Here is a 144179-nt window from a genome sequence, read left to right as displayed (position 1 = left end):
GATCGACGTATTTACTCCAAAATCTAATTCATTCTTTCATGGTAGATCGTATGACGTGATGAAAAATATATTTACACACACATACACAGCCGGAAGCCAGATGTAAATAGTTAAAATGCCTTGATTTTCGAATATAGAGGTGAAAACAATAACTAACTAATAATATAATAATATTAACTCTTTTGAAGTCGGTTATAAACCGCGCATACGTTGTAATTTCAAAGCACACCAAAATAAATCATTCAGTGTCACACTGCAATTCATTCATTTCGTTTTAACAAAAATAATTTATTTGTATTGATCAAATGTATCCAAATAAATTCACGTTCGGTATAAATCTAATAATTCAAATGACCGAAACGTTGCGCCACCTGTGTAATAATAACGGGTATTAGGTGAAGCCTTTGGTATTTCGGTTATGGATTGCCTTGGATTTTGTGTATTACATGATTTTTTACTAACTACCCACATACTTTATCATATTAAAAACGTAGACGGTTCTAGCAACTTAATTTCTTACCCAAAATACAGGTGGTATTGAAATATAACGGTTATTTGTCATATTTTTATATAAATATTACTACTTTGTTTTAGTGTAGGTATTTACATTTACAATTCGAATGCCGTTCACGACAATCCATAATATTTATTTATGAAAACATCTTGCACAATAGGAGGGCTTAACGCCTTTCCACTCACTTAGGTACAAGAAAATATTTATAGTAGGTTAGTAGGCGGTGGAACGAAAGAAATATATTTTATTTTGCTGTTTTAAGATCACACAAGTTTACAAAGTTCATACGATATACAAGATTTAATGATTTTTTTAATATATAACAAAGCATTTATCTCATTGGTTAAAAGACTCTTAATTTTTTTGATATAATTAAACAGATGGGAATTCGTAACATTATTTGTATTCGTAAACGATAGTTATGTTAAATTCCAATTATAAAAAGGACATTTTAAAATTATTTCAGTTCAGTAATTGTATTTAATTTCAAGCTATGTTGTAACAATAACTGTTTATGAATTACGAGTACAAATTTATTGAAACACTCATTAATATTATTAACGGTTCGAACAATTGTTGGACATTCGTATGACTATTGGTTTAAGTAAATAAATGACATAAATACGTTTTAGTTACAGTGACTTGATTCATTCAATAAAGAGTATTTTATGTGATGTCATTGATCCAACCTTAATTAGGAGTACTGAGCCGAATTTGCTCCTTTTTTTGTTTTGAGGAGATGGTTTCGAGTTACTTCTAGGATGCTACACCATCGTGTTATTGATTACACATGAGATGTATACCTTGCGCAGATTTGAACTCGCGTTCTTCGGTTCTGATTCACTCATTCTAACTGAACCACCTCGATTCATGCATCATAACTAACTATGTTAAATAAGAATTATATAAATAAATAGAAAAGTACTAAACACGTCAGTCAATAAAATAAAATTGTAGCTGATGCAGATAAAGTAAGGAATGTGAATTTATATCGAATAAAAACATTAACGGAATTAACCGTTGTCGGGTTTCGGATCAAAACATGAGTAGTTTACAAAGTTTAAAGAGTTCCATATTTTTCGGAACAATATTCTCTACAACGAGCTTTTAAATACAAAATATAATGTCTATGTGCGTACAGCCGACTGAACGATCTATGATCTGTAAGACGATCATCTGAAGGCTATCCCGAAAGAATCGGCCACGCCTATCATAAAAATGCATTTGTCATGGAAATTGAATCAACTTGTGCAATTTCAACTCCATAGGAAAAGACGAAGAGGTTCTAATTCTGATTGCAAGGTTTGACCTAAACCAATAAAGGAAATAACATTGGAACTTAATTATAGTTATCAATTGCAAGATAGCCCAGTGGAAAGAATGAGTGAATGAGTACCTCAACTGGATTCTAGCAAGAATTGCTAAGTAATCATGTTTCCAATTGATGTATGAAAAATTATAAATAATGTCGACATACAGTTAAAACGTCGCGAAGAAACTTCGTGCCTCGAGACCTTCGAACAAACAAATTTCCTCTTTCTTTTGAAGTCGGTCAAAACCTGTCACTCTTGTGTACTATTCCTGGTCGAAAAGCCGGCTTACACCCCGGCCCATATATTATTTCGTGGCGATAAATTACTTCGATCCGTTTCTCCTTCATGGCGTGAAAAAAGACTTACCAATAACCACATCACATTTTAATAATAGAAAAATAAGGTATTTATCCCATATTTTCTTTATAAACAATGATGTATAAACATTCGCCCGTTATGTAATGACGTAGGAGGTATTTTCTCATGCGATAATATTCAAAAGATATATCTCGTAATATTTCAATAAATTCTTCGAATTTTTAAGTGTATTATCTATACTTCTATAATATATATACTGTATTACTATGTATATATGTATTATATATGTTATAAATGTGAAAGTAACTCTGTCTGTCTGTCGCTCTTTCGCTACCAAACCAATTAACCGAATTTGATGAAATTTATATGAAGGTATGAAGGTAAGGTTTGATGGTATGAAGCAAACTTGAACTACAAGGAAAGACATTTATTTCTACCCCTAAAATGCGCGCGAAATTGGGGGCAATAACTCGTTATCCATATAAAATGTATAAAGCGTGATACTTAAATTATACTAAAAGATTTTTTAATTTGTCTCAAATTAAAAGTATTGTTCCTGATTTTAAAAGTGTTGATTTTGTTTTTTAGATATTACCAAATCTTTGATCAAATTTTCGTTTATGGATGATAGTTTGGGCAGCGTTCACTTCTATAGAGCCCCAACCGACAATTTTCTCCGCAACTATGTTGACATAATGAGCTATAATCATATACTATATGTAGCCTGTACCCACCCTAAATCTATAAAATTAAAGGTATTAATAAATATATAAATAAAATAAAATAATATTGAAATTCTATACCAATCGAAGTAGTCTTTTTTATTCGTTGAAACGTTAAAAAAAAAAACTAAAATTTTCTGGTAATAATATAATTATTAAATAATGGTATTAGCGCATTCAGACCTACAGAAAGACAGACGCGGCGGGGGATTACGATTATTATACATAGTGATATTTAATACATTTGAAACAGATTATAGAAATTAAAACGAACAATTGTTTTGTCCGCAATAATAAAATATTTTTTAATAATTCTGTACAGTGATGAAACTAATTTAATAAAAGCCATCGTTCATTCGATTTCAAATCCGATTCATCGGAAGCATTACGACTCATTACCATAACGCTTTCGTTGGTAACGAATAATATTTAAAAAAAAAACAATATCTTAAATACTAATACATAAAGATTAATTAAAAATATAATCATTTTTTTTTGTAAATTTTATTAATTCAAATTTTGTAGTTTATTCGGATATGTATTTTCTTTCCAAACTAACCAAGATATAAAGTTAATTTTATTTATATTTTGCCCATGAGAAAATTATTCAATTACGTTTCGTAGAAGGTATATTTGTGTGGCACGTGACTGTGCCTTTTTCTGACGTTTCTAAAAATTACAACATTTTCATAATGTCCGCTCTGAGCCAATTTCATTTGACGCTTAATCCTGTAACAAACATTTGATTATGTTGTCACCAAATTCAATTAAACAGTTCTCTTTAAAGTTTTAGGAGACAAATATAAATCAACTAGCTGTTACCCGCGGCTTTGCTCGCGTAGAATATGAATATATTTACAAATTAACTTAAAATATTACGTTAATGTAATACCTCTTTGTATACCACATTGGTGTGTATTTCAGCCCTTAGGGTAGAATATCCAAAAACGCTTAAATGCGTATCAACTCATTTTTAATCGGTAGCCCAAAAATAACATTTCGAGCTTCTAACTTCAAAATGACAGACTTCGAGACTAACCTGAATACGAAATGTCAACACATATTTTTTCCCTTTAGGCCTAAAATATCAAGAAACGCTTAAATACGTTTCTACTAATTTTTAATCAGTATCCCAAAAAAAAAAGTTTCGTGTTATTAATTTAAAAAACGACGGATTTCCATAAAAACTTTCATCCTTTATTTCACCCTCTCAGAGGTAGAATATCAAAAAACACTTAAATACAGACAGACAGACAGAGTTACTTTCGCATTAATAATATTAGTAAGTATGGATTAGGTTTTTTATTTGATATGTGTTTTAATAGTTAGTTACTGTGGAATGGGCCATCTGAGGGTCATAGTCACTACTGTCCATAGAAATTGACACTGTTCGAAATATTAACCATCCCGTACATTATCAATGCGCAAACAATCTTGGGACTTAAGTTTTATGTCCGATGTGCCTGTAGTTCATACTGGCTCACTCATCCTTCAAACCGGAACACAACAATTGTGAGTACTGTTGTTTGGCGGAAGAATATCTGATGAATGGGTGGTACCTATCCAGACGGGCTTGCACAAAGTCCTACCACCAAGAAACTTATTTATCGTAACAACACAATAAAAAAAATTTTGTGTCTAATGTTTTTGGTAATAGGATAAAAAATGTATAGGTCTGAAATAAATTATTATAAAATATCCTCTTTCATAACAGTCAGGAAATTTTCTTTGAAATCCAACGTGGCCAAAAATATAACTGATAAGCCGTACTTAAGTTAATTAAATTCAAAATCGCTGTCTAATTTAGTACCCTCATAAAGTTTGGGTCACGCTGACTTATTGCTGAGGCCACACCTCGCGAAATTCCCAATATCGTTAAGAATGGTCGGTCATTATATTCCCTTTGTTTCACGCCCCAGGATATTACTTCCGGTCATGCCATGCTGAAATATTATCATTTTATCGCGCTAATAAAATTAATAGGAGAAACCTTTCCCGTCGTATTACACCTGCTGTAATTGATGACTTTTGTCTCGATAATATTTTTATCCCTAACGTTTCTTTTGCTTCGTATAAAATGCACGCAGCGAGAACTTTACTTAGGAATTAAGATATAATTTGTATTGTATCCACTGAAAGTAATTATTTTATATCACGTATGGGAGATCTTGCTCGCTTGGGAGCTTGCCTTGACATGTTGGCACATAAATAACAGTTATTCGAGGAATTAAAAGAGACTGATGCCCAAAAAGTTACGTACGGCTTCTCAAAACATTGTCTCACTTTTGCGCGCTTTATCGAGTGCCCAGTTGCGTTGAACATACGGCAACTCATAGCGGCGCTTAGCATACGCCGCGTGGTGTGCACGCGGTGCAGTGCACTTTAACCTACGCCATTTGTCAGATGTGCGCTGAACTTAGAGAAATATAAAACGTAAGACATGGACTAAAGCTGTTAAATAAAGTACATTACAACAATAACAACTTTATAACGCAAATGATTTAATTTACGTCATAAATTGTTATTGATTTCTTCAACTTCTCAATGTTAGAAGTAATGAGCATTATTTTGAAATTAATTAAAATATTAATATAGAGTATTTATGATCTAGAATGAATCGAATGTTATCACCTATTGACAACCCTTAAAAGGTTGACTAGATTTCGTCGGCCAGATTAAATTGGATTTAGATGGGCCAATGTCGCGTCAAAAGATACGGGCCCTATTGAACAAAGTTTGTATGTGAAACGGTGGGTTTGAATTTACTCGGATTGCTTTATATTATAATATAATATAATTATGCATGATCTTCTTGATTTGTTTATTATTATTTAAACATCAATTATAATATAAATGTCAAATATGTTTTTAATCAGTAGATACGCGTTAAAGTTGTTTTAATATTTATACGAATAAAGTGCTTATACAGTCGTATAAGTTGACGATATAAAACTTTTGTTTTTGTTATGATATTATTTTTTCACTTTAAGAAAAGTAGTTTACATTTTTTATTGTACTTTCATATTCTCAAAACATTACTCGTTATATTTTTTGTAGCTCTAACAAAAAAATAACCTTTTTTTTAAACATGTAAATTAATCAGTCTTTATACATATAAATATTTTGCCGATCTCGATGAAATTGTTTATTTGTTTTTGAGGTTGATGATCAAGATTGGACTCGATAGATGGCGCTACGATCATGTACTAAATTAAATTCCTACTTCACACGAATAAAGTCGGGACGGTCAGCTTATACTGTAAAGATGGAAATAAAATCATATGCACAACTTTTCCTTTAACACTAAGAACGAGAATAATTACTAGCATCCGTTTCCGTAGACATAAATTCGCACTTGCCTGTTTTTGGAATAGTGACAAATCGGTCACTATTTACTTGTATTTAGTTACATTATTTAGTTATACATTTATAAACTTTGGCCCAGTGGTTTATTGGCCCGTGGTTAGAACGCGAGCAACTATGTACTGGGTTTGAACCCAGGCAAGCACCACGGAATTTTCATGTGATTAATTTGTGTTTATAATTGATGTCGTGCTCGGCGGTGAAGGAAAACGTCATGAGGAAACCGGCATGTGTTTAATTTCAACGAAATTCTGCCACATGTGTATTCCGCCAACCCGCATCGGAGCAGCGTGGTGGAATATGCTCGAAACCTTCTCCTCAAAGAAAGAGGAGGCTTTAGCCAAGCAGTGGGAAATTTACATGCTGTTAATGTAAAATGTAATGTTATAAACTTTATGTAATCGTAAACGCAAATGGTTCTATATATTTTAAGCGAGTTACGGAAAGCTAATCCCACGAATATGCTGACGTACCAAACTGATGGAAGCTTCCCAGGCGACCACCTCACGAGTGTCCCGTATTGGCTGACTTCCCCGTAATTGCCTTTCAATGCGTCATTGTTTTAATTTCTAATTTTAATAATTGTAACATTATTTTAATCTCTCTTTATTCCCGCTTCGAATAAAACAGTCGTTAGTTATAAGACAATTATTGTATTCATATAATATTAATAAATAATTGATAATTATTCGGTTATTTTTTGACCTCCTGACCGCTGAAAACGTAATTAGCGCCTGTACTTCTTCAAATCAAACTATACCAAAACATAAAATATAACAATACAATATACTACACGGAGACGTTTTCCTGGTCAACTAGTTTAATCATATAAATATATGTACATGTTATAATATGTTAAAGAAATTTACACAGATAAAATATTTTAATGTCGACGTAAATGTACACAAAATAATAATTAAATATTTACGTTAATAAGTTTAAAAATGTCTGCCATATTTTTGTTATTATGAATCGGTTGATAAATAATTAGCGCACGTGTTTTAATATCGCATATAAAATATATTTTTAATAAAATCATTTGTTTGACGTTGTAATCTAATCTTTAATTAGTTATGGCACGAAAATCAATTGATGCAGTTTACTCATATAATATTTGATGTGTTTTTATGTAAAGGACTTTTTCAATGTTGAATAATTATTTGTTTATTTGAAATCGATAGGCTGATTGGAATATAGGTATTGATAAGTGGTCACTACCGCTGATGGTCATAATAGAAATATTAAGCTTATCCTCCATTGCCAATGTGTTACCAATCTTGGGAATTGGTTCTAGGTAAAATCTGGGTAGGTACCAACCTATAATCAGACATTTTACCGCCAATCAGCTGTACTCTGTGATCCAGTTCGAAGGCTGAGTGAATAGTGAGCCTGTGTAACTACAGGCACAAAGGACATAACATCTTAGTTCCCAAGATTAGTGGCGATGTAAGGAATGGTTAATATTTCTTACAGTGCCATATTCCATAGGCGGTGGTGACCAATTACAGTCAGGTGGTCCGCCTAACTCATCATCATCCTCATCATCCTGCCCTTATCCCATTTTACTCGGGATCGGCGCAGCAAGTCTTCTTCTTCCATACTTCTCTGTCGGACGTCATCTCACAAGTAACATTCTTTCTAACCATATTATCTTTCACACAATCCATCCATCGTTTCTTTGGTGGTCCGCCTAACTAAATTATAAAAAAAATCTGTACTAAAATAAATCGCTTAGAATTTGTATATAATCTTTGATTTATTATCTTTAGACATTAATTCATATATTTCCAGAGGCTTGATTAAGTTTACTATATTAATCTCTACTTAGTATAAAACTAATAATAACAGTATAAAACTAGTAGCTTCCCTCCGTCTGTACGCTTAAAAGGTGAGCAAGCTATGCTCACCTTTTAAGCAACGCAAGGGATTTTAATGCGGTTTTCATCAATGAACAAAGGAATTCAAGAGGAAGGTCTATATAACAATATATGTATATTATTTAATTAATTTCAATTTTCATCATATCTGATTAAAAAATATATATACAGAAATTCGAATATATTCGAAATTCAAAATGTAACCGAATATTCCTATTTCAAGTAACTGCAGGCGATGATAGAGTGGTACTAAAACTACTACTACTTTTTTTTTTTAATTCTGTATTAAATTAATGAAGTAGATTAACATTTGGAAACCAAACGTTAACGAAAATGAAAATAAAGGAATAGCCTTTTATTATTAAATAAACTTAACCAGTAGTACCGTATTCAATCTTAGACATGATTCATGATTGGCTTGTGGTAACTAAAGTAGGACACATATTACATTTGTGGTTAATGCTGAAACACAGGAAACATTACAGCGAAAGTGTCGTGAAGATCAAAGTCTAACACGTATATAATGTCTAATCAAGCTCTCATTTACCAAGAGTCTAGATGTTATGTGCAACAAGGAACGTCGTTTCAAAAAAGTAAAATACTACACGTAAATGTCACATAGCTGTGCAAAAGCCACTTGTCTGCTCGATGAGAATGTTTGGAGCGCAGTTCACCACGCTGATTTAAAGGAACATGTGCCAAAATTACGTTCGACTTTTATCACCTAGTATGAAATGAATAAACTCATGGAGAATATAAAACCTTACTAGACTTTGTTGAAGACGTTATCTTCGCTTAAATAATCTGAATAAACTCAGACTATAAGCTCATAGTAGCAGTAATAGTATTCATTACGATCAATGGTCATACATATATTTACGGTCTTGACAAAATTTGTGAATCAAAGAGCATATCTTCAGCTCGAGTTTTTACTTTAGTTCTAAGCTATCGTTCTACACAAATGATTTTATTTGCATTAAATTTAACATGACAATAGTCATATTTATGTAAATGTACTGGTGTATACTAATACAGAAGTAAAATTGAACTAGTATAATAATGCTAGATGGCATCTTAGACAAGATCACGCCATGAATATAAAGTAAAGTTTGGGTTTTTATCTTATTTTATTGTATATTAGTAAATATTGTGCAGAAATATGGTAAATTGAAATATTATATTTTTATTGATGTCGTAGCTGTCGAAATAAATTTCCTTCTTATCTGTTTTTATTGACTTGATTTTACAAATAAAGAAGCGCTTTAAAGCGCTATATTTTTGACGACTGAATAGAGACAAATCCTATTTAAATGGAAATAAGTTAAAATAAAATAAATACAAAGAGTTAAAGCGGTTAATGAACTTCCGTTAGACATTTATTGATTTTTATATTCGTTCTGCTAATTGAATTAGATTGGAAAGCCAGTAGTCTCCTTTAAACAAATGATAAATTGCGAAGATTCACGCTTTACACCAGTAAATTCTTCTACAAGTTATGAGCTGTAAATTATTGGAGTTGTTCTTTTGAAAATTACTGTTAATTTTCTTTCAGAAGTCGAGTAGCTCCTTCGTTAATTGGATCGACTTATCGACTGTAGCTAATTTCTGGCGTTGTTTTGTTATTTCTAGTAAATTTTACAATGAGATTAAAGGATCGCAAGGTTATGTACCATATTATATCGCTTAGTATAACTTTATGGTATTTTATTTAGTCATTCAAACATTATTGCTTTGAGTAAACCTCTTTTAGTTAGAAATATAATTGCCGGGTAAATGTGACAACTTTGATCTCATAGTTTATGGTGAATTGATAGAATTAACTTATGTATGTATCAGAGGCAGCTCTTGATCGAGGAACACCTACATTCACGGAACACCTTTGAGAAATTCTCAAAGGCTAAGGCGCGCGCCTCGTTTAATTTACATATGTATTCGATCATAAATTTATCTCTGTATTAGCAGATATGTCCTTGTATCGACGCTACTAAAAAAATCGATTTATTAGTTACTTTCGAATGTTTTTCGAATTTCGCGATGCAAAACACCGTTATTATTAATATTTTTCTATATAGTTCAAAATTTGACTGTTTATTTTTCTTTTTAACTAAATTGTGTAAAAGAATAAAGGCACTAGCTTTTGTTACATTTGACGCCATATTGGGTGGCGTATAAAATGGCGAGCAAATAGGTTGAACAGCCTCAGACGTCGACCGTGCGTGGCGAGTCGGTTCAACCTCGAGCAGACTCTTAACCTTACAAACCCTAAGGAATATTTGAATTTGGAAATTACTCAACCATTCCGTTTATGTTTATATATAAAGCAGACAGATTCGAATTAAATGATAACGTTAACATTTTGTTTTATTATTTAGGCATTATAGAAATTAGCCTTGGATTTAATACCACCATCTTCTCATAATATCACATTAAAAAATTATACATACAACACAAACATTATATACTTGTATCATTATATAAATTGTATAAAGAAAATTTAATACTGGACATAATATTATATTACATGTATTCGTTTTGTCATATTTTCGATTCATATTGGCCGTAGCGTGTATCAAGACGAGCAATATGCCCAAATACTCAGCCGTTTGGTTACACCACCTGCAATATTGTCTAATCCCAAATTATTTACAATAAAATAATATTTACCTTTCGTTTCTATTTTCCATTTGAAGAGAATATTCCATATCGAATTGATCTCATTTCTGATGGTACGTTTTATTTCCAGTATTTGTATCTTTTGATTTAAATATGTTTAAGTATTTATACCAGATCTTTGTTATACACTTTAGATTATGGTGACACAAAATGCTTCAATAACTCAAAATTGAAGGCATTCAAACGATAGTACTTCTAGTATGTTTTTTATAATGGTTCAGTATGTAGTGTAATAATTATCGTCTGTCTCTTGTCTCTTAAGAATTTCTGATTTTTTTTTCTTATTTCGTTTTCATTTACACATTTGATATGCATTTCATTTTTTTTCATGAATGATTTCGAATTGAATGGACGTTATCATAATTTAATAAACTTTGTAGAGCATTTTTATATTGTTTATAGTGTTTTTTTTTGTATTGTATAGTTGCGAAACTATTTCCTGCGATAATACTCTGAATGTCAGCGTCATGATTAATTTTTAATTACTATCCACTAGACTAAGAAGTACACAAGATAGATTAAATAGACTTTGGCCAGAATTGTTATTATTATAGTTATCTGTTATTCATTCATGCTGAACCGATTATGATAAAATTTTGTTTGGAGATAATTTGAGTCCCGGAGAAGGATATAGGCTACATTTTTTTTAATTCACCTCTTGAGGGGGTAAAAAGGCGGTTACGGTTTGTATAAACTTTTATAAATTTCGCGTAAAGCAGCGAGTTTAGATAGAACAACATATTTTTTAATAAGTTTACCTTTCGATATGAATTACGGTAAACTCGACATTGGTTTAATTTCTGCTATATTTGAACTAAAGCTGTGTTGTAAACAGGTCCTTTTTGGGCTATAAAGGTTCACGGTAAATTATACATTATTGCAGGCATATTAAAATCCTTTCAACAGAGCGTCCTCTGAAGCCCGTGCTGCTTTTACAGGCACATTTTATAATAAGTCCGTGCTTTATTACCATGAGAAAGTTATTCCGGTAATAGACACGTTGAGTTTGCATCTCATGTACTAAGAACATGAACAATATTACAAGTGACGTAAATACATTTTAATAACCTTATGTCATATCCTTATAAATTTATTAATAAATTATATTAATAAAGAAGATTTACTTTATAAATTTCTTAATACTTTTACTTTGTAAAAAAAATTGAAAAGATTTATTACAAAGAATTTCTTTTTAAATTGAACAGTTTTTCTTTTTGAAACATTTAACTCAGATATTGAAAACCTCTCGTACCGCACGTATGAGGGATATAAAGGTATTCAGTAGGTAAATGCATTCTTGATAGTATTCCTATCCAAGCTCACGTTGTTAGTTTAGTACACACGGAGTTATTACTGAATTGATGCGCTTGCATTAAGAGATGATTAGTTATGCAAGTAAATTAAATATATTAACGTCTTATATTTCTATAAATTTAAAACATATAAAATATACAGTAATAAAGAAGTTTATTATTAAATAAAGATATAAATATATCGAGTTGGTTAGTACATGTTTAGTGAATCTTAACTGACGATGGCAGGCTAATCTTCTCATAGTAATATTTAGTATTGTTGTGTTGTGAAGGACTTCTTCTTTATGGTGCCGGTAGGTGGAAGAGCAAATGGGTCACCTGATGGTAAGTGGTCACCAACGCCCATAGACAATGGCGCTGTAAAAAATATTAACCATTCCTAACATCACCAATGCGCCACCAACCTCAGGAACTATGATGTTATCTACCTTGTGCCTGTAGTTACACTGGCTCACTCACCCTACAAACCGAATGGGCGAATGAAGCAGTATGACTACAGGTACAAGGGAAATGACATCTTAGTTGGTGGCGCATTAGTGTTATGAATGGTGATTAATATCTCTTATAGCACTAATGTATAATCAGGTCGTTAAATAGCTAGTCCGCCTAACAATGACAAAAATAGTACAGATTTTTAAAGTGTTTAATTTGTGATTGTATGTATTTCCTTCATGCTCGCCAATTTTAAGTGTCGGATGGAAATCTGCCACGAGTACATCTACCAATTCATTGCCCAACAGTGACACATTTACGGTCTACTTTTTTTTTTTTATTCTTTACTGACCACCACAAAGTAAATGGGACAAAAGGCGGACTTAATGCCTGAAGGCATTCTCTGCCAGTCAACCTTTAGGTGAAACAGAAAACCATAAAGGCGGTTATTAATAATTCATTAACAATACATCCATACTAATATTATAAATGCGAAAGTAACTCTGTCTGTCTGTCTGTCTGTCTCACTTTCACGCCAAAACTACTGGACTGATTGAAATGAAATTTGGTACACAAATAGCCTAGAGCCTGAGAAAGGACATAGGCTACTTGGAAAAAAGTGCTGTAAAGGGTTGAAAAGGGGGATGAAAGGTTGTAAGTTGTTTAAAGTATTGTCATGTTTAGAATTTTTAGAACTAGAAGCATAAAACTTATATTTTAGGCTGTACGCTTATAAACTAACATATCATAACATCCACTAAAGAGGGAATTTTGGATATTCTATATTTAATTTTGTATATACAAGGGTTGAAAGTTTGTATAGAAGTCCGTCATTTTTAAGATAGAAATATGAAACTTTATTTTTGGGATACTGATCAATAATGAGTAGATACGTATTTAAGCGATTCTAGATAAACTACCATTAAGAGGGTGAAATAAAGGTTGAAAGTTTTTATGGGAGTCTGTCGTTTTTAAAGTTAAAAATGAAACTTTATTTTTGAGATACTGATTAAAAATGAGTACATATGTATTTAAGTGTCTTTTTGATATTCTACCACTAAGGGGGTGAAATAAGGGTTAAAAGTTTTGATGCAATTCGTCATTTTTTAAGCTAAAAATATGAAAGTTTATTTTTGGGATACTGATTATAAATTGATTAAAAATATATTTAAGTGTTTCTAGATATTCTACATCTAAGGGGTTTAATAGGGGTAGGTCATTTTTAATATAGGTTAGTCTGGAAGTCCGTCATTTTTGAAGTTAGAAGCATGAAATTTTATTTTTGGGCTACCGATTAAAAATGACTTGATACGCATTTAAGCGTTTCTGGATATTCTACCCTTAGGGCTGAAATACACACCAATGTGGTATACAAAGAGGTCTTACATTAACGTAATATTTTAAGTTAATTTGTAAATATATTCATATTCCAAGCGGGCAAAGCCGCGGGTAACAGCTAGTAACAATATAATATGTACATACTTATATATAAAACTATTAAAAAAAACAGAAACATTCATACCCATATAGCATCTACAAAATAAATATTGATCTATACTGTATTTATAGTAATAGTTTTTTGCTTCTAAAGATATTTTATGTATTATTTTTTTTAATTTCAATCTTTAATAAATTAGACTCTTATAAGCATGTTTAAATAATTATGTAATTGGATTGAATCACTGACAAGAAAATTAATAGTTACTAATTCCCAGCGATCAAATAAAATAAATAAATAAAAAGAAAATGGTTTCCGAATTCGATTGAAATGTCATCGCATTTCAAACAACCGTTGCCGGAAGCTTGGAAATTAATTGCTTATGTTCTATAACCGTTGTAAAAAAACTGATGACTTTTTTTTATCCTATCTGATATACCCGGTGTGGAGTAGAATGAATAAAATGAAATTTGTATAAAATATACAAAAAAGAAAATGTTTTTCATTTTCTGTACATTGAAAAAGAAGCCAATTGCTTTAAATGGTGGTTTCATACTCAGATTTTATATAAAATAAAAGTATGGAGCGCCCGCAACATTAAAATTAAGCAATAAAAGCAACTACAAAATCAAAAGATAATACGTCATACCCCAAAACTGTCCACACAAACAAAACCTTAACATACTATTCTTATAACTATGATTTTATTCTTTAAAGTGTGGCGTTGCTTTTATCAAAAATATGTCATATTCATGAAATTATTGTATTTCTGGTTAGCAACGTATTTTATGTCAAATATTTCTGGCTGTATCTGCTTGACAGCGATTTATAGACTTTAATAATAGTAATAAAACAACTTATATCCCAGAAAATGATCAAAAATGAAATTTATTTATTTCCGTGTATATTTTTATATAATCATTTTGTTTGTTCGTTATATAACTTTACTACATATGTATATACTTTCTTACATATGATGTTGTATTGCTGATTGTAGCCCGACTAATAAAATGTCAATAAACAGCATGGTCATTGGTCATTGGTCTTTAAAAGCCGATAAAACAATAGACGACCAATGGATGTTTAGTATTTAATGAGAATAGTGAATCTAACTTTTTTCATAAGTATATATAGATAATTATATATGTACGTATGGTAACGTACATAGAGAAAAAAGTCAAAAGTCGGAAAATATTTGTTTTTTAGTAGGTACAATCCGCATTAGCATTTTTTCAAAATCTAAAACGGTTAAAGGTTTATTTTCGTGAGGAATAGTTGGATCAGAATATATTCGGGAACGTATCATTATCGTTAAATATTAGTAGAATTAGCCTGAAAATTTTATGTTTTTATACATTTCACAAATAATAATAATTAGTTTTTAATAACAATTATCATCGCAACGTCCACATATGTTATGTTATATACAATGACAGAATTAAATAAACCAATGGCCCAGTGGTTAGCACGAGTGAATTTAAACATGCAAGTACCACTGAATTTCCATGTGCTTAATTTGAGTTTATAATAATTAATCTCGTGAGCGGCAGTGAAGGAAAAGATCTGGACGAAACCTGGATGTGTCTAATTATAATGAAAATTTGCCACATGTGTATCCACCAACCCGTATAGGAATAGTTTTATGGAATAAGCTCCAAACCGTCACCTTAAAGGGAGAGGAGGCCTTATTACAGCAGTGGAATCCTCACAGGCCGTTACTTTAGTATTTATTTTGGCTGGCTGTAAGGCTTTAACAAAAATAATAAAACTTATTTAACCCTTCGAAGTCTGGACTGGGAGCTGGTATTATATAAACAAGTGCTCATACAATACCAGCCTTCCGTCCGACAATTGGGTGCGGTTTGAAAATTTCTGAACATTCATCCTCATAAATAAACATGGTGTAAATATAATGTTTCGAGATATTATGCTTGTATGGGTATGACGATGTTTATCAAAACGAACAATACTGTAATATTGTTTGATTTACTACTAATACAGTGGGCGATACAAATGATTCCGACTGACAGTGATTGAGCGATTTTAATGCTAGTCATCTATTCGGTATTAATTTCTACAATAACGCATTACCACTCGGATAAATTTCATGAAAATGGGAATTAGGCCGTCCTATAAATATTTAACTACTATTTCATATTGTTCTTTGTACAAGACTATTACTCTTAATTATTTTAGTATATATATTTTTAAATCTACTTATGCATGTAGATGTTTAACTCTAACAGACAGTTTTCTATGTGCGGCAGAGAAAAAAGAAATGATACTTTCATTAATGTAATTATAAGCAGAAGTTGGTCAAATTTCCGAAAAAAAATATCTTTAGTCAATATAGAACCTAACCTAACCACAATAAAACCTAAACCTCATAAGCGAAGAGAAGCGATAGCTTGCTTTGATTTAAAATAGTAACATATTTTTAATCTAAGCGATCATTTAAAAAGTGTATTATCGTTTATATTTGATAGTTTTGTAATAGAGTTTAGTAAAAAATAAATAATAACTGTGAACAATTTTAAAGCTATAAGCTGATAAAAGGCCTATTATTGTGCTGTAAATTCAGTCATACAAATTAGGTGGAGTTTTTAGGCTTCTATGAATGGTAATAACCGTTCAACGTTATACAAATTTTATCGAAGCGTGGAAAAAAAAACGATTATTTTATAAAACTCAATTGACAATTTTTTTTAACTTTTCATCAAATTAAATCTGTCCGTTTTACTCACAACCGTCGCAACCAATTATTCATGGCTCCCGTTACCATTGGCTATTTTGTTGATTTTACTTATTTATCCCCTTAACCGAGGGCTGCTATATACTTCTGAAAATTGTTCACATAACTTCTTTCCAAGGGATTCATATCATATGATCTGCTGTTTACGACGACAATTTTGGGATACAATTCATTTATTCACCACACTGCTTCCCACAAGCATAATGTTTGTCGTCTGCAACATCTGATTCAAATACGACGACTCCCGTTCTTACAATGAAATTTTCCACGGTATATACAAGATTGAAATATGCAGGTTTGATTTCTATATCGAAACTGGTGACAAAGCCGATAAGGTTGCCAAAATTGTACGCTTCTTTTATTTAGCCTGTATCCATGTTTTGTTTATTTATTTTCTCTTTGTGGTGTACAATAAAGTATAAAGTAAAGTAAAGTAAAACCTTTATAAGTAAATAAATACATGTCGAGAAGACAATATGATGTTGTAATAGTAAATAATGTACATTTATGTAAACATGAATTTAGAAGACTGTCCATCCGGACAAGCGGTACTAATTTTTCTTGTTCTTGATTTGTGTTTATAATGTTCATCTCGTGTTCGGTGATGAATCTTCTACGTGAGGAACAATTGATTTACATTATAGCAATGTGGAATTTACTGTTGGATATTTACAGGCGGTTGCTTAATACATTGCGTTCACTATCCTGTTCAGTTACTCAATACTCTACGCAGATATGATTACTAATTCACCAGAAAATTTTCAACGATATAAAAAACAGAAAAATTTCAGTTAAAAAATATAACTAATCTGAGTAACATTTCACGAAAACAAAGTTAAATAAAACGGAATAAAAAAATGATGGAATTCATTAAGGGAATTGAAAGAAAAATATTATTAAAGCTATTTGTCTACTTAGCCGTTACTCGGACGAAAACATTCCTTGAATAAAAATATCCGAGAAACTCGCTGAGATAAGCTTTGGAAGAGATGCATCGAGTTCATTCATTATATTTTCAAAGAGGAGTGAGGTTTGATCTTGCTATTCCCAACCCATTATGATTTGACAGTTTCATGAATACATATCTCGGTATAAATTAATTAGTTCGCTTCGGGTATTTATATTACGGATTGGAGGTGAATCATTTGTATGTTTTCGATTGATTCTTGAGCCATTTCACCAACGGCAGCCATTCTCAAGGGAGTAGCTTCTGCGTAAATAATATTATAGTGTACAAATATTTGTGCAAATACCAGCTCATGGTTAATTCCATATTCCCCTTATTCTCATAATACTATAGATCTAATAATACTATAAATCTGATGCGACTAGGTTATGGTTAGGCAAGCCTTTAAGCATTTTTCGAAGCACGGGAGTGTAAACACTGCCAATTTTTAGACTCCGAGCTATCTGAGAATTTTTCAACAGAAAATGCGAAAAAGTTTTACTGGTCCCATTCAAAGTTTGTTGCATAAGCTAGCTATATGTTTTTTTCAGTGGAAACTATCAGTGAGTGAGTTTTGGAGGAGAAACTGGGTTTATGTGGGATTCTTATCCAATAAATTCAATACAATGGCCATCTTCAGCAAGGTAGAGAGGGTACGGAATCGCGTTGATCGTAAACTAACCACCAGACCAACGAGGCGGTCAATATACCTACACAAATTGGTACATAATATATTCATATAAATAATCATTATTAAATTTGATGAAATTTGTTAAGCGAACTAAGCCTATCTAACGATTTGTAGCACTAAAATATACTGACCCCTGAAGCTATTTTGATATCAAACATTAAGCCCAATGGCATTATCGTTTAGCACTAGAATAATAACTGATTTGTATATTTATTATGCATCACCATCAAGATATAATCTCTCTCTCCATCAATATTTAAAAAAAAAAAGATAATTTTCCATATCAAAATGCAACATGTAAATACGTTTATCAAACGAGGTTAAATATGATATTTTATCAAATATGACGGCAACGAACTCCTTACACAGTGAACTGTTATCAAGTGCGGATGATGGATGATGTACGATCCTTGCAAATGTGTGCTAATACATTATTTATCGAAACTGCTTCGTTTAACACTTAACACATTCTCGCTGCATTTTGTTTTGTTTATTTTTTACTTGAATACATTTTAAAAAGCGTTTAGCTTTATAATTATTTTTTAAAAGCATTACATTTTATATTTTTTTATATTAAACATGACAACAGTCTATAATGAATTTGTTTTTCAAATATAACCTTTTATTTAAAAAAAAAGCTTGACTAAGTCATAACGAAATTGTCTGTCCTCTATTATTCTCTCTTATTATCTCTAGTATTTAATTCGAGACACTCTTGTAGGTGCTGCAAATATTCTATTAAACGTAATTAATATACAAGTTATCCATAACACATAAAGAAGAAAATATAAATTGTATGGTAAGCGGTCTTATCACTAATAGCTGTCTCTTACAGGCAATAAACAAAAACCACCCGAGATTTTTAATATTAAGCTGTTTATAGAATATTTTTTAGTATTTATTATAAAAAGGGAGAAAAATTTCTCAATATAAGTGGAAAAGTATCATACCATTGACGGACACAAAAAATTGTATATCGTTCAATAGAAAACGGAAAATGGTAAATTTTTTATTACAAATTGACTCTGGATTTCAGAGATCAAAATAATATTAAATTGTAGGCGCAGGTCATCAACGATCATAATTCAGAAGTATGCTGGTAAGTATATCACGTACTATTAGATCTACTCGATATTATTGAAGATATGACAATGATTTAAAGTCATGTTAATCTTGAAAAATATTTATAATAAAAAAACACTTCTTTCTGATTTTCCCCTTTGTGCCCTAGTACCTGGAAGGCAAATTTGAACTTCCTAGGTCACCTGGAAGTGGGTCAGGTTTATGATCTATATGTCAGTCAGTCTTATAAAATGCAGACATGAATACCTCATTAATCGTTTGAACTATATTTATAAAATTTGATATTCTATATTTAAGAAGTTTTGAAAATAAACCAATTTTCATGTATTTATGTTTAATAGATTTATAATTATTAATGTATGTTTTTTGCTTGGTTTTAATTTAATTTTCTTTTCTTTTTTTGAACTTGGCTTGACCCACTGCTGCGTTTATATTATATTTTATTCCAAAAAACTGTAAAAAATAAGTGACTATTCGTAATACCGATGTTTTTAATAACTCTTTTCTTTTGAAAATATTTTAAACTACATTCAGTTATGATTGCCACCTTATTTAGAAAAAAAATGTATAACAGATACCACACGAATGAACACCCTAAAGATATTAAGTTCAATAACTAAAACAAATATGATTATTCACAAGCATATTATTTAGGTAATACAAGTTATGACTTCATAATATGTTATATGTTATGTCATTATGAGATAAAACAAATGCACCTCATATTAATTGCTTTGCAATCACAATAGTATCACAAGACAATTGCTCTTAGCACAGATTTCTCAAGACCCACTTTGTTTTCTAAGTTCAACGCCCTGTCTATCTGCCATTCTCTTAACGTCTTAACTTGAGTACCGGGCACGACATTATCATCAATATACTTCGCTTTATATAATTCTGTTCTGAAAGTATCGAGCTGTTCCTTAATGTAGGTAACTGGTACTTTTGATATTGCGAGTAATCTCGGTTTATTGCTGTTAACCTTTTCGTTATTCGCCTCGTATAGTTCGTATATCAGATACTTGGCATGTGGACTAGGTTTTCTGAGGAATACTGCGTAGTCGTTACCCACGTGGAGGAAACCTTCTAAATCGTGTTCAGATTTGAATCCGTCCAGGAATAGGAATAACTTATGCAAGCGTACTGCATTATTCTGCCCGATATATATTAAAAAAATAACGAAATATACTTCCTGAAAATTGAAAGTTTATTAATTTATTATCGTTTATCCATTTTATACATAATATATATTTTGGTTTGACGTTATATTAAATGACGTCTGCGCCTCCTTATGTACCTATCTATACATCTGTATACCAATACAAGTGGATCAATGATGGCTCAGGAGCATTGACTGTCAATGGACTGTCAATAATTAGATTAAGGTGGTTACGTCCCTTATGTCTTTAAATTACAGCCTGATTCAATGCAATCCACAATGTTATCAAATAATTTAATAAATATCGTGTACTGTAAGAAGTACTGATTATAAAAAAATACTTTTACTCAATATCTCGAACGACTTTAAAATTAAGATTTTTTTTTATTATTATTCTGTAATTTGCATTTTAAAATTATTAATTTTTACGTAATTCTGTCTGTGCTCGTATTAAAATTAAAATACTTGCTGAAATTTTACCTTAACACGTGCCTTTGAGTATGGACGTGGAAGTTGTGTCAAATGATTAAATTAAGCCTAACATTTTTGTAAGAAAGAATTTCAATTTGCCTTAATAGCAAGAACAAGTCGACCGTACACCAAACTCGTGTGTTAAAATCCGAACAAGTGTCAATCAAGATGAAAAAAACACCTCGAGGAAACTCTTCCTGTGCGAAGGAACATCTTCATGTGTTGGACGATTATGCGCATCCAACAAAGACGCACTGGGCGAGTGATCAAATTACCTCTAAGCCTCAAGATAAGTGCCCTTACCCCAGAAGTGGTATAGATGGCTGCCTTAATATGTATTAGTTGGTATATGAACAGATTTCGATTTTGGTTAAACTCAAATTGCACATCGTAACTCCGTATCAGATGGGAACGGTGCCAAATGCTATAAGATCGTAAAGTCGGTAATTTCGAAGGTATTTTCTTCAAATTCATGTTTCAAAGTAATTTATGATACTTCATATATTACACTCAGTCTATCGGAACGTATTGAAATATTATGTACGATCATTTAAAGACGCTTTTAAAACATTACTTATGTGTATAAACGATGTTTATCTATAGTAATAGATACATTTACTGTGACGAGACGACTAAACCAATATACGTAAAATTTATACAGAAGATGTAGCGAATTTTGAGGAAGGTTTTTGTAATAATATAATAGAAATCAGCCTTTTGCAATTTCATTCGCTTTAAATTTTGACTATTAACTTTTTCTTTTATGATATCGGTAGGCGGACGAGCAAATGGACCACCTGATGGTAAGTGGTAACCACCGCCCATCGACAATGGCGCTGTAAGAAATATTAATCATTCCTTACATCACCGATGCGCCACCAACCTTGTGAACTAAGATGTCCCTTGTGCCTGTAGTTACACTGGGCTACCCAGGCGGACTTGCACAATGTCCTACCACCAAGTATAAATTAACGTGACAAGCATGAGTTTGTTTTCCTTGAATCATTCGACAGATTACAATCTCTCGAGATAGATAATCTAACAATATTTACAATACTCTTTTTAAAAAATTGATTTCTGGCAATGCCCCAAATTAATTAAGAGATTACTCTTATTTATTATTTACCCCTCCTTTTAAGCTTTATCACTTGTGTTAGGAGTGCGTATGACAATAGCCCAAGGGGTCAGGATCAATCCTGCGACTTTTACATCGCTAGGCGGAACGTAAACCACTGCGCTATTGACGCTTAAATTATATTACGGTGACATTTATACAGTACTAGCTGAATGCACCGATTTGCCCGTGTGAAATATATAAAAATTTACTTATAGCACACTGTCACCTCAATTTTACTTCTCAAGGGCTAAGTTAAATAAAGGAGCCTATGTCTTTAGACTTACTATCCCAATACAAAATTTTAACTAAATATTTTCAGCCGTTTAAGTGTGGAGAGGTAACAGACAGAGTTCTTTTGCATTTATAATATTGATATAGATTTGTATAATGCCATAACTATATTTAAATTTCATACAATACTCACTGTAATGGCATCGGCAATGGAGTATCATAAGTATGAGAAAACAGTATAATATTTTATACGAATATATATATAATATATATGTCTATATATATAGTGCATTAATTTATATGCTAGAGTTATAGTTTTCATATATATATTTTTTATTATATTACGTATTATATTTTTATATAACAAGATATAGTAACCTATTAAGTCTTTCGTTAGATATAAATATCAAAATACGAAAAGAAATTAATATAAATAAAAGATACGAATTGTTAAATATATGTAAAAAAAATTATAAAACGATGTCATTGACCCGAATAATGAAAACCAACGTTAAAATCTATTGCCTTTTAAAATGTAGCTTCCACAAAAAATATTAAACGTATTTGATAAAATTTTAACAAAACCAAAGAGTCGTATTTGCTTGTATATTATATGGTACGTACGTCACTATTCACTAACGTTAGTCCTTTAAAAATGTATCGTTTAAAACATCAATTTTCACTGTCCCATAGTCATGTTAAAATACTAACGTGGACATACCCAATTCATGACGTCACGTTACAAAATTAACTTTTAATAAAATATTATTTCGCCCGTTGAATTGTGTAGCCGTGCATCAAACCGCTTATGAATATTCAGCGTTTAACTCCGCGCCAAATAAAAATCAGCCGATATTCTTTTATTTTTACGAGGCTCTAAAAATTTAATGTGTCAAACTCGCAATTTTATTGTTGAATGCAATACACGGAGAGAAACTATGCATTTTGAATGTTTGTTTTATACGTTTACCGATTTCATTTCGAAAACTAAACATTTGTTTCATTGTATTTTATGACAGTTGAGTATTCCGTAATAAATAACTTTGTATAAGTAGATTCTGATTGGTTAATCGTATATTATAGTTGTCTACAATTTTAATTAAATGATGAACTATATTACACAAACAAATGTTGACCACCTGATGGTAAGTGGTCACCACCGCCTATACACATACGCACTGTAAGAAATCTTACCCATTCCTTATAATGTATTAGATGTGCCTGTAGTTACACTGGAGTGGAATATGAGTTTATTGGTTGATATTTAACATATACATTTATTATATGAAGTATTCTTTAATATATATTTTGACATGAAATATGTATTTGGACTCCCTTCGTTGTACGACTAACTTGTATGCCCTGTAACGATGGGGCCGACATATAGGCTGCCTATAAAGGCCCTTTAAAATTACTAGAATAAAAAAAAAAAAAACTTGTATGCCGTGTCAGCAAACGGAATGACGCTTTGTTGTCACGCCCCTTCTTCGCTCTCATCTCCCCTGAGGGCGACGCGCGTATACTAAATACTTATAATACTGTAAAATATATTTATTTGATTAACACATTCAACAGCGCTAGTAGAAAACTAATAAAACAAAGTCGCTTGCGCCGTCTGTACGCTTACGGATTAACGGATTAATGCGGTTTTCATCAATGAACAGAGTCAATTGAATTACTCGTATAATACATGCACATTAAAGCAGAGAAAATCCACTTTCCACTTTCCCAGCCGGAAATAAAACAAGATTTTTCTTTTTATATTTCTTCTTCAGTCTAAAATATATATGATGAGCCTTATAGTACTTGCGTGAAGCCGGGATGGGTTGCTAGTGATTAATACAAGCCCATTAACAGAAACAATTGGCAGTAATTTTCTTAAGGTTCGAAGGAAATTAATATTGCGCTGGTAACATATTACTCATGAAAATGTTGCCGATGGATATTGAATCAGGACCGGCGTCTTAATTAAAGCGTGAGCCAATAATCAAATCCCTTCTCATTGAAGGTCTTAAGATAACTCATGTTTTCGAACTAGTTATACCCGAACCACTACGTACTCTGGACTATGTTGATATTTCAAGCCAACTTTATTATCTCGGTGTGCATGACGGATACGCATTACTATCGCCAGTCGTCATACTATTTTATTAGTGTGCGTGTATTTAGTGGCCAACCGTTGGCTACTACTTGTTCAACGCGTTCTCCGCTTTGATAGTCTATTTAGTCTTATAAACAATAATCTAAGGTTTCTAGGATCTTCATCAAATTTGCTTTTTATAGCTTTGCCCATTTCCATTTCGTAGCGTGACAACAAACATGGAAACGTTAGAAGTGCGTACAGTACAGGCTAACTAAAGTCCATCGGCACGCACAGTCGGAGCGGTACGGGGTTGGGAATACAGCCAAATAAAACCCGTACAGTAACAGAGATAAATGATTACAGCTCTGTACGTTACGCAAAATTACTTCCCGTACATTTTTTGTGTTAATAAAATACACTTGAAGTGAGAATATCAGGAATATAGATATCTCTTTTTTTTGCGTATAGTAAAATAGAGAAAAGTAGCTGCCGTAATGTCCAAGACTCAAATAAGACTAAAGGATTCTCGTAACGCAGTAAATAAACTATTTTACATAATATTTATTTGTAGTTATTCTAGAATTAGTAATTTATTAGATAATTATCGATTTATATGTTTTACACCAATTTCGGGCATCTCATGGGGGTCTCTTTTTAATAAGACAGGTAAACTAATGAGCCTGATGGCAAGCGGTCACCTCCACTTACATAAATCTGTGCCGGAAGACATAAGCCAATTCTGACACCACTGGATCCAAGTCGCTATATATCTAGGTCCTGAAATAACATTGGGCGACTTGCCCTTTAAACTAGAATCAATACAAATTATTGATAAAGGATTAATGCCTGTTTATTTGTTGGTGCCTAACGCAAGTCATGTCTATGCAAGTCTATTGCACAAATATCGACTATCAGTAAGTCTTTAAGTCTAAATGTAAATTACTTATGCGTAGTTTTACTAATCAATGTAATGTAACTGTGTCTTTATTATGTAAAAGTATCAATACTGTAATAATCATGACTAAAGCGGGTATAAGAGAAGTTGTGGCGATCTTTGGGGGAGGCCTATGTCCAGCAGTGGACGTCCTTCTGCTGACATGAATGAATGAATGAAAGCAATTAAACCACAAAGTAATATTATTATACCAGCAGAGATATTAAATACTCCTATCCTACATACTCCCCCAAATAGTATCTAACCCTCGACTTACAAAGTTTTTACCATTTGCATCAAAGACAAAAATTAGACCACATGACGTCACATAACACTTTTACGCTCATTTGAAAAGTTGACTAAGCAATTGCTCACAATATTTTCTTTTTAGTCATTTTTATTTTAAGTAAAAGCCTGTAAATTTCTAACTGCTGAAGATCAAGTAGGTTCGTGCTCGTTAGGTGAATTTCTTTTTACAAAACATTGCTCTAAAAATCTTGTTTTGAAATAAATAATCGAAGTGAAGTCGTATTAATGAACTAATTAATGTTTTCATAAATCATGATGATGTCAAAGGAATTACTAATTAAATTAAAACTAAGCTTTTTACGTACAAAATCAACAGAATTACATAAACATCGATATTAAAATAATTAGCAGGAGATATATAATTGTCGCGACGACATAAATTAATTATTCTACTAAATTAAGTTGGGACCTTATTTCCTTAAAAAAGAACACGTTAGCTAAATTAAAAAATCGGTGGTGCATTGGTGATGTAAGTATTGGTAATGTTTCTTATAGCGCCAATGGCTATGGACGGTATTGACCACTTTCGATCAAATGGGTTATCTGACCGTCCGCCGAGGTACATTATAAAAAAATGTATTGCTTATAACGAAATCTGTATCACTAGAGAATATTTTGCGAAAATATAATATATTTTAATATATGAGAGAATAAAAAAAAACATAATAAAAACATTATCTTAAAGATAAATAAATAAAAAATAAATTATGTCAATACTTCTTCATAATTCTCATCTCTAATCATTGATTATGTTTAATTTATATTTTTAATACATTTTGTGTAATGTGAGAGTGCATGGTGAAAAAGAAAATTTTTCAATGTAATTTTATTCATGTCTTATTGTATCTACTGAAAAATAAAATAAAATAAAATGTTTGCATTATAAAAGATCATTCATTATTTATAGAATATGAATTCTACATGAGCTGAATGTTACACGAGCTTCTAAAATAACAGTAAAAACAAGGAAATGAGTAACCGGCATTACCGAAATGATTAATATATTATTTCACAAAATTAATACCTTACAATAGTGATCTGACGTATAAAATAGACATAAATGTTAATTGGGGTTAATAAAACCCAAAAATAATGGCGCTAGGACTTGTAACACAGCTGCAACATTGCCAAAGTTTGATTCAATCATGATGCCCGATCTTGAACATGGCTTCTATTCTTGAGACTAGCCAGATACGCTTTATAACCTAAAAGTGCTTACACAGTTCTGTAGTCCAGTATGTCATGGTAGAGGAGAAAAGACAGGCCCAAAAGAAACAGTTTAACGTGCTTACCCACTGTCAACTTCCTCACTTGAGGCAGTAACTGAGAATTAACTTACGCTAACAATCCAGTAAATCCGTAACCAATAATATCAACCCATAAATAAATAATAAATAAATATTGGACAACATTACATACATTACTCTGATCCCAATGTAAGTAGCTAAAGCACTTGTGTTATGGAAATCGGCAGTAACGACGGTACCACAAACACCCAGACCCAATACAATATAGAAAACTAATGAACTTTTTCTACATCGACTTGGCCGGGAATCGAACCCGGGACCTCGGAGTGGCGTACCCATGAAAACCGATGTACACACATTACTCGACCACGGAGGTCGTAATACCATGATTTCAAGACATACAGTTTTAAAAGCCACTAAAATATCACAATATTTAAAAAAATATATCTTTTTATAAGAATTATTAACATTAAGTCCTTATATGAATTATATATATATATATATATACACACATATGAATTAAAGATAATTACTGTATAAATCTTGACCGCGTGGAATGGTGGCACAATTCGAATCCTCTGACAGGAGGGGCTACCACCAGTGGAGGGTACTTTTCAACAAAGGGGCTCAGTGACTTAAATTGAACTAACGCTAGGCACAAAACCTTTAAACGCGATCTCATTCAAAACGATGTATTTAAGTGCAGCCACTACATCCATTGTACGCAATTAACTCACTACTTAAAATAGAAATAACTTTTGACGTAGTAATACCTAAAGGTAGCCGCAGACCTGTGGCATTTTAATGACGGCGCAGGTGTACACTTACACTAATAATAACGTAAGCACAGATGTAGCAGTAGCATAACTAGAGCTATAATATAATTAGCCTTTAGTGTATGAGCGTATATCACAAAACTATAAATTGTCATTACAAAATATTGTCCCTAATTCTGGCGCAAGTTATTTCGACAAGAATTTCTCATTAGAAACCCAAATTTTGGAAGTTAATAGAGTTCACACACAAAGTCGCTGGTCCAACGCATAACATCCTCTAGTTATGTCGGATTGGATTTTGATTTTGAGAGTAAGAGATTTAATTACATACATCATACATAACATAAGCAGCCTGTAAATTGCCCACTGCTGGACTAAGCCCTCCTCTCCATCTGACGAGAAGGTTTGGAGCATATTCCACCACGCTGCTCCAATGCGGGTTGGTGGAATACACATGTGGCAGAATTTCGTTGAAATTAGACAAATGCAGGTTTCCTCACGATTTTTTCCTTCATCGCCGAGCACGAGATGAATTATAAACACAAATTAAGCACATGAAAATTCATTGGTGCTTGCCTGGGTTTGAACCCGAAATCATCGGTTAAGATGCACGCGTTCTAACCACTGGGTCATCTCGGCTCATTCATTCGGCTCAAGGTTACGAAAATACCTATATTAGAAAAGTGATTGACATATTTAAATTTTGTTTTAGAAACTGTCATCTCGCCAGTAAAATATCTCTTATCGCCATAGAACCTTACCATCCGTTATTCGGATCACTTGTATACTCAAGCAGCAAGCAATAATAATAAAAATAACGCCTCGTCTACGTAATTTACGTCGCATTACGTAAACAAACGAATTGTTTCTTGAATAATAATAATAATAAATATGTATATAATTGAATAATAAAGATGACTTATACGTACATACGTATAAGTCATCTTTGTTTAATAATTGTTGAATATTTAACTAGTCAATACCTACTCTAATATTCTTCATTAACAGAGGAACGGAATGGATGTAGTGCATTTTTTATACAACGATTATGATGCTGTTAATGCATAAAACTCTACATATAAGGTAATATCACTCTTATTGCCAAAACAATAGGCACTACTTGTGTTTCAACTCCATATAAACTTTTCAGTCAAATACAAAAGTCAATAACTCTTATAGTAATATGTTTAAGGTCCATTATTGCGTAGTTCATATACCTGTGGTCCCTAGTACATAAACTCTAGCTTGTTCTACATACAAGCGATTAAGCTTTCGTAACATAATAAATTACTCTCGCTATTGTAATTAATAACAGGGCTATTAATATTTTTACTCATTAGGGCGAGCGTATGGAACCAAATGGGTTTTTAGGGCTGGATCAGACGTGGTTATTATAATAAAAGTATTTTACGGTGTGTGAAATTGATTGGCTATAGTTGCGTTTCACACATACCTGATTTTAGTAAAATTTAACCTTCAGTTTATTCAAGATACAGGTATTAGGATGATAATGTTCTCATGATAGAATTTGTTTGCGATGGATAATTTCAATGGAAGCCAGTCAACTATGTAGGATATACTACAGAGCCGTCTCTTTTTCCTCACTCTCATAATACCAATGGGCCGGCAAATCTCATACGATCGGAGTGAGTTCAGTTGCAGGACCAACCGCTTTACGTGCTTTCCGAGGCACGGGAGTGTACACACATGCAACTTCCTGATCCCCGCACTGTTACTATGAATTCTTCGACAGATAAACCCAATAGCCTTTTATCGGTCCAACCTCGGGTTTGAACATAAAACTTCGGATGCCATGGCTACGAGTATATGCATATACGCGGCAGTAAATTGTGATAGGATTCTTAAATAATAATATATTTTTTTTAATTATTATTATTAGATCTTCACAAAGCATTAACGTTCACGCGTTTGTTTTACTTAATTGTGTAATTACTTATGTCATTAAGCTTCATGTACCTAACATCAAGTGTAGTAATAGTATATATCTTATAGTATCGTTTTCTGCTATGAATTTTCCCCAAGCACTTCCATCACGGGTACAGTATACGTACTTTTTATTTGATATTGTTATCACCAACCCGCATTGGAGCAGAGTGATGGAATATGCTCCAAACCTTTCTCCTCAAAGGGAGAGGAGGCCTTACCCTAGCAGTGGGAAATTTACAGGCTGTTAATGTTAAAATATTTAAATGTAATCACTAACATTCCGTGTTTGCAAAACAAGTGGTAAATAAAATGAGAATTAAACATATTTTTATTTTCGTTTTTTAATTAAATCATATTTTTTATGGTACAGGATGTAATATGTAGGCGGATGGGCAAATGGACCAAACCGCCTATATAGACATTGGCGCTGTAAGAAATATTAAAAAATTCTTACACCGCCAATGCGCCACCAACCTTGACAACTAAGATGTTATTCCCCTTGTGTTTTTTTTTCTGGCTGGTATCACTGGCTCGCCCGGAACACAATAATACAGAGTATTAACGATTGGTGGAAGACTAATTAAGACTTAGTAAAATACAGTAATAAATAGATTCGAATATCAATTCTTCTTATAACCAAAAAATAAATATTTCGTTAATGTGCTCTATACTTAACTAATACGGGTTGGATACACACGCAGCAGTATGTTTCACGTACCCCCACGATGTTTTCCTTTGCTTAGATTAATTAATTATTGACAAAAAATGCACATGACAACTCAAACCCGCTTGTTCGAATTTGAAGCTAATTTGCGATCTGCGGTTTCGACTAGTGTTCTAGCAACAGCACCGTCTGAGGAAATGTACAAGAAATAAATTAAAACTTGTATTTAATTATTATTTTTAATTAAATCTTACAAGTATTGTTGTATTTTGAGCATTCGTGTCGCGCTTGAAGTTGCACGTGTCTTCAGCTTTGTAACGTTGTTATTTAACTTTTTTCTACTTGGAATACTTTTTCCGTCGTCTGTTTTATTTTCATTCATAATAGTATGAAATCTCTATCATCAGAGTTCTTCCATACATAGAATAGTTTTTTATCTCTTGATAGACGTAGATATAACCGTGGCTCTTTAGAATAATGCACGTGTAACTCAGACCACACGTAATAGAAGTAATACTTTTATTACCAATCCTTAAAATTAACGCTTTAATATCGGATAAGTATCCACAAGTTTCATCATCCTATGCCGCAGACAAACTTCATCTTGTCGGCCTCTATATTTTACGCTACGTCAAAAATTCTTTACAACGAATAAGGTCCTGTTAATAGTAATATACATATATATTCTGAATCGCTTGGCTTACCAAATAATAAAATTTGTAGCATTTTAAAGCGCTTCAATATCAAAGGCGACACGATGCTCTCCGCTTGACACGGCCAGATACAATTTTATGAAAACATGACGTATAACAGGAATTTCATAACTCCAAAAAGTAACGCTTCATTGAAAGCAATTTCACAACTAAAATGTATTAATAAATTCATTGTACACCAATAAATACATACATAAGTCACATTCAAGAAAGATGTATAGGAGGCGGCGTTATCGCTAAAACGGTGATAACTTCCAGGCGACCTTGAGATAGAGGAAAGAGACAGAGGTAAAAAGAGGTAGAGGTTTACATAGCAGAGATAAACATAGTGTATAACTACAGTATAGACCAGTCATTACATGTGACGGAAAAAGTTGCAATGCTTCGAAAGACGCCAGGATGCTTCAACGACGCGAGCAGGTTTACCGTTCTTCGTGCAGATGGTCGAGGTACGACACTAAATGTCTCCAGTGCTTCCGTTGCTTTAACACTTCGGGCGCACTTTAGACAGGGCTTGCTTTCATTTACTGATGAATGAAACTTTTTCTTTATGAAATAATAGTCAAGCGAGCAGGAGCCTTACCAGAAGGAAATTGACTACCACCGACTGTGGACATTTGCAACTACATTATATATTTATGATTTTTATATTGGATATATAAACGACAGTATTATTTATAAAATAGTTAGTAATTGTACAAAGAATCAAACACAGAACTAAAGAAAGGCGTCCTTGAACTAATCATTTGCTACACATAGAAAAATAAAATGAAAAATTACTTATTTCAATTCAGAAATATAATTGGCACATGGCAAGTGCGTACTCATCTCTTTTATTTTTTAATGTAAGCTTATCAAATCTTTAAAAACAAAAGTAATGTAACATTACAAGTGTGCACTCATCCCTTACTTCGAGTACCAAGATAAGGGTCGACATCCCCGAGCCACAAAATTTATACCCGTAACGTTAAAGCACAGAAGAATATCTTTGAAATATGACTGTTTCGTTAAATCAGGTTTTGTACAATATTTAATGAAAGATAAATTAAGATTATTTATTTTAATAAATAATTGATTTAAATGTTTTTGGTTAATATTTTATTTTCTAAATACTGTATCAGTAATTTATAGATTTGATGCTATATGTTTACATAAGTAAAAAAAACTTACTCTTAACGGGTGCACTTAAAGCCTTAACCATCGGTTCGATGATAAGATATTTCCAAGAGAAGTCAAGGCATATTTAAAGTCGGTACAACCTCTTCTGCCACATTATTATTTCGAGTTAACGACGACTCCCTTCTCCGTATATACGAATTAACCGGGTTATTAATAAGCATTCGTGTAAACTATTGTAGTTATATGTCAGGGTAAATAGTACCAACTCACCTGTCTTTCTACTGCTGAAAAGCAATACTTGGATTATTTTCTAGCTTGCATAATCAACCTAGTGCATTATAGATTTAGTGAAGATGCAAAATTAATATAAAAATATAGGTTATTTTTAAACCGATATAAAAATTGATGTTCTGATGGTATTTAAAAAACAACATCCTCAAATCCAACGTTCAATGAACGAACTAGTGAGAAACAGCTCGTTAACGTTTGAAATATAATGATTTTTAAGCTTTAATTATTGAAAAAAACATTGATTAATTCGTTAAAATTCTTCGCAGTGCTTCCAAGTACTATAGAGAAATTTATGTGTCTGAATATTTTTGTTCTAGTTATTAAAAATTTCATTTCATATCGTATAAATGCGTTTATCCAAAGAAAACTGGATACCCGTAACTCTTGCAATAGTAACAAGTTTTAAATAAACTCAAACTCAAACTCAAAATTCCTAAAAGATTTAAAGTACAATAAAATGTTTTGAAATCGCTTTTGTCTATAGTTTTAAAAAGTGCTAATATTTTAGTATATATCAAGACATATTTTTATTAAGTTCTTGCTTTCAGTTAAAACAAATGAGTATATATCTCAAGTCCTGTTAATAGTATGTCTTATTAGAGGAATCAATACTTATTTTTTTTATTAATTGATTTATTCATCAAAAATAATATCACAAAGTTAAATAGTGAGTGGATTACTATCTAATTTTATATACACTATACGAGAATTAAACGCAACGACTTATTATTTTTTTATACTGAAAGTTTTAAGTATATTCCATAGCATATAATCGTTTTTTTTTTATTTTATAGGGGGCAAACGAGCAGGAGGCTCACCTGATGGAAAGTGATTACCACCGCCCATGGACATCTGCAACACCAGGAGGGTTGCAGGTGCGTTGCCGGCCTTTTGGGAAGGAGTACGCTCTTTTTTTGAAGATTCCCAAGTCTTATCGGTTCGGAAAAACCGCCGACGCAAGCTGGTTCCACAGAGTGGTTGTGCGAGGCAGAAAATGTCTTAAAAATCGCGCTGTTGTGGATTGTCGGACATCTAGGTGGTGCGGGTGAAATTTAGAATTTTGACGAGATGTTCGAACGTGAAATTCAGCTGCCGGGATTAATCCAAACAATTCCTCGGAACATTCCCCATGGAATCCAAAGAAAGAAGTGCTTTACGAACTGTACTTTGCCGGAATTTAAAAAAATTCCGGCTTTGTGGTATCACACCGCGGGATTGTTGGTGGTGACTTTTCTCGGTCATCCAGAGTCGAGTTCGCCGCAAAGAGAGATCCTAAAAGATCAGCTTTCTCCTTCGCGGTATGGGCCAATGACTCATCGTCCTTGTGCAGAGATGGAAAGGAAGGCTGACAGAAATTCCCTAAGACAGCTTTAGCGAGAGACCAGAACGCACGTGTTTCTAAAGGGGACACACCAGTCTCTCGTCAATTCTGCCAATGTACTCCGTCTTCGCCTTAGAAATCACGGTTTTGAAGGACCTAGAGGCAGAGTTATATTCCTTTCTGAATGCGCTGGTTTTTACATCATGAGACGCCGATGCGTTATCCCAGTCATGGTAACGTTCCCATTTTCGGCGTGGGGCCGTTTTGCAGAAACGACCAAACCAGGGCTGGAACTTGCCACCCATGGTCACAGCAGAATATGGAATGAACAGTTCTATACCCTGAAGCACCACATCGGCAACAGAGTTAGCAATAACGCTCGGATCATCTGGCGAGAAACAAACCTGCCCCTTGGGTAGGATGCAAAGAAGGACCGCATCACATCCCAATCTGCTGACTTGTAGTGCCACACGCGGCGGCAGCCCACGAAACGAAGTCGGGAGTACCGCGCAACCGGCACTGTACTCCGAACACTCCGAACGAGACAGTTGTCCGACGAGCCCAAAGGGGGATCGACGATAATCTGATAGCTATCCGGATGGGAAGTCAGCAGAAGGTCCAACAGAGAAGGTGTATGATCCTCCACGTCTGGTATTCGCGTTGGCGAGGTGACCATTTGTGTCAAATCATATGCTAAAGCGAAATCGAGAACAGATCTACCCGCATGATCGGTAGTGCGTGATCGGCATTCGGCATGGTGGGCATTAAAATCGCCAAGAATTACTATCTCTGCGGATGGGATCTGCTGCAGCACGGAATCTGTAGCCATTTGGACGTGCTCGACCAGTCGGTCGGTTTCGGCATTACCGCTATGAGACCTATAAAGGCACGCGTAGATTCGCGTATGGTCGTCGCAATCTACACGCAGCCAGATAATAGATAGGTCCTGCCCTCCAAAGCTGCCGAGGCGTCGAGAGCAGATATCATCTCTGACGTAAACGCACACCCCAGGTCGTGGTATAAAGGAATGTTCCAATTTATACCCAGGGTAGGAAAGAAAAGTTGTATCGGCAGGAGAGGATATCTGGGTCTCGGTAAGAAAGAGAAAGGCCGGCTTCGCCGTCTCAAGGTGAAAGTGAACGGCGTTCAAGTTGGAGTTGAGTCCCCTTATGTTGCAGAAGTCCACAGTGAAGGTGGTAGGGGTTGCCTTATGATGCCTGCTCCGCTTGCCCCGAACAGTGGCGAGCGCAAAATTGCCCCCCCCCCCCCCCCGAATTCGGAGGGCAGCCTAGGCATCCCTGGTCAGGTGGAAACGTTTCAAGAACTGTTCATCAAAATTGTAATGTAGGTAAAATTATGAAAAACAGGCTGATTACTGTATTATATACTTCAAAATATTTTGTTTCGAATTTGAAATTCATTTGTGCCATTAAAGTTAGATGTCATTTCAGTTTGAAGAAAAATCAGGACAAAAGTTTATTTTGATAACATGTTTTTATCGACCGTATAAAAATCCACCAGCTATTTCTGGTCCAAAACTAAACAATAAATCAAGGAAAATCAGAAAATAATGTATAATTATTATTCAATCAGCACAATTATACAATCGGTTCTCATAAGAATAATGATTATTAACTATAATCTCTGAGTTTGTTAGGTTGGGTTGGATTTTTATCACACGATCCCGCAGTCTCAAATATCCGTGCCGAGGACGGCCATCGCAGAAGTTTAAGTGGGTAGGAATCCTACATAACCCGGCATCTCCCAGGGGCCCGGCTACCTTTCTGAAGGTTTCCACTACGTGAAAAAGCGAGTTAGATTATTATTTGATGAACAAAATTAATTATTTCGTATACCTACCAATAATTAGGTACACGAAATATTTAATTGAATAAAATTTAATGTTCTATGAAATATTTTTTAAGGCTACACCATATTACTTTACTCGCTGATCAAAAAATTTGAAGCTAACCAAAACTGCTTAAATTAGATGACCGCTGAAATGATAGCCTTAAAGATTAGGTACGAGTAAATATATATTTCTGTTCAGCCTTTAACACTTAATTAAAACTTTAGTAGCGCGAGTCAGAGATCGTCAAACAAAAAGATATCAGTGTAATTCAGCTATGGGCACTCATTAAGCTGGCTCATTTAAACTCACTTAGGCGGGGAAACTTTATCAAAAGAAATTTATACCACCCGTAACTCGAGTGTATGAACTGTGAGTATGCAATGTAGGTGAAGTGTGTTCAAATATGCATAAGCAGTTAATATTGCGATCCTCAACGAAAGCTCTGTTGAATGTAATGATTTATAAATACGATTTTAAAGTATATTCATATATAAGTATAGTACAAATATCAGCTGTGATACGCATTTTTCGGTACGATTTTTTCATGTGCCACAGGCATGACATGATAAATTAAATTACGAACTAAAATATAATTGGCATATGTTCAACAAGGTTTGTCCTCAAATTGTGTCCTTAATTTTATACTGTTAGCGACGTTACACAGTAATACGACGTGTACCATCATCATCTTGTTTATTTTACTGAGCGTCATTGCTTACGCAGGTATATTATGTTTTAGGGAATATGAGTACGTAATTAATGGATACATAAATAAGGTTAATAAAAATAAACAGCCTGTAAGTGTTGATGAGCTAAGGACTTCTTTCGTTTTTGAAGAGAAGTTTTGGAGCTTACTACACCACGCTGCTCAAATAAAGGATTAGAGCAGCGTATGCACCTGGTGCATACCCGTAGCAATGTATAAGATTTCTTCAGACAGATTTTCTTGTAGGGCTTCGTGCAAGCCCATCTGTGTTGGTACAACCCACTCATTAGCTCTCCTACCACCGATCAACAATACTTAATATTGTTGTGTTCCAATTCGAAAGGTATATATATAACTACAGATACATTGGACATAATATCTTTGCTCCCAAGATCGGTGGTGCATTGGCGATCAGCCTATGGCCGGTTTTAACTACTTACCATCAGGTGGCCCATTTGCATGTCTGTCTAACTTTATCATAAGAAAAGACTTTTCATTAACCACCGAGCCTTAGATGAATTATAAATACAAATGAAACACATAAAAATTAGGTGGTGCTTTGTTGCTTGCTAAACGTGTATACTCTTCAATGGGATACAGTGACTTCTAAGTAGATTTATTTTATCTGAATCTGTATTCAAATACGTGCATTTTGAATACATTTTTCAGATATCTTCTGTATATTTACAATAAAATCTAACCGCATTTTAAAGCAGAAGAACAAAATCCGTTTAAAAGAAATTTGTCGTTCTACAAACGGTTGATGCACTTGGTCAATCAAATGTCCCCAGTTACAGATCGAGTTTCATTCGAGTTTTAGGTCAACGAGATCTTGTAGATCTTTATCCAATAGCAATTTATAAAGTAAACAATACATTAAACATCAGAATTCAGTTTTTGTATCTATGCCATTATATTTGAAGGTATATCTTTTATGTTTGAAAGATTTTTTCAAATTCACAAACCAATCTAGGTGGTGAATTTCTTGTAAATTAGTTGTTTTGATGAACTTTGTTCATAATGTGCCTTGACATTTAAGCTTTATAATAAAGAAAGAGTCAGTAAATGTCCCACGGTTGGGCTAAGATCTCTTCTCTATTTCAGGGGAAGGATTGGATCAAATTCCATTACGCTGCTCCATTGTGAGTTATCCAATTATATTGTAATAAGCATACATGAACCGTTTAACTTCTATTATTGCAACCAAACAACAAAAGAGTAACAAATGTACAGTTAAATACTTATTTTTATTATCAAAAAGAGAGAGAGAGAAATATTGAAAACTAGCTGTCGCTCGCAGTATCGCTAACCGTTTAGAGGTCGTCAACTGTTAGGTATAAAAAGTAACATATGTCCTTACTTGGATTTCAAACTTACTTTAAACCAAAGTTCATCAAATTTGGTTATGTGGCTTAGCAGTCAACGAGCAACAGATATACAGACAGAGTTACTTTCGCATTTATAATATTAGTTTAGTATTAAATTGTGTAACTAGAAGTTTTAACCCAATTGGTAGTAACTAAAATATCTACAAACTTATTGATTTGATATGATAGTAATCGTTATATACTGATATTTTTATTAGGCAAATGGGGTTTGCAAGGAGGAAATGAGTTTGCCGAGCAGACAGAACATGTAGATATTTTCATACATGTGCGTAGCATGAAATGATACCTCACAATCATCCAACCCACAGACTAATTAAATAAGCTCCAAGACTTATGTTAATCAAAAGGCTTTTGGCCATCTTTGAGCCATTTACAGGCTGTTACTAAGTTATTGCATTGTTATATACATTAACATACTTTACAAACAATATAACCTAAGATAACGTGGCATTACGTAATAAATTACTAACAGATGAAATCGTCCTGACCGAGTTCGGCCAAGGTGGATAATCTCAAGGTAGACCAGCGAACCACGCACGACAAATTATAGAACAGAAGTATCGGCTTTGAGACGGCAAATCTGACACGACCAGAAAGAGATCAGGTGCAACTTATGGGGCGGACTAACGGATTTACGTGCTCTCCGAGGCACGAGTATACACACTTTCAGCTTCCAGAAACGGCGTTGTTGCTAAATTTTTTTTCCGATGTAAGAACGCAATAAATGTATCAGCCTGCCCTCGGGGTTGAACCCAAAATATTAGGTTCTGTGGACTAATATCAAGCCACTAGGCGGTCAGTCGGAACAGTTCTAGAAAATAGCAATCGTCTTCCTTAAAGGATTGAATATCTGTTAATGGTAATAATTTATATTAAATTGCTATTAAATACTTCCTAATCTTTGTTACACTCTATACAGAGCGGCCGTGGTCAAAACGAAGAGACATATTTAGTGGCAGATATGATTACACTTTTAAAGTTGTTTACTTACACGCTTAAAGTTGTTTTCAAAGAACTTAGTCTGCGGATATGTAGACGTTGTTGAAACAGGAACCAGTGAATTATTAACATAAACAAAGGAAAAACAAAAACATACCGATGTTTTCAGTTAACGAAACTCGATAGCATTATTAAGAATGTGTAATTAAACAATGAGGTTGGACATTACCTTCGAAATGAAGTCATTACATAATTGTGTGAACAGAATTAATTTCCGGTTGTAATATTCGGATGAAACGCGTTTTAATTTCAGCGAATCGTGCGAGCGTCCGGTATCAGAGGATTAATGTAATGAGTGTATGTTTATTTACACACCGTAATAAATTGGTCATCGGATATCGAGAATTGAATTAGCAAAGCGACAATTCATTGTTTTAACAAAACATAATAAAGGTATGATTGTGTTTAGCAGGTCTTTCAATTAGATATTTTATTGATAACATAACAAGGGAATGAAATCAATTGGTAAATTGCGAGTCGTTCTAAATTAATAATACTTTTTTAAAAATAGCCTTTATTTTGACTGAGGAATACTAAAAAACATTGCAAAAGTTAAAATGATATTGTCGAAAAAAGTTTAATCGTTAATGAATACAAATTTATATTTATTTTGTGTTGTTTTAAATTGTAGTAAATAGATTTAAAGTAAAGAAATATTATAAACAATTATATTTCAAATAACAACAAACGACTCAATCTCAAAAAATGATTTTATGTGTTCATTAATCTGCTTCCTGAGAATCTAGTACAAAAACAATCAATAAATTTTTCCAATACTTTTTGGACAAGCAAATGGATTTTAGGTCAGGATCACCACAGACACTAGGTCACCACAGATATTGACGCCCTGAGAAATATTAACCATTGCTTACAAAACCAGCATGCCTGTAATTACTCTGGCTAACTCATGCTTCTAAGCAAAACAATATTGTTGTTTGGCGGTGGAATATGGAGAGGAGTGTATGTGCCACACGCACTCATCTCCATACGCAGACAGACTTGCACGAATCCCTAACACCAAGTAAATTATTAATCCTTCTTCAGCAGATTATATTAGCTTAGACATTTAATATAAAACTAATATTGTCTTGTAAACTATATTAGTCGTATCAATACTTTAGAAGGTATCACCCATTACAACCAACCAAAGTAATCATAATAATTGAGTATGTATGAGACAATCAACTTTTGATCCTGGCATTTGAAGTTACCAAAATTAAATCTATTTTACAAATAAAAAATAGACAAATTTTGATTTGTTTCAAATAAAATTACGATTCATCCGATTTTGATATCACTCATATTACTTATAAACGTTATTAAATAAATATACTAACTTAATATTTTATTCTTAGGCGGCCCATACATCTACAATAATTTTGCACGGACCGCCTTAGTTTATTTAGTAATAAAGTGTACCCGTGCAAAACCGGGACAAGTTAGCTACCTGTATGAAAATAAAACGCGTCGAATTAAATCAAAGTTTGTATTACATTAAAAGCTTACATAATTTACGCCTAAAAGAAATAAACATCTGAATTTATTAAGAAATTCCAGCCATTACGGAAAAAAAGTTTCATAATGATATCCATTACAAAACGTATTATTTACCGTCTGTTTAAACTACGGAACATCGGATATTTTAATAGCAAATTCTGAAACGAATAGTATATTGAAATATTGAATTAACTCTGTCAACTTTTAATTACCGTTATTTTTAATTACGGCTTGAACATTCTTGATCTTAAAGTTAGTGCAGTTACGTCAGCCTTTCCCTAATTAGTCCCAATGTCTATAGGCAAAACTTTCTATTGGTATTTACATGCCAGTGCATTTTTTAAATTAGTTAACGTTTCAAATAGAACAACTGCTGGTCTTACTTTGAAATATATGTCTTAACTATATATATCTGATCCGGCGAACGTTGTTCTGTCATCGTTATAATTATTACATAGTATAAAACAAAGTCGCTTACCGCTGTCTGTCCTTATGTATGCTTAGATCTTTATAATTACACAACGGATTTTGATGCGTTTTTTTTAATAGATAGATTGATGGAAGGTTTATATGTATAATACGTGCACAATATAATAGAGAAACAGTGATGATTTTAGGGTTTCTAAAGTGATGTCGAAAATAAACACATTTTTTGGGGCTACATTGCAAACGCTCGCTCAATCCTACGAGATAGATCAAAATAATGTACTACAGTATTGTACACCTTAAAATTTTTTTCAAAAAAATCCGCGGTGGTATATCTCTTAGGGGTAACCCACAATGACCATTTTATCTTGTACTGTTTACGAGAAATAATGGTTTATTTTCGAAGCAATTTAAAGCAATACAGCATTAAATACATTGTGCATTTAATAAAGATCAATATAGCCTTTTACAGCATATAATTTAAATAAATATTTTCGAAGATTTTACAGATTAAAAACGCTGAGACATTGCGGTTTTTATCGTCTAATGACTGAAAAACTGTGAACGTTGTAAGACATTTTGTAGTAAATTTAGTATCAGCATTGCACCCATGCGAAGCCGGGGCGGGTCGCTAGTTTAAATTATAAATAAAAAATAACAAATATATTGTAAGGGTTTAGGGATGAAATCTATGATAGAAAGAAGAATAGGGTGCTGTAGAAAATGACTACCGATAAAAACAACAGTCAACCATTCATTTACTCAAACCAATATATTTAATTAACGTTACGGTCTTATCCATAGTTTGATCTCTTAAAAGTTAAATGTAATATATGAATATTTTTGCATTCCACCTTGTCTCTTCCAGAAAACTAGCGGATATTGAAGTGTTGAACTGTGTAGATCTTCAATGAATTCCAGATTATTATTTCTTCTTTGTATCACGATATTTCGTATCAGTGTACGGTCGCCAACCATGGTTCCAGTAACGACGTCAACTGCATTGAATCTACGCATGTGCTCTCCCGATGGTGTTTTATTAGGATTGATAGTGATTGTCACTTTGCTATTCGTGTATGATTTTTAAAATTTCAATAATAAATTGTGCTCATTTAATAAGGAGCTCTGTTCGAAGAAAATGCGACTAGTTTTAGGAAAAATAAATTGTTGCCGTAACACGACACATCCTCACGATTCATATTCTCTACGTCCTTTGTAAAAATGTATGTAATGCTTTAGTATGGAGAGCAATACAAATTTTTGATCTTTGATTTTAAACGTTAAATTTAATTCTTTATTATTATCCGCAGTATTGGAAAATATTTCTGTTGCTTTGAACGAAGTCATTATGCGTGAATTGAATGTGCGAATGGATTTCAGGAATAGTTTTAAATGCCGATGAGCAATGCCGTTCGATGCTTCTGGTAGTATCACAATTTTTGGTAATTTTGGCACTTTTCATGATGCGCAATAATTTCCGGCTGACTCGTGTTGAGAGCATGACAATTGGGATATTATTTGTCCATAGCACTCATTTTTTCTGCGTGTATTTACTGCGAAACGGCACGCTTGTCTTATAAAAATAATTAGTAGGAAGCTCGGTGTTTATCCAATATGGCTGCGGTACGGATGGTATTATTGGTTTAAAGTATTAAATATTCTTAAAATGCTAATTAACAATAAAAATAATATAAAATTCAAATACTTCATAATATCTGATATTCATTGTTTTTACTTCACTTCCACCTTTTAAATACATTAGATTTTTTCTTATAATCAAGTCGCGAGTGCATTACGCTCACTGGCTAGCATGATTCGTCAGACACGCGATAAATGTCAGTTTTGTGTGAGTAAGGGCGGTCCCTTACCGGAAGCATCCGCCTGTTTTGTCATGTCAGATTCGAGAATTTCATAAGAGTGTGCAAATAACTGAACATTACAATGTGCAATCTCGTAACTATGGTCGATTTAAAAAATCTTGTGACGCCGATATCGGTTTGTTTTAAATATATATAATATATATAATTTGACGACCTCCGTGGTTGAGTAGTGTGTGCACCGGTTTTCATGGGTACGCCGCTCCGAGGTCCCGGGTTCGATTCCCGGCCGAGTCGATGTAGAAAAAGTTCATTAGTTTTCTACGTTGTCTTGGGTCTGAGTGTATGTGGTACCATCGTTACTTCTGATTTTCCATGACACAAGTGCTTTAGCTACTTACATTGGGATCAGAGTAATGTATGTGATGTTGTCCAATATTTATTTATTTATAAACTCATTCAAATCAATACTGCCGAACACTATGGTCGCTTCGAACGACATATTAAAACTAACTGATTCAACTGCAAGTAAATTCTTAAATTAAAATAATAATATTCTTTATTCAAGTAAGCTTTTACAAAGACTTTTGTATCGTCATTTTACAGAACTATGACAGTGAACTGAAACTGAAAGTCAACAAGTATTAGCTCCAAGTTTTTATCATTCATATAATCTTGTGCCGAATAATATGCTTTATTTATTAATGTTTTTTTTTTTAATTTTTGAATGATTTGAATTTATGAATCGGAAAAGATAACAATACATTAGAAATTTTAATATAGAAAATAATACCTTGCCGCAAGAAGGATTCACTGACTTTACGGAGTCGGAAACTTGTCGTTATAAGCTTATCCTTATCTCGTGTTCATACAATAAATATAATTGATTCTTTCAAAGTAATCAATTATATTATAAATATGCATAACATTGATGTAAATATATCGTGAAGAAACTGTGTGTATTCCTACTTGTTCTGTTAGAAACATCCCGAAACGGGTCTCTAGCTCCAAGATTATAAATAGCATGGACAGATCTCTTTTAGAAAATAAAAACAGATCCGTAATCTAAAATCGAATCTGAGTGTTAAATTACAGTTGAATGCTCGTCAGTCAGTGAGGTGGTACTGTAACGTAATGTTCAAAATCAACTCTTACATTAATACAATATTCAAAATCGAATCATTTAAAATTACATTATATGCGAGTGCTGTCAGAGAACCCTAGGTTGAGAGATCATTCCTCGAGATAAATGAAATACGGATCAAAATTAATTTGGATGCAGATAAGCATGCTCCAATGATAAAGACGATTGATTGATTAAAGTTAGCAGGTGAAATAATTTTCTCGTACTTAATATGTTATTTACGCGTACACCTTAACCAATGATAGCGGGTTCAAACCCAGGCAAGTACCAATGAATTTTCATGTGTTTAATTTGTATTTATAATTCATCTCGTGCTCGGCGGTAAAGGAAAAAATCGTGAGGAATCCTGCATGTGTCTAATTTCAACGAAATTCTGCCACATGTATATCTACCAACCCGCATTGGAGCAGCGTGGTGGACTATGCCCCAAAACTTCTCAAAGGGAGAGGCATTAGCCCGGCAGTGGGAAATTTACAGGCTGCTAAAGTAATATGTTTATTAGCAGCTGCTTTGATGGAATCATTTTGCTGGCTCTATTGGTCTTGATAGCGGCACCAGTTCCCCAAATGGTAAAACTTAGCCAAGAAAAGAAGAACCCACGCGAGGGTTAAGTGAAACTACTGTACTAATGATGTCTCCTGTAATGATGATTTTTTTTTATCACCAAATAACAGATGTTTTATGTAAAATATATGATATAGCACACAAATTATCACCCAACCTCAAAGCTTAACCTCTCGAGAGGTGAATTAAAAAAGCCTTTCCTTAGTCGGGATACAAACTATAACCATACAAAAACTTCATCGAAATCGGGTCTCCGGTTTAGACGTGAAGACAGAGTTACTTCCATATTTATAATATTAGTATAGATTTGTCAAAATAATTAGCATTGCTAGATGATTAATTATGGTTTAAAATACTGTTGATTTTCCTTACCTTAGTTAAAAGTATCTCCTTAAACATGTAAAAAGATAATACGTTAAAAAAAACGAATTTAAACATGATTTACTAGAACAGATATTGAACATACAGACAATACGAAAATGTTATTCAATGTGTTATTACTTAAGGCATTTGTAGTAAAAATTGTAACTTTGTTATTTCGATAAGTAGTGTAAGTAATCAAAAGATGTATATTGCAAAAATAGAACAAATGGTACGACGTATTACCATAGGGTAATACAGACTGGGCGAAAGCGATGTTCGCTTTGATTTACAGTACTTGTACGTGCTATAAAATTTACAAGGATTTATTATGACAAAAACCAATCTCATGTTTTTTCCATCCTTCTCGTTACGAAGCTATTTATTTATAGTCCTGAATGATCATCGGCTTGAAAATAAATTGAAATTAAATCAAATTAACCTAAAAGGCCAGTGAATTTATATTCCAACGATTCTAAATATACTCATTGTTTCAATGAAATTAACTTTTAATTAAAACGATATATTTATAGTATATTAATACTTGTGGAATATAATTATAGATCTGTATGTAACGTTTATTAACTTATATAATTAAAATTTATCATAAAAAAATAAACGTTTAATTATGATTATTAAAGGTGTACAGACAAGGGTATAGTTTTAATAAAGTTATATTTATAACAATGTTAGCTGCGAGCTTTGCGCATCTAGGCGGGCGGGATTCCGCCGAAAGCTTACTGAATTCATCCCAGCGTCAGTCGTCTGCGCGCTGTCGTCGGTGCACGTTGCTCCGACCGTTCGTTGGAACCGGATAAAAACTTACGTTCGTAATAGTGCAAGTGATATGTAAAGTGAAAAGATTTTTATATGTTATAATTCTGATATTATCTGTGTTTCTTGGTGTACAAAAATGAATTTAGTTTAAAAAAAAAACTGTTCTTTTTTTTATTTGTGTTCAGGATTGGAATTGATTTTTCTTAAGTAAGTACTCTTCGTCACGTTTTAATCCGTGTGTTACTTTTAAGATAATACATTTAATTCGTTTTTAATTAACTTTGTAACTTTTTGAGTGAACATTATTTGAATTAAATATAAGTACATTTAATAGTGATTAATACATCTACTTAAAATCTATTTAATATTCCAGAGCATATTCATATCGAGACGTTATTATAAATTCTATATTGGACTGCGAATTAAAATAAAGTGATAAAAAATACATTTAAAGTAATTATTATTGAATGTCATGAAAAAAAACTAAATATTTTAAAAATGTTCGATAAAATCGTTTCGGGCGATAAAAATACATGAATTACATAAATCTATACGTGTATTTGTGTTATAAATATGTATATATATATATATATATATAGCTAACTAGGATTGCTATCGTTGTATATATCAATTCTCCTGGTATCGGTTATATGGTAATCGGGTTATTTACATAATTCGGCGTGCTTGTCAGTCGCGAAGATGATTAATCATCCCTCAGTTTCTCTTCCTCGTCCTTCGTTTATTTATTATGTATATAATGTACATACTGTGTATATATTTTACATAATATATAAGTAATCGTTGAACTTAGTTTTGATCGGTATAACATGAACATCTTTGATTATTTTAGCTAAACATAAAGTCTCTATGAATCAATAATTAAATTATTTTTTTCAATTAATTTTATGTATTTTTTAATTATAAATCATAATCATCAAGTGATTTATATATTATTGATATTTAGTATTAATTACATTTAGAAGCGTCTCCGCGGTTAACCCTCGCTTAACGTAACTGCTACGCCCCCATTGATATATGCAATAAGGATTTCATATTAAATGAATTGTCTATTTTATTTTAATTTAACTATTACAACGAGATATGAAAAATAAACAAAAAAAAAAATTATCAAATAATTGACTCGTAACTTATTTATAATAAGATCCTGTAAATACAAGTGTCTCTCTGTCCGTTGCTCTTTCACGCCCAAACCACCGAACTAAGTTTGATGAAATTTGGTTTGAGTTAATCTTGAATTCCAAAGCTGTATTCCAATGGTATATACACCTGATGACTGAAATGCAAGTGAGGGTTTGGGCAACAACAACTAGTTAGCAATATATAAAAGGTCTTCAATATATATACGTTCTAAGAATAACTATGTACGTAGGCTTAGTTCATGTATGTGGGCGTTAGAATACGTTATATCTAAATTATATTGTGTGTTTTAATAAAAAAATACTTCACATCAATCCGTCAATATTAGTTACAACTATGCTGATTTCAGGTTACGTTTATTTAAAACTGGTCGCCCGTGGTTTCGATCATGACGTAAAAATGACGACTTCCATAAAAACTTTCGACCCTTATTTCACCCCCTTAGTGGTAGAATATCAAGAAACATTTAAATACATATTTACTCATTTTTAACCAGTATCTCAAAAATAAAGTTTCATGTTTTTAACTTAAAAAATGACTGACTCAGAAAAATAACTTTCAACCCTTTTTTTTTTTTCATTAGTGGTAGGATTATCTAGAAGCGCTTAAATAAGTATCTACCCATTTTTTATCAGTATCCCAAAAATAGAGTTTGATGTTTTTAACTTAAAAAATGACTGACTCCCATAAAAACTTTCAACCCTTATTTCACCCCCTTAGTGGTAGATTATCTAGAAGCGCTTAAATAAGTATCTACTCATTTTTTATCAGTATCCCAAAAATAGAGTTTGATGTTTCTATCTGAAATAATGACGGACACTCTATACAAACTTTCAATCCTTATTTCATCCCCGTAGGGGTATAATATGCAGAAACACATAAATAAGTATCTACTCCTTTTTAATCAATATCCCAAAAATAAAGTGTCATGTTTCTAACGTAAAAAATTGCGGACTTCCATACAAACGTTCAATCCCTATTCCACCCCTTTAGGGGTAGAATTTCCAAAATTTGCTCCTTAGTGGGTGTCATGATATGTTAGTTTACAAGTGTACAGCTTAAAATATAAGTTTTATACTTCTAGTTCTAAAAATGATAAAACTTTCAATAATTTACAACCTTTCATCCCCCTTTTCAACCCTTTACAGCACTTTTTTTCAAAATAAAAAGTAGCCTATGTCCTTTCTCAGGCTCTAGACTATATGTGTACCGAATTTTATTTAAATCGGTCCAGAAGTTTAGGCGTGAAAGCGAGACAGACAGACAGACAGAGTTACTTTCGCTTTTATAATATTAGTATGGATTCTACAGCTAAATAATGTATCATCTAATATATTTTTAAATCTGTCTAATAGATCATGAGATCAGTGCGCTCGAACAAACGAATCATTAGTTTTATTGAATATTTTGGATATTGGGGGTAGAGTTCTGTGTAAGCCTGTATATAGGTATCACCCACTCATTAGATATTCTTCCGCCAAACAGTAATTCTTAGTGTTTTTGTATTACGGTTCGAAAAGCGATTGAGTCAGTGTGACTACAAACACAAGGGAAACATATTTGTTACCAGGATTGGTGGCACGTTGGCGACGTAAGGCATTTTAAATATTTCTTACAGCGCCAATGTGTGTGGGCGGTACTGACTTACCACCGAATGGACCATTTGCCAGTCCACCTGACTACATCATAAAAAAAAATACAATATAGTGCCTTTTAACCAGCGATATTGAAACCTATCTGGTAAGTCTTGTAAGGTTCAAAGGGATCAAAATAAATTCCAGACACTATTTTCTCTTATACTTCCTATTCAGAAAAGACGTTCCAATAATACCAAGTAACTAAATACCACAGACGTAATATAGTAGAAACGGTTTAAAATAGTAAGTAATTATAAAAATATAAAATAAGTTGAATTTAATTTAACGTCAAGGCCGTCTCATCATCACTGTTTAGGTTACAGTAATATTAAATTGTTGTTTGAATTAAATTGCTTTGTAATGTAATAATTCCATTTTGAGGAAATGAAAATCGTCTTAAATATAATAATCAGGAACTGGAGCGTTTGTTAGCTTCACGTTTAAGTGATTAAGATTTAAGCTAGTGTCTGAGTGGAACAGAGGTTTTCGTTTCTTAATTGAATGTTCCTCAGCATCCGTCCTCCCTCTCTGCGGTAGAGAAACAACACCTGACAGTACAGATGCAAAATAATTACATTTTTACATTAGCAGCCTGTAAATTTCCCACTGCTGGGCTAAGGCCTCCTCTCCCTTTGAGGAGAAGGTTTGGAGCATATTGCACCACGCTGCTCCAATGCGGGTTGGTGGAATACACATGTGGAAGAATTTCGTTGAAATTAGACACATGCAGGTTTCCTCGCGATGTTTTCCTTCACCGCCGAGCACGAGATGAATTATAAACACAAATTAAGCACATGAAAATTCAGTGATGCTTGTCTGGGTTTGAACCCGAAATCATCGGTTAATATGCACGCGTTCTAACCACTGGGCCATCTCGGCTCGGCAAAATAATTATAATTGTAAAATTAACGACGTCATTGTAAATGTACTTATTGTTGCGTTAGTTTATAGTAAATCTAGCCAGGACGCTGTCGAATAATTGTAAACGGAACATGAATTTACAATAAAACACATACGGTAGGTTATATTTTCTTTTTTTTAATTTATTGTTTATGTGAAATCATCTGTTCATGTTTAAAAACGACTTTGGCATTGAAATAAATATGTCCATTGTGCCTATGTTACGATGGCTCACTAACACTTCGAACCGAAATACAACAATACTAAGTCTTAGCTACTTTTTGGTAGATCTGATGATTACCAAGCAAGTATACATTAGGTAGTATACATTATTCTTAACATTATTTGCGCGTTCTTAAATAGGTATTTAAATTAATAGAATGTATTTGGTAGTATTGTTAAGTATTGCTGATTGGCGGTTGAATATCTGATGAGTGGGTGGCACCAACCCACTGGGCTTGCCCAAAGCCCTACCTTTATGTATATGCACCATTCACTATTTCTACGGCTAACTATCTGGTTAGATTTATTATAAACTGACGGCCCTTACAATTAACCCGTAACGAATATAATGCATCGCAAATAAAGGAGATACTTAAAAATAAGAATCACGCGCACTCAAAGGTCTGTGTAGTAAGAAACATTAAATGTATTTTAATGTAATATTTATTAATTGAAATTATATTACAACTCTCTTGGTTTTTCTAATTTAAAAATATAATCTAAATTTTTATAAAGTATGTTTCGTAATTTTTTTGAACAAAGTTACCCAAAAGAATTTTTTTGTTTAATTATAACAGATTTTACTAAATTGTCGAGAAAATTTTAAAGTTAATATTTCGTAAAATATCACAATCCGGATTTTAGAAACGGTGCCCTGGATACATAAATTCTTAAACGTTCTCTCTAAGAAGCGGATAACAAAAGTTAAAACGATAATAAACAGGACAAAATATTTGAGATAACTACTTAGAGCAACGAAAGATATCAAGCGTAATTCGAGCCATACTAACGACGAGTAATACTAAGAGCTTCATAAAACACAACAATTATTAAACGATTTATTTAAATTTCCCGTGAAAAGATTATCCATATCAATCGAAGGTTCAATTTTGTTTTTTTAATTAAACGCTCGAGAAAAAAAAATGTTCCCGATGTCTGTGTGAAGAATCCATATTTCTTTTGCCAATGTACCGGTTTCCTATTAAAATTTTTAAGAAGTGTTCATCAAGCCCTAGTGTAGCAGAATTCTCCATAAAGGAACTTGGTATTTAACCAGCTGAAGATAATAATAATGCTAATGCTTGATAAATCCAAAGTTTGTTATATAAGTAATTTCAACCGCAGATTAAATAATACTCAGTATCTGAATAAGACCAATTATTAGACAATTAGTGGAAATAAAATAAAATAAAAAACGGATCTCACTTACAAAAAGGCGAACAATATTATAAATGAAATCGAAGTCATTAAAAACCTATAATAACTGGGAACGTCGCATAAATTACCGATAGATAAGGCGAGGGTACTAAATTAGGGCATAATTAAGGCGGTCAACCCAAAAATTAAATCGCTGAAAGGGTAATTCGGAATGTTAGTTTACTCTGCCAATTACGTATTCAATTAGAAAATAGCCGTTTCGTGCTTTGATTATAAATGAGTGAGGCAAACGGAATTTAGAGTGACACAAAAATGGAGCCGAGATATCCGAGTGATGGGATCACCTGAATCTATCCCGAGATAATTAATTAATTTGTGTTTGTAATTCGTGCATTTATTTATACTTAATTGCACCAATACTTAAAACTAAATGTTACATATGGATTAAACAAAAGTTGCATGAATGCAACAGGCGACCTTATCGCTAAAACAGCGATCTCTTCCAGGCAACCTTTGGGCAGAGGACTGATTGTATAACAAACGTAGGAAGAGGTACAAGCGTTTGTTGGATTAAAAATTACCACAAGTGTACTTGGTACGTACTATATTTTTACCGTCTGCACATATTGTTTATATTGAAAAATATAAATGATTAAAAATATCACTGTCTTTATTAAATAATGATAGTTAAATATTTCAAGATATAATAATTATTTTTATTTTACTTGTACAATGTGGCTTAAATATTGCAATAAAATTTTAAACCAGTTCTATAAAATCGATTCAGCAGAAATTTAAAACAAAATATAATACTGTACCTTTTTTCAAAATTAGTCACAGACTTAACTTTTGAGCGTGACGATTGAAACCTAACTTTATTTTAGAATATTTTTGAAGTCAATGTTATGAAGTAAAAGTTTCTTTACTCTTTCAAAGTTCGTCCAAAGATAGGTATTTGTAGAGCAAGTACATGACCGCTGCGTGTTATAACGAGAACGAAAAATGTTTTATGATTTTATAAAGAATATGTAAATCAAATTGTAAGCTCTAGAAAACTACAAGTGAGTTAGCCAAGTTTGAATTTGTTACGCATGAATTTTCTGAAAGAAAGACTTAGGACATTTTATATTCACATGCGACAAAACTTTTATCTAAATATAGTCAGTACATTATAATAAAAGCGTTAGTACTAAATTTTTACATTTAAAATTGGAAATTCATATAAGCAAACTCTCAGGTGCTCGATAGGATGACGACAGAGCCAACTTATGGTAAGTGGCCACCACCGCCCGTAGACAATGGGTACTGTAAGGAATTTTACCTGTGAATCCGCTACTAATCTTGGAAACTAAGGCAAAAGATAAATTTAGATTATTTTCCTAATTACTATAAATACTCGAAGACAAATATCCCATGAGTACTAAGCGCAAAACAAACGTACTTATGAAATCACACGAATCAGTCATCAGGTTGATTTAACATAGTAACGCTTGCAATCCGCTTTATCCGTGCTTACAATCCTTTTTTTTATTTTTGGAATAAGTAAATATATATGTAGCTTTATTTTTAATCAACAACACAATTATAATAATTTGCTATTTCCTCTAAATTTTTACAGAATGTTATGTTTGCACAGTTTCGTGCCATTCGTAATGATGACAAAAACACTAGCTACAGAAAACAGCTTGCCGTTTCCTGTAGCTCGTGTTGAAGAAATCTTAATGATAGAATGTAACAGCCGTAAAACAACTCCACCGGCTCCGATACTTGTAATTTAGGAAAATGTTGCGCTTTAAGGAAATAGACGCTAATTTCTTTCTTCCCTAAGGATGAAGACATGCTTTTTCTTAAAAATGTTTAGAATAAATGAAGTCATTTCGGTAGGAATGGTGTTTTTATTTTTCAAGGCGAGGTTTTATTTTTTTAAATAAAATTTACGCTTTTAATTTTGAGGATGTTATTTCGGAACGTCGTTTATAAATCACGTTAAAATTTGTTTTGATTGCCGAAGTTTGATTCGGGAAGTAATGAAAATATAAAATTTATAATTTATGAGAATGCTAATTATTATTTGCATTTTAATAAATTAATAATTATAATAAGACGTAATGGCTGTAAGCAGTATATAAATAGGCAGATTTATTTATTTGATATTAATATCACAACTCAATTTGCTTAAATAAAACAATAATTCATAATATACTTAAATTAAAGAATTGCGGAACTGAAGAAGCAGTGGCACATCACTCGATTTTTCTGCTCCAAAGCAGAAAAAATCTTGATTGGCGACTACAAACCAGAAAATGCAGCGTGAGTAGGCCTCATAAGTTGGTCAAACGATTTTGTATCGATCGCGGGAAACCACTGGATGCGGGTTGCTCAAGACTGGCATTGTACCCAGTAGTGGAACTCTACTGGCTAAAATTATGATGATGGTGAAACTTAACCTTTCCTAATTTATTTGGAATTGGTAGTCTAACCTTGTGCTCCTTTTTACTTTGTACGGGTTAAAAATGTTGACTGTTGTTGACTTGTGTCTATTTTCCTCGTAAATGCTATAGTATGAGGAGACAAAAAGTCCTGGATTTCAATGGTCCTAATTTTTGTAGTTTCCTCGGATAATTTTTAAGATAAACATAAGAGATCCTAATCCTGATTATGATAATGATATCATAATAATAATTTATTTAATAAACAGGAATCTTGTATTCTATTTATCTATGAGCCAATTTTTTTCTCTTCATTCTGATAAAGTATTCGTAGATTAATGCTTATTGATCTGCAGTTTATATTGCCTGCAAATAATTCTACGCGTATAAGGTTTCATATAATTTTCGCTTGAACGAATTTTGTAAAACGAGTAACGTGTTTATAGTAAACATACTTGGTGGTCGGGCATTGTGCAAATTCATCTGGATATTTCATTCATCTATTTTTTACATTACATTAGCAGCCTGTAAATTTCCCACTGCTGGGCTAAGGCCTCCTAAAGTCTTAAAAAATTGCCATGACAGAAAAATTGTTTAAGAAAAAAATTATATTGAATCCTCAAATATATTTCACGTTTCATACAGTTGCATACGAACAGAAAAATAACAATACAAGAAAAGCGACAGAACAAAACGTTAAAAAGGAATATTAATATCACTTTTCCTGTTACGTGATTAAGTTTTTTATTTACGTCCCTAATCTTAAATTGAATGAAAGCAAAACAACATACCGTGTTACATTCCATCCCTATTGGGTGTGGTCGAAATAAAAGATTTATAGTTGTATAGTATTTTTCGTTTGTTCCTAGCGAAGGCCGTTCGAAAATAGACAAGCGCGGATAGAGGGCGGTCGTTTGAAGTTTTACCGCTATTTGTATTGGCGCGTATTGTTATCTCTCTCGGTTTCAGTAAACCCGATTTATTCTAAGTCCTTTGGAAGCAATGCTATAAATTATAACACTTACATATATTGTACGAATGTATGTGGTAGGTACACTTGGTGGTAGGGCTTTGAGCAAGCCCGTCTGGGTTGGTACCACCCATTCATGAGATATTATACGGCTTAAAAGCAAAACATAGTATTATTTTGTTACGGCTTAAAAGGTTTACAATCTTAATTCTCATGATTCGCGATTTAAGGATTGGTAAATATCAATGACTAGGTGGTGGTGACCACATACCATAATTTATTACTAATACAAAAATTAGGAAGGTCCAAAAAGATTAAAGGTTAAATAAAATAATGAATAATTATTATTATAAAATTTGAAATATATTCATAACAGTTTAGTTAAAAGCAACTAAACAATAACCTATTGTATTGTGTTAAAACCTATTTTAATTAAAATCAGATCTATCATTTAGGCAGTTGAATAGTTGTTTTTTAAAAGTTGGAGCGGAGCCAAAGTATAATGTAATGTTAGAAAATTTCTTATAAAAATGATTATAATCTAACAACACAAATATTTTCTTTAACTAATGAACAATTATTAAATGTAACAAAATTAATTAATTTTACTGATGATTTTCTTTTATTTATGAGTATTTAATAAAAATTTAATATATAATTTAAGCACTAATGACCAGATTATAATGAAGCAGTTTAATGATATATTGGAATCTTTTGTTGATGTTTGATAAATCATAAATTTTATAAGAACTTCAACGTCGGTCGTCGTCTTCGGTAAAGCTTACGTCATATCTGACCCCAAGCGATAAAACGATCAAGAGATAATATTAAAATAAATACTAGCTTAGACAAAATGCAAGTAACAAATAAATTATTTTAATAATTTTATGTAATACCATGTATATAAGAAAGAAACAGGGGTGAAAAAGAGAGGGAAAGGTCGCTTGGACATAACGTTTACGTAAGTATTTCGGCTAGTTCACTCTATTGTAAACCGCTGAAATGAACTTAGTTCCAAAAATAGGTAGCATATTCCTCTATCTATACTAATATTATAAATGTAAAAGTAACTCTGTCTGTCTGTCTGTCGCTCTTTCACTGCCAAACCAATGAACATTTGACGAAATTTGGTATGAGGCAAACTTGAACTCCAAGGAAGGATATGGGGTACTTTTTGCCTAACACATGACAACCAAAGCGCGAGCGAAGCCACGGGCGACAACTAGTGTTAACATAATTTGACCTATAAGTACATTATTCTCCTGTTTTAATGTATGCACAAAGTTTGCGTCAATGTTACAAAAGACTCATAAAAACTAATACCATTTGTTACTACACAATGCTTCATTCGAACAACCTACATGTCATGAAAATCATAAGTTATGATCGCAATGGTTTACTAATACGATCGTACCCTTATATTTTTGCTTCTACGTTAAACGTTTGCTGGTCAGCTTTCTTGTTATTGAAACTAAAAGCTATACGATTGCTAGAATATACCAGTACGACCGTATCCTTTAGAGTATAGAACGGTGCAATCACTCTCGGTTCACTTGGTCTCAAGCGAGTACGATTCTTGATTGTTGCAAGATTTTCTCAGAAGTTTACTGTATTTATCACAATACTAACTTTTCGACCCGTTGCACTCTAGGTGGAAGAGTTCAACTGTCTCTTTGTATATGTCTGAACCCGCAGCTTTGCCCTCGAAGAATTCATTTTGTAACTAAAATGCTTTTGAATCATTTTTTGATGTAAAACATCGTTTGGAGCGTCTTTGATGTAAGACCGCGTCGAGTGCAGTAACGGCTAACAGTGTGACGTTCTCTTATGACGTCATTCCCTCCCACTGCTGCTCTAAAATGTATTGATATTATATGAGTATTAATAATGAAACTATGTTTTTATAATGTATATTGATTTTCTATTATTAAATCGTTTCAACAACTAACATTAGTGATATCTGTATGGCGGTATCCCGTGGCAGGCACTTTCTATGATGGCAAATAAAATAATTTAAAATTTAAAATAAGAATAAGAAAGAATCTAGTTAACTGCAAAGCAAAATTTAACTAAAAGAAAAAAATATTTAAATACAATTGAAGTAATGTTAAATAATCTTTATTTATTTTCAGATCCCTATCGCTTGCTATGAGATTATATGGACCGTGAAAATGGTGTAGAAACTTTGAATCAGTGAAATGTGAAAATAATAAACGATGTTTTAAGTGACGGACGTGAAGTGGACACGATGGCTTTAACGATTTGTTATCTCATAGTGATGTGGATCTCAATAATCCCGCTGCATCGAGCTGACAATTTAGGTAAGAACTATCTAGTAATCAACGGTCTATTTATAATCTTGGAGCTAGAGACTCTCTTCGGGATGTTTTCAACAAAGTAGGAATACTCACTGTTGCGTCACAGTATATTTAGAACAATATTATGTATATTCACAGTAGCATTGATCACTTTGATAAAATCAGTGATAATCATTGTATATGCACAAGAAGTAAGGATAAGCTTAGAACGCCAAGTTTCCGACTCCGCAAAGTCAATAAATCATTCTTGGGGCAAGGTATCCGCTTCTATAATAAAATTCCGCAGACATTTTTAAATTTGCCGTTTCATAGATTCAAGTCAATTGTAAAGAATACATTGGTATATTATTCGATACAAGATTATATTGATGATAAAAAAGCGTGGAGTTAATGCTTGTTGACTTCCAGGCAGGAGACGTAACATACATATATAATTGTATTTTACTAACATGACTGTTAATTTGATTTTGATTTTGAATCGGTTATGTTAAAATCAAAATCAAAATATTCTTATTCAATTAGGCTCATAAAATGAATTTTTGAATTGTCATTGAATTGTAGATTCCAGTGAGAAGAACCACCAAGTAACTCATTAGTTACTCTTTTCCATGCCAATAAAGATTGTACTTTGTATTGTTTTTATATAAATTTATAACTCTTAACAACATTTTTAATTACAGTAGTTTTTTTTGTCTAATGCGTACTGTAATATAGTTGTAGAATCAGATCATAATATTTTTATTTTTAAGTTTAGTTAAAATAACGTCATTTATACTATTTTTATTAATTATTTGGAGAAATAAAGATCTGAAGGCATATAGTTATAATTAATAAAAATGTATCATAGTAAAGTTATAAAATGTCAGTATATACAAGTTTCATAAGGACTTATTCTTTCACAGTTAAATAAGGGATGAAAAATAAACACACATTAAGCATAGGAAACTAAGTGGTGCTTACTCGGATTGAACTTGCGATCTTTCGTTAACATTTACGAATTCTAATCACTAGACTAACTCGTGTTATGTATTTTCCGTTATGAAATATTGTACGAAGTAAAACGTTCGATTATTTTATGAAATTTCAAATTTTTACCAGTCCTTAATAGATTAAGGTGTATAACCTCAATAATGGACGATCCATATTTTGTTTTAGACGAAACTAATAGTACCTATCAAATTGGATGTTAATTTAATAAAGTTGCATCAACATATTAAACACTCTAAACCGCAATGCGTCGAACGTTTTTTCCGTACGAAGGCTGAGTGAGCTAGTGTAATTAAAGGCACGAGTTAGGTCTCATGGTTGGCAGCAAATGGACAATGTGGGTAACGATTATTGTATTTTACGATGGCACTGTACGCGTTGTAGTAAAGGTAAGGTTTAGGTATATATCATCAAGTGGCCGATTCAATTCTTTGAATTTTAACTACAGAAAAATAGTTTAGTTACCTCGACAGTAGGAAGATAGATGTTCAAGTTATTTAACTGATTAGTGATATACGATATGTTTACGGATTTACGTAGTTTATTTAAATATTCATAATAGTAAATTTATTCTTGTAAAAAATATATATTAATAAATAAGACAGATTATATTATAAATATTGAATAATGTTAGTAAGAGTTAATTTTCAGAAAAAATAAATTTAATATATACATATATACTAATTATGTTATTTAATTGGTGGAAAAGATTAAATACCCAATTGTCTTATTGGTTAATTTCGATAGAAATTTTATTCGAAGACGTTTGGTACGTTTACATTTAATATGATCATTTAACTTAACCTTCAAGTCCTAGTAATAGCTAACTTGAAAACAAAAGTATACAACGACCAATTTTTATATTACGAAAAGTAATATCCTTTATACAAAATGTATCGTGGCATACTTGTTAGTTTTATCGAAACAGCTTGATTGTCTTTATCACCAGGCGTTGGTGCGCCGTACAACCAGTCAACTGTCAAAGCTTCTAGTATCAGGGTATCCGATAATACTAGTTTATGTTACTGAAAACAAAAGACTACAGTGTTGTCATTAGTCAGATAAAATTGAACGTTAAAAAATTTGAAGTCCGGTTAAAACTGGATTAAACTAGTAAAGTAGAGTCAGCGGCCATTGTGTGAGATAAAACATCATTAAGTTTTTTTAATTAATATAATTATTCTGTAAAATTCATTAGTAATATCGATAGTATAACGTATTTAATATAATTTAACGTCACTTGTGTAACAGCCCTTATAAATGTCAATAGTATGTCACAATCACGAAGCATTGTTACGACATCGATCGTCATAGGATGGGATGGTAACAATAGAATATCTATAGTACATCACGTCGCAAGACCAAATATAATAAATGTCAAGTATTATACAACTGTCTAATTAGTTTTAGCATACATACAATTCGAACATTCTAGAACTATTCAAATATTTATTGGGTTATTATTTTGTGTTAAGAGCGCTTATTCCAATTATCGTTTGTCAATTTATGACATTTTTAAGCTCGTGTGCGTGTTATTGCGCATGTGTGAATAATCACAACTACTATAGTCAAGCCAGTCGATATGAAGTATCGTGATGCTATTAAAGTATTTATTCCGTATACTATACGTAATTTCTATGGGTTTTTTTTCAAATGCATAGAAAATAATATGACATATGAATGATACTAAATCACTAAAATTATTATAATATATTGGATGGATAGGTTAATATATAAAAATAAAAACTGTATAATATTAAAATCTATTGTCATTCATAGTAACCGTAAATTGTAATGTACTTACGATTTCTTGAGATTTTTTTTTATCAAATTTTAAAATATCTAAGAAGACATGGATGGAGTGTGAGAGGAGGGAGTCAGAGAGATAAACTTGAATGTTCAGATGACGAATAATAGAAGGGAATGGAAGGAAAAGACATGCTGCGCCGACCCCGAACAGATAGGGACACGAGCAGGGATAAAAATACGCTAATTATACAAAAAATATTGACTACCCTAACCTTTAAGGACACTGGTAGTCTAATTATAAATGAAAATTAAATTATGAGTTTATAAATAAATATAATGCATAAAGACGATGAAGTTTTTCTTTTAAATTAAGGTAGGTGGTAGTTAAAAATAACTAATAATGGTACCTGGTTCTGAACTAATAATAATAAAAATGAATTACAATTGAATTGAGCACCTCCCTTTTTGAGGTCAGTTAAAATGTATTGTCATCATAAAAATGTATTTTTTTTATAGCTTACAAAGTTTATTTAAGTAAAAAAAAAGTTTTGATCCATAAATACTATAGATCAAAACGTCTTACCTGCGCTATATCTGTAGCGAGAGGCTGTATACGTAGAAAATACCTGTGTGTATGTGTGAATGTGTCACGCGACGACGAGCGATACGTCCTACCTTTGCGAGCGCTCGGTGGGGAATGCCAATTTGTTCGTTGTGATTAAATGTTGATCGGTTTATTGAAATAAAAAAAAAAAAATTTAATCTTAATATAAATTTAAGACTTTATCTTTATAATTGCGTAAGTTATTATATAAGTTATTCGGTTAACGATGTACTTTTGTAGAAATATCATGAAGTTTGAAGCTTAATATTGTGCATTTAGCTTGGTTTTATTCCTTTATTTCTTAAAAATAATACAGAATATTTGGTTCATAGTCACTTTAAAAAACTGACTCATTATACTGGAAACGGTTAATCTGGCATAAACTCTTAATTAATAATATATAATCGGTAGTCGAGCTGCGTTTAAGCCCTTTGTGTATGGTATATAATATATACTACAGAATGTCTTTATATAGAACGTTCACAGCTTATATTTCATTAGACTATACAAACCCCTATGTCCCTGCATTTTAAATCTTTAATATCTTCTAAAATATCCATTTAAATTATATGCTGTAAAGGGTTATAGTAATCTATATTAAATGCACAATGTATTTATTGTACTTAATTGTATAAGGATTTTTTTTATTTTTTTTACATTTTACTTTAATGAACATCAGCAGATTTTCGCTGGACTTCGTGCTAGTCTTATTCTTGGAAGACGTAGCCCATACTGACTTTAAATACATATTTTTTTTATAATAAATATACTATTTTAAATTGTATATGATATAAATTAAGACAATATAAAATATATATATATATATACATTTGGTCCCACATTTTAAAATTTTTACTGCAATCCAGCGGGCCCTGGATTAATGCTGTATTGCTTAAAATTACTTCGTAAATAAGCCATTATTTCTCGTTAAAAGTAAAGGATACAAAATGTTTATTGTGGGTTATCCCTAAGAGATAGATTTATACCATTGCGGACTTTTTGTAGACATTTTTAATGTGTACAATACTGCAGCACATTATTTTGATCTATCTCGTAGGGTTCAGCCAGCATTTGCAATGTAAGCGCAAAAAAATGTGTTTATTTACGACATCACATTAGAAACCTCTAAAATTATCAGTATTTCTCTACTTTAAACATGTATACATACATATAAACCCTATTCTTAAATCACTCAATCTACTAAAAAACCCGCATCAAAACCAGTTGCGTAGTTTTAAAGATTTAAGCATACAAAGACAGACAGCGGGTAGCGACTTTGTTTTATACTATGTAGTGTTTAACGGTACGTATAGTCTTAATTCACAGAAAAAATACTGCAGTGCTATTTTAGTACTAGGTTACTATAGAATTTGCAAATGGCACAAATACATACCTAACTTGGATTAATCATATTCGTGTAATATGCTTCTCAAAAATGCGTCGTTGGTTTAGTCGCTAGCTTATGTAATTGCAGACAGGTACGAATCACGACTCGCCTAGTAAATGTTATCAAGTTTATGTACGGTATCCTTCGAAAAGCACATAAATCCATTGGGTGCATCTGTATTTTCGATCCGTTCGTGTCGATTTGCCTTCTTTGGGTTGTGAGGAAATAGAGAGAGCACTGCTGATTGAAAGTACATTTGTGTTCTATTTTATATTATCTTAGTACGTTATCAACAATGCATTTATTAATATTTTTTTGAAGTTTGAGTTCTTTTGGTGTGTTTATGATGCGCGCGCACAGGGTGACATATAAACTATATCATGAAGCTGCTCGCTAAGTCTCCAAGTTGAGTGTCAAATCGCACAAAATAGACCACTTCACCTTATTCAAAAATGTGCATTTTATTACATATTTAAGTTGTTAATGTTTAAATTTGAGTGTAAGTGTTACATGAGTGGTGACACAAGAATAAAATATTAATTATATTTTTTTTTGTAATCAATATTTTCAAACGTAAAACTATTTTTAATTACATTCATATGAAGAGAATGAGGTAAACCTTATTTTATAAAAGATAGGCTCTTATAAAGATAGGCTAGTAGATAATGGGATTATGCGTATTTGATCCAAATATTACAGTTGAATTTAATTTTATTGTATTATTTTAGATCCTATTTTTTATCCTTTATACTTAATTTGTAATTTAAATTTTATTGAGATTGTTTAACTAAAATGTGCAGATTTATATGTTCGAATTCTTTTATACGTACAGTGAAAAAAAAAGTCAAATTCTATACCATTTTAGTGGTTTCGACGAAAAGTTATTCAAATTACATTTCTACGTTTGAGAGAAATTGCTGTTATTTTTGTTATTTTTAATTAATAACACGTTCATAACACATACACTTTTTACTTAATTCAAATTATTTTTCAAGTTCCCATGTCCTCAAGTAAAAAACTAAAAGTATTAATAACAGTTTATATTCCACGACGACCTCCGTGGTCGAGTATTGTGTACACCGGTTTTCATGGGTACGCCACTCCGAGGTCCCGGGCTCGATTTTCGGCGGAGTCGATGTAGAAAAAGTTCATTAGTTTTCTATGTTGTCTTGGGTCTGGGTTTTTGTGGTACCGTCGTTACTTCTGATTTTCCATAACACAAGTGCTTTAGCTACTTACATTGGGATCAGAGTAATGTATGTGATGTTGTCCAATATTTATTATTTATTATATTAACTATGACCTTAACTCTCATGTCAGAAAAAAACATTGATAAATAAGGCATATTACTCAATGCAAGATTATATTACAGATAAAAAATCGTGGTCTTAGTATTTACTAATTTCTAGGCAAGATTTATAAAGAAAATTACTTACTGGCATCCTCTGTAATTAAAATGGTGGAATCTACTGAGTTTCTTGTCGGTTCTTCTCGTTAGAATGTATTTTCCAAACCAATGCTAGCTTTATATTTAATTCAACATTGTAACATGACGATTTTAACCTTGAATAATAAATATCTTGTTTTTTATAATTATATTTGAACACAATAGTAATTATAAACATACTAATGCTTTAGTTTAGCTAAGAAACACAAATGAAAAACGCGATTATAAAACGTGACAACTGAGGTGATTCAAGATTCAACAAAGCTCACCGACGATCCAGAATTCACCAAAATGGTTGAACAAATAAAAAAGTTAAACTCGAACGTTTTCTCCGGAGATTTCGGTTCAATAATAAAACTTTCGTCGTTGACATGGTTTTGCTCCGTTCTTGGATGACACGATAAAATATTTTAGAATTTTCTTATCATTCAACCGATTTAAAATTTGATATAAGAAGCTTGATAAAAGATTGATGTTTCAAATCTCGTAAATTTTTCGCAATTTATAATTTGTTGATGAATATTTATACATAAAATAATGAATAAAATAATAAATAATATTATTAATCATTTTTTTCACAGCAGTCTTTAAACCGCTTTATTCAAATAGGTAGTAAAAAGTACCATCGTTGTGCTATGGCCCTTTTTATCACCGGTTTGGATATTGTTCACACAGCCATGCATATAATATACGCGGGAGGATATATTTTATGTGTCAGATTTTATCCTACACATGCAGGTTTCTTAACGACTTTTCTTTAACTGCAGAGGTCATGATGAATTGTTATACAAACAAATTAGGTAGTTTAAAATTAAGTGGTACTTGAACCGGTTTTCATTATGATTTGACTCGTCATCGTAATTTCACTGTCCTGGTGCTCTGACAAATAAACCATGTCAATAAAAATAGAGAGAAAAATTTATTACAAAAAAAAAAAAATTGAAAATATACATAATATAATACTATACGTCAGTCGATACTTTTTTATGATAGAGGTAGGCGGACGAGCATATGGACCATCTAATGGTAAGTGGTCACCACGACCCATAGACAATATCGCAAATATGCTACTAACTATGGAAACTAAGATGTTATGTCCCTTGTGCCTGTAGTTACACTCGCTCACTCACCCTTCAAATCGGAACACAACAACACTGGGTTGTAGAATATCTGATGAGTGGATGGTACCTACATACACACGTTCATAAATTAATACCCTTTAGATAAAATAATGTATAGTTCTAAGCCAATCTACAAACTCGTTTATAGAAAATGGTTTAAAAGTAACTTTTCTAAACGAATGTCTTTGGTGATGCCTCAAATCTCTTTGTTAACAGCTATCCTAACAATTAATCTTAATTTGATTTATACAACGATCAAGATGTTTGATCACAAGTTTGAAGATTACTCTTACTTCAGGCGTATAAATTAATAATAATGATTAATCGGTATTTTAAGTTAAGCTTTGTCATTCCATTTTTAAATTTATTAATATGTTTATTCTTAAACAATGTATGTTCGATTTATAATGATCAAGTAAATAACCAAGAGATAAATACCTTTAACGAGGGATGTAAGCAGTAATTTACCTTTTGGAGGTTCTAAGTCCTGCTTACTTTAAATGACGATTTCAACTCCGGAGAAAAATTCCAATGGCTCAAAAATCAAATTTTTTAAAGTCGGTAGAAATATGTTGTGTGTACGATATTTGGACCCCTTTTACACCACCTTTAGGGTAGAATATCTAGAGAGCCTTAAATACGTATTTAATAATTTATAAACAGTATTCCAAACATTAAGTTTCATATAAGATTTTAAATTAACATGGTTATTTTTATTACTAACAGTATCTAAAACGGGACTCGTGAACAAGACATTCGTAGATAATGTCGAAATATCGAGCTCCACGAAATAAAAATAAAAAACATGGTAAATATCCCGTTTTAGATACTGTTAGTAATTAAGTTTCATGTTCTTAACTTAAAAAATGTCGAACTTACATAAAAAAAATTGACCCTTATTTCATTCCCTTAGGGGTAGAAATTCCAAAATATCTTCCATAGTGGGTGTCCAGTAAAACCTACTCACCAAATAAACTATTAAACTTAGGGCTTCATTTGTTATGATGAATCAGTCAGCCAGGACATGTTATTTTATAAATATAGATAACGTCGTTATAATGTAAGGTCCCCGCGCGAATTGAAGTGCGAGTCATCCCATCATTAAATGTGTTTTTGTAGAAACCAAAACGCGGTTTATTTCTTGCGCATTTCGTACGAAGATTTAGCGCTAATCTTCTTCCCGGTAGAGTAAAATGTTACTGTAATTATTATCATTCTCAATAGAGTTGCAAGACTTTTAAACTTTGTCTAGTTTTGTTTCAAAATGTATTTAATTAAACATTATCTTTTCTACTAAAGATAATCTGTGTTTTAATATAATGAATACAAATTCTTCTATGAATTCTGTTGTTATTTTAAATCTTAGTTACTGATGTTGGTAGGAAAATATAAAGTATGCACAATATCGTGATACAGTTCTAATTAAAATACTGATAATGATCTTCAAAATTACTGAATTTATCAGAACCAAATAAAGAGTTCAGTTTATTTAATGACAAATGAAAGGATTTTTCATACTGGCAAAGATGTCGAAAAAATTGAGTTCAGAACATGACGTTTCATAAATTTGTGTCCAACTTACGTTTCTGAATTTAAAAAAAAACTTTCCTTATTCCTACAGGAAACCCGGGGTCGCTTGTATTTACTTCTTTTCTAAATAAGAAACAATTTTTAATTAATTGTTACGAGGATGATACGACATTAAAGGAAGTTGCTAGATATATTAGTATACATATAACAGTATACTAGCGGGTCGCCAGCGAAACTTCGCGTTTAATCGACAGATTTTTTGAAATTTCGAAACCTATGACAGGTTTTTTTTTTTATTTAATTTCATTGTAAACTGACGACATAATTTCGTACTATTCAATTTTTTTTATACAGCCATAGCGCCGTTCTCTACCCGGTCAGTGACTTTTTCGGCTCTCTAAAATTAATTATTTGTTAAATCGTAACAATTTATTCAATTGCAATCAAGAATCCTCTTTATTTTTCTGCACGTCTACGGCTGGAGCTCTTCAAAATGAGACCGATCTTCTATGTGCAGCTATCGTCTCATAATCACTGGGACAAAAACCGGCTTAAACTATTTATTAAGAGTATAATTGTCAGCGATAATTATATCGTTCTCATTTAATATTTAGCTTTGAGTTTAATTTAATCATATTAAATAACTTTAATTATTCAAAAGTGCTCGCAAGAGCCTACTTGGATGAGATATACTTTGATTTGAATATTAATTTCGGTCGTTACCAAGAAAAGAAAAAAAATTATCAATAATATTTATGAAAATGCCGTTTTTAAGGTTTGTTTCGAAATTACGTTTCTGCACTTAAAAAATTCCTCTATTCATACATTTCGTATATGAATTTTGTTATTAATTTGAATTTCATTTAAAAACGTACTTTGACAAAGAGCTCTCGCGAACACGAAGTATATGTACTTATATATTATTTATGGGACCATATCTTTATTTAACCCTATAACACGACCAGTGATCCTGAAAACCCATTTAGGTGTTAGCTTAGGACAAGTTTAATTGTTAATATCCGTGAGGTATTCGGGTACATCTCGACCTTTATTCACAAAATTGATTAAATTCATTTATCTCCACCTAAAATCAGGTTGGTTAATATTTGATTAAGATCTTCGTAGAGTAATTGTCCTAAATCAATATTTTGTGTGTATTCCTTTATTGTATAATATAGTTAGTCTTCATTATGAATTTTATATAAATAAATATTATTTTAAATTATTCATTAGTTTAATTTAATATGAAATAAATTTTAAATGTTTAAGCTCTACATTAAATAAACCCTATTACTTATTTATACTTTGTACAATCCAATAATTGTATATTCTACTGCCAAGTAGATACTTAATATTGTTGTGTACCGGATTGAAAGATACGTGAGCCAGTGTTACTATAATCACAAGGGATTTAACATACCATTAGTTATATAAGAATCGGTTACAATTTCATACGGTGCTAATGTCTATGTCTTAATGTAACTGCTTACCATCAGGTGTTTAGTCCCAGTACCGATACAATAAAAATAATAATAATATAATAATTATATGATTGGAGCATATTCCACCAAGCGCTCCAATGCGGGTTGGTGGATACACATGTGGCAGAATTTCATTGAAATTAGACACATGCATCATTACCGTGTTTTCCTTCACTGCCGAGCACGAGATGAATTATAAACACAACCTTGATTTGAACCCGCAATCATCGGTTAAAATGCACGTGTTCTAACCACTGGACCATCTCGGCTTGCTCGGCAACGAAACATAAGTTTACGTAAATTTAATAATAAGTAAGCAAACTGATCATAGACATTTAGAGATATATTATACATGAGACAAAAATGCCATGATAGCTTATAGCGAATTACAATTACAATCACCTGCAAGCCCCCCGGTGTTGCAGATGTCCATGGGCGGTGGTAGTCCCCTTTCCATCAGATGAGCCTCCTGCTCGTTTGCCACATATAACATAAAAAAAAAAAATACTTTTTGTTAAATTCAAACGCGCACGATGTCGCGGGCACATCTAGCGTAATATAATTTATATAATAAAAATAAAATGATAATATGAATTTCGCAATAATTTATATTATAATTATGCACTGTATTTACTTATATTACAGACTAGTCATTATAAAGTACGTCAGTACATGATCTGTTCTAACATATATATTACATAATACATTTTTGATTTACCTTTTTGTAGCGAATATTTTAACTTGGTTTATGTATCCAGAACCCAAATATAGAATAGAATCAAAAATTTTTCGACATCGTGTATTTCCCAACAACAGTTAACATTGCATACTGATAATGTGTATGAAATATATTTATATGATTGCAATTAATAATAAAAATGAATAAAATATACTTTTATCATACGAAATTATATTAATTGAACATTGCTGAAAACGAATTACCAACCAATAATTGAATGAAACGCGAGCTACACGCAATCATTACTTTGACAAATTGCCATTTAAGCAACTAAATTAGCCGGGAATCGTACATGATTTCCGACATCCACTTATGAATATTTATAAATTAATTAATTACTTTTGGTTATTTTTATTACATTAAAGGACTACCCACTTAATCGTCTCATACCTTAACCGTGCTGAGGACATGTCATAAGTTTCTTGGTTATAGGGCTTTTTGCAAGCCCGTCGCGATAGGTACCAGGCACTTATCAGATATTCAACCGCCAAATATCGGTACTCAGTATTTTTGTGTTTGGCACGAGGGACATACCATCTTAGTTCTCAAGGTTGGTAGCGCATCAGCGATGTAAGGAATGGTTAATATTTCTTAAAGCGAAATTGTCTGTGAGCGGTTGTCATCCTATCACTTACCATCCTATTTGGTCCAGTTAAAATAAACACACCAGAAACACATTCAGCTAAGTTATGGATGTGAATACTAAGTTCCACAATTTGTCTGAACGCATTAAAAGTTAGTAAGAAATTTATTGACTATGTAATGATTCGTCGAGCTGATATTCACCGGAATCATTGAACAAATGACTGGAGTAATCTATACTTAAATAAACCTGAGCTTGACATAGAGCGTAATCCTGATCAAGAGAGAACTTCACCTTATTTACTATGCAAATATTATTAGATGTGATGCTGTCATTTAAAATTGATACTGGATGAAATGTTAATATCTAGGTACATAATATTAAAAGCTAACCGGTAGGCCGCAGAGTAGAGATTAATGTGAAGGATCTACTCGGCAGCGACCAGACAATAGTGTCTTTTGGTAATATTAAATGGCGATAGAAGGATCCGTTAGAGATACAATGTCGAAAGATAACGCTAGGGCGTCTAAGCATTTTTCAATAAATGACCTAAATATGCGAGGCACACACTAAGAGGAGCCATTGGAAGCATATTATGGAAATCGTATTTATTACTGACGGCTATTTAAGTCTTTTTTCTTGCTGATAAACGCTGATATACGAGTTTCGCCCACGTGAAGTCAGGGGGGGGGTGTTATGTGGGACTAGTCCGTGCCCAGGATACCTACTGCAACGGAATACCTACTAAAAAACTCTCCGTATCTTCGGTGGGCGCCACGGGGACGCTTTCGCAAACTACTGTGACGTAAGCCATTAAAGCGTGTTTGATCCGAAAGAAAGAAAAATAGAATCACCCTGAAAAAATAAATATCAAAAGTATTACATTAAAGTACATTTGAAGTATTATATCTTATAGATCTTCTATATTCGAATGCGCAATACGATTCCCCAGATATATACACTCATGTATTTCCTAAAGCTCTCCCGTACAGTAGCTTGAGCTGTCCTGACTGTTTCTGAATCTTGTACGTGACAAGAACTTGATATAATCCTCTCCGAACAAAGGCCCACTCTACTAAATAATGGGCCGAATTTATCCAACCGACCACGTATCCTCCGGGCAGTTAGATGACGCCGATAAGTATGCTTAGCATTATTTAGATTCGAATTTCTGGTCCCTTTTATGTTGTATAGATGAAATCATCAACTGTATATTTTAATACATATGTATAATAAATAATATATCTGTTTACACACTTAAAGTAGTATCCAGGAAATATCTTGGTCCTGGATCAAAATCTAATTTTCTTTTAAGGAGATTTGGAATCCATTGCTGCTTTAGTATGGGTCGGCGGAAACAAGAGATACAGAATTTCGTCCAGTCAAATTTGCCGACACGTGTTATTTCCTTGAATGAAATATGTATACATATATATAAACACAAATAAAACATGAAAAATCTAGATACTTGTATAGGTTTTCTGTATATTAGTGACTGAGCTATCTCAGCCTGATTTTACCATGTATAGACCCAGCAACTTTTATTGGCACGACCCTTGTCTTGATCCTAGGGCCTCTGTATTTGCAGCCTTCGTAGCTATCTAAACGCACACAGTTATGATAAGTTATTAGTTATTATATCAAATGAATTTACTTTAATTAAGATAATATCGAGATAAATATATTCGATAGTAAGGTGACTGTTACATTTCGAAATGTCAAATCTATAAATAAATTGAGTTAAACATGAATACATAGTTATTATTTAACTAAGACGATTGAATCCAAAATTAGATTACCTTTAATTACGGAGTCTTTACTAGTTGATTAGTGGCTGATAAGGTATAATAATAACTAAATATGTTTGCGAGAATTGAGTATACTTGATTTGTACTAGTAGATTTGATTTGCACTTCGGAATCTCACTCTGTCTCATCAATTATATGAATATATGTATGTCGTATTGTTACGTCTATTGAAATTAACGCTGAGAGACCAATTCTATTGTTACATTCTCTTTATATTTCGAAGCTTATTAATTGATGTTGTAGATTTTTTTTTTAACTCCACATGCATTACTCTGTTCCCAATGTAAGTAGCTAAAGCACTTGTTATATGGAAAATCAGATGAAACGACGCCACCACAAACACCCAGACCCAAGATAACATAGAAAACTAATGAACTTTTTCTACATCGACTCGGCGGGGAATCGAACCCGGTTCCTCGGAGTGGCGTACCCATGAAAACCGGTGTACACACTACTCGACCACGGAGGTTTTAAGCAAGCATTTTAAAAAATATGTCATGACATTCTCTGTAAGGAAACATTATATTGCAACAAATACACGTTTTTTTGGGCTTTAATAATTGTGCAACCTATCGGTATTCTGATTCACCACAATTAACTGCAGCATCATAGGTCGCGGGTTCCATGTCTGCACATGAAAAGTATTTATGTAAGCTATACGAGTGATTTTCAAAATATGTATAGGTTTCAGAAAAGGGCTTATGTTTAAGTGGAAACCGTTGGCCGACAAAAATGATTATGTTAAATGGTGTTCATAAAATTCTTTAACACGACTCCATTAAATTCTTGTCTCGTTTTTATTACGGGTCAGTAACCCTTTCTAACATTGGTCAAACTGATTTATGAACTCATATAAAAATGTGCTAAATGTATAAACGTCAAGTATAAAGATATAGATGGTAAAAATAATATGTGGTTTTTGTACTCCAGAGTAAATACAACACTATTTGTTTTCTTCGTCTTCGTCTTACGCTTTTATTTAGGAATCAATATAAGTAATAAATTGGCCAGGGGTTAGAAAACAGGATATCTTAATCGGAGTTTTGTTAGTTCGAATCCGGGCAAGTACCACTTAATATGCACTTTACCTATACTTACAATTTATTTCGTACTGGCTGATAGATGAAAAATCGTGAACAAAACTGCAAAACGAATTCGAGAATGAAATCTGAAATGTGTGAATCCACCAATCCGCATTGCAGCAGCGTGATGTTATAAGCACCGAGCCTTCTTCTCTAAATGAAAGGTCTTGGCTGAGCTGAGTAAGATTTACAGGCTCTTACTTTAATTTTACCCATTTCGTAAAAAAAAAAGTTAAACCAACATATGAAAACAGAAACATACTCATAGCGTATGAAATCTTTGAGCGTGGACGGCTGCAATTTTCGCGCTGAATGCATCTTTTATCCAGCTGTTGTCGCTCCAGGGATGCAGAGAGTTTTCTTTAATTTTTGCTTAAAATATTCAAGTATAATCAGAGATTTCATATCCTTTTTTGTTTTTATAAAATGTGCAATTTGCAAATTTAATTCAACTTGGTGATCTTGGATCTAAATATTTAAAAACTCAATTATATATAAAGTCAGCCGCCTTGGAGTACATTTAAAATATAGTATTTAAAACGACGTTTGTTCTCGTGAACAAGACATTCGTAGATAATGTCGAAATATCGAGCTCCACCAAATAAAAAGAAAAAAACATGGTAAATATTCCGTTTTAAATACTGTTAGTAATAAAAATAACCATGTTAATTTAAAATCTTATATTTAAAATATAGTATTATTTAGTATTATGTTATAGTTTACTGAATAATAGGTACGTGTATTGAGCTGTCCCGTTAGGGTAACAAATTGATATTAAAGTAGACTAACTCGAATTTGTTGTTATCAAACATGTTACTTGTTTTAATATTGAAATAAACAGGTTTTTTATTTTATTTCAAATCAGCAAACAAGTCAACTTGGCGGCAGTTCTTTGTGCAAGCCCGTCTAGGTATGTACTAACCACTCATCAGTTATTCTACCGTCAAACAACAGTACTTAGTATTGCTGTGTTCCGATTTGAAGGGTAATCACTCACCCTCCAGCCAATAAAACTGCACGTATAAGGGGCATAACATCTTAATTCCCAAGGTTGATTTTGGTGTGACGTAAGGAAAGGTTAATATTTATTAAAGCGACCAACGTCTATCCATAAAGTAAAAAATAATAATACAGAATAATACGAACCTACGAAATGACGTACAAAAAAATAATAAACCAAATTGAAATGACTCAAGTCCACACCTACAATATTTTCCAAAAGGTATGTCACCGTAGTGTCGACTTAAACGAATATTTATTCCATTTATCCGTACGTGACGTAAATCTGGCTTTTGAAGAAATAAAATGCGTAAAAAGGAAAAGAAATAACCGACTTGGCAGTTGACAAAGCAACTATTTCTACTTTATCAATTTTTTTCCATTACGACCCCTTTCACTGCGTACGTCACTAGCAGATGTAGAAAGCGTGTGATGTGATCTTTAATAAAAGTGTGTGACAGTATATAGTTTAGTATTACAATAACCTTAATTCAGTTTATTTAGAATATTCTAAAACGACTGACCGAAGCGACTAACACGAGCTAACAAATATAATACTGAAAAATAGCCGCGTATTTTCTGCGTTTCAAGATGTCTGAAATTTTCTGAAAGCGAACTTTTGTTTAAAGTCTAAAAGTCCATATAATTATTTTCTTAAATAACATCATATAAAAATAGTAAAGAAATTTTAGAAAAAGAAAATTAGCAGTGACCTTTCTTTAAGAAATCTTTTCGTATTTTAATCGTGAAAGTTGAAAACTGACTTACGGTAATAAATCATTTTGTGTGCATTGATGTGTGTATAGTTTTAATGGATAATAATGATATAATATTTATTATAGTTTATGTCCCATTTAACTATCTGACGTTTCACGAATTTCGGGTTATTACAGAATATCTTAGCAAACTTAAAATTATAAGACAATGATATCACTGTTCAGTGTTCTTCACTTAAAAAGAGAAATACAAAGTTTGGTAGTAAAATAACTGTGGACAGACTTGTACAAATTATATCTTTTTTTTTCAAGATTTTATTGAAATAAAATAAATAAGGTACAAAATACATTATTTTTTGTTAATAACTAATTTTGCACTAAACAAAAAAGGTTGAAATTTTAATACAAGGTAAGTTATAATTATTTATACCTTCTGTCCAATTTTCAACCATCTAACAATTTCACAAAGTTATAAGCAAAAACGCTTTTCACCCTCTCAACCCCCTAGCGTTCACCCCAGAGGGTTGAAAATTTTAATTTGTTATTATTTTAACGTCCGAAAAAACATACCAAAAAATCATAATGATACTAATTATTTGACGTTCACGGGCTTTATTGACTGGCCTAATACTACAAATAATACGATCTGTAATATCAAAGTCAAAGTCAAAAATCTTTATTCAATATAGAAGTGTTTACACTTGCTTATTGATAGTCAAAAATCTACCACCGGTTCGAAATTTATCACCTCGGACCTGAGAAGAACCGGCGATAGAAACTCAGCGGGATATATATATATATTTTTTTTTTACATTTTGCATGTACAATAATAATTACATTTTATTTATTTGAAGCAGCCTGGAGGCAATCATTTCATTCCCAAGGTGTGCAGTCAACTAAAAAGTCATTAGTGTTGTAATATCCTTTAGCACACAAACGCTCTTTAACGATTCCTTTGAATTTTATTATTGAATAATTTTGAACGTTTTCCGGGATCCTGTTATAAAAACGTATACATTGCTCCAAAAAAGAGTTACTAACCCTGTGTAATCGGATAATTGGAGTAACAAGTTTATTCTTGTTCCTAGTGTTAATAGAATGTACGTCACAATTTCTGGGAAAATCATTTATGTGTTTGCGTATATACATAATATTATCAAAAACAAATTGAGAAGCGACAGTCATTATTTTAATTTCTTTAAATTTACCTCTTAACGAATCTTTTAGGCCCAGGTTATAAATTGCACGAATAGCCCTCTTCTGCAGTACAAAAATAGTATTAATGTCAGCTGCATTACTCCAGAGTAGTATATAAAACTATTACATATTAAAAAAGGATCCAAAAGAAGTATGATTTGATTGGATGCCAAATTTATAGAAAGCGATTCGTCTTATCCCATAATATAACAATTTTATTTAACTTGAATTTATATGTATACTAAAGTTGCAATATTTTTTTCTGTACAAGACAAAAGCGTTGAATATTCTAAGAATGCCAGCTATTAACTCGTCCTATCATCCAACCATCAGGGCGATAAATGAAAAAGTTCTCCCATCACTCGTAGAATCAACCAAACGAGGTGTTAATGTTTTAATATTTTATTGCAGTTTTACGAAAGTCATATTTCGACTTCAAATGCATTGATTTAACATATTGACTATGTTACCCCTCCCATTTCCCCTTTAAAGTTAATATTTCCAGAAATATTTTCTTATCACTTGCTTACGTGATAAAATAAATCTATGCTCTAAATTTTAGTCTTCTAAGCACAATAGTTTTGGCTTTGTGTTGCTAGTTAGACAAGTAAGTATAGATTCAACTTAAATTAAGTAAGAAAACCCCTGTCCAGTTTAATTAAAGTATATGAACAAATATTTTAAGCCATCTCATCTCAAGACAAACTTGACTTAAGTAGAAAGAACTATACAATTGAACCGAGGTTTATCTTCACCTTTAAGCCCGTAGTGGAAGTTTCGAGAGTGACTGAAGTTTCCTCTAACTTCCGGTTTACAAACAATGAACTGTTAGCTCCCAAATGGTTCTTTGTTAGCTCAATAAACACGTGAAGTCATTCTTAACGAACTGTGTATGCGAAGGGGAAAGATTAGGGTTCAATACGTTGGTTACTTTTAAGAAACTCCTTCTAGTATAGTATATTCGCAGATGTTACAAAATGGATCTGTTTGAGATTAGGAGATTTCAACACTGATCGATCACCGTGATAGTTGACACAAATATATATTTTTTCACTAAGTGGTAGCTTATGCTATCTATTGCAACTCTTAACTTTTTACTTAGTCATCTTTGTTCAAGTCCGTCCTGTTAGGTACCACCCATCCTTAGATATTCTACTTTTTTTTATGTGATAGATGATAAACGAGCAGGAGGCTCACCTGATGGAAAGTGACATCTGCAACACCGGGGGGCTTGCAGAAGCGTTGCCAGCCTTTAAGGAAGGAGTACGCTCTTTTCTTGAGGGTTCCCAAAATCAAAGTCAAAGTCAAAAATCTTTATTCAATATAGAAGTGTTTACACTTGCTTATTGATAGTCAAAAATCTACCACCGGTTCGGAATTTAACACCTCGGACCTGAGAAGAACCGGCGAAAGAAACTCAGCGGGATATATATATTTTTTTTTTTTACATTTTGCATGTACAATAATAATTATATTTTAGTTATTTGAAACAGCCTGGAGGCGATCATTTCATTCCCAAGGTGTGCAGTCAACTAAAAAGTCATTAGTGTTGTAATATCGTTTAGCACACAAACGCTCTTTAACGATTCTTTTGAATTTTATAATTGAATAATCTTTAACCTTTTCTGGGATCCTGTCGTAAAAACGTATACATTGCCCCAAAAAAAGAGTTACTAACCCTGTGTAATCGGGTACTTGGAGTAACAAGTTTATTCTTGTTCCTAGTATTAATAGAATGTACGTCACAATTTCTGGAAAAATCATTTATGTTTTTGCGTACATACATAAAATTATCAAAAACAAATTGAGAAGCGACAGTCATTATTTTAATTTCTTTAAATTTACCTCTTTATGAATCTTTTGGGCCCAGGTTATAAATTGCACAAATAGCCCTCTTCTGCAGTACAAAAATGGTATTAATGTCAGCTGCATTACCCCAGAGTAGGATGCCATACGACATTATACTGTGGAAATAACTGAAATACACAAGGCGAGCCGTATCCACATCAGTCAAAAGTCTTTTTTTTTTTACCGCATAGGCTGCAGAGCTGAGTCCATTGGCCAATTTATTTATAGGGGGGCCCCATTGGAGCTTAGAGTCTATTGTCATACCAAGGAACTCTGTTGATTCTAACACATCTAATGCTTCCCTGTTTAAAAATACACTCGTTTTGACACATCTTAAATTAGGAGTAGTGAATTTAATACATTTTGTCTTTTTACTATTTAACATTAAATTATTAACACTAAATCAATTTACTATTTCAGAGAGAGCATTGTTCACATCGTCATATATTGAAAGACGTCTTTTTTTGTTGTATTAATGAGCCACCACGCATAGCTTTTCTACTGAACGTACTAGCCATCTGGTGACCACTGAAAATAAACATAAACTGATAATTTTCTGTTATATGCCAATGTTCTGTTATACATAAAATATCGATGGCATTATTGTTTATGAATAACTCAATTTCTAAATCTTTTCCTGTCATTCCTTGAATGTTTTAGTGCACCAGGTTGACAAGTTTACTATTATTATTGTTTTGTTTATTTCTAATTTTAAAATTTAGGAATTTATCGAAGGATAAATTACTATTAGGCAAATTAATATTGGTATTAATAATACTTGAGCCAGAGACTACCTCTATTTTCTTAAAATTCAATTTAAATTACTTTTATCAGTTTTAATATAAATTAAATTATTATTTTTATTATACATATGATCCTTGGTAACCTTAGACATAAAATAACTATTAATATTGTAAGCAATTAGATTGAATGGATTTTATTGGTAGATACATAGTACCCTCTGTCAACTTAAATCTATATATTAATTTATTAAAGTCAAATAACATAAAATCATTGCTACAATGTCGGGTCAAATTGTATAATCATACATTTAAGTCATAAATATGTAAATTCTGTGCATCTGTCAAGGTATGTGAATATGGAAATGTACTAATTATAAATTTGCATTTCTTTTGATTTTGAATTTGAATTTGAACAAGTCTTATAGGTCCCAAGTCGTACTGCGAAGCAGCGATACTTAAAATTGTTTTGTTTCGGTTTGAAGGTTGCGTGAGCCAGTATAATAGCAGTTACAAGAGACATAACATCTCAGTCCCCAATGTTGGTGGCGCATTGGCGATGTAAGGAATGGTTAAAATTTCTTACGGCGCCAATGTCTATAGGCAGTGGTGACCGCTTAACATCAGGTGGCTCATCCAGTCTATCTACCTAAAAAATAAAAAAAAATAAAAACTCGCCGCTAGATGGCGCTGGAACACATGAACTTCTATATTTTGGTAAAAATCTGAGCACGGATTAGATTTTTTGCGCAAGTTATCGCATAATAGCTTAAAACAAATGAAGATCATTGTTTTCCGATCGCTGTAAAAAGGGACCAATATTTATTTATATAACTATATCTGTTAATATATAACCAATTACTTTTTAATATATAATAGTAATCGAAATAAATAAAATGGTATAGATCACCTATTTTAGGATGCGTTAGATTTTCTATTTATATTTATTCTGTATGCGGAAACTCCTACTGGTGTTTCGTCGTCAAACATATAATTCTACAGTAGTTTCATAAAATGTGTGTTTTTGAAATAACGTAATATATTCATAATATTATCGTTTTATCATATATGATATCAAGAATCTATATTAATATTATAAATGCGACAGTAATTCTGTCTGTGTGTTGCACTTTCACGACAAATCCACTGTCACGAATTCAATGACATTTGAAGAAGGACATAGACTACTTTTTTTGTTTAACATTTGATGACCAATCCCTAAAACGCAAGTGACACTTGGCTTTCGCAAGCTACCGTGACGCCTTCAGCTATATTATAACCCTAAACTATGCTGCAGCTTGAATAATAATAATAATAATAATTAAGCTTTATTTAATTCCACATCCCACAATTTAGTTAATAAACTATTTTAAATAAAGATTATTTTTAGCTATATTACTAAGATCATTTTAATTTTTTTCTAACTGTTTAACATATAATGTCGTGATTTTTTTTTTTTTTTTCATAATTATTGGACAACATCACATATATTACTCTGATCCCAATGTAAGTAGCTAAAGCACTTGTGTTATGGAAAATCAGAAGTAACGACGGTACCACAAACACCCAGACCCAAGACAACATAGAAAACTAATGAAGTTTTTCTACATCGACTCGGCCGGGAATCGAACCCGGGACCTCGGAGTGGCGTACCCATGAAAACCGGCGTACACACTACTCGACCACGGAGGTCGTCGTTTCATTTTAATGGACTCCTTTCGGGTAAAAGCTTCCTCCAAGGACTTCCATCGTTCTTTTTGTCTAGCCACGATTATCCAATTTTTCTCCTGCTACCTTAATCAGTTCATCGGTCCATGAGCCTGGGCGGCCTCTAGCCCTATGGCCTCTAGGACTTTGCAATTTCACTACATTTACCTAGTAGGTTGAATAGTTTGTTATAATTGACACATCTTTGTCAACATTATCACCCGGTAAACTTCTATCGATGGTTACAAAGCTCTCTCAAAACTCCCTATAAATAATCTTCTACTATTTTTGACCATCACTGGCTAATTTGCATATATGTCACTCCACTTGGCCTAAGGATGACTACTCGTAAATTTTCCATATGATCATTTGCTAAAATGAATTGGTTTTGTAAGTTTAGTAACAAAATATAAATAGTTTTTAACGTTAGCTCTTAAACGGTTAACCATAAAGATTCATTGCTTGCCAATAAAATCGTTACCTTATGTTTAGGTTAACTTTTAGAAGCAATAAAATTTGTTCAGAACTGATTACGAAAACACGTTATATGAGAGCGATAAAATTTAAAATAAATATGTTATGTAACGTGTCTTAAATGTGTTGTGAAACGCAACACATTTAAGACGTTGTGTTTTTGTAGTACAATTGAATTGATTTAAATACTATCTACGTTGCAATAGCAGGCGTCAAACTGAAATACCAACGTTGGTGCCGCATTGGCTTTGTAAGGAATAGTTAATATTTCTTACAGTTCCAATATCATGACAATATGATCATATAGCCGAGATTGATGATGATGAATATAGCCGAGATGGCCCAGTTGTTAGAATGCGTGCATCTTAACCGATGATTGCGGGTTCAAACCCAGGCAAGCACCGCTGAATTTTCAAGTGCTTAATTTGTGTTTATAATTCATCCTGTGCTCGGCGGCGAAGGAAAACATTGGAGCAGCGTGGTGGACTATGCTCCATAACCACTCTCCTCAAAGTGAGAGGAGGCCTTACCCCAGTAGTGGGAAATTTACAGGCTGTTAATTATGTAAAAAAAAAATATGATAAGGAACCACCACGACCACCAGCACAATGGACCACCATTTCTCAGTATACTTACCTTTTTTTCCCAAAATTAAAAGAGCAACGCCATTTATTATTGTAATAAATATATTTATATTTAATTTAGACTGTTGTTTGATATTGAATAAAATAAACGAAGATAAATATTATTTTCATATTGTATTTTTTTACGGTTAATTAAAAATATTTGTCCGGCGTTTTCGTTCGTTCATACATATTATACCTTAGAATTAATGTGTCACGTTACTTTGATATAATATGATATTTTATGTCATTAAAAAAATAAATTATATTTCACGATATTACTATTAATAATTTAATCTAACTAACTACACTATTGTCGTCGCTTTGTTTAATAATTTTATTCGAGTATTTAATTTTACTAAACCCCACAAATTGAACTATTAACGTTTATCATTTAAAAAAAAAACAGTTACGCTCACCGCATTGTCAATCACACTCGTACCTACGCAAAAAAAAAATCTAATGTTTGATTAATTTATTAATAAAATTTTAATATAAAAAAAATATATATTTAAAACAAAAAATCTATTTTTTTTACAATATGCGAGAAGAACGTTTCTAAAACTATTTTTTTTTATTCATAAATTTAAGGGTGCTGGGCACTTGAATACATTTATAAATCCCACGCTCCTTCTCAATACTTTAGTTAACGATATTTGTATATAAAATAGTAAACTTTGTTTTGAAGTTTTACAATCTAAGCAAGGGCGGACATATGTGTTGTACAGGGTTAATAAAAACATCACCCAAGTGCTCTGGGGGCTGTAAAAATTTAATGGCAGAGCCGAATGTTAGTTTTTACGTTCATAAATTCCTCTGTGTGAGTTACTGAACAGAATATCGGACAAGAATTTTTTGTTGTCTTTTTTTAATAAAAACGAAAGTTAATATTTTAAACCTTTTTTATGATTTTGTATTTATTTATTAGAAATTTTATTACGAAAGGTGAAAACCTTTCTAGGATAACATTATTGCTAGCACTTTTAAGAAATTTGTTTTAGTTAGTACTAGGGTCTTTTGCAAGCACATCTGGGTAGGAACCACGTAACCATCAGATATTATACCCCGAAACAGCAATGTTATATATATTACTGCGGGCATGATGGACAACATCTTAGCTGAAGTTGCTGGCGCATTGGATATATGAGGAATGCTTAATATTTCCTACAACTCCAATGTATATTTCATCTCGGTATACATTTCGGGCGGCAGTGATCACTTACCATCAAGTGGTTAATTTGCCCCTCCGTCTGTCTTTAAAAAAAAATTAACAGCAACGAGAAAACAAAATTAAATAAAAAATAATCGGTACCTTATTAATATACTAAATTTTTTGTAAATTTTTATGTTGATCTATTTATATTTAAGGCCTAAAAAAGATCTAAATATATATATATATATAAGTCCTTTGTACGTTATATGTAACTGAACTGCTCCTTAACAGTTAGACCGATTAATGGTTAATGTTGAACCCAGTAGGTTGCATAACGATCATAAATGTAATTTAAATGAATAAAAAAAAGTAGCTAAACAAAGAACATAAAGTATATATTTATTTTATATAGCGGAAATTACCTATAAAACCAAATCAATTTTAAAGGTCAGATGAAATTCGTTTTCTGTAATAACTTTTTCCCTTGTTATAAATATTTATGTATTAAAACAGCGGATCTAATATCGTTAAAAACGACGAGTATTTGTTGGTACCAAAATAGCAATTATAGTTAATATTATAATTTAATTCCAAGTTTCAGGCAACAGTATTAACTACAAAGCCTAATAATAAACATGTTCACAAAGACCGATAGTATAATTACTGGCGCTTGTAATATCTTATCTAACTTAGCAAAACGCTTTCGGGAATCACCCTTTGATAATATATCGAGGTGATATGCGTGTGACCTCCAAGGCTCCACAGAGCGATACCCTTGTCAAATGTTCAGCTGGGCGGAACACATAAACTGAAGCTGGTTGCAGCACATGTACCGACTAAGTTTGATGTTCCTTGTCAGTATTAATCCTCATTGAAATTACTTATTACTTTCTAATTAATTAGTATAAGATTATAACAGTCTTAATTAAAATTAATTAGTATAAGTTTGAAAGTGGCACCGGTAATCGAAAAGCTATCTGGAAACCGGCTGTCTTGGTATGGGCATGTTATGCGGAGGAATGAGGACCATGTTGTGAGAAAGGTTTTGAGAATGGATGTGGATGGATATAGAGGTAGGGGACGACCCAAGAAACGATGGATGGATTGTGTGAAAGACGATATAATTAGAAAGAATGTTACTTGTGAGATGACGTCCGACAGAGAAGTATGGAAGAAGAAGACATGCTGTGCCGACCCCAAGTAAAATTGGGATAAGGGCAGGAGGATGAATGAAGATTATAACAGTCTGTATATTCTACTACACCACAATATTGCTTCAATAAGTATATAAATATGGTTGATTATGACTCGTCTTAAACATTATGCACTGGTTTGGTCCACTTTGTTTTCAAGTGATATTATTGTTTAAGCGTTAAGTTAAAAGGGTTATATCAAACACATTCAAGACATAACTTTAATATCGTCCATCTATTAAGGTTTTATAACTTAGACCATAACCTAAATAAACAGCATTATATGTGGGTGTAGAACTTTACCTACTTTAATGTTTGAACGTGTTCGAGTATAGTAAGCCTCGTTACTTCAAATATTAATTGCTTCTATCATGATTTATACAGTAACAATTATTTATTTTGATCAGTATTCACACTAAGTTCTTAATGTAAATTATGATCTAATAAACATATTAAAGATAAATTAATTAATTAATGATAAACATATATTTGGGTATAAAGTAACACTCTCTAAATAATTCACTGTTGAGCAAAGACTTGGAGATTAAACCATGATGTTACAAAATAGGTAAGTATCAGTGTGATGAGGAGACCTTTGCCCAACATAGACATATTTAAGGAATGTCGCACACTTTTATAACTCTCGTTGAACGATATCTGTGAAGGTAGAATTCTGTAATTGATTTTTAATATAGACATTTGAAATTAAAATATGTTCCTCCTATTCCTTTGTTTTCTTAATATAGAACATCGATAAATTACGATTTACAAATAAAATTTAAAATTTGTGGATTGAAATATTAAAATGTTTAAATGATAAATAAAATTAGCCCCCGATGTGAGGCTGTCTAGCGACGGGAATATCCCAGGTTGGAATGTAGCATAAGGATACTCTAAAGGATACACATGGCCTCACACGGCAACGTAATGTTATAAAAAGATATACATTTTATTCAACGTAGTAAGCGCGGTCATATTTTACTATTTCGCTGAGAAGACAGCGTTGTGCCCGTCGTGGTCACGTGGTGAGTTGGCTCCACGTGGCCTCCGCTGTCGACTGCATTAATACTCTTCGTCTACCTTAATATTTTTTATTTATATAGTGAAAATCCGAATTAAATGTATATTAAATGAATCAATAAACGATGGATTATTCTCGAATTTTTTTTTTTATGTTAGAGGTGGCAAACGAGCAGGAAGACCACCTGATGGAAAGTGACTACCACCGCCATGGACATCTGCAATACCGGGGGCCTTGCAGGTGCGTTGCCGGCCTTTCAGGAAGGAGTACGCTCTTTTCTTGAAGGTTCCCAAGTCGTATCGGTTCGGAAAAACCGCCGGCGAAAGCTGGTTCCACAGAATGGTTGTGCGAGGCAGAAAATGTCTTAAAAATCGCGCTGTTGTGGATTTTCGGTCATCTAGGTGGTGCGGGTGATATTTGGATTTTTGACGAGTTGTCCGAAGGTGAAATTCAGCAGCCGGGATTAATCCGAACAATTCCTCGAACATTTCCCGTGAAAAATTCTGAAGAAGATGCAGAGCGATCCAACATCTCTACGCAAAGCCAAAGGATCAAGCAGATTGGAAAGGGCTTGATCGTCGATAATTCGAGCCGCTCTACGTTGGATACGGTCAAATAAAAGGAGCTGGTACTGGGGATCACCCTGCCCAGAGATGAGAGCAGTATTCCATGTGAGGCCGAATTTGCGCCTTGTATAATCTTAAGACGATGGGCCGACGTGAAATACTGACTTGCCTTGCTGAGCACACCGAGCTTTTTTGATGCCAATTTGGCTTTGCCTTCCAATTGACCGCGGAACTGAACGAGGCTCGAAATATCGACGCCAAGTATTCCGATACTATCTGTGGCGGTTAACGGAATGTTCTCGAAACGTGAAGATACAACAAATGGTGTTTTTTTAGCAGTTAACCCGCAAACGTGCGTCTTTTTGAGGTTGAAATGGACTAGGTTTAGTCGACCCCAGTTCGAGACTTTGTTTAACGAAGACTCGATTTCAGACACAAGTTTGTTCCGGTTTTCTTCGACGTTTTCCCCAGAAATATTAGTACGGCCGGTGTATCAGGTGTCTACGGTGCTGTCGTTTGCATAGCAGTGAATGTTACTGATTTGCAACAAGTCATTGATATGCAGAAGAAACAGAGTGGGTGATAGAACGCAGCCTTGTGGAACACCAGCATTGACGAATTTTAAGTCGGAGCATGCACCGTCGACAACGACCTTGATGCTCCGATCTGCCAAAAAACTGGTAATCCAATTGCATAATTTCCCGAGAAGCCCATAGGAAGGAAGCTTCGAAAGAAGCGCTTTGTGCCACACGCGATCGAAGGCCTTCGCTATGTCCAGACTGGCTGCTAATGCCTCCCCCTTGCTCTCAACTTCTTCCGCCCATCTATGAGTAAGGTAAACTAGAAGATCACCGGCTGAGCGACCCCGATGGAAACCGTACTGGCGGTCGCTAACCAGCTGGTACTCCTCTAGGTACCGCAGGAGCTGGCAGCTTATAATGGACTCCGTTACCTTGGAGAACAAGGAGGTGATGGCTATAGGCCTATAATTGGACGGGTCTGAGCGGTTGCACTTTTTAGGGATCGGATGCACCAAAGCAGTCTTCCAGGAGGTCGGGACGATGCCGAATGCATAGGATTGCCGGAAAAGACGCGTTAAGACCGGCGCCAATTCGGGAGCACAAGTCCGTAGCACGATTGGAGGGATGCCATCGGGTCCACTCGACTTATGAATATCCAAGGAAAGAAGTGCTTTACGAACTGCACTTTGCCGGAATTTAACCTCGTGGTATCACACCGTGGGATTGTTGGTGGTGACTTTCCTCGGTCATCCAGAGTCGAGTTCGCCGCGAAGAGAGAGCCTAAAAGATCAGCTTTCTCCTTCGCTGTATGGGCCAATGACTCACCGTCTCTGTGCAAAGATGGAATAGAGGGCTGACAGAAATTCCCTCAGACAGCCTTAGCGGGGGCCAGAACGCACGTGTTCCTGAAGGGAGGCGCACCAGTCTCTCGCAAATTCTGCCTATGTACTCCGTCTTCGCCTTAGCAATCACGTTTTTGAAGGATCAAGAGGCAGAGTTATATTCCGTTCTGAATGTGCTGGTATTTACATCACGAGACGCCGATGCGTTAGCCCAGTCTTGGTAGCGTTTCCATTTTCTGCGTGAAGCCGTTTTGCAGAAACGACCAAACCAGGGCTGGGACTTACCACCGATGGGGACCGCAGATTACGGAATGAACAGTTCAGCTGTAAGGCACTTTACAAAGCCTTTTATAGTGGTTATGCGTGCGTAGGTCTAAGGTCCTTTGTGCATGTAATTATACATATCTACACATTGTTTAAGACACAAAGGAAAAAAAAAACTGTTTGTCGGCAGGATATTTGTTAATTAGCGAATGAGATCATTCTTTTCATTTTGTCTGTGAAACACATAATCACAAAATAATTTGTAGGAAATAAAATATTTTATAAGAATTGCTAATTATTTAAAAACGTACTTAAGGCTTTTTGCAGGATTGTCGCCAAACAACAAAATCTCTTTGTATTGTTGTATACCGGTTTGAAGGGTGAGAGAGCCAGTGTGACTACAATATAACATCTTAGTTGCCAAAATGTTTGTTTGCATTTGCCGTCCGCCTACCTATACATAATTATGCCCTTAACAATTGAATCAACACTGACTTAACTAATTATTAAATCCAAGCATATTATTTTTCAATCAATGAAGAGGGAATCGGAATACATTAATAAAATACTTATTTACGAATATAATTAATTATATACACATTAGAAATAAATCACGACCGTGTAAAATTTTATCAAGAATGCTAGAAGCATTTACCCGTTGAATTGCATTTTGATTCTATGAGTGAGAAATGAACTAATTACGGGGAAAGTCAGTAAGACGAAGTGTTCAGTTTCAGATATATCTCAGCCTTTTTACTTGAAGAATCCACCTTTAAAGTTATAATCACTTCATATTATAAAGTCTTCCTCGCGTCTGTTTGCGATAAACTCAAAAACGTTTTATACGGTTTTCACTTATGGTTAAAGTGATTCATGAGGTACGTATAGCGGGCCAGTAAAGAATAATAACGGTTTTAATAAAATGTACTTTACTATATGTGTAATTAATAAAATTAATAACTAATTTTATCTGATAATCGGCGCAAGAGCGCACGCCATTTTTGTATTCGCGCGCATACCGACGTATTGTTGTGGGTTATTACTGGCCTCGTGGTCTTCCTCGTTGCCCGCGCTTGTCCTTAACGGTAGCTGCAGTGTGTCAATGAATTTTGACCAGTGTGTCAGGGTCTATATAACCCAGTGGTGCGTCCAGTCCTTTATACGGTTGTCAAATCCGTGGGTGTCAAATAATTGACCTCAACTCTCCATCATCCCGTTCACGGTAACGGGTCGGCTTTTGGCGCGCACAGCGCGAGTGACTTCCTGAATCTTTTAGAAAACTGTGTGCTATAGAACTTTATAATTCATTACAGTTACCTAGCTGAAATTTTATGATGATTATTGAAGTTGTCGAAAAAATTATGTAGACCAACAGAGATGTATAATTGTTTTTTTTTTATCCTATCCAAGTTTTTTTTTCGTTTTTGTGGTTGTTGCTTTTTCTAAATACTGCAATGTATACATGGGAATAGAACATTAAACACTTTTACATTTATGACAATAAATAGTTATTAAAACAATACTATGAATGTTCACAAATGTCTAAAGTACCCAGAAATTATTCATTTCAAACATACCACTGCTGAAACTGTGAAATTCATTGCGCTAGTAGATGGAATATAATTGTTATTAGTTGCGCTAACATGTATCTTGTTGAGAGGAATTGATACAATGCACTTGCTCACGATGCCCCCAGGACCATCAAAATTGCAACAACGAACATCGTTGCACTGGGCAAAACATCGAGCAATATGATCGACAGATTATATTGAGATTAAATGTAAGGGAGTTCCCTCATCGGGAGCATTTGCCTGTATTGCGAACCGGTAATGTGACAATCAATAAATTAATGTTGCACTATATTGAGTAAAGTATTTTGATTTCAACTGATCTATAACAAAAGGCAGATGTCGCGCGCGGAACATTAAACTAAAGCAACAAAAACGAATTCAAGTTTCCGTTAGATCGAAACGACGTGACTTTTTGACGTAACATCCATTGACGTTTTAAAAATATTTTATAATCTGATATTAAATAAGATAATGTCATAATTATTTAGTAGCTGGCTTTCTATATATTTAGATAAATAATTGTAAAACTTCGTCACAACATTTCTGCTATAGTATGCGTGTTGAGTGTTTACATATGTGTGGCTATTTATAGATATATTCATGGAGTTAGACGTGTGGCGTGCACACGTGTTGCTCTTGAAACCGCCATGTAATCTCTGTAGTCAGAGAATTGAATGACACTTGTAAGAGCATGAATTAACACGAAGTAAAAAGCAAAATAACTATATAAGGCAATATTTATATTTGTATTTTTAAGTAAAATGTATGTAAACTTGAATTTATTATTTTTAATCTAACTTTGTCAAACTACATTTTTTTATTTTATTTAATATTTTAATTTAGTCGGTCTCCTAATTAGAAACTTCTACTATAAGCCTTATATTTCAGTCATAAAACTGGAAAAAATATATAAAATTATAAAACCTCTTTTGCGAGCTGACCTCAATGGATATCAGGCAAAAAACACAAAAATAGCGAACGCTCGGTAACCATTATTCACGAGTAGAGAAATAAGCCTACTCTCTGTTTGAGTACAAAAGTTGCTCTCCACTAACCGTACAATAGTTCCAAGAATATTTAAACGTGACTTACTCGTATGTAGTAGATTAAACATTGAATAGTGCGTTGGAATAGAATTTATTTGGTTTCTATTGTCTATAAATTCAAATTACAATAAGAATTGTGATGAGAAAATTGATTTGGATAATATTTCAATAGTAAAAGTGTTTATTTTGATATAAAATTTTAAGGTCAGTATGTTATTTCGAATTTTTTGGTAAATATGTGGTGATCATGATGCACTCTTGGCCGATTTCGGTCACTGTTCCATTCCAGAATCAAAGTGACCAAAAAAAAAGTTCCGGCGCTGCACTTAACCGTTTTCCGATATAAAGTTATGTAAGCACAGCTAAATTCTATTCCAAAATGCCTAGACTTTGAATTTTGAAGCCTAAGCTAGCCACAAGACTGTAAAAGTCATTTAAGTATAATGGATCAGTAATGTTTGAGTGGAAAAAATCCAAAAGTTCCAAGCTCGCTTTTAAAATTTTAGATGACAAAATTAGTCAGCAACTTCATTGTTAACAGAGACATAAATCAGTGTGACATAATTTCTAAAATAATACAATTCGTGTCGTAAATTTATTAACATTGTACACGAGACAAGCTAAAGCTATCTTAGTATAAGGACAAACTATATTATATAGATACATGAAATTGCCTTTAGCGTTTGTAAATCCGAACAAGCCATTAAAAAAGATACACACATATGTCCTCAGCTGCGTTCTTTATACTTTTCAACGGTATAACATTAAATCAGTCACCGGAGGCTGTTTCCAGTATTGACCGTATACGGCATAGTCGTAAAATGTTTTGATGGCGGGATACGAACGTTAATGTCAAACCATACTTGCACTGTCACTTTTTTTTTCTTAAAGCGTAAAACGATCCCGTTTGAGTGATTCCTGGGAACATAAATAATACGGTTCACCACGCCCGACTTCAAAGACGTATTGTTCGTTTGGAAAACACGATTTTGAGGGGCTTATTCTAACTACAGTCGCTTTGATCTTCTAAGTGTTTTTACGAATACAATTAAATAATCGTTTATTGTATACCTGTATCGTGTAATTCCAAACAAATGAACGGATAATAAATAATAATTGTAAATGGTAATAACTTTCCATTTAAATGATTGTTTTTCTCACGTTGATTCTAATTCGCTTTCAAAGAATATACCTTCATTTAAAATGTATGGGATTTTGGTCTTTATTTACAGTCAGAAACTTAAGAAATGTACTTAGTAAAGTATATAAAAAGTTTGTACATGTATTTTTAGAAGAAGGTTCGAGTTTATTCCTCCATACTGTCCCAATACGGGTAATTCATGATATAAATATGGGTTTATATACGACATTTTTCTTTAACAGTATGAAGTTAATTCACCAAGGTTTGAATCCTAAAAAAAAACACCATTTATCGTATCTCCACTATTTGAGAACATTCCATTAGCCGCCACAGCTAGTATAGGAATACTTGGCGTCGATATTTCAAGCCTCGTTCAGTTCCGCGATCAATTGGAAGGCAAAGCCAAATTGGCATCAAAAAAGCTCGGTGTGCTCAGCAAGGTAAGACAGTATTTCACGTCGGCCCATCGTCTAAGACTCTACAAGGCACAAATTCGGCCACACATGGAGTACTGCTCTCACCTCTGGGCGGGTGCTCCCCAGTACCAGCTCCTTCCATTCGACCGTATCCAACGTAGAGCGGCTCGAATTATCGACGATCAAGCCCTTTCCGATCTGCTTGATCCTTTGGCTTTGCGTAGAGATGTTGGATCGCTCTGCATCTTCTACAGAATTTATCACGGGGAATGTTCCGATGAATTTTTCAGATTAATTCCGGCTGCTGAATTTCACCTTCGGACATCTCGCCAAAATTCAAAATATCACCCACACCACCTAGATGTCCGAAAATCCACAACAGCGCGATTTTTAAGACATTTTCTGCCTCGCACAACTACTCTGTGGAACCAGCTTTCGCCGGCGGTTTTTCCGAACCGATACGACTTGGGAACCTTCAAGAAAAGAGCGTACTCTATCCTGAAAGGCCGGCAACACACCTGCAAGCCCCCCGGTGTTGCAGATGTCCATGGGCGGTGGTAGTCACTTTCCATCAGATGAGCCTCCTGCTCGTTTGCCACCTATAACATAAAAAAAAAAAAAAAATGTTCGGTTATGTTTCACTTGTAGTGGGCGTAATGGTAACATTATGGCGGTAGTAAATTATATATTAAAAAAATTAAGGTTCTTACAAGCACTTTTGAATATTATTTTAGAAAATTAATTTTAATTTTAAGCTACTACCTTTTCGGAATATTGAATCTACCGAGAAGAACCGACAAGAAACACAGTACTTATTTAATTAAAAATGATTTACATATAGTAATCATTTACGATTATGTTTGTGTAATGCTTGTGCAATATTGGTATATCTATTTACAACATGCATCTCTATTTAATATTGAGTAAATACTACTTCAATGAAATTAATAATTCTATTAATAATTTCAATAAAATACTCAAACAGATTTTATTATTGTCAGTGAGTACAAATTTATTGAAATACATGGAAGTCAAGACTTGGATACATTGCGCGCGATTTTTAAGGCAATAGATTTTTTTTTTTTTATTTAAGTGTAAAAGCAACTGCTTATAAAACAATTTTAGTGTATCAAATTAAATAAAAAAAAAAACGTTTATATTGTACCCGTACAAATATTCTAGAAGTTTCCATTTATTATTCAAAAATTAATTAAAGATTATGTTTCTTGATGATCTATTGTGCATATAAAATTCGATGAAATTTAATATTATGCAAACAACTATTTAAGTACTTGATCATATCGTCAAGTAGATTATATATTGAATCTAAATACTTTATTCTTGTAATTATTATTGACTTTATGTTTGAAAAGTTTTTAATAATCATTTTACTTTAAAAATCTTTGAAAACGTTACAGGGTATTTTAAAAGTGAGTTGCTATTTTCTTTTAAAACCGCAATTTCATCGCCTTCATGCCTCCTTTATTAATACTCGGAACTTGAATGAAATATCCTTGTAAAGACGATTCTTGATTTTCAAGAATCACTTTTAGCGTGAAATTAAAAAATAGTTTCAGCGTACTTTATATACATATAACAAACTGCTTTCGTGGATTCTTCATTTATCAATAAAGCAAGATATGGAAGATTTAATATTAAAAATATTTTAATGAATGTTAAGATGTTAAATTTAACAAAAACAAAGTATACTTTATTCAGGTACGACTTTGCAAGCACTTTTGAATTGACATTTAACAGAATTGTATTGAACGTATAGCTCCATACCTCCAGTTTGGAATGTAGATTGTACCGAGAAGAACCTGCAAAAAACTTTATATACCAAGGTTAAAGAGAATATTTAGCGAATAAAAAAATTTTGTTTACCCTGGGCTTGAATTTAGAACCTCAGAATTTATAGCAATATGTGCTAGCCACTAGACCAACAGCACATTCAATAATGATGTAAGAAATAATGATACTGTGCGTGTAACTTCGCTTTTTAAATTATTAAAAACTTTTTCTTAATTTTTTCACCTAATACAGTAAAATTTATACTAAGATTAAAATCAGCCATAAACAATCATAGAGTATGAATTATATACTACGCTGTTTACTTTTGAGTCTTTATATATAGTAAAATCTCAAACTGTTGATGATTAAAAAACGAATACAGTTTATATTAAATAAATTCAAAAGTAACTCTTTCTGTCTGCCTGTCTGCAACGCTTTCACGGCTAAACGACTGAACTGGTGGTACTGGTTACTTGTTGGTAGGGCTACTGGGTAGCTACCACCCACTCATCAGATATTCTACCGCCAAACAGAGGTACTCAGTATTGTTGTGTACCGGTTTGAAGGGTGAATGAGGCAGTATAACTACAGGCACAAGGGACATAACATCTTAGTTCCCAAGGTTGGTGGCGCTTTGGCGATGTAAGGAATGGTTAATATTTCTTACAGCGCCATTGTCTATGGGCGACGATGACCACTTACCATCAGGTTGCTCATAAGCTCATCCGCCAAGACATAGGTGCCATAAAAAAACTGAATTTGAAATTTCATATGAAGCAAGCTGAACCTCAAAGAAGAACAATAGTTACTTTACTTGATTACATTTTAGAAATTTATTTATACCTAACATTATTCGATATTCTAATGTTATTCGATAAACAAGATGAGTAAAAATACCACTTGAGCAGTTAAATTGAAAGACCACTAATATTTATGTTTCTTTAGACGCATCTATGCATCGTATATTTATACGAATGAAAAAAAAAATACTTTTATATTTAGACTTACATCTCAATATAAATAATGATTTATTTCATAAATTAAGCTAAAGATTTTCAACGATGTTAAACATTTCACAAGACTTATAGCTGAGGTGGCATAGTGCATGAATTGCGACAATTTTAACCGCAGATCGTGAGTTCAGATATGAGTAAGCAAGAATGAGTTTTATGTGTTTGTATATTACTCGTGAAACTGTGTCGTGTTGAAAACATTGTCAAGAAATCGGTCAAGTGTCGGATGAAATTCTGTCATTTATGAATTTTATGAGTAAACTTCATATATTTTCTTAAAAAGGACCTCAGGCCAACAGTTTTTATTATTCTACAAATGACCAAAGCGCCAACAATTTAGCAATGTTATGTCCCTTGTGCCTGTAGTTACACTGCCTCACTCATCCTTCAAACCGGACAAAGCTCTACCACAAAGTAAACAGTGGGACATTAAACGGCTTCTCCTTTACAATTCACTACAAACTTTATATCAACTAAAATATTATTAAAAATTGAGTGTTTGCTTAAAGAATCCACACATGAAATTTTAGTTATATATAGAAATAAAAAAAAAAGAATCTCATCTTAACTCATTATTTCAGTTAGTTTTAAATACATTGTCAAGGTGGAGCAGGGTTCGAATATAGAGCACAGAAATACGTCACATTCACGTGACAAAGACGAATAATGTGCTAACTATGTGTACCATTACGTTAAATTTTAATTATTCTCGAGAGTTTCCCCTTAAGTAGGAGCATGCTAGCCGCAAAACAGATGCTCACAGTTTGGTACAAGTGCTGTTAAAATATAAAAAATTGATTGATATTTTCGGAACACTTAAATGTATCCTGTATAAGCTACGTAGATCGTAAAATTAAAGAAAAATAATAGAACATTCCTTCATTTTAATATTCAAATCACTTTTAAAAAAATAATTACTGGTTTTATTTAATAATTAGGTACAATATTTAAAAATATTTTTTATAATTGTTATTCTGCGTGTCCTGTTCATAACAAATAAATAATAAAACATAAGAAAGAGTGAACTTTAATTAATAATACACTTAAATCTTCCTCGCGAACTTCTTTGATAAAAAAACTATGAAAATCGGTTCAGTACGTTTTGAGTTTATCGCGTTTAGGCAGACAGGCTAACTGGCGTGGGGAGGGGCGGTGATTGGTCGATTATCTTATATAAAATATATAATCATTATTTCGTTTTGAAATTTATAATACAAGCGTGTGTGAAACTGCAGGCATAGCTAGTATTAGAATAAAAAGTAAAGTATTTTTGCAATGTATACGTTCTACCTGAAAACCAATATTGTTTGTTTGTGCATATTTTGTTTTTAGCTCGAAAACATAAAAAAAGGTTTGGTCATTTTTTAGTATAAAGTCGACGATTAGTCAATAGCTTTGATATGTATGTTTCACCGATTACTATGAAAATTGCACATAACATTTTTTCGTTAAGAAAACTTGTTTTTAATTATTCTTTGTAGTTCTTTACATGCAGATGACACACAACAATTTGAACTTAAAATATCCCTTTAAACAAGTATTTTGTATGGTTATGTATGGCTATCCACTTTTGACTAGATACCTCTGCAACATTGTAGATCTATGAATGTGAACACTCACGTAGGTGCGCCCCTCCACTTTTAATTATTCTAGTAAGTGGCTTTCAAGAGTGCTTAATTTGTATTTATAATTCATCTCGTGCTCGGCGGTGAAGGAAAACATCGGGAGAGGAAGCCTTGGCCCACCAGTGGAAAATTTACAGGCTGTTAATGTGTGCTTACAAGATATCTAAATATGCATGAGATAAGATTAACGACATCAATATATATTTTTAAAAGAATCGTAGCAAAGCTCTAATTTAAGGAATCACTAATATTCCTATTTACCCTTAAAATTAATCTTAAGGCTAGAATATGTTAGGAGTGACGGCAATAACTCAAAGGGACAGGATCAATACAGAGACCGTTTTGTTGTACACCACGGAGATATTGACGCTATTATACATTGTTGTTACATAAAAATTAAAAAAAAAAACAAACAACAATCAGGTTATATTTGTTAATACACGCCGATAATTTAAAGTGGAGGGAAATAACTTCGTGAGTACTATACCGTTTTGAAAAACAAAATTTTTCTTGGTGTTAGGGCTTTGTGCATGCCCGCCTGGGTAGGTACCACCCACTCATCAGATATTACCGCCAAACAGCAGTACTTAGTATTGTTGTGTTCCAGTTTGAAGGGTGAGTGAGCCAGTGTAACTACAGGCACAAGAGACATAACATCTTAGTTCCCAAGGTTGGTGGCGCATTGGTGATGTAAGGAATGGTTAATATTTCTTACAGCGCTATTGTCTATGGGCGGTGGTGACCACTTACCATCAGGTGGCCCATTTGCTCGTCCGTCTACCGATAACATAAAAAAAAATAACATCAATTAATATATGAACGAAATATTGAAGTTCAATCGAAAAATATATGTAATAATAGCAACATCTTATAACTTAAGCCGCTGTCCAAAAGCGTGGCCGATCATTCGCCACGTGCGCCCTATTATGCCTCTCGTCGAGTATGAAATACGAGTAGATATATTCCGCTATAAATAGATGACATCCCTTAATGACCCGGTGTCTAAACGACTTAAGTTCAGAGGGTTCCAACAGTTGGCTCTTGTAAATATTTTTATCCTAGTTTTACTATCGTACACATGCATGTGTGTGGTCACTAACACGTGATAGACACAGTTAACTTTGATATAAACATACTCTCGATTTATAAACAATTTTTTAATAATGATATATGATATGTGGGAATGAGAAGATAGGAATTAAGTATTGAATATGAATTTTATTACTTCGTTTTATGGCTTTTTTTTTTTAATATAACTAAGCTGGCACCGGTATTCATTTTGAATGAAATATGGTATTAAAATTCTCATCTTATATTCATTTGATTTGTTTGTTTTTGTTATATCGTTTTTAAAGTTCGAATCTTCATTGAATTGTATAAAAAATATTTTATTTTTCGTTGATGAGAAATGGTAATTGATTTAACATTTTTAACCGGAGTTGGAGATTGTTCCACAATATTCCATGGGTATAAATGTAGCAGAATTTTATACAACAGATGCAGATACCCTCATTATGATGACCTTCACAACTGAGTTTGTCTTTATTCATTTAAAAATACAAATTAGCACACGAAAACGTAGTGCCTAGATTTGAACATTCTCTTAAAATTTACGTGTACTGACTGAGCGATCTCGGCTAAATATAATTACTGCATACACATACCGGCAGATTTTATTTCTACAAAAGTAAGTAAGCCGTTATTTATAAATACATTTTGTACAGGACATCGACTCATTATAAAACACGGAAAATGCGCAACATTGTCATAAATTTGAAATGATCCATCACAGGTCTGACCTCTCACGGGACCCATATATTATTATGAAGCGAAACACAACGATAGATTCTTTTATAGATTCCGTTGCGTTTCAAACTAACCAGCAACTAAATAGCGATTCATTATTATTAGTCAAAGTTATTTTCCCAGATCAGTCTCAGAGGATCAACACACACATCAAGACAAATCACACTTGAAATTTTTGTAGGTGCATTGTGCACATAAATATTATTATTTTTTATTAATGAAACAATTTATTATTACAATGATACAATCAGGAACTTTTTGTATTACCGAGTCATTGATTTTGTATTCAACGAATACTATCTACTATTCTATACCAATTCGAAAAGTGCTTAAAGATTTTTTTTGAAGTCATATTGTGGTTTGTTAGGTTTTTCAGTTTATGATTTGCAATAGGACGCGTATTCAAGATTATCCCACATAAGGAAAAAGAAAAAAATAAGTACAGTTGTTAAATGATGATGCAAAACAAAAGTAATTAATTTTATTTTTCCATTTGTTTGCTATCCAAGTTAGTTGACGATCATTCCCATAGAATTAGCGATTTTTCTATTAATTAAAAGTAATTTCAATAAATATTATCATTTTTGACGATCGGTAATTGTTTAGCACGATTTTTTTTTAAATATTACAACAGTCACTACCGATTCTTAACTTAGACCACGTGCTAAAAGTCTCAGAACACGTGACAGAATTTATAAAAACGGCTCCATCTTAAGATACCTTCATTTTTGCAATGGAGACGAAAAGAAAAATAATTAAGTTATTTCTCTAAACAAAACCACAATTTTTGGATGAATTTGAAATTTAAGACCGAATAAACTTAACACGCAACCAAAGATTGTAAAAGAAGATCCAAACTATTAACAATTAAAGTGTAGATCTTTACAATAAGGTTTATCTCGAATTCAGCATGTTAATCAGAATGGTCGAACGTGATCTGTTTCACTCAGACGTGATTAGCACCACGATGCTAGATTTGCATAATTTCTATTGGCTTTCCACAATCCCGTCTCACAGGTAAAGGCATATTTGCGTAACTGCGACGTTCGGACGTTGTAATGAGACATTATGACACCGAAGGCGACGCCTTTGAGATAAAGGTAACGTTCTGTTTGTCATTGTTATATGCGAGACGCTGGATCGTAGCATCGATATGGACGTGTTATAGAAATAGTTTAAAGGTGTATCACACTGATTTCGAATTAGTGCTTTACCTTTGCAGTCATTATAATATTAGTGCAATCTTTGCGGACTAAGTATAAATCTTGCTTAGTTGGTGATTAGTTAAACTATCAGGTTGAACAATGATGTGTCTTTTTCTTTCGACTGTAAAATCGTTGATGATAGAAAGAGAGGAATTATTGTTTAACTAAATACTTACTACACGACGATTATAAATAAGGCCCGTAATGGATATTTCTAATCACCATTGATACGGTTATAACTAAAGTAGAGACGTTGAATTGTGTGACAAATTAACACCATATAAATTGTGAGATTAATTTTCAATGTTATTTGATATAAAAAATTTCTTTATAGAATCGAAAACATTTTACCTTTAATTTGGAATAAAAAATCTATGAAAGTATTTAGTTTAACACAACACTCTCTGCCTATAGAATAAGTACAACAAAACAATAAAGATTAGGATTAAAAAAAATATATCGATTATTTTATCGAAGTAGGTCAAGGATGAAATTAAGACTTATCGAAGGTATTAAATGAATCCATTATCTTATACATATAATTACTATTTACTACTATAGAACTACTTATAATAATATTTTATTTATATTATCAGCAAATGAATAAGTCCTTATAGTGCTAGCGTATTATTATTATTATTCGGCCATGATACCGCATAGCGGTCTGGTTTCATTCTACTCTTTACGATTTTGACCCCGAACTATACAATTCTGTAGATACGAATCAAGGTCAAAGCCACAATGCTTCTTATTATTAAGTAGAGGCCATTTCCAAAAGCCTTATTAAGTAAATAGTATCCATTTATATATAGTATCATTATAGTAACATTATATAATGGTTAATATTTCTCGCTGCGATAATGACTATGGGCAGTGGTGACCACATAAAATCAGGTAGCCTATATGAAAGGCCAATAACTTATTTCATGAACAAAAAATCTTGATTCGTGATTATATTTGTATTCTTGGTATGAGTTTTTTATATAATGTATATAATTTCCCCCAGAATTACTACTTGGGACACTCCGAACGCATCAAAAAGCCGCCTGTGACGAAGAAATGGTGACCCTCATATGTCCAAGGGGAACCACTATTAGTATACAAGTGGCTCAGTATGGGGCCTCTGCTTCTCAATCATCCTGCGCCTCTGAGCTGACGGAATACCAGCCGGTTGCTGTCGAAGTCGTTGGAGACACGTCGTGTGTCTGGCCTAGTGCATTGCAGGTGAGAAGGAAATCACCGTTATTTTAAAATAAAATTATAGCTTATAGCAGTATTATCGTGCCTTATTGAGTTCGTGCTTTCAAGATACCTTAGTGTGCGTGTAGTTACTATTCGTCGTAACGACAGCAAAAAAATACAAATTAGTTTTTGTGTATATTTATGATTATTAAACTAGGAGGAGCGAGGTTTCTTGAATGAATCTTGAAGTGAATATGTTCATAATAAATGTATTGCTATTAATTGACGACCTCCGTGGTCGAGTAGTGTGTACACCGGTTTTCATGGGTACGCTACTCCGAGGTCCCGGGTTCGATTCCCGGCCGAGTCGATTTAGAAAAAGTTCATTAGTTTTCTACGTTGTCTTCGGTCTGGGTATTTGTGGTACCGTCGTTACTTCTGATTCTCCATAACACAAGTGCTTTAGCTACTTACATTGGGATCAGAGTAATGTATGTGATGTTGTCCAATATTTATTTATTTAATTTGAAACATATGTGAGTTATGAATCATTTTCAACGGTATTATTCTGTGACTTCATATCTCACTCGCGAAATGTTCAAAATCCAATTACGATGATATGCTATTTTGTTAAATATATGCAACATTGACGCGTCAATCATTCACTTTCACTCTTAATTTTTCACGATCCTGTTCTACGTTAAGTTTCGAGTTTCTTCTTATAGAAACCAAGTATATCAAGAAACGTTAAAATACTGATTTCCATATTTAACGCCAACGCGTTTCCAAATATAAATTGAGCATATCAGCCTAACAGGATAAGAAATGAAATCGGCTTACGTTCAATGTTTTATTTTTATATTAATTTAAAAAGCCAAAATAATATATAAATAAAATATAATATTCCTTTGAATCTGCTATGAATTTTATAGTCATCTTTTCAAAAAAATATCAAGGAAGCACAAATACTGGCAATTTACTTAAAAAGTTAACACAGTCTGTTAATTTCCCATTGCTGGGCAAAGGCCTCCTCTCACTTTTAAGGAAAAGGTTTTGAAAACTTAATACAATCATTAAGTAAAATTTCACTAGAATGATCATTCATTATCATAAAAGATACTAGACGTCAGTCCCGAGCTCGTAGAAGTAAAATTCAGACAAAGTCACTCCTCCCATTCCCCTCGTGAAGTCGAAATTTCCAAGATAACTTTTTATTCAATGCTTACTTTATTAAATAAATATAATACACTCTGTAGTTTTGTTTGTGCGTTGGAAGTCAGTCTGAATAAACCATTTTTTAATTTTAGATTAGCTAGTTTTTTATTTATGGTATAGTGCTGTTTATAATGACTAAAAATCTATAGATATCTCATTCATTTAATCAACGCGATACAAAATATTTCTCGGCCCAATCACCTACAAAATTTTGTCCAATTAAATTGTCATAACAGGGGATAAAATAATAATTTGCCCCTGTGTCAATAAGGTTATATATACTATACGCCTAAGTATCATAATGTTTACACTATGCTAATATCGTTTGCACGAACTAAACTTTGTCTAAACGAAGCTCCCAAACCGAGCCTTATTAATAAGGACAATGTTTACTTAAACAGCGGAGTTCGTTGGAAACTGTTAATAATATTCTAGGAGCCTACTTTACAGAAAATTTTGCATTTATAACAACCTCTTGGCTTGTCTTGTTCTAGTTTTGACCTCTTTTGTATTTAATTTTGAAAAGAATATCCAACGAGGTAATTTATTTTCTGACTGAATGGAAATGTAGTTTAAAAATTGCATGAATATGAGCGGATAGTGACATATTTGTGTGTGTGTATTTGTCTATACATACATAATTTAAATACATGTATGTAGGTAAGGCTTTGTAAGGTAGGTACCCACTCGTCATATATTCGACCGTCAAACAGCAATACTTAGTAATTTCGTGTTCCAGTTTGACGGTCGAGTAAATCAGTGTCATAACAGCCACAACGGACATAGTTCCCAAGGTTTGTAGCACATGATTGGTGATTTTTGAAATATTAATCCTTACCACTTGCCAGTCTACCTACTAATGTCAATAATAAAAGAAACAACAGCGCGCTTGAAATTTTGTTGAAATTAAAAATATTTCATTGAAATTTCCTGATTCTTTCAGAGCATCGAGGACTTAGTCGTAATTTTCGGCTGGCCTGTCAGCAGCTGTTAAAGTAGGTCATTCATGAGGCTTTTAGCCGTCAATTGAACGGTTTCTGGCATGTCGCTGCGCTGGTTCGTTTTTTAGCAAGGCTTTTATGACTATTTCCCTTACATTCCGCAATACCAAAGGTTTGTAGCAAGTCAGCATTTTACGCATTAATGGTTTTCAACGGTTTTCTCGTATTCTTGATATTATCGTTTGTATGACAATGGTTGATTTTGAAAAATAAATTGTGAATAGAGCTGTTATTACATACTTATTACAATTGATTTCTGTAACGAAATCTGTTTTGATAAAGTATAAATATCTTTCAATCAAAACACTTAATTGTATTTCTTAATTAAGCCTTAAACAATTTTTAGCCAAGTCTTGAATTCCAAACTACAGATGTTCCGCAGATATTTTTAACTTTGCCGATTCATAAATTCAAATCATTTGTAAAATATACTTTAATAAAAAAAGCATATTATTATATTCAATACAAGATTATAAACATGATAAAAAAGCTTGGAGATAATATTTCTTGACTTTCAATCACGATATATACAGGCAGGCAGATTATATACATAAATAATTGTATTTAACTAGCATGACTTTGTATTTGAAATGATAAAAAATAGTAACTACTGAGTTTCTTGGCGGTTCTTCTCGATAGAATCTACATTCTGAACCGGTGGTAGCTGCACTTAATATAAAAGTACTTGTAAAAACCTACTGGAATAAAGAATATTTTGATTTAGATTTTGACAAAAAAACGTATTATTAGTCGTTAAGTTAAGTAAGAACCGGTAAATGTCTCGCTGATGGGCTCATCTTTTTGGTTTAACCACGTCGTGGTCCAATAGAATTTTTGCCCCGCTAAGACCTCCCTTCTTTTAAGACGGCTTGGAACTTCCATTACTGAGCTCCAATACGGGTTGTTGGATGTGGCAGTAAACATATGAATTTGCATCAGACACATGCAGCTTTCCTCACGATTCTATATGCTTAAACTCTAAACTCAATTTAATAACGTCAATGTTACTAATCCAGTTAAAAACTTCCAATATTTAACCACTGAGCCACCTCGTTCGCTCGCATGTCATATTAATCTTGATACCTTAATGTAAGTAAGATTTAATTAAAACTAGGAGATGCAGCCTCTTAATTATAATTAATTTAAAAGTACATCTTACTTCGGATCCTGTTAAGTATGTACTGGTATGGTACATAAATTAAAGTGACTTTTGCTATCACGAAGTGTTTTTAATTAGTTCTAAATCTGGAAATCTGAATATTTGTTAATACAATAGTTGTGTTAAAGTCTATATAAGCTGGGAAGAATTTTTTTTTTTTTTTTGTCAGATTGTATTGTTTTTTTAAGTGCAGTTGTTGTTTAAGAATAGACACAGCGCACTTATAGCTTTCCGCACATTCAATACATGAACATAACACGAAAATAAAATTAAAAAAATATGGAATGGAATGGAAGCTGGCAATGTTTGGCTGCCAGAGCCCAAATCGGTCAGGAGCAACTCATCTTCCTACATATGTGTTATGCTTTAGTCATGAAAAAATCGAAAGATAGAAGTTTTAAATTAAAACATATTTAGTTAAATATAATGCGCAGGTCAGTGGAAAATTAAACCCCATGTATACCCAATAGGTAAGTCCAATTTTATGTAACCTTCCTTAAACATCGTGCTAATTATTTTATAGTAGGTAGAATTTTAATTAATTTCTTCATGGAAACGATAACAATATTTAAAGATAGAATAAAATTTCCGCTTTAATATTCCTTTTTTTAAACGTTAAGGTATTTCTGAACTGTTGGCCGTTTAATTTTGTCCTTCATCTATAAATTTTAATAATAAAAAACATATTTTATTTGATACTTCCAGGGGAGGTCCAGGAGAGCTCAGGAGTTTCCATGATAGGTATATTATTATAAGCATAATGGCTGGCTTACTTTACTGAACTTTTTATAATAAATACACCGATCGATCACAGTGAAGATAGGAATGTTTTCTTTTTTTTTAATATAAGCTTGGGCTGTTTTTTATCTAGCCTAATAACCTACTTGTATTCAAATCAAGCCAGGGTTAGGGGTTGTGAAATAACGCGGTCTCATAACAAGTTATCCGAAATGATTTGTCGTTTTCTATTTATATATGGTAAATTTTTGTTTGGATACTGTATATAACAATTACATAAATAGATAATTTATTTATATATATATGTTACGTGCTATAATAACTATGCTATAATTAATTTGAGAAAAACAGTAATTTATAATATCCTAATTAATTTCACAAGTGTTTATAAGAATTCTAGTTGAATCATTCAACAAGGATTCTTATGTCATGATAGTTTATATAAGTTTGTATATGGCATGATAGTTTAACAAGTATTTTGTTAAATGAAAAATTTATGGAATTTTTGAATTTTATACCTATTTAAAATTCTGATACACTGACGTCTTAATATGTTTTTCGTTTGAACTTATAATGAAATATTTGCTTTGTAAGGTACGATTTCAAATATTCCAATATAATATATTGTGTTAAATTAACGCTTGTTTTGTAAAAAAGCTATCAATAAACCAACAATTGAAATCATATTAAAATAATGAAATGTATTACACGAAACAATGACACTTTTGACGTATTGGTCGTTTCCCGCGTCGTTCGAATTTCAAACTGAAATCAACCAGCTATCATTTTGACATTCACTTGGACGTTTGTTACTAGTGCTATCTATCAAATACATGCACGCTGTTTCGTTTAATTCACAAACAGAGCACTTGCACCTTCAAGTTCTATATTGTTATGAAATTTTGCTTCCAAAATCAAATAATTTGGGATATAGTTCATGTATTGCATGTCGTTATGTCAACGAAACGAAAGCTATAAAAAATACGTTAAAACTTTCTATTTTTTATACAAACATATGACTCCACTCCACTTGATGTTAAGTGGTAGTGGACCAAACGCGAGGACGGCCGTTTTTTTTATTATGTTCAGGTTTTTTTTTTTTAAATTTCATTTTTAACTTCTTAGTATTATTTTATACTTTAATAAATTACACACTTTATCGAAAAATATATTTATCGCGTAACGTAACGTCGTTCTAACTATTGGTATTCTTTATGTTTAGCTACTGCTAAACTATTTTTTCCAAGCGTTGTCGCTTCTGGACATCGATATAATTATAAATCTTGTCTTGCCACTTCACTTTCGCCTTCTCTAAACGTCTGTATCTTTGTATAGTAGTTTCTTTTCAACAGGGTTCGCCCTGGTACCCTGAGGCAAAACGTTAGCAATGTGATATGTTTATAAACCCTCATAGACAAATCAAACGAGCCCATACACGATGGACTTATATCGTTTAATTACTGAGTTCCTGTGGTCATCTTCCAGTTCCATCATCAGATCCTGGTTACTATGTAGTATCAAAGTAATTGTCAAGATGAATCAAAAGAGCCGAGACTCGATGGGCTAGCGTCGTTTCATTACAGTGTTTCTATGACCACCATCCAGACCTATCATCAGACCCTGGTTACCATTGAAAGACAGACTACTCCTTAAGACGAATCAAACGAGCCGACACTCGATGGGGTTGCGTCGTTTCATTACAGAGTTCCTATGAGCACCTACCTGCCAGACTCATCATCAGACCCTGGTTATCACTTAAAGACAAACTAGTTGTAAAGACGATTCAAACGAGCCCAAACTCGACGAGGTTGTGTCATTTCATTGCAAAGTTCCTATGGCCACCTTCCAGCTCCATCGTCCGATCGGCACCATGTCACATAATATTGCATTGTCAGGCGATTTACATATGTATGCAAAATTTCAGCTCAATTGGTAACCGGGATGTAGATCAAATTTAATTTGTAAGATTTGATGACATACATCGGGACAGATGAAGCTAAATAAAAGCTTGTAAAAACCGACTACGAATATGAACTACTGATAAATTATTATTGTTACGAACTATGTTTTGCCATAAGTTACTAGAATACTATTCATTGTTGTTTTGTTTTTCATTGTATTCTCGTAAATGTCACTTATGTAATCGTATTCACTTTTATGTTTAATTCTAAAAAAAAATACGAATGTATGCTTAGTGAATGGGTAAAATAATAGCCCCTTAATTTAACTGCTTGACAAAAACGTATTCTCCATGTAAGCCCCAAACCTGTCCCAGATGTGGGGCTTAATACACCACGCTGCTCTAATTTGAAACGAAAGGTATACGTGTGCAAATTTCAATCAAAGCATGCAGGTTCCTTACTAGTGAATTTTAAACACAAATTAATAAGATGAAAGCTTCATGGTATTTGTCTGGACCTGATATATACCTGATATATGGAAAACATGTATCTTAACTCATGATTGATATCAATCATGAGTTAAGATCCATGTTTTCTACCCATTTATCATATCCATCCAACCATACTATTGTGCATAAAACTTTTAAAAGAAATTGTAGGATGACGCATTATTCAATTCTTTGCTCAGTAGCTTTTATTCGTGCTAAGAAAACACAGATTATTTCATCAATGTCACGTAGTCTGCGGAAGACAGGAAGGAGATGAATCGAAGCGGCCGAGATTAAAAAATCGATTTAATTTCACAGAAAATACTCAGAGTGAACTTCTTAGCTAATTCTAAACTTTAAGCTGCAATTATGGCAAAATTAATTATTCATTAATATACGAGTATATATATATATGTATATAGAAATAATGATCAGGTATAAGCAACTCCATTTTTATAGGTAACAATTGTTACATGGAATTGCTATATTATGTGCCAAAGTCTGTTGAGTGTGATTTTAAACCAAAAATGAAGAAACAAAAAATTTTGGATTTAAAATTTGTAATGATTTTTTATTTATCTTAGATAGGCGTCTGCCTTTTGCCTTTCAATTGGACGACGTGATAATAAGTATTCACTAGACATTGGACTGTGTATATAAATATAACTATCCTTTGGCTAAAACATTGGCTCACTTACCCCTCTAAATGAAACATAACAATACTAAGTATTGGTGGTAAGATGATGAGTGGGTGGTACCTACCAAGAAGAACTGGAACAAACTTTAACACCATCTTAAGTTATATTATTAAGGTTTATAAATAAAACGTTAGAATACAATGGCAAAGTGATTATAATAGATTTAGTAAGCTCCTATTATAACCAACCGAGATTTCACAAGGGCAGTACGATTAGCAGAACCTCATTAGTCATTTGGTAAGTTGCCTGCATTTGACAGAAACACATAAGTTTAGCAAATCCTAATTATAGTTACTGTACATTATGTGGTTATTAAATTTCTACTATGTATTCACAATAAAATATATATAATGTTTAAATTAAAATTTTGTTTATATAAAATGTTGGTATGAAAATAATATATAAATTTTGAATACAATAATTAATACAGCCATCGTTTTTCCATATACAAATTATTTACAATAATAATCTTACTACTCTTATAAATAACCTATAAAATATTAATTACACTACTGGTCCCATAATACTTTGTGCAGAACGTCTTAGTGCATTCCAATCATCATTTTATTCCATCGCTATTTTAAGTTGCTATGTTCCTGTTTGAATGGTGATTGACCCAGTATAATTGTAGGGATAAGTACAGGGATTGTAAATATGGTAAAGCAACCATTTTTGGGCTTTTATTATATTAACAACCTGTAAATGTTCCAATGCTTTACCTTCTCACCCCGATAGGTCTCAACTCGCTGTTCCAATGCGAGTTCAATATATATGTGGCAGAATTTCATGAAATCACATACATGCATACTCCATCACGATCTTTTCCTTCACCACCGAGCACAAAATGAATTATGAAGACGATTTAAGCACATGTAAATTTCAAATGGGCTTAGATGATCATTGATTACCAGATAACTAAGAATTAAATTCATATATGACAAGATCGGCATACTAACTAATATGAGATAGTATTCGTTGTTGCAGACGGTAGTGGAAGCGTGTCAGAAGAAGCGTCAGTGTAAATTCCATACCAGCCCTAAAGCTTTTGGAGTAGACCCGTGTCCAGGATCCCGAAGATTCGTTGAGGTAGCCTACAAGTGCCGTCCATGTAAGTAGTGAACCTTTTGATACTTAACGCTTAATCTTTTAAGCCATGGTTATCTAAACTTTGAATATTTACAAATTAAATATTATGACCTATTACTAGTTATATGTTAGATGGTTTGTATGTATTTAATTTTTTCCAACGTATGAGATTTTTATCCTATTTTTAACAATATTTAGATTGTTCAAAAAACTTTATTTATTTGATAATATTTATCAATTTATTCCGAAAAAATATTTGTCGAGAGATGTTTTATAGCAAAATATTTGATCAAATTTTTGCCTCTCAAAGAGTTTAATAGACATTCACCATAATATGTCTATCCTTAAAAAGCTGGTCAGTAATATTAAAAATAGTATATTCAGAAGAATTTTCCAAGTAGTTAGGTAGTCAATTGGTATAAGATAATATAAGATTTAACGTCGTATGACCTAAAAATAACAAAATCAATCAAGGCGTGTTTAACAAGAACTGTTCACCATTCAAACTAGCGTCTACGTGATTGGCAAAATTCCCAACAGGTCACAGGTTCCTTGGCACAAATAATATTTAGATGGTAACGTTCGCTTTAAAATATGCAAAACTATTTTCTCCATGAAAGGAGGAATCATTCGAACTACCGAATTCACATGAATATCTAACCCCAATGCCATCTTAACAATTCAGTATTCACTGCACCGTGATAGAATTCCTGCCTCCAGCTCTCAACTCTTGAAACACTTTTGGGAATTGCCAATAAAATTCTATGCAAGTCTAAAAGAGCCATGAGAAGCTATAATGATAATACAAAGAGATTGTGGTGATTTTATTTGCATTTTTATATTATGCATTTAGGTATTGTATTAGAATGACCTCTTTCATATTGGCTGCATACTGAGCATCTAATATTACTTTATTTGCATTTTATTCGACTATGGGTTCAATATTATTACACGAATTAATGTTTATGCAGATAATAAAAATAATGAATCCAGTAAATTTAAATATTTTGTATATATGTATTAAATTAAATTCGTGCTGAAATAAATATAAAGTTAACTATGTATCATCTTGTGTTTGGCAGTTAAAGAAAAAATAGCGAGAATTTCATATCGTGTCGTATAAATTTTGACGACTTGACGTCATGATGATACTACCATACACCCGCAATTGAGCAGCGTGATTAAATAAACTCTAGGCCTTAAGAGCGTTAAGGACTGCTAATATGAATGAATTTGAATTTAGAAGTACAGGCAGCAACAAATTATAACGAGTAAAAATCAACTACATTGTTCAATCTTATAGCTTTTATAGCATTGCATCTGTCTGCATATTTAAAATCTCATTATGGATGTCACACAAAAGTAATACAGTTGAGTGCTGAGTTTTAATTCTTTATAACAGTGTTGAAACGTACAGAAAAGACTAAGTCGCTAAAAGCTTTTAAGATAACAATGTATTTGTAATTGAATTTGAAACTAGATACAGTGTTTTAAGATAACATTTCGTTTGGCAGATGAATTCCGGAGTAAAGTGGGCTGTGAGAACGACGTGCTTCATTTAAGCTGTAACCCACACTCGAGAGTAGCCATATATTCAGCGCAGTACGGGCGGACCGAGTACGATTCAATACAATGCCCGCAGCCGCGGGGAATGAAAGAAGAAAGTGAGTACCGATCCCTAGAGTTATAACGTTGTCTATAAAAGAACATCAGATAAAATTGCGTACCGTGGTATCGTCGGATCTTTTTCGGGATCGTACGAAACTCAGCCGCACGATTGTGTACTGGAATATGTTTGGATTCTTATAGCGATAGCGGTAGGGAAAAGGTTCTCTTATCTTGTCGAATAATTTCAAGCTGCGTTGATTTGAATTCCTCTACATTGGTTTCGAATTAGATTAATATTTACAAATACAGTTCCTCTAATATATTATATATATCCTCAAAAGTATCAAGATACTATTCCATGTATGCACTAAGCCGCATTGGAATAGCGTAATGGAATATACTCGAAAACTTCTCATCGAGAGGAGACACCTTTGTCCAGTAGAGAGATATTTACAGGCAGATACTTTTTACTTGTAATGTAAGATTGGACGGAATTAAAATTGCTAATTTATATGATAAGAGTTTTTTTAATATAATTACGTTTTTATATAAATAAATGTTTCAATTATTTTATTATATAATATGGTATGGCTAGGCTGATGAGGTAATGGGTCATCTGATGTTAGGTCACCGATGCCCATAAACATATATATTTTTTTTTAATTTACATTGCCAATGCGCCACCGGTTTTGGGAACTGAAATATTTTATAAGTTATGCATAAAGGAATGCCAGTAGTTACACTCACCCACTTACTTTTCACACCAGGACACAACAATGCTAAGTATTGATTAGCGGTAGAATATATTATGAATGGGTGGTACCTAACCAGACGGGCTTGCAGATAGACCTACCACCAAGTAATCTTCTCGTTTATGATGTATATAAATTATTTGGTTTTAGACATGTCTTCCAAGCATGAAAGTAATTGTTACATCCATAAAAAGTTCTAATTTAAAAAATTGAATTAATGAATATTCATATTTTATAGCATGCTTGGAGCCCTATGCAACGGAAACAGCGATGAGAGAGTGTCATGGAAAACGGCGCTGCGTTCTGTCTGCGGACAGTAAAATGTTCGGGAAACCTTGCAGGACTGGAAGCCGTACTTACTTGAAAGTTGTTTACACCTGTGGTAAGTTGAAGTTTGTCAACTTTATAGTAATTAATAAGTTCTCATAGCTTACTTAGTTAGTTTAAATTTACGTTAGTTCATTCGACTCTAGATAGTTTACTCGTAGTTTAAATTTAAGATACAAATATATTTATGTACAAGTTATAAATGTGTCGGAATTTGTCATATCGGAGTAGTAACTAGTTAGGTGACGATTTTCTGATTGAAATATTTGATTTTTATATAATATATTTTTTTCAGTACATAGCACACCAAATTCCAAATAGGAGTATAATACCCCAAGATTATTATAATTCAGATAAAAGTAGAACTAGTTGATATATCTTTAGCCAGCGAGACCTAACTAAAAGTGAATGCTACAGATCGTATTTAAAAAAAATTGGGAGGCTTTATACAATTGATACCAAAAACTAAAGCTATATTTTTCAAAAGGATTTTATAATAAAAACAGAGAGCGAGGAAAATACTTGTAAAAATATTTTTCTATGTCCATATTCGTCACGCCTAGCCCCCTGATTTTTTTATTATATTTTTATATTATATTTAAATTATATTATTTATAAAATCTTCAAATATTTATAAAACTCGAAACGAAAATGCAACCCGGGAATAGTCGAAAAACTGTTCCTTCGCGTTTGGTTTCCGTTGGCACGGTCGTCGTGATTTTTGTACACGGAACGCTCGAAACAAATAGATACGCAGTATATTTTGTATGTATAAAAAACTTTAAAAAATATATATTTGGAAATTTCGTGTTCTTGAATGGTTACGACAACCATTATCAAGGAACTTAACAATACTGGTAAACTTTCTATTCCACCACTCTCATAACCAAACGAGACAGCAAATCCATCAATCGTCAACGGTTTTACGTGTGTTCAGAGGTAAAGGAATGCAAAATACCGAACTACGGGTTGCGACTTTTTGTGTCGTCAAGGTTTTCATCAAGGACCCAGATATCTTGCAGCTATTCAACATATAAACTAACCCAATGAGGAAGTTATTTTATTTGATAATAATAATGAATCAAATGCTTAGATTTATTCGTATTGTTATGAAAACTTATTCAATATAAACACAATAAATCTATACAAAAAACAATTTCTTTCTCGCTGTTATTTTGATATAATTATTTTAACCGAAGGAGAATTTATACAAAGCAATCCATTCTTGTTTTGACATGGAAGAAGTATTTTTTTTTTGTTTCAATATTCCGTACCGAGAGTAGACCGATCACTCAAAAAGTTTGTCATTTTTTATTATTTTGTTTTCCCCTGATTCTCAAACATTTGTTCATTGATGTTTGGAAAATTTGTTTGTGAATTCGAAATATTTGGCTTCGGTTTGAAATTGACCGTATTGGGCGGGATTTTATTTAAAATTTGCGTTTATCATGCTTTTGCTTAAACATATCACAGAACGTGGAGTTAAATGTTATTTTTGATAATTTTTATTTCGATCATACTCTATTTTCTTTATGGTATCAGTTTTATTTAGGACTATTCATCCCTGTCCTTGTTCACGTTTTAGGGATTGATCGTCAAAAAAGTAGCCTGTCATGCCAAATCTCATCAACATTAGTTCAATGATTTGGCCGTGAAAGAGCAATTGACAGACCGATAGACAGAGCTACTTTCGCATTTAAAATATCAATATAGATTGATGGTTGATGTATAATCTTTTTCACAAAAATGAATAGAACATTATATTTTTTAATCTTCCGTGGGTCATAAATTAATCTTTGTTCGCGACACCGTCGAGTCCAGTTGTCAAGAGATCTTAACTAATTATCACAGGGTCAAATTCAGTCAAACGCCACTGAATTTTAGTGTGCCTTGTTTGCCTTTATAATTCATTCTCTTGTCTTCGGAATGAAGGTCAGCAGCTGAATGAATATTCTTGGTTGATATACTTGAAGTCACGTATTTTATTATCGGAATTGGTTCAGTAGATTCTTACTTATATAGTAAAACAGCTCAAGGCTTATGCACATTTGGTACTTACATTGTTGACGTTCGTCTAATTTTCGATTACATCAATTCAACAAAAATAAATATTTGTACAAAAAATCACAAGTAATGAATGAACGATAGATTTTAAAACTTAGCCAAAAAATCAACATTTGAATCATAAGTGTATACTATCGACGGTGACGTCACCCAATTTGACTCGAATTAATTTAACTCCAATGAATTTACAAATATTTTTTATGCTCAAAATATTGTAAGCTTATGTAGGTATACGCAATACGGATGGTACTAGGCGTTTTCTATTGACCCCGAAACCGACATTATTAAATACGACGTACAAAAAAAATCATTATAACCATAATTTATTATTATTTAAAAAAAAATTGCAGTACTTTGCAAATGATCACAAAAAAAATTAATAGTTTTTTTGCATATTGCGAAATTAACTTATTATAAAGATAAATAGATAGAGTATAAAATAATTTTAAGTGACAGAACAACATATCAAATAACTTAACAAGGTATTTAAGCAGTTATGTTTTAACAGTCAATTATAATTTACGACCTTTGCTATTCTCAAAAATATGTGTAATAAAAAAAAAGATTATTAATAGATGAATTAGAAACTACGTCATTTTAGTTTACTATCGGCTTAGAAAACTAACAAATAAGTCTTATTCCGAGATAAACAATTAAATAAAAAGCATAAACAAAATCGCAATTTTAATTGGTGTAAAGGAGTGATTTCTTCTATACTTGTCAGTCTTCCAAAGCGAATTTCCAAAACGGCGGTATCTTTACATTTACTTTCTGCCTGCAACTGAATCGTTAATTTCGAAATTGCTTAGAAGATCCTTGGAAGTATATTTTGAATGATTATAGAAATTTCTTAACTTGTAAAATTTAAATGGTTTTCAAATTTGTATTGTATTCGATTTGAATTTATAAATTTAATTTATTTCTTGTTCGTAGACTGATAAAATGCTCTGCAACTGTTTTATATTACCCGCTCGAGTTGCTTCCGTCTATCTTCATTATTTACATGGAATGATATTTATATCAGTCCGTATATATGTTTAAACATTGCAAGAGAATGATTTTACTTCGTATAAAAAATATTCATACCGAATCGACTGCTCGTGACTGACAAAAACCCTTAGGAATAATATAATAGCCAATAAGTGCAGTCCTTGTGTAATAATCAGTAAGTATTTCCAGTCTCACATATAAAACCTTATTAGTAAATAAAATTTTATATTTCGACATCAATGTCAGTAAGTTTAGTGTCTTTTTAAAATCTTAATCATCGTCAGTCACGAAGCGCTTACGAAATTATGCGTGATAAATTTTTAAAGACAAGCGACTGATTAACGTATATTATTTGCTTAAATTTAAAAATCACTTAAAAAAAATCATACAAACAAACCTGTAGTAGGATATTATTTATACTTCTAGATGGAGTGTTCTACTACCACAGAACCAAAACAAACGAGACATTTTTGCTATCTTGGTGTGCGTGACAGCTACGCTTGACACTTACCAAACGTCATATAATTTTACTAGTGTGCGCATACTTAGTGGCCAATGATTGGCCACTATTTTTTTCGACTTAAACATAAACAAAGCCAGAAACTATTCATACATTTACACAGATGTTTTTATGTAACTATAGCAAAAAAAATGTTCTTAGATTTATCTCGGACTCCAATATATCTTTTATTTTTGATTCAATATATCATAATGCGTCATCAGTATGAGATATAGCGTTATTTTATGTTAAGTTACGTCGCTACTTACTTGAATGCGGAGATTTGCCATTGTAAGTCTCATCCTGATCTTCCCATCAAAGATATGCCTAGATCAAACTAATTGTAAAATTTACGGTTTTAAATGATTTACTGATGTGTTAATGCATTGTTCTATATATTAAAATAAGTTTTATATTCTCGTGGCTATAAATAGGTGAAGAAAAAGTTTATGACAAATTGTTACTCGTAATTCAAAAAACAAAAAAAGTTGACGTACAGTTTTTATTAGTTAAGTATTGTAATTGGATATTAGTCGCACAAAGGTTACTTTTTCTACATTTAGTATAGGTAGTCTGGAAAAACGTCCACGTGATATTAAGTGGATAGCACCGCCAAAAAAATTTACTCTAAGAAATATTGATCATGCCTTGGATCGCCAACGGACAACCTATCTTGTGAACGAAGATGACCTATGTCGTAGCTTACATGATAAAATAAGAATCAAAATAAGGTACGGAACATTTCGTAATTCAGTGAATACAGAACGAATTATTAACGAGGGGAATTCTGATTACATCTATAAACGTTAGACCAAATCTCTAAGTCTATTACGATTCGTATTTGCATCAAATTCCCATACTCAATTTAACGATACGATTCAGTTTGACAAACCAACCGTTAGTAATTCGAAATGCCTGCAAAACCTTCGTTCTGGATCGAGCCATGATCCGGTGTTGGACGGAGCCTGCACAATGGCATCTCATTAGATAGAACACACTACGTTCTATCGCTGTTATATTAATTAAGCGTATATGAACTCAATCTATTATCATTACTCAACGTAATCTTAACAGACAAAGACAATGATATATTAACTCGATTCTTAAACCGATCCATTTTTTTTTAGATAATAAATATCGACAGAAATCAATATTTTCTTTTTAATTTTGACGTGTACTTTTAACACACGGGATAAACATAATATACTTGCAATACGCCAGAGAAAAGAAAAAAGGAAAACTTTTTATAGGTTGGCGGTCGAGAAATTAAGCCACCTGATGGTATGTGGTCACCACCGCCCATAGACAATGGTGCTGTAATAAATATTAACCATTCCTTACATCGCCAATGCGCTACCAACCTTGAGAACTAAGATGTTATGTCTATTGTGCCTGTAGTTACACTGGCTTACTCACCCTTCAAACCAGAATACAATACTGAGTACTGCTGTTTGGCGGTAGAATATCTGATGAGTATGTGGTACCGACCCAGACGAGCTAGCACAAGGCCCTAGCACCAGGAAACTTGTAACATTTCATAGCTGTTTACAAAGGATCAATAATTATATTTTGGAATATTGTTAGAAAAATGCTCTTATAATAATTAAAAAACAAAAAAAAAACTAACTCTAGGCCGTCTCATGTAGTACATTATTATTTTAAATAAAAATTGATGATTAGGTTGAGTTTCTTTCGTGTGCATACGCTTTGTATAAATATTAAATGAAGATTTTGAATTAAACAGCGCTGAGACAATAATTCATAGTTTTTATAAAAATAAAACGATAAGCGCAAAAATGATTACATCTCAAATTTTATATTATATAATTATATAAGGATAACGTAACATTTAAATCCTATTATTTTTTCTTTTAAAAGTTGGCAATAATGTTTTTGACTGTCATCTTAATTATTTAGTACCTATAAATAATTAATTATCAATTTGAAAACCGTGCTAAAAGTTATGAACCCCGAAGCGATTTGAATGTTCACCCTTAAGCGTCAAAGATGCTCAAGTTTATAATTTTGATTTGAAGAATAAATTGTATTCGCAGTAATTGTAAATACAATGTCGAATAATTTAATTTATTATATTAAATATAATTAATACAAATAGAATTATTAATAATATACCATTAGCATTATTAGTGTTCGGCGGTGAAGGAAAACATTCTGAGGAATATATCTCTGATAAAAATAATCCACATTTGTATCTGACCCGTTTTCTCAAAAAGAGGGGTGACTTTAACCCAGCAGTGGCTTGTGAACAGGTTGTGTTTCTTCTTGACTTTTTACTTTGGTACAACAGTATACAATTATTACCGCTAAGGTTAGTTTGTTACAAATAGATTAGGTCATAAAGTCATATTTTTGATATTGTTCTTATGTGTTGGACAGGTTGAATTTCTGAAAATCTTCTAAATTTTCTATAATAATATTGTAAGCAGCTAAAATTTGTTTGTTTGTATAGGAGTAATCTCCGGAACAGAAAATCGATTTCTATATTATATCATTTTATTATAAATAATAATAGATTACTACACTCTGTGCTAATGTGAAATTATATCTAATGTTGCTATAGCAAGGGATGAGTAATAATAACAACTTTAAGCAGAAGTTCTGAATAATTCCAGTTCCATTGTTCCACAGTTTCGATTCTAGGAAAGGTCGATACCTTTCTCGATGAAAGGAATTCCTTTAGCTTATTCATTGTTACCAAGATTCTGAGGTGTAAAATTAATATAAAGTAGTTATTTATTTATTAAAGTTATATCAATGTTCCTAATATTATTAACATTTCCGAGCTTGGATATTTAAAATGGGAGAAAGCTACTAGTTGGAAGCTGCTGGGGGAAGTTTGACAATCAGTGACAATAATGATATTTGGTTTCGTTTCTTCTTAGTAGAATCTACATCGTTAATTGGAGGTTTATATACAGTTCTATACAATGAAGATTTAGCATCGATTAAAGTAAACCGATTATGAGCGCGGAAGAGTCTTCTTTGATAAAAAAAAAAATTGTTTTATTCATAAATTGATTAGGATTATTATATAAATGAGGATCTATATAAAAGACACACACAGATAACAAAACAAAAATACGTCTGAGATTCCAGAGCAAGAGTCAAGAGACATATTCAAGGCAAGCCTATTCCGTCTTAAACTGCATCAGGTCTGACTTTGATCAAACTTAAGCTTATATTCAATAAAAAACGAATTACATTTCGTTATAAATTTTCAAAAATCGAACGAAATTCCAAAAAGTTTTATTTTTATTTCTTTGCTTTCATAGATATAGCGTCTAAAATTATATAAGTATTTCAGTGACGTTATAAAGCCACTAGATAACTTTAACTATTGTAATAAATTGTCTTACGTTTTGACTTGTTATTGTCCATAAATCTAAATTTTATAACGTGCTCTGTTTTTAAATTGCGGTATTTGAAGGTAATTTCCATTTATATGTTTCGTATCTGATGAAGAAACGGTTACAGGATCGTTCTTGTATCCATCTGTTCTCGTCCGTCCGCGTCAGTCGCAGGCTATTTTAAACGTTAACGAACGTCAAAGTTGTGGCATTGAAGATTTATTATTTAAACTATAAATAGATATTAGTTAATAATACTAATCAATCGTTTAATATTTTTGTACTCCGGTTTGACGGGTGATTGAGGCATTGTAACTACAGGTACTAGGGACATGCTCGTAACATCTTAACTCGAAAGGTTAGCGGCGCATTGGTAATGTCTTTGGGCGGTACTGACTTACCATCAGGACTCTCAATTGCTCGTCCGCCTGCCTATACTATAAATAAATATATTATAACACAAACAAATTAAGAAAGACAAATATAAGAATATAAAAAAATATATCAGATGGCACGGTATTCGTTTCTCTAAGATATTCGTTTTTATAATAAGATTCCATTTAGCCTATTACAAAAAAAAATCTCATGTCAAAAAATACATTGATAAATAAGGCATATTACTCAATACAAGAAAGCGTGGATACAGTACTAAATTTTTTATTGTTCTTTACTGTAATTAAAATGGTGGGAAAGATTAACTACTGAGTTTTTTTCCGGTTCTTCTCGGTATAATCTACTTTCCGGATCAAATAATCAATAGAAAATATAATTGAAAATTAAACGTTTCATAATAAAACACATACAAAGTCAATCGCTCACAATCACTTACGCTTAGAAAACTTTTTCTATTAAAAACGTCCTCATGTGAGAACCGGCTCATAATTTAAATCTTTAGAATATATTATTAACGTATTACATTACTTTTAATAAAGCATCTGAGTTTGCCACTTCTGTCTATTGTCAAAGGACTTGTTATCTTAAGCACTCGTGTTAAAGTGGTGATTATCTTGCAGTTCCTCGGACGGTACTGAAGGAGCGGTACGAAAGTGCTCCTGAAGAGGATGAAGTCGCTCACGATGCTTCCGATCTTGAACACGATGATGTTGGTAAGTGATTTTTAAATATTATAAATATATATGAAGGCAGAATATATTATAAGCTGTAGGTAACTTGGTTTAAAAAATATATCGTTCTTTTTGTTTCTGGATCACGTTGAAATATTAGAAGAATAGCTGATTCCATTTTTAAATTCTGTAAAATTATTTATTTAAATTATATCATTTTAAAAGAATCATGGACGATAAACACCAATAGTTTTAGTTCATTTCTTGTCGCAGGACCTTATTGGTGCATGAATGTATATAAGAAAATATATAAGTGCGGTTAAAATCTGGAAATTATTAGGTAACAGCGAGAGCTCCTGTATTTATGCACACATCTGTGCACTATAATTACCTGCTCCGATGACAATTCTCCGTTCTCTGACGCCGTGGCTGAAATCGGTCAGGAGTACGTAACCATACTACATACATAATACATAAAGTATTATTATATTTAATAATTCTGTTTAAATAATATAAAATTATTCGATTCTATTTATAGAGAGCTCATGACTAATTATTTTTTTTGAGATAATTTAACAAAAAAGGCAAATTACATATAATTACTTTGAACATATTTAAAATTTTAAAAATAAATTAAATTTAAAAATAGAACAGAGCCTTTAACAGTCATTTCTTATTCTTTGTTTCATCCGTATCACTGGGTGGAAGCAAGGAGTTTGTAATTATCGCGGGCTTAACATCACTCCCTAGCCAACTGAACCCTATGAATGAGATATGAACACACGATGTATTCATGCGATAATTACCGTCCTCTTATCAAATTACCCCGCCTAAAATTTTAATTGAAATTTCGCGAGTTAACGCAAAATATAACTAAATTTATAATTAAGTCTCAGAGAATTCCGATTCAAGAGATAATTACTCATCTCAAAAGTCTGAAAAGGTGTTATTAAAAATTTTTATTAAAAACTCTTGCGAAAATAATTACATTCGAAAACATAATTTATAAACTCAACAGTATTCGACGTAAATATTTGATTTTATATGTAAGAGAATCACAGTATTGTGTTCATTGGTGTAAAAATGTATACGGTAAGTTATGATTGTTACAAAAGCGCTTTACGCTTTATGTTACAAGTGATATTCATCATAATTTATTCATCAGAAATTAATATCGTAACAACTACTTTCATTTAAACATCAATGTTTAATATAAATTTATCGCTGGCAGATCAATTTCACTACGTAACATCAGCCGCATTGTTTACCTAGAACTGAAATAGAAATAATATATTGTATACTATAATATATTAGTGTCTTAGTTATAATTACTAGCTTTTGTTTAATCTCAGGTATAGTAGGTATCTATTCACTTACGTTAAATTATTGGCATGCGTTGGTACGAGTGAGTGAATCTAGGGCTTACAAGATGTCTTCATGTGTGTGAGGTGACTGAGTGTAGCGACACCAAAAAAATTCAATTTTGATTTTATTTTTTTAGTTTAATTCATGCAATTATTCGCTCAATTCAGATGTAAATCTGTTGTGGGTCAATGTATACGCTTTTACAACGATATCCCAGAAAACCTTTCAATATTTCTATTGTAAGGTTAACGAAATCCGTCAAAGAAATATGTATGCTAAAGGTTTTATCACATGAAAGACTTTATATATAATATTACACCTTGGAAATGAAATGATTGCCTCCAGGCTGTTTCAAATATTAACAATTTATTATTGTAAACACACATTTCTGAATTAAAAAATTCTCACTATGTTCTCAGGCCTAAGATTTTCTTCCAAACCGGTGATAGAACTTGACAATAAATAAATAAAAGAGTTATATCGAATTATATTTGAATTTGAATATAACTTATAAATGTTACATTTTTGACCATCAATAACCAAGTGTAACGTTACGATATTATGAAATAAAGATTTTTTACTTTGCCTTTGAATGACTTAGCAATATATGTAAAATATTTTTTTCACATTGATACTTTTAAAAAAATCATTCGTGACTAGCCCGTATTTTCTACCTATATTTATCGGGTATCTTAAAAAAATGACGTAAACCTGCTCAGTCGCCATTTTATTTCTCTAGTCTTACGAAAATATCGTCCCATCGGTTTATAAGAGTAAGGGAGAAAGGAGACTGCATATGTATTTGCGTACCCACTTGTCCACTGTAATATCTCCTGCGCAGTTTGCTAGTTGAATATTATTGTCGTGGCATATTTTATGAATCAGAAGAAATATGTTTTTTCTTCCTCACTGGAAGAAAGATATAAAAAATTTTAAACAGATAAAAATGTATTAGCAATTTGTTCTCATTAAGAGGTTAGGATCATTGTGTTAACGTATGTAGCTCAAGCATTTCATCAGTTTCACTCCATCATTTGATATTATCGCCTCCGACTTCAGAGAGCTTGGAAAGAGAACCATGATTGCAAAACCTACCTGAACCTTTGGACAATAAAGACAGTCTAAGTCGAAAGCATCCACCTCCTTTCCACACCCTTGAGTCATGTTCCTCATCAGTACTCAGGGCACAGCAGCGCTCCAAGTCAGAGATTTACTGCTGTACGAAATATGAATTGTCGGAGGGTTTTCCAAGATTTTTGATAAAAGGGTATTTAGTTCATAAAAATAGTTTATAGCAGACAAAGTATGTTGATTAAAATGAACCAATGTTGCACCCCAAAGATATTGTCGAAGGAACAGTCAGAACAGTATCTTCTATTTGAAATTAGGACATATACATAAGATTTAGATAAAACTTTAACAGCAAAATCTAAATCTGTTACTTAAATATATATATATATACATATATATATAATTTGTTTTTGTCTTTGTCAAATTTTGAGATAACGCTTGAGTAAAATTAAATGAGAATCCGTTCTTTGAACATCAAATACGTTCCAAAGATACATTATTCCTAAAATTACTTTTTTAAATCTATCATATCTCTAAAATATTCCGTTAGAAGTTTTTCAATATAATTTCTAACGTCTTTGATCTTTCATTTATGAGTTACTAGCGACTCGCCCCGACTTCGCACGGGATCAATACTGATACTAAATATACTACAAAATGTCATTATATACAAAGTTCATAGCATTTCGTCGTTAGACAATACAAACCGCTATGTCCGTACATTTTAAATCTGTAATATCTTCGCAAATATTCATTTCAATTACATGCTGTAAAGGGCCATATTGATCTATATTAAATGCACAATGTATTCAAGGTACCTAATATTATTATTATGTACGCTTTATTTCCCGGAAAAAATAAAGGATAAAAAATGGTTATTGTGGAATATCCCTAAGAGATAGACATATATGTTTATGTGATATCCCTGGTATAACATCGCGGACTTTTTTGAAGACCTTTTTAAAGTGTACAATACTGTAGTACATTATTTTGATCTATCTTGTAGGGTTAAGCCAGTGTTTGTAATGTAAGCGCAAAAAATGTGTTTATTTACTACAGTCCATTAGAAACCTCTAAAATTGTATGAGTTTCTCAACTATATTATGCATGTATTATAAATATTACCTATCTTCTTGAATCACTCTATCTATTAAAAAAATAACACATAAAAAACCGTTGCGTAGTTTTAAGATACATAGGGACAGACAGGCAGCGGGAAGCGACTTTGTTTTATACTATGTAGTGATGTCTGTACCAAAGATTTATTGAATGATTATTAAAATAAATGCATTGAAGTAATAACTTTTTGTATTAACCAACATTCATAATTATAAACGTGTTTGTTATTTTTTGTGTCTATTATATTTTTTTTACTTAAAATAATCGCTTAATATCGAGCTCTATTCACTAAGCCATCTTGGCTTTCATTCAAATAATAAACCTAAAAGCAGACAATTTTACAATTCCCGATATGCATTATGATTCTAAGAACACTTTGAAAGCAAAATACAATTATTTGTAATAGAGACTGTAGCCTCGTCGCCACCAAAGAGCCCGGTTATTACCTATCGTTACAGTACACATAAAAAATAACATTGTCATCCGTTCTAAAATAGTCGAAACCTTTGGAATTTCTTTTTTTATATTCGTAAAGTCGAAGCAAATACCATCTCCGAAAAGCAAAGCAACGAAATACTTGTAACTAAATATTGTATAGCAGAACTTAATATGAATGCAGTTCAAAGACTGCAATTTCTTTTATGAGACTTTATAAGGGGCTAGATAAGCTTTTATTTGAAATAATAACTGAATAAATATTTTTAACTTTTATGATATTTTGAAGAATACAATGTAATTATATTCATTCTTAACTATGTAAATGGTACGTTTTATGCCAAAAGTAAAGGAAAATAAATAACAACACTATTCATATATTTTTTTTATTAACTACTGATTGTCCATCTGAATTAACCAATAAATATTCGCCAACCAATATACTCACCCGTACAATGCTAATGCATTGCCCAACACGCTTCTTACGTAATAAAATGATATACTCTTAGGTTTTACCTTTATCAATCAATAATATGCCCGAAGTGAACAAGGTAAATAAATTAAAGATATAACACTTATTATAACGTGGTGCTAGTCCTTTGTGCAAGGTACCACCCACTCAACATATATTCTACCGCCAAGCAGCAACATTTTAGATTGTTGTCCTTTGATTTAAAGGATGAGTGATCCACTATAACTATATGCATATGAGATATCACATCTCAGTACCCAAGTTTGGTGGTGCATTGGTAATACAATTTATCGCTAAAATTTGTTACGGCGCCAATGTTTATTGGTAGTAATAACCATTTACCACCAGGTGCTCCATGTGCTAGTCCTACCTACGATATAAAAAAGACAACAAATAATCTTAAACATTTTAAAAAGATAACCGAATATAAACCTTTAATAAACCTTTGCGTGATGCGATACAAAATCGTTATATACGAGTATATAATATTTAAAATAGGAAAAAGAATTGTACTCTCAGCTATCTACATACACCATAATTTCTAATTAGAGTGAAATTAATAAGAGAAAATAATCCGATGAGTTATTAACTTACAAAAGTAAAAAGTTAGCAGATCTCAAAAAAAATGCATGAAGTACAAAAGAAAAACGACAGAGGAAAAGACTAAGCGAATCAATAAAAAATCGCCTAGATATCAAAGGCAGCAAAGATTAAAATTACTAGTTGAATCAAAGGAGAATAAAGACAGAGGAATAATCATAAAATAAATCAAATTATAATACGAGATAGTATTAATTAAAAATCTGAACCAAGAAAATAAATGTCATTATAATCTGCAGCAAAAATACCTTTAAGATTATATTCTAGTTTCAACATTATATAATAAAATAACTTACTTGATACGTATAACAAAAAAATGAACGAGATTATTAAAAATTGTATAAAATGTACTAAAGGATAAAGAAAGATTTTAAATGGACTTAAGTTTAATTGTAAAAGAAAAACAAGCGAAACGTAAGATAAAATGATTAAACGAAGTTAAAAGTTCGCATTTAAGACCAAAAATGAGTAACATTTATAATAAAATGCAACGAATAAAACTCAAATAGTACAGTTTTTATGCTTGAAAATAATATAGTGCACGAATGAAAACGACAGCCTGAAGTAAAAAATTAAAAAGCAGAAAAAGAATAAATGATTTAATATATAATAAAATAATCGAAATATTAGACGTTATTGAAATTATACATTTTCATTGACGTAAGAATAATTGTTGACGCTTTTGAAAAAAGAATTCGACAATAATTAAAAATTATTCTCAACAATCGAAATACTTTTATTTACCCAATACGACATACAAACTTTTTTGTTGCCAAACTTGTTAAAATACAATCTGTGTGCGGGCTCATTATGAGTTCCTTAAGAAGTAACACTTAAGCTCCCAATCCCTTAATATTTAGATACGCATAAAGATGTGCTGAGATTATCTATATTCTAAACTTAGCTATAAAGTTGTTCAGGTGTTTATCGACTTTTTTATTAATAAAATTTATTAGACATTATCTTTTATGGCTTATGAGCTATTAAGTCATCTTTTAACTTGTTTATTCATTATGATACTGGCTTAAAGTCTCGGCTTAAATCCGTAATCAGTATAGATTTAATATTGTTTGCTATAAGAAATTACGCTTAAAATATATTTAAAACTTTCTGGGACACTAAGCAACAATAGACGTCATAACAATGACTTGGGTACTGTGTCTAATGTACTGTTCCTTAAAGTTTAAATATTACAATTACAATTTTAAATCAATTCATTTCGTGAAATATAATAAATATGGAAATCCTTTGTACTTTACTGTTGTGGTAGAGCTTTGTGCAAGCCCATCTAGTAGCACCTACTCATCAGATATTCTACCGCCAAAGTGTAGTACTCAGTATTGTTGTATTTCGGTTTTAAGGGTGAGTGAGCCTGTATATATAGCCTGTATATAGAGCCGGGACATAACATCTTAGTTCCCAAGATTGGTAGCGCATTATTTATTACAGCGCCGCTGTCTCTGGGTGGTGGCGATTTAACTATTGGAAGTCCATTTGCTCGTCCGCTTACCAAAATAAAAAAAAATACTAATCTGAAACGAATTCCTTTTTTTTAAATGTCATATACGAAGACGGACTACGAAGTGGGCCACTTGGTAGTAAGCGATTACCACTGCTCACATATTACCAATGCATCTCTAATCCTTGAAACTTAGTATTGCTGTTTGGCGGTAGAATATACAATGAGAGGGTAGTAACTACCCAAGTAGAATTGGTATTTTAGGAGGACATTCCTTTCATTTGCACCAATGTGATTACGTTGACCACAAACGTGAGAATAATTTGAAATTCGCGTGGATATTATATCATATTGTAAGCTACTGTGCGACCACTAAAACTTCATTAGAAGCCAACAATAAAATCGATAGAAATGTCGGTGAACATAAGAAAAAAGAAAAGTCGTTTCAAGTAATTAGAATCTTATAATACGTAAATAAATCCTGACACAATTCTTCTTCCTTCTTGTGACATGGTTAACAATTTGTAATCCCTGACATTACTATTAAGGCGTTACGAAGATACGATCTAGGAAATTTGCTTAATCCTCTCTTAATTTAAACTCGTGCAATTTACTGGGATTTGTTTGTAGACGTCGGTTTCTTTGCTTTGACCGTGTAAAAACGGATTAAGGCCCTTTGAGCAAGCTTGGGAGCGTTCGTGTTCTTAAGCTAGTCTTTGAAAGTACACAGAACGCTGCGACGCGCAGTTTTACTGTGTGTTTTTTTTATTTCTTTTGGTTTACAATTCCTAAAGTTAATCTACGTTATTGTTAACTATGTTTTAAAACGATAATGTATTTTATTTATTTGTATCTTAGTAACGCTTTCGTTAGCTTCAACTACCTCACTCATTGATTATATTATATTGGAAATCATCATGACTTTATTCTGACAAAATAAAGGTTCGTGTTCCAACTATACGACCTATATACTATACGACTATAGTAATACGTAAGTCTATCCACAAAATATATAATACATATAGAATAAACTCTCACCTCCTTCCACCGTAACAATTTACCTCACCTATGATTTCAATGAATACAATAATACATACATACCGAAAGGCTACATACATACATTTGTAGTTTACAAGTTTTAATTTTTTTTTTTTTTGCGTATGTGGTAAGTGCCAAATAATAAAAATAAATATTATATTAATTAACTAAACGATTGGTTGTTTTCATAAAGACAACTATGTCAAACGTTTTTTTTTTAATTACTTACGTTACAACGTTACCGTTCACTTTGACGTAGGTAAAGATACGTGGTTCCTCTAAGCGATCTTGACCAACAAAGACATTTTTCACATTGAATTCGAACTTTATATCGCACGCTATGACCAGTCAACGAGCACCCCGACTTGAGCAGCTGAAGCAGCTTGTTCGCATTTTTCATCTATTAGTTTCTTAATAATTTACGACAGCTCTAGTCATCAACTTCGATTCTTAAATTAACATCGTTTTTATAGCAAAATTGAACTTACATTTTTTATAATTAAATCTTTATGAGAATATTTTAAATTTATATACGTTTTTGTGTTGTTTTTTACATTTTATCACATTAGACATTCCTTATAGTAATTGTTGTTTTCCACATCAACATAACTAAATGTACGATTCGTCACCTTGCCTTTTATATAACATCATATAACTGACGATAACAATATGTTCTCAATTGTTGTGTATATATGTTACTGTAAAAGCTCGGACTACGGTAAATCTTAAGATTTTCCAGTAAAACCTAAGATTATGAATTGTAAATGTCCAAAAAATTTGGGATTCGAACTTTTACCATCATTCACTTGGTAAATCTTAGGATTTACATCTTAGGTTACGTTAGGTTGGAATGGTAAAAGTCCGAAAAAGTCGTCCCTTTATAGTAAATCCTTTCCTTTTTATCTTAGGTTTTACTGGAAAATTTTAAGATTAACCTTAGTTCGAGCTTTTACAGTAGCATATACACAACATCTACAATGTGTTCAGTTATTGCTCAATGCTCATCATTAAGATTTGATGTTTTTTATTTACCATTAGAAAATGATTAACATAGGGTTAAATTTCATGTAGTGTTCTTTTTCTCTTGGTTATGTCAAAATTTAAGATAAATTTATATGTACACACATTTTACTATCAGTTAATAAAATTATTAGATGCTTTATTATGTATATTTGTTGCAGACGAGTCCAATGATCGATGGTGGGGGGAATCAGCAGTGCCACCAGCACCCGCAGTTGCTGCTGTTCCACCACAAAGACCTTCAATATCTACAAACACAACAAGCAGAGATGAGCCGTCAGCAATACCACCAAGGCAACATTTGTCTAATGATGGTAAATGATAAAATCAAATATTTTATGTATTTGTGTATGTAATTTGGCTTAAAGAAAAAAAGCTAAATTTCATATTTATTTTAGTTTTTGTCTTAAAATTTACTAATCATAATAATTATTTAAATAATATCAATACATATTTATATTGATAAGTTGAAATCTTAAGTCATTTGATTTAAAATTTTAAGCACAAGATCCAAAATCAAATCCCGTAAACGCACACTCGTTTATTAAATTTAAGGATAGGATTTTTGGGTGTATTAAATATACGCTGAAATATTTATTTTTACGCTATTCGAGAAAATGTTATATGAAATCGTTAAATATACATAGACAACTTCTTAACTAAACATGTGTGTATAAACTTTGCGGTCACAATGGTTACCCCTTTTCGAACCGCAAAACATAGCCGTTGAGTTTGCTCCGTGGCGCATAAACCAAAACTCGTCTGGAGTTTCACTTTACTTGCTTCAGTTACATTGTATGGAGCATTTTTTTAAGTGGAATTTTGGACAAACCTTCACTAACGTTTTATAAATAAATTTATATATGTCACTTTAGTATTTAGTAAGTCTATTAAGCAATATAAACATACTTTATACTGACTACCCGATGGTACACGATCATTACACCCCACAGACATTAGCACTATGAGATATTTTAACCTTCCATTGTATCCTCAATTCATGGTCCCTTATACCTGAAGTTATACTTATTCATCCTGTACATATTCCGGAATATAGCAATACTAAAAAGTATCGCTATTTGTGTGTGACTATGTGATGAGTGGGCGGTATGTCCTCAGACAGGCTTGCACAAAGGCCTACTGCTAAATAAACTTTTTAACACTTTTTAATTAAATAGTGTTGACTTATACTTATAGTGTTGTTCCTCTATGCTATAAATATTTAATATTAATATTGCAGTCACAAAGGACTTAACATATTAGACATAGATTGGCGTTTTACTGAGGGTGCTAAGCCCTGTGTCTTTTTTAGTACCAATGTCAACGGGTGGGGGTTACTAACAGGTGGCCTAGTTGCCCATCTATCTATATAAAAATAAAAAGGTAGACATTAAATCGATATTTTTTTCCAACAGATCAATTCGACATGATGTACGTCTATATCATCGCTGCTGCTGCAGGAATGTGCTTAATGTGCCTTATAATTGGTGTAGTCCGATGCGTAATGCACAAAAATACCACAGAACAAGCTAAAGGACCCGATGTCTCCGCTTCCACAGACATCCCAAACGGCTTCAACGACAGCATATCGGAAGTCGATAACGACATTAACATCACTAGTCTCTCGGGACCAGTCGACGCTGTCGACTCGAGTCTAAAGCAGGAAATGCAAATCTCAAGCATGGTGACGAACCTCAGTCCAAAAATTAATCGATACGTTGGTCGACCAGTGCCTAATACGTATCCTCATGTGAGCACAAACATGTACGGTCAGGTGGCCGAATTCCCTGTCGAAATGCCTCTTCGAACGATGCCTCATGGTACGCTAGGTCGCGGTGTTGCGGTTAAGACTCTACCTCGAATTCAAATGCAAACAGAAACGGATCCGAATACGAGAAGTTTATATCGATATTCAAACGCTCAGTACTACTTCGGGTGACAACAAGACAATGGACAATGTTCGGACGTATCAAGGACTTACTGTTTCTAGTTGGATCGTGTAGTGAAAAGAACTTTATAATGTCCTACTTTTAAATACAGAAACTGTGATATTAATTGAAACTTTCCTATTCTACTGAGAACTGTTTTCAAACTGCTGACATAGAAAGCGCTGTGTTTTTATCAAGATTTAAAATTAAAACTCAGATAGTTTGTCTTTGATTCTATTTTGTTGCTATTGGTTGGGAACTATTGCTGAAAAGAGGTTTTATTGGAAAGGTTTAAGTTGAATCTATGCTATAGTTGGATTGGATGTATTATAATTTGAGTAGTTATTATTGTAAGTTTTTTAAAAGGAACCAATCTGGGTCAACATCTAATTAAAATTGTGAACACATGTCCTGACTGTGACAAGTCAATTATATTATTTTTGGGATTTCAAAAACATGGTGTAATTGTATTTTCACAGTAATTACAAATTTATCAATATTTATGATTTTATCTAATTAACTTTTTTGTCGAAAATGGTCTTGTGTATTACAATAATATTCTGAATATGTTTTTTTTTACGAATGAAAGTCTGAATTTTTTTTTTAATTATGTAATATATGCATAGTATACCATATTTAAATTTATTTAATATACATATTCAATAAACATAGTTTTTATGTTACTGTTATGTAAATACTAAAAAAACATTGATTACTATAGTTGAATGCTTCAAATGCTTTTGTATAATATTTTAAATTACAGCTGTTCATTGCCACTTTTGGTTTATATGTTTGTATATATTTTTTCTTAAATATTAGTGAATCTTGACAGAGGTTGTCCTGCCCGATCAACATATCTTTCGTTTCTTTTTTGTCTGAGGAACTCTAATTCTTATTTTAAAAATGACTGTAGCCTAAGTTACTCCTTAAAATATTTTATCAGTAAAAGCCTCGTCAAAATCAGTTCAGCCGTTTCGGAAATGGAATAAACACACAGACAAAAAAATTATAAAAATGCTTTTCGTGTTTGAGTATCATATAAAAATTCAAACGAATTTATTATTTAATATATTTTGATTTTGCAAACAGACATTTCAATTCTATTTATTTGTATAGTTTTTGTAATATAATATTTTTTATATTAGGGTTTGAATATTATAATTAAACATCATGGTCTATAAAAATATTTATAAAAAAAAAACACGGCGTATTTCTGAAGTGACGAGAGTTGAGCGGTTGACGATTAAAATGATTTATGAATGTTTGAATAAAATTAAAATTTTCATATAAAATGTGTCTTCTTTATAATATGTTTAATAAATGTAAATTTTAGAAGAATGTAGATTTGGCATAGAGAGGTAAAAGCTATTGCATATTATAAAATTGTATAGATATTAGGTCAGCTTTTTTTATTAAAATACTGTTCGTGATCCAACTGTATACAGCCTAGTTTTAGAAATAAAATTAGGGTATGTATTATAGACCGATGAAATATTAATATTCTATATAACTTTACGAAAACACTCGATAATTGAATTTATTACGAGTGAAAACGATTGTAAAATATTCATGTTGATTTTAATACGCGTGACGTAATTATGTAGAAAATTACTTTATAATTATTTCGTGTTCGTAGATATGGAATTTTGATGTGAATTTTAATATCGAAACGAAAATTGTACATAAAAAAAAATGTGTCACGAAAAAAAACACTGACATAAATACTAAAATAGATTTTTAATTTTCGTTAACAATTTATGGTATGCAACAGCTTGATATTAAATTAAAAGATGGAAATATAGAAAAATAATATCAAATATATAATAGTAGTTTTATTTCGATTGTTTTTAAAATGACTGACCTCAGAATTGGTTTTTAGTTTTAAGTAATAAAAAATATGTACAGATAAATTTTTATGTGCTACATCGATCTTCATTAAATATTATGCACAAAATATTGTACTTCATTAATATTGTTAACCTATAAATACATAAAAAATGCTTTAGCGTATATACGCGAATTTATAGATCAATTCACTCACGAAAGCGCCTCAAAGGTAAATTATTATCGGCGTGCATTAGTGTGAGTTACACTCGTTCGTAACAGATATCTTAGTGTGCGTCGGATGACTAAAGTGAGAATAAAAACAGCAAGAAAATTATTTTTCTTAATCCACGCCAATAATATCTCGTAGAGGAACTTATTTGTTTGTTTGTTAAAATATATTACAAAAGATTTCTTCGATGATAACAGTTCTTGGGAATTAAACAATCGCCTCAATGTCGTTTCAAATAATTATATAATGTGAATAACTGTACTGTGAATAGCAAATGTTGAAAAAAAAAAAAAAAGAAATCTCCCGCTGCTCTACTTTCGCCTGTTCTTCTCAAGTCTAAAATATTTCTTCTCGAAACAAGTAAATTTCTTTTTGACAACTAATAACTAAATTGTGATACTTTTATATTTGAAGTCGGACTGCCGTTCCATCGGATTACGACAGTGAGATAAATGAGTACATTTTTGTTTGCGCAAACGCTTGTGCGTCCTGCACAAAGTGCACTATGGCTGAAATCGTTTAGTTTATATGAATACACTACATTTTAACCATCTTATATATTAATAGCGTAAACCGATTTTTGTCCCAGTGATTATGGGACGGCTGCACATACAAATCCGGTTATGGTTTCATTTTGAAGAGTAAAGTTACTGGCTGGTTAGAGAGCGATACTACGGCTGTATAAGAAAAACGTAAACAAAATTAAAGTAAATTGTTATCGACAAACTCCAATTCTAATTGAACTAATGTATACTATTTGACATTAAAAATTTCATTTAAATAAGGACTCGTCATTTTGGCGCCAAATGTAGACGAGTGACTTTGCTGTTTACAATGAAATGACAGGTTCCGAAATTCCTAAAAAATATTTTGAATAAACGCGAACATTCACGGGAGACCCGCTAGTATTTTTTTATGCCTATGAACATCACGGAAGTCTTGACGCGCATTTTTATTATAAATTGACCCAAAAAGTAATTAATTCGGAATTTAAGACAATTGTATTTTTCTATAAGTACTAGAAATAACAAATACCTGTCTTTATGTTTATGATTGACGGAAAAACTAACAATACGAATTGTTTCCCGTGTGAAAAATAACTAAATCGTGATTAAAAAAACTATCATTAGAAGATAAGAAGAGAGAAGAGAAGATAACGAGAAAGCACCACTGACATTTTTATTGAAAGTTATTTTTATAATTGATCTCATGCTCAACCACGACTGGAGAGAAATCTCATAAAAGCATGTACGCGTGTAGGCCCTACATGTAGGCACTCAAATTGTATAGGATGAAACGAGTGTGAATAAACCCTAACTGGATCAGCGTGGTGATATAAGATTATAACATATACTTTTTAACACGAAACTTTCTTTGTCAATCTCCGGAGTATTTTTACTATTAGTAGAACTGTAGTAAAAAAAAAACTTTTAAAACGTTTATTTTACGATGTTACTGCAGCAAATATTAAAAACTGTCGCACTGCGACATGGAAAATCGTAATATGCTCTGTGAAGTCGATGCGTAGCAATAAAGTAGAATCCAATCTTGAAATATTTATTCAAGAACATCTAAACAATATGCTATTCGAGCCTTACATGGGATTTACAAAAGTTTATTCACTTAAAAAATAATAAAAATGTTATTTTTACACTATAAACACAAAAAATTATAATTATTGAAAGGTTTTGAGAATCATGTCTATTTAGAGATAAGATAATGTAAGCTTGACTATGCCAGAATTACTATTAACTACAGAAAGGTACCTTTCTTTTTATAAAACGTGAATACTTAAACTAATTATTATGATGCCCAAAAAAACTTGGATGTTTTTCCTTCTGTATGTCCTATTGTGGCGTACCTTTTGTACATTGATTTATACTAGACTACTAGACTAATAGTAGTGGCCTTGTCAAGTCGTATTTTAAAACTGATGGTATATGTACGCACCTGGATATATATTATCTAACGCTTACTAAGAATCCATTGTTTTATTTCATTTCAGTTTCATAGATGATTGAGTCAGTGTTACAAACTTGGTGGTCTACTGTTGGTGGCGCATTATGACGTTTTAGGGATGGCATTTTTTCCATTTTCCAAGAGAAATATTCCGAGGAATTGTGTGAAATAATCTCGGCCGCCGTATTTAACCTTCGGCCATCGCGTCAGATTTTCTAATTTCGTCCACACAACTGCGATATCCACTAATCCAAAACATCACGATTTTAAGGCATTTTTGCCTATAACCAGAACTGATACGGCTTCAAGAAAGAAGCCTACTCTTTTCTTAAAGCCTGATAATGCAAAGCGTTTGGATGTTGCAGATGTCCATGAGAGATGGTAGTCATTATCCATCAGGTGAGTCTACTGCTCGTTTGCCGCCTATGCCATAAAAAATGTCAACAAATAATCTTTAGTTATTCAAATCTCAAAATACGTGTCGTGCATGATTTTAGTGTGCTTTATGATTTGATTTCAAGCTACAATGTTCATTTTAAAATTATCATAACTGTACAAATTTTAATTGATCTCTAATCTTGTAAAACTTTGTCGGCAGAAAGTAGCCCCATTTCTTTTAGTAGTTTTACTATAAGCAAAGTTGATTAATATTATATGTTTCAAAACCACTTTCTGTTACTTTCTTCGATGTACGGGCTTATAAACTTACAGTATTAGAAGATATTTATTTTACATTTAGATAATAAATGCCGGAAAGACACAAAGACATAAGTTTTCTGGCCTATATTTAGGCCTATCAACCGTCTACGTAGGTGTTTACAGTCCTAAGTTAGCCTAAGTTTTCCCATGGGAAGCCGAAACATTTTACTAGAATCATTATAAATTAAAGCCAATCGAATCGAAAATTATATTAATAAGCATATTTAATTAAATAGATTTTAGAATTGATCATCATAACGTTGAAGTTAAGAGGATTAATTGAACAAAATACTTTGAAATACAGGCATTAATATTAAAAATAGATATATTATTAATGGCTTAATCTGTTTTAAAATAAACTAAACCAATAATTATAATTAATTGTGTGTATATTGTGTTCCCTGCTGGTTCTCGTCAGCACAAAACCGGTAGTAAATGTTGATTATAAAAAATACCTTAAAACAGTATATTTATACAAATTAAAGATACTCCAACGGTACGGACATTTTTGTAGAAATTCAAATATTGAAAAAAAAACACTCTTTTAGGAAAAAAAAATATTTTGAATTGTCCTATGTACTCGTATGTATTTTTATGTGCATTTTGGGTACGTCGGCTATAGATAGATATACTGAGTAGATATATAATTATTATATTTAATCAAATACTCAGTAGATATAGCCAACATATAGAAAGTTACTTCCTAAAAAACATAGAATTTTCTTAGATTATTTCTACGACAGATTAAAACAAGCGAATCAACTTTATTTTCTTACACATGCCAAACATCATACACTATGGATACCAGTGTGTGTGAACTTAGTGGCTAACAGTTGGCCTTTATTTTTTCGACGCATTCTCAGCTTTAACAGTCTATTTAGAAATAATGAAAGATATTTTCTATGGCTTAATTTCCTGTATTTCGTTCTGTCTTTTATTTTTGCGAATTTGATCTATATTTGTATGACTGCATAAAAATAGGGACAATGTCTATTCATTTTCTATCATAATCTGATATAAAAATGCAACCCGACACGACTGGAGAGGGATCAGGCTATTATCAGATCACCAAAGGCTTTTTTGAGTTTTCCGTGAAATGAGAGCGTAACTATATAGCTCGGGCTACCACTGGGAATTTCACGCCACAAAAACTCAGTAACTAAAACTTTTCTTAGTCTTTAAAAGCTAGTTCCCAGAGCACTTGACCAACGCGGCCTTGGATTTACGATAATACGAAATTTTCAAAGGGAGCAAATAAAAAATAATCTAATTCAGTATTATTCAGCCAACAAAAGCAGGGTCAATAAGCCTGTAGATGTTAAATAATAAATAATTAAAACAAAAACTCTATTGATTGAATATTCATTGGCTTAATAAAATAAATACAAACAGGGTTTTGGTAAATGATTCGTAAATAATAATAACCATAATTTAATCAAAATAATATTTTATTGAAGTAAGCTTTACAATAAAGCAATTTTATTTATTTAATCAATAGCAGAATGGCTTATGGGCCGCATGTAAAAAGCCTTTGTCTAAAAAGTATTTTAGATAACTATATAAAAATATAATTAAAATTCATTGGATTTAATTTATTGTTTTAATAAAATATTTCAATATATAATATGCTTTTTATATTGCCTGAAACGTTTTCTGTAACGTATGTACCTATGCGGAAGCCAGGGTGATATGTTTGTTTTTATTTCTTGTATTAGAACTACTAGAACTAAGGTTATAAATAGTTCACACGGCTCTTATCTGTTGATAAAATTTCAATATCTGCAACGTTACTCCGTAACAACATTCCATATTATGATACAAGACTATGAAAATTACAAAAATAAACCATCCTAGTAGTATTATGTCTTATCGCATAAATTGCACTATTTCGCTTCCCTGCAGGGCAGACGAATAAATACCCTACTAAAGCTGGAGTCAAGAGTAATACCAAGAAAGACTGTCGATTAAACAAACTTGAGCCTTTCATTATTCAAGATTACCACAGAAGAAATAACTAAACATTTGGCAGAAAAAATTAACAAATAAAATGAGTCTTTTTTGTGTTTAGGTCTGTATTATTCATATCAAACCAACCTGGAACCTGTGACATAGCACAGCTCACTGCATTTTGGATTTTTACCATCCTACCAGTTTAATAATAAAGAGATGTACCATCTGCAAACAGTACAGTGTCGCAATTATTATTAACAAAATAAGGTAAATCGTGTTCGTGAATTAAAAACAACAGAAGTCCCAATATTGAACCCTTACAGTACACCTTCTAGTACACCCATTTGTACTAGAGGTCCTACTGATTTTACCCTCTTAATAACAACCTTCAAAACTCTTTCATTAAGATTAATAAGATAGGACCCCCTAGGATTAAACCCCCGAATTAAAATGCCTTTTTAATAAAGGGGCTTTAATAAGACAATTTATTTAAGATACAATAAATAGCATTTGTGACTTTTCCCAAGCATCAAAAAAGATTCATCAGTCGAACGGTCTTTGATGAATTTGAGGTGCTGAGAATGTTTAGCCTTTCCGCGTTTAAATATACTAATAATTGATTAAGTATGATTTTTTCAAATATTTGGAGATATTGGAAACACTTTTATTATCGAACTATTATAAAGGAATTAATATACTTAATTCCAATACATCTGGAAAAGTACCAATTTTACAAATTTATTAAAGGTGACGTTTAAAATAGAAGGAAAAGCGTTAATTACGTTGTTTTAAATTTTAACTGACAAATCTCATTAATTCCGGTCTTTTTAAATTATACACGGGTGTCACCAGGTGACGTATTACGTCCTTTGGACGTATTTACAGGAATATTAGAAAACAAATTTTATTACTTTATAACTAAAGAATAAAACAGTTTTTAATCCTTTCATTTTAATATTATTTTACATTTATTTCGACAGAATTCTTGTCATCCCATCAGATTGTAAGAGTGAGGGAATTGAGAGTGCACACAACTGTTCACTTTAATAATATTATCCACACAATAAGATAGTCTCTCTCGAGAATCGTCCGTAGTCTAAATATATATTTTTTTAATTTATTTATTCAATCAGACAGGAATAATAATAAAAACAGGATAAATATTGTGCATAAGGAGAAATACTGAAATTAAAATTAATATCGGTTAACTAACGTTGAAACTATTAAACCCCTTTGTACAATATTTATATGCAGGTATGTACTTTCTTATATAATCTAAGATAATTATCATAGAATAAGTTTTATAATTAGTAATTGAACTAAATAGTGTTTCTATTTTGTCACGTGTGGTATGTTTTTCACGCGGTTTAATTTTAGTGTTAGACTATGCATGAATATATAAAATAGTGGGTGATTAAAATATAAATGAATACCTAAAACTGTTAAAAGATCGCTACTAACCTAACAAGCCGGCATCATGGCGTCATTTGTTATTTTACCAGCACATACATTTCTGTTATGGTTTCATCTCGAATTCAATTTCCTAGGTCCTAGTCAAAGTGAATACCGACTTGTTATTAGAGACTTGTTACAGTATACAGAAGAGCGTTCAAGTCATATATTACCAGCAAATGCACTAGGAATAATTAGCAAAATAAGATGACGATATTATTCGCGATATTAGTAAATATTTGAAGTGGTAGTTATTGAACCACGGTGGACCAGTGGCAGAATATGAAAATTTAATCAAAAACAAGTTGAACGTTGCGCTTGAGTTAAAGTAAAAAATCGTGAGATTGTCGGAAAAAAGGTCTACTAATTCGGACCATTGGAGCAGTGTAGTGGCTCCATACCTTGGAATAAAGAGGGTAAGATTCCTTTCCCTAGAACTGGGACATTCGCGGGCTAGTATTAACTTATTTAGAAAAACTTTAAAATGTTCAGGTCAGAATATTACCAATATTACTTCGAAGGTTGATATTACCTACTCTTTTTACATGCTAATAAAACTAAATTAGAGTTTGTGTCGAGAAAAGACGACAATAGCTCAGAGGGATATATATGGATCGTACCTGTGACTTTACGTCGTTAGCCCGTTGAGATATTTTCAATACATCCCTGAAGTTAAAAACCTTTACTGGGAGTGTGCATAATAAAATAACTCACGATGTATGGTAATTGTGCCTCTGAATTACATTGTTAACTCTACAGGGTCTGCTTTCTTCGTCCCCTTTTTCAACTGTAAGCGCAGACAACGCGTATGTAGTGGCAGAATTTATACCCCATTTTAAGATTAGAATTCTTTTTTTCCATTTGTTGCCGTTTTTCATAATTCTGAAGCTGACCATTTTTTTAATATCTCAATTTATCAGCCTGGTAGTAGTAACTTGCGTAGTAATACGTTATGTTTTGCGCAAAATGTCCATCAAACATGTGAATATATCCATCATTAACGCTATTTTGCGTGCAGAAATGCAAATCGCATTTGCGCTGCGTATTAGCAGTCCATAAATCATAAACGTGCTAATGCCAGCTGAACGTATTCACTTTGACTTTAGTGATTTACACAATGGATTTGCGTTTTGTGTGAAAACTTATTCAAATACACTGTTTGTTAAGAAACATTAATATTACTTTTCTTGCCTTGTTTTGTTTTCGTATTATAATGTTTTATTCGTAAATATTGTTACGTTTAGGACCTTTGCATTGGAGCGTGTGTTACGTCACCGATGCCTGTGAGTACCGTTAGCAATACAAAATAATATCAATATTTATTTCAACCCGTTTAGAAAAATCTTTATATACTTTATTCAATATGTTTTAGAGAAACTGAAACTGACACGAATACAAATTTTAGTTTACATATGTATATATAAATACATGTAAAGAGATGCAAAACGCGCCTCCAATCGACTCGTGATCTCACCAGAAAACTAGGGTTTCAGTCGATTGGATCATTTAGCTGAAATAGCGCCCCGTCCAGCGTCTTTCTTTTGTTTTGGCTGAATAAACGGAATTTTATTTATTTCTTTGTTATTTATTTTTAAATGTAATTAATTTTGTTAATAATATTTTATTTGCGTTATCTACATACATACATATGTAGCTCTTTTTAAATAATTTGTACATTTCTTAGTTATACTCTAAATAATAGCAGTCGTATTAGTTTCAAAAAGTCTCAGCCTGACCGCATTTGTTGTAGATTACAGATGTATAAACGAAGGGTTTAATCGCCTTTAAGTAAAGATTGCATATTTCCATCGTTTTCATAAGATCTCCGACTTCAGGCAGAGTGTTATTGAATCGCCCCTCTCAGCTTCTATACACAAAACAACCATTGTTCTATCTATTTAAATATTACAATTGATACTATTTTATTATATGCGTGCATTATTTATGGATGACAACGATGGTTGACTCATTGGACTGGCAACTGGACCACCCGATCGTAGGAGGCTACCACCGTAATTTTTGAGTGTATTTTTTTTAGCGTCCTTTACAAAATCAATGCTACACCAACTTGGGAACTCAGATGTTTTCCATTCAGTTCCAGATTCAGTTGTTACCCATCCTTCAAACCGGAACACAGTATTGATGTTTGGTAGTAGAATTCGTGGTAGATTATTCATATCTATTTTAGGTAATCATTTTAAGTTATCTTTCTTATGACCTAATTCCGTCTGTTCTATTCCTTCAAATCTTAAAAGTGTTTCGGAATTTGAGCCGTCTTTACAAAGTTAATCTCAATCCTAAGCGGTCCCGAAAACATTAAAGCTCTCATGAAAGTTTCATTTATATTGGAAAACGGTATATAAATGGCCAATAAAGGTTTGAATGTGCTTAAAATTACGAGTTTTATATTTAATTTCAATATCTTATTATCACTCTAAGTCATACAACGTTTTTTTTTTTAATTTCTTTGTTTCTATAAATTGCCCTGATGTATGGTACCATAACATACCGTATGATGTTGTTGCTGTACTGTACTTAATCCGTATCCCATAAAAAATAGCTACATAATAATATATTTTTTTTAGATTACTTATATTTATTGATCATCAAGATTTAAACCTGGTGTGATCTTAATACATCATATGCAATAATGCAGTACTTGATATTTACTGCAAGTCTTTCTGGGTAAACACCACCCGCTTATCAGATATTTTACCGCCAAACAGCAATACTTAGTATTATTATGTTCCAATTTAAAGAATGAGTGAGCCAATGTAACTCTGTAGTTACACTGGCTTTGTAGTTCCCAAGGTTGGTAACGCATTGGCAATGTAACGAATGGTTAATATTTCTTACAGTACCAAGATCTGTGGGCGGTGATGACCACTTACGATCAGGTGATCCTTTCGCGGGTCTACCTAACCAAAAAAATCATACTATTGAGTTATTATAAAATTAACAACTTCTTTTTCAAATTTATAAACAAAATGTTTAAAACTAAAGTCTTGGAAAATATTACTTTTATCAATTTCCGTTTTCTAGACTAAGTCGTATTGGCTTTTGAGCGAGGCATTCTATAGATAGTACATTTTATTTTAACATAGTATAAAAATTTTATTTTATGTAAGTATAAAAACTGAAATCAAGATTAATCCAATCGTGTTCATAAAAAGTTGTATAATGCAGCGCTACGGTGTCACTAGAGAAAAGCATTTTTGTGATTGTTAATACAGGCTGGTGTTTAAACTCAGATTTAAAATACAAGCCACGACTGCTTTTAACCTTTTTGTTGGAGATACTCTTTTCAAATTCCTTTTTTAATCTGTGAATGTTAAGCTTTTGGGTCGCAGTAAAAATCAAAACTAATCTTTTTTTAACGTGAAATTTCTATTTTTTAAATAAATGTTTTTATAGTAAATGATACACACATTATATGACATGTTTTGAAATAAAACTATTTATAGTTATAACTCTATACTTGGTTGTATTGTTTTGAGTAAGTGCGTCTGGTTAGGTACCATCAAATTTTCTACCACCAAAAAGGATTGTTTAGAATTATTGTGTTCTAATTTAAAAAAGTAAGTGTTCCTGTATAACTATAGGCACAGAGGATATAAAATCTCAGTTCCCAAGATTGATAGCATATAGTATATTTAAAAAAACAAAAACATGCTGTGTATAGTAACCACCCATTATCAGGTGCGCATTTGCTATTCGCGTAAAATATAATGAAACGTTCATAAAACATACGAGAGGAAAGAAATACTTAAACGCAGAGTAACTTTGATTTCCAAAATATCGTTTTGTCTGTATGTGTGTATACAGACCAAATAAAGCCACATATGGTCTGTGTCGATACGAAGCCCACAACAATTAATCTTATCGGATAACATTTCACGTACAGATGTGGCAATTATAAATTTTTATTATATATAAAAAAGATAGATTGTTTTTTACAACGACAAAACAATCATAGTCAACAAGTTAACTTTATAACTTACCTTTTATTCAGTAAGAAATTAAATTTCAATTACTTTAAAAGAATGAAAATTTATGACGAATAGTAATAATATCCGTCAACTTTATAAATAAATGAAAAGACAATCTCAGTATCGTAAACCGACAATCAAAGAAATTGAGGTCTTATTGACGATAAAACCTTTACTGTGGTCCACTAAGGCATCATTTTATTAGATCACAAAGATAAAAAGATCATAATTCTCAGGTGGATTATATTTTTGCCCTACTTTTGTTTATTCTGATCTCGTTATTAAGAATACGACGTTAAAGAGATTGGATCGCTGCTTATTCTGTAGTATATATCAAGTTATTAAATTTAAATAGAGCCATAGTATTATTAAGGGTGTTTTCGTCTCAAGCTACTTGAGAAAATTGTGTTATTTTAATATAAAAGTAATGGTTCTGAAGAGAGAAACTTATTAAAGACGGGTACGATTTAAACAGAAAAAAAGTAAATATGTAGATGCTTTTGCTTATATTAAATACTCGTAGCAAGGGTTACAACTGTATTAGTTTTTTTTTAATTTCAACATTATGGCGTTTAAGTAAAAAAGAATATTGGTAAGTTATCAAATACGAAATTAGTCAGTTTTTTTTTTTATTATTTGATTGGGCAGCCGACTGATATATTGGCCACCCTGGTATACCATAAGCCCATTGACACTGCAAGAAAGGCTTAAAATCCCTTACATCATCAATGCGCCACCAACTTTGGGACTAAAGTGTTATTGTCCCTTGTGCCTGTAGTTATCTATATTATATATATATTATAATCTCAGTATATATATATATATATATATATACTGTAACAGCCTGGACTTTGAAAGTTGGAGTGTCTCCCGTGCCTCGGAGAACACGTAAAGCCGTTTGTGTTTTGTCTGAACTCTTTCCGTTTCTGATTTGCCGTCCCATAGAATTATGAGAGTACGAGAAAAAGTGCTCCTGTATTTGCGCACATACTTGCGCACTAAAATATGTCCTTCATAGTCGGCAGGTCACCCTTGAGATTGACCGCCGTGACCGATATCAGTCAATACAACATCATCATCATATGATAAGCGGATGTTACTTATAAAGGCGAGTGTACACAAATCCCTACCACGAAGTACTTTCCTTTTCCACTTAATTAACAACTTATGTATGAAAAATTCGATATGCTCTTAAAAGACTTCAGAGTCAGCAAATCGGAGATATGAGACCGCGAGCGTTGCGTATTAAATCTACTAAACATATATATTCAGAATATATTACTGAACAATCTTTGTATGTGGAAAATGAAAATATCTTGGTTGTTTATTAAATAACATACAATATGTATATTTAAAATAGCATTGTGTATAGTGAGAAAAGATACGTGTAGCTTGAGTTACATTTAAACACTAATGAGTTATTATTATCCAACTCTCCTACTCTAGCTTTGCTGCAATTATTTCGCACCGACTTGAGTAATGAGCGTATCAACAGATAAATTATTTACTCCGTCGGACCCAGTTTCTCTAACAACAAAATTCAGGCCACCGAGGCATTCCTCTACTGTGAGATTTTAGGTTTCAGTTTCATTGTACACATAAAATAAATCTTATGCTTTTAATTTTAGCGATTCAATTTTATGTGTGAAACCGATTTTATATTTTTTTTAAAGTATGATTTGCTGTAGTGATTTTAGCTTACGACGTTTGTTTTGTTAAAATATTTAATAGTTGATGCATTTTTAATTAAAAGAAAATTGGACGTGCAAGTGAGCCACCTGATGGTAATCTGTTATCATTCTTATCTTTTTTACCAATCACAAGCCGTAGTTGTAATAAAAATATTACACTCTATATTCCCGAATACAATAGAATATAAAAGTAAAAGTATTTCCTATAACATCAGAGAAACAAATTACGAATATAATCATATCATATTCACATGAAGGCCTTGATTATGTACTCATAAACGTCATATAATATTTCCTGTACAAGTGATGACCACGTGGACAAGAATGCTAGCAGCATTTTTTCGTTGAAACGCAATTCCGTTCTTCTGGGCGAAAATTATATAACTATACTTTAATTTTATCTGCATATAGTATAAAGGTATAATTTGGCATAAGAGACGATTTTTTTATTTAAATACTTTATTGACCACCACAAAGTAAATTGGACAAAAGGCGGACTTAATGCCTGAAGGCATTCTCTTCCAGTCAACCTATATAGTATCCTAGGACCTAGTAATACATACCCATACAGTATATACAAAATAAATATTGATCTATACTATCTGTAGTAAAAACATATAAATAATATAACATAATAATAATAATAGTGCATAATAGAAGTCATGAGAGCTACTCATAGGGGCTTTCTGACAATGTGCTCACGTAGACGAGCTTTAAAAGTAAATTTAGAGGTAGCTTTTCTAATATGTTCGGGTACTTTGTTCCACAATCGGACAGCTTCAACGGAGTAGGAATTGGAGACGAACAAGTGTATTTACGTCATTAAAACAATTCGGTTTTTTCAATAGCGGCTAAATAATTTAGTTTGTTACTTTTAATAACCTTGTTCTGTTTTTTATTTGAAATTACTTACACAGCTTATCTTAAAGTCAAATAATCAAGTTTCATAGTAAGGTATCGCTTTTAACGTTACGTTACGTTTTACGTCAGTACAACTCAATCCTTAGAATAGTTATGTTTGTTAAGCTTCCACACCTGACTTCACTGATAACGACAGGAACCAAGTAAAGAGATGTTATATTTTATCAAAGCAAGTGCCTTTCACGGTGCACTTTGAATTAAAACGAGGATTGCCAAGTTATATGAAATGGCGGAAATTACGTTACATTTTTCTTTCGAAGAAAAAATTGTATACTACATTATTTTAAATAGAAAAATTTTATAATCAGAATGTATATGTATCTATTTAACAGTCTCCTTTTTGAAATATAAGTACATTGATGATGTCCTTGCTAAACTATTTAGAGACTAGCCAGTTGTACGGGACATGTAGTGCACTAGCCGTGTGCGCAAAAAGAGAAAGCACTTGCTTCTCTTTCTTCCTGCATTGTCAAAAGCCGACGAAAAAGAGTTCGGGTGCAAAACATCTTCCAATGCTTCATTAGGTACACTATAAACACTGATAGCTACGAAACTCCAGAAGGGGCTCAGAATTCGTTGGCAGAAAAACCTAATATGTTTATTAATCCAAAGCTTGAATCCATGATCTCGGGATTTCCGGTTGTATAAGCCAGCTACTAGACCAGTGAAGCAGGCAACGATGCTTAATATTATTAAGTGACCTACTGAAACGGTAAAACCATTTACCTACTGAAGCGATGAAACCATTATTTTTTTCTTTTGAAATAAATTCTTGCCATATTCATATTCAATCATTAAACAAAAGATGCCAAAATGATGTACAAGACTGGTTCAAATTTGGCTGATCTCGTTTCCTCCTTTGCCTAACAGTTGGACAATACGGGTTCTTACTACTGCTAGATGGTATGTACCGAAGTAAGAAATAAACTTTTAACTATATTTAAATTTGTGTGCATTCCGCGTCCTATATTCAAAGTCATACACAGCCTCCAGTGGTTGCCAAGCCGCAAAACTGAAAGCGAGCCAAATTAGCAGCGCTTTTCAGTTATGGAAGGCGAAAAACATATGGTTTTGTAGACTTTCTTTCGTGGTTATTAAAGCGATTTTCTATAAACGTTTCCTTCTAACGTCTTACACATATAAATGAAAGATTTTGCACTGAAATTTAATATTTAAGTAAATTTCTACACGGTCTTTAATAAAATAAAGCTAAAATTTCAATAGCAATTATTATTAAGTTGTTTGAAAACTATAAGTTTGTTGTAATTTTCGTAAATTTTTCGTTTTGATCGAGGGTCTTTTGGGATTATTGTTGTATAACTAGTATTGTACTAGTATTAGTACTCCACGATTTTACCCGCGTATTTGTTTTACGTAGTATGCAGTGAGTAAAATAGTAATATATTAACTTTATTTATTACTAGCTGGTGCCCGCGACTTCGTTCGCGTTATTTTAATCCTCAGAAGTGTCAGTATTATATGGTTGACATATCTATGTATCTTTGAGTCTGTCGTGGCATTGTAGTTCCCAATAACTATTTGTCTAACTGCATAATGTATATTACACGATATTACACGTAGTGCCGTCGGGGATCATAGCATTTTTTGCAGTTGCGAACACGCGACAGAGCCACATAAAGCTAGCCGTGTGCACTGGACTCGCTGTCAAATCGGTTAAGCCGATTCCGAGATTGGCGGTAACAAACGAATAGATGAACAGACAAAAATTCTAAAAATCATATTAATGTGATCTATTGCATTAATAAATACCCCCAAATATTCTATGTACAGATTTTGATCAGTTACAATTTTATTACATGTATAGATAATAGTTAAATATATTTTTAAAGACCGTCCTCTGTTCTTAGAGTTGATCTCAACCTAAGATTATCCATTTGAATAATAGCCAAAAATAGAAACAATGTTTTTTTTTTTGTTTCGACAACTTCCAAATAACCAAATTTACAAATAGTTAGAAGTTATTTTAAATACACAGGCAGGCAATTCAATTTTATTTACATACTTCGAATTCGCAGCTTAGCACATATGGAATTCAGTTTCTGACGACAATGTTCAAAGAACTTGTACATAGCCCCCAACATTACCCCCTCAAAGGGTGAAAAAAGTGGCCTATGTCCATCTGTTCAAGCTTGCTCGTACCAAATTTCATCATAATCTGTTATGTGGTTTAACCATTAAAGTGTAACAGACAGACAGAGTTACTTTCGCATTTGTAATATTAGTATAAGTTTTATTGAATGCATATTATTTTATGTCATTACGATGATTAATTAAATTTAGTATACGTAATTCAATTTGAATGAACAATTCACTTGAACCACACAAGACCACAACCCACAGCATATGTAATATATTTATACCAAAGAACTCGTAAATCCTGATCGTGAAGCATTGCAGATATATTTAGACGTCGTTCGTCGTGTTCTTACTATCACGATATAAGTAATTTAAAAGAACAAGTGTCCGTGTAATAGCCGTTATTCGACCTTAATCATTATTAAAAATTTTACTCAAACATACGACAATGAAATTGCAAGTTTCGTAATTTTTTTGACGTATAATGTCTTTTTACCCTCTCTTTCCTGCGATCCGTGTATTTTCGAGAAAAGGGGCGGAAGTGTGTAGCAGCCGACCGAGCGTGCGTATGATTTGACCAATG

At 32.3% G+C, this 144179-nt stretch overlaps 1 protein-coding gene across 1 annotated transcript; it reads left to right on the top strand.

The window, feature by feature from the left end:
- Positions 1-45383: 45383 nt before the first annotated feature.
- Positions 45384-127160, top strand: LOC113395081 (uncharacterized). Its single transcript, XM_026632632.2, has 9 exons — positions 45384-45554; positions 55954-56142; positions 97142-97359; positions 105487-105625; positions 107118-107267; positions 108202-108345; positions 116225-116317; positions 125016-125168; positions 126270-127160. Exons 2-9 carry the CDS (start codon positions 56070-56072, stop codon positions 126791-126793), a joined length of 1494 nt encoding a protein of 497 aa, XP_026488417.2. The 5' UTR covers positions 45384-45554; positions 55954-56069; the 3' UTR covers positions 126794-127160.
- Positions 127161-144179: the final 17019 nt, after the last annotated feature.

This window comes from Vanessa tameamea, chromosome 9 (genome assembly GCF_037043105.1).
Source record: "Vanessa tameamea isolate UH-Manoa-2023 chromosome 9, ilVanTame1 primary haplotype, whole genome shotgun sequence".
Lineage (NCBI taxonomy): Eukaryota > Metazoa > Arthropoda > Insecta > Lepidoptera > Nymphalidae > Vanessa > Vanessa tameamea.
Note: the sequence above shows the minus strand (reverse complement) of the source record. Positions and strands in the feature narration are given on the sequence as shown.

Bases quoted from the DNA above. Each gene is read 5' to 3' on its own strand.
- LOC113395081 (XM_026632632.2), top strand. From the start codon at position 56,070: ATGGCTTTAACGATTTGTTATCTCATAGTGATGTGGATCTCAATAATC. The intron at 107,268-108,201 runs GTGAGTACCGAT...CATATTTTATAG, and splicing joins GCGGGGAATGAAAGAAGAAA to CATGCTTGGAGCCCTATGCA. The intron at 125,169-126,269 runs GTAAATGATAAA...TTTTTCCAACAG, and splicing joins GCAACATTTGTCTAATGATG to ATCAATTCGACATGATGTAC.